Genomic DNA, 108,062 nt, shown 5'->3' on the forward strand with positions numbered 1-108,062 from the left:
CACATTTAATGCAAGACTCATCGCTGTCTCTGCGTGTGTGAGACGATTTCACAAATAAAAACATCCAGGATTATTAATTCTGCACCAGGGTGTCCGTTTACCTCTAAATTAAGAAAGCTATCTGTAATTCATTTTGTGTCAGCGGCAGACAAATTAGTGTCTCGCATCCATAGCTAATACACAGTTTGAAGCAACATCAATATGTACAAAGTCTGCGTTATTGCTGATGCTGTGCGAGGCATTTTTGATTAGGCGGGCTCCTCAGGGTAAATTGGTCCTTTTCTTCTTTTGTTCTTAGTGTCTGATGGAAAGAAAATGCAAGTATCAGGTGAAGGGTTTTCATTTACATTTGAGTACCTCCTATATTAAAACATGGCTTTAGTTTGGGCACAGGGTGATGGTTCCCTAGATTAATCTACTTACCCTTTACTTCCCAAATAAAAAAAAAAGAAAAAAAGAAAAGAAAAGTGTATGTATGTAGGAAGACCTGAAAGACTGAGTTACCTGAACTAGACCTCCAAGGTTTACATAGCAACTAATTTTGATCACTATCCAGTGAAATTCTTTTATCAAATTAGATGATTAGATTGTTTTAACTGACAATTAAGTTAAGTCAGCTACTTAAATCATTAAACTAAATAAGCTATTTAGGATGACACCAGAAGAAATTAAAGTCTGAAATTAAGGCTGTTTCTCTCAGGAGTTGACAATGAGGTCCAAAAGTCTGAGATCACTTTGAAATATACTTCTCTTTTTCATCAGCTTCAAATTTAGAACACACTGTTATTGTGTTCTGAAAATCCTATCTAGGTAAAAAATAATGTCTTTGTATAGTGTACAGTGAGCTGACATGGATAACATAATGTTACCGAAAAGCCCGGTGTTCCTATAATAATTTTTTAGTCTTCAGGTAACCCTATAATGGTTCAGTGGGACTGAGCTCTGTTGGCAGTGAGCACTCCTTGATGCTTTTTGGTCTTTAAGTATTCTTGCAAAGCTTTGGAGGAATCCTTTGGCCTCGGTATAACTCCTTCTCCAAAAAGATGCAAAGGAGAAAACATGCTATATCTCTGGAGGGTTGCTTCTACTTAGATGCAGCACCACTGTTTTGACATGGTGGAGTCAAAGCAGTGGATACTTTCACTCTGGGGGTTAATACTCATTCACTTACTACTTATTCCCACTGCAATGTGCACAGGTGTACCTGATGCTACAAGGTAATTTACTCGAATATGTTTCTTTAAGGATCAAATCCACTCGATCTTAAGTGGACTGAAAACTATCAACCTCAAAGTAATAAAACTTTAAATAAAAAAATTCTTTCCATGCAGGACAGTAATGATGATAGGAGTTAACTGCGATTTTTAAAAATGGCAATGTGCTCTACTACATTAAATTACCCACATGCATTTATCTCTGTTAAAGCATACTGATGGAAACTGAAATTCTGTCCTACGCAATGCATACTTTAATGCGGGACTCAGACAGGCATTTTAAATGAGAGATGGAAGCTTATTTTTAAAAGCTTTTGTTGGAGACAAAAGCGGTGTAAACAGTGTTAGGGTGGAAAATTACTACAATAGAGTGTTTTCATACCCAATTTAGTCTTATAAATGTGCATCAACTTTACTATTTCCCCATCTACCAGATTAGGTGTGAAATTAATCACGTGGTTGCGGCGATGTTTTTGTATTCGGGTGAATCACAAGACCATCACCTGCCTCGTGGTGTCACCTGACTTTTCATGTTTTTCACCTGAGTTTTAGGTTAAATCCCGGCGCTTCCTGGTTTCCAGCAACGTCATTGGACGGTAACAGACGCATTTTGATTCAATTGGTCCAGCTTTGTGTCACTCATCCACGGGAGGCGGGCTGGCTGGCTTTGGCACTAGGAAATGAATAGTGAAAGAACTACAGTCGTTTGTTGCCGGTCACTGCACAACTATTGTCGAGCTGAAAATCTAAAATGAGCAGAGCTGCCTGTCTTCTCGTAATTATCAGCTTAATGAGTCCTGCTGCTGAGGCGCTGGACAATGGTCTGGCGCTGAAACCCACCATGGGCTGGCTGCACTGGGAGAGGTTCATGTGTAACATCGACTGTGACACGGACCCAAATAACTGCATCAGGTAAGAAGTGATCCGGTTATCCTGACGTGTATGTACGCTAAATCAAAGCACAAGCCTACATACTCTGTTAAAACTGAACATATCACTGAAACACATTTAAAAACCTCACCTAAAAGAATTCACCATTGATTACAGGAAGTGGCATTTGCATTTAGCCAGGTAATCAGGTATTATTAAAGAGGAAAGACATTTCTTGTGACAACTAGTAAGTACGCCTTCACTATTCATTATATGTTTAATCTGCCTTGAAAGTGTGGTATTTTTATACAAGTACGGAGGAACTCGTTATGAGGGGCTGTCATAAGAATAAGAGCAGGATCACGTGATTGAAATAGTCGTTGACAGCTGATTAAGTTCGCCTTTCTTTGTTCTCTGGATTCAGGCATTGGGGGACGTTGATGTGTGAGATATTGGTGTCAGCAAGTACTGTGTATTGTGGAAGCAAAATTTGCAACAGCTGTAACATAAAAGTCATTTATTGTTAAAGTCTAGTGGAGAAATATGTGAGGTCCAGATTGGTTGGGGGGAAATGATGCACATATAAAACAAGGCTTTAAAAATGAGAAAACTCGTTTAAAATAGCCAAAGTTTCACGTACATATACTGAGCAATAATAAATTGGTCAGTGTAAGCAACCTGGCTCAATAGAGGATAAGTAAGCATTATTTTGTAATCAAAATCATTCAAAGCTGCTCTGGAGGAGCTGGAAGTGATCACAGTAGGTCTGTTTTAGGCCCGGGTGTACTTGATGGTGCAGGGTAGAAGTGGGCAGACCAAGCCAATATCGATACCTACACTGATACTGGATCAGTACTAATGACACACTGCTGTCCCCTACATAAGATGCCGTTATATGTGAAAAACATTAGTATTGTTTTTGGTATCCGTAATATTGGCCTTGTATTTACTTGGTATGGCATTGATACCAAAATTTGCAGTTTCGCACAACACTACCGCAGGGTTCATTCAGGGTTTTCTCATAATGATGATATGTTAAGTCATAATTACAGGTTAACATATCTAACATATATATATTTTCTTGAATTAAAGATAACGTAAACGTGGTTTTGCTTTCAACCTCACTAATGCCTCCATTTTTGTGCCTGGCATATTTTTCCTCACAAAACGTAATGTTATTCACCTCTGAGCAAACCTTTTGCTCACTGTTATAATATCTCCTTCATCTCTAAATATTGGTGTGTGCCATATATCCATTACACATTACATTGTACACTGGCTTCTAACGGCTAATATTAACCCCGCCTGTCTCCTCCTGTTGCCTTGGCAGTGAGCATCTGTACATGCAGATGGCAGATGTGATGGTGAAGGAGGGCTGGAAAGAGGCCGGTTACGAGTACGTCTGCATCGATGACTGTTGGCCCTCCCACCAGCGTGATGCCCAGGGCCGCCTGCAGGCAGACCCCAAACGATTCCCAGGAGGCATCAAGAAACTGGCCGACTATGTGAGTATTAGTTATGGAAGAGGAATGAAAAGTCTGGATGTGAATATAGTATTAATGCCATAATTCCTCTATGGACATCAAACAGAAAGAGCTTCAGAGAGACTCGGTGAAAGTGAGAAATACTTTACTAGCTGGGAGAAGCAAAATGAGACCATGTGAGAGGACGTGACTGCGTTTATTGTAGCTTCCAGCTTTGGGGCAGCAGTTTGAATAATATACACAGTTCAAAGAATGATAAACCCACTTTATGTTCAACATGCCGCTGTGATTTTATGGTATGCAGTATTATCATGTCAGTACAACGTGTCTAAAATTTCAGATGTTAAAAAGTTCTTGTAGCCCTGGTTGAATATCTCTAGAAATAAGTGATTACATATTCATCATATACCCATTCAAGCTGACCTGCAGGTATTTACATAATGAATAGGAAAGGAGCAGATGTGGAATCTGTTGTCAAATTACCTTCCAGTATAGCACCTGGAGCCAGGGAAGATGTGCAAGCACATATTGTGTTGGATAGGAAAGTGCTGCCGTTGACTCTCTTCGCAGGAGACTCACAATAGAAAGGAGCTGGAAGCCATGATGCCAGGCGCATTTCGATGTATAAGGCTTCACGTATAAAGATTGCTAAAAATATATTGTTTAGCAGGAAAGGAATATATTTAGGCCCACTAAGGCAACCTTGAGTTCTGTATTAAAAGAATCACGTTTAGAGCTGTGCAACATTGCCACCTACTGGAAGAAACATACTGCCTGCTCAGAAAGTTTATGCTTTAAGCAGAATCAGTGGTTTGTTTGTTTTTTTGAGTAAAGTAGACCCTTGGGATGATCTGTTTGCTTTTTGGGGGGTTCATCTTTTTTAGCAATTTGCCTGTGCAGCTGTGGCTCAGGAGATAGAGCAGGTCATCTAGTGGTTCGATCCCTGGCTACTCCAGTCTGTATGTCTAATCAGAATCAGAATACTTTATTGATCCCTGGGGGAAATTATTTTTTGTTACAGTGCTCCATTTTAAACCAACATTAAGACAAGACAGACAATACGCTAACTAAGAATAGTACAATATATACATATATATACATACATACATACATAAGTCACTTATAAATAAATAGTTGGAAAAGAAACATGTGTAGCTGTAGCAGCAAACAGTGTGTTAAGTGGATGCGTTGTACAGGGAGATGGCCACAGGCAGGAATGATTTCCTGTGTCGCTCAGTGGTGCATCATGGGTAATCTCAGTCTCTCACTGAACGAGCTCCTGTGACTGACCAACATGTCATGGAGTGGGTGGGAGGTGTTATCCAACATTGTCTTTATCTTGGACAGCATCCGCCTCTCCGACACCACCTTGAGGGAGTCCAGCTCCATCCCCACAACATTGCTGGCCTTACGGATCAGTTTATTAAGTCTGTTGGCATCTGCGACCCTCAGCCTGCTCCCCCAGCATGCAACAGCATAGAGGATCGCACTGGCCACAACAGACTCGTAGAAAATCCTCAGCATTTTCTGGCAGATGTTGAAGGACCTCAGTCGCCTCAAAAAATAGAGACGACTCTGGCCCTTCCTGTAAAGTGCTGTGGTGTTTTTAGCCCAGTCCAGTTTATTGTCAATGTGAACTCCAAGGTATTTATAGTCCTCCACAATGTCAACACTGACCCCCTGGATTGAAACAGGGGTCAAGTGTTTCCTGGTCTTCCTGAAGGCCACGATCAGTTCCTTGGTCTTTGCCACGTTGAGCTGCAGATGATTCTGCTCACACCACGTGACAAAGGAGTCGACCACAGCCCGGTACTCCTAAGTATCCTTAGGGCAAAATTTACTATTTAACCCTTAAAGGGATATGGTACAAGCTTTTTCCAGCGTGCACAGGCACAGTGGCATGGTTGCTCGGATGGGCTCCAGCACCCATATGACCTTGAATTGGACAAGTGAAAGAAAATGGATGTCACTGGTATTTGTCATTCACTGAGATGAATCAACAAATCTTTGATATTTTTTTATGCTTTAAGATCCACTCTAATGGCCTGAAGCTGGGTATCTACGCAGATGTGGGGGACAAAACCTGTGCTGGATATCCTGGGAGCCTTGGTTACTACGAGAAAGATGCTCAGACTTTTGCTGACTGGGATGTTGATCTGCTCAAATTTGATGGTTGCTTCATGAATCGGGCTTTGCTGGGAGAGGGTGAGTTTCTATTTCTGATTGGCAGTGCCACAAAGGTGAACAACAGGCACCGTATAAATACACATACAGACACATATATGAACGTACAAAAAAACCCTCTGCCATTCTTGGGGGCATCTCCCATTTTGACCTCGTGACCGTTCAGGCCATATTTGGCCTGTTGATATGGGGCTGGATTAGCTACAATCTTCCTCTTAATGATCCTTCCCACTTGGTACCCAATCTCGGGTGATGATATCTCCCCCCCTGACCTGGCATCCTGGCTCCCCCTTGCCGTAGCATGTGTGTTGTACCTGTGAAAGCAGTCTTCTTCCGAACACTTCTAGTTGTTTCATGTAAGCTCTTTTCATCTCTCTATGTTTTTGTTTCTTTCTGCTGTAGGCTTGGTTAGCATGAGGTGTGTAGCTGGATACATACGCTCCAGGCGGGAGTCGAACTTGCGTCTCCAACTCTAAAGGCGTGTAGTCTTATCACTACGCTATCCAGCTGCTTACAAAAATACATATAAAATATAAAATATATATAAAAATATACGCGCAAACAAACAATGTGGACATGTACTCTCCATCTATACAGGAGGTCAAATTTCTTTCCTAAACATCATTTTATTTACCAGTTAAGGTGTTTAAAGGGTTAACTACTAAATGTTTGCTCTGTTTAAGGCTACACAAACATGTCAAAAGCACTGAACAACACTGGACGGCCTATCCTGTACTCTTGTGAGTGGCCGTTGTACGAGTGGCCTTTAAAACAGGTGAGAACTTGTTTTAATGGTTAACTTGGTTTTTTGTAGAAGATGCTGCAAAAATAATGGAGTATACTCAAAATAAAGAGCATTTCTGTGCTTCCAGCCCAACTACACAGCTATCCGTGAGACTTGTAATCACTGGCGCAACTTTGATGACGTGTTCGACTCGTGGAGCTCCGTCAAATCCATCTTGGACTGGACTGCCGCTCATCAGGACATCATCGTCCCTGCAGCTGGACCCGGAGGCTGGAATGACCCCGATATGGTACTTTGTTCTACTGAAGGCCTTGGACATGAGTGGTTTTACTATCATGAACCTGCTTATTTTTCTTTTTATCTAATGCTAATCTAAATCTCCTCATACTTACTATTGTATTTAGACATTTTTGTAGGTTGTGGACACACTGTAGCATCATCACTAAGCCTGATTTGCTTATGAATTTACATATTGAATTTATTTCTCTAGCTTGTAATTGGGAACTTTGGCCTGAGTCACAACCAGCAGGAGTCTCAGATGGCGTTATGGGCCATCATGGCATCTCCTCTGCTCATGTCCAATGATCTCAGAGACATTTGTCCTCGCTCCAAGGAGCTCCTGCAGAACAAACGCATCATAGACATCAGCCAAGATTCAATGGGCAAGCAGGGATATCGCACTGCCAAGGTGGGTGTGCGACTCAGTACGAACTCCTTCTGCAATGGCAGCTCAGAGTATTTATGGTAGCCTGTCGTTGCTGTTTAGAAATGCTACATGGTTTGTGATCAGCCTGACAGGCTCTTTATAGCATTAATTACAAATGATCAGTGTGGGTAATGGCAGATGAAGGTATAAACCAGTAAGACTTCCCCTTTTTCTACAGGGGAACAATTTTGAAGTGTGGGAGAGGCCGCTGTCGAAGAACCGCCTGGCTGTTGCTGTGCTGAACAAACTGGAGACAGGTGGTCCTCGAGGGTTCAACATTGGGGCTGCCCCCGGTTGGAAGATCTGTGGCCCGCAGTGCAACGTCACACAGATCCTGCCTCAGTACAAGGAGATGGGAGTTCAGACTCAGCAGAGCAAAATAATTGTATCTGTCAACCCTTCAGGCACAGCTCTGTTGACTGTCACTCCCATCAGCAGCGATTTCACAAGGCTTCACAAGCTGAACTGGCAGGGTACATTTGTCAGACGAAAGCACACCATTTTGTAGTCCTCAGGTGGTTAAACGCACCCGAGACGTGTACAATATCTCAATTGTCTGGGAAAAAATGAAGCTGAATAAGTTTTAGGTGTTTATCTTGTGTAAATCTTAGTGAATTAAAATTAAAGCTGCCTGGAAATGGATCACACTTCATCCCATTTATATCCAATAAATTAAACACTTGCTGTTAACTGTCTAGACTACTGAAAGGTTAAATTACCATAAGAGACAAAGCTTGAATTTTTGTACAAGGAAAAAAAAGATTCAACTCAAACACTCAAAAGTATGTTTGGATCCATTTATTGAAAATAGTGACAACTTCATCCATATGACTGGACCACAGTTTAGAACTGGATGACCTGGCCCTGTAAGAAAACAGAGGGAAACATTTGTGAGAATGTGCAACTTATATTTGCATTACTTTACAGTGGTGACTGCCATGAATTTATAATTAAATTCTGACTTTTGTACTGTAGTTGAATAAGACTAAATAAAACCCAGTATCTTCACATTCATCAGCTTTACCAGCCTGTTGTAAAGTCCTGCCACATATGCATACAGAGTGGATAGGCTGTAGTGAGAACAAGCTATGTACAGGATATGAACAGGATATAAATATGAAAAACTATACAGAATATGAAATAAATAACTTTACAGAATCTGAGATATACAGCTATACAGAAATGGGAACTATGCAAGTTGTAAACAGTTGTAGGATTAAAGATTATTGAATGTACAGAATGATTATTTACACAGAACTATACAGTAGTGCAGTTAAGATAAGTGAGGGTGTAGATAGTTTCTACAGAGGCTATATAAAGTGCTAGTGGTTGTGAGTGGTGGTTCAGTCCATGTTATTATTGTGTGTTTGAGGGTACAGTTGTCCATTGTGGGTGTGTGTATGTTCAGTCCATGAGTTTAACGTGGGTCAGATGTCAGATTTGAAATTGAAATAAAAGGTAGCCAATCATGAATTTGAGAATCATGTATTAGAGCTTCTATTGAAGGAAGAAAAAACAAAGACGACAAGCTCAACAGCAAACCTTGTAAAAATAAATAAAAACTAATAACTGTATTGACAATATATATATTGAGATCAACTCATGCATCGTATTTTAACCACCACAATAAATCAACAGCCAGCCCTGAGTCACCATCTCATCAAAACAAATATAATTTACCACTAACCACAAAAAACGACAACAAAAAGAAAAACAATCTGTCACTGAAAGCGAAATATGCTCCAGTTAAAATCCAAGCTGGGCTGCACATTTATCAAGTGTAGCAAACAAACATTTCCTAATGCAATTCTGGTGCTATAGCGTGTGAAATGCGTTCATACATGCAGACGCATGCCTCTTTCACAACTCAATTTCAAAAGCGGTTTCTCACTAATTACATCAGAAAAGGGTGGGCAGAATCGAGTCGGACATGGTCAGGGTTGGCCCTTTCCCTCGTCTAACACACAGAGCTCGTGTCAGACGCTTTCACACTACTGGAAAAAACTGTTGGGGTATTTTTCCACCTCTTGAAGAGTGTTGCCTAGGCAGAAGCGCCGACAAATACTCTAAAATCCATATTTTTATATGTACATCTGAAGAATTAAACAATTGCCAGAACAAATAATTCTGACAGGAAATGGGACGACTAGAGAGCGAATAGGCTCAAGATAATTACATATCCCATCAAACTGCATCCAACGTTTGCATTCTCGTGCACCTTCTTTGAATATCTTGCAATATCCATCTTTAGCGTGCAAAGCTAGTGTGCATGTGTAACAACAGCTTTATGCAAACTATTTTTTCCAAACAGGAAATCCATGTTTAAGTGAAAAAACAGCTGATATGCAAAATGTGCATTTTTATAGCTGTCACCGTTTTGGTTCCATAATTTATCATAATTAACATAAAAGATGTCAATATGTCGCATGAAAAACTAATAGTGGGTTATGAACATGAGGTTATTAAATGTGTAACAAAATAATTACCTACAAATATAAGAAGTCAGAATATTTTTAATGACAGATTTCTGTGGGATGATTCTGACACCAAACTGTAGCTTTAGCCGAGATTAAACCCACTATGAAAAGTACTACTGAAATAAAGTTAATATAAAGAATATGTTGTAAAGAATATTTAACTTCAATCTTTACAATACCAGGGACATATGTGAGTCTTACCTTTCTCTTCTTGTCACCACCCAACTCGAAGTGCTTACATCTCTTGATGGCCAGCATTCTCTTGGATCTGCAGTTGGGCTCCACACACTCGAGCCTCAACACAATCTTCTTTGTAGTCTTAGCCTGTTTGACAGTATTTCAGTGAGTGTCATTTCCCCTCACATATATCTCAACACGATCAATCCAACAGTACAATGCTGTGAGATAGTATTTACCCTTTTCATGATCATTTTTCCTGTGAATTTGTCACACCTTAGCATTTTAACACTAGATAAAGATAATCTGAGTAGGGCTTGCTGTTGCGTTTTGGATCAGTCCTGCAGCATAACCCGAGGGCACTTGCAGATAAAAGCACAAACAGATGGCTGGACACTTTAGGATTTTCTGGCAGAGAGCAGAAGTCATAGATCCATCAATCAGAGCGGCAAAACAGCCTCTGACCATCACACGTCTGCCACCATGTTCGATTGGTATATTTTATCAAATGCTTTTAGTTTTGTGCCAGATGTAACACTACTTACATTTTCCAGAAATTTCAACTCTTCTCGACAGTCCACAGAATATTTCTGTCTTGGAGGGGGAGGGTGGGCGAAAGTGAAACTATTTGGTCAGTAATGGTTTGCACCTTGAAACTCTCCCATGGACGCCATTTTTGTCAACTCTCTCCCCACTGTTGAATCATGAACTCTGATCTTAACTGAGGCAAGTTTTTTAGATCTTTTGCGACCTCCGAGATGAGCCATAGATGTGCTGTTAAGAGTAATTTGGATAGGCTAGTCACTCCTGAGAAGGTTCGTTACTGCCCACAAGTTTTCTCCATTTGTGGACCATGGCTCTCTCCATGTTTCCAAAGCCAGAGAACAGCATTGCAACCCTTTTCATACTAATAACATCAATGTCTTGTTTGTCATCGTTTCTTAATTCCTTTAGATTGTGGCGTGATGTGCCGCTTTTTGATATTTTTTAAAAACTTAAAACCTGTACAACACATTGAAGTAAGTGACTTCTTCATATCAACAGATATGGCAGTATTCAGGCCTGGGAGAGGCTATTGAAATTTTACTCAACTACCCAAAAAATGTGGCTAATTACACTTAAATCGTGATTTCACACAGGGCAAAGTAAAAACTGTGCTTTCTATTTACTTAGGTTATTTTTTTATAATATAAACAATTAGTATGATGATGATCTCAAACTTTAAAGTGTGACAAAATTAGCAGAAAAATATAAATCTGGAAAAGGACATACTTTTATTACAGCACTGAATGAGAAAGCCATGGTTACCTTTTTTCGGAAAATCGGCTTAGACTGACCGCCATACCCACTCTGCTTTCTGTCGTATCTCCTCTTACCTGAAAAACATTTAGTTTAGTCAACACATACTTGAACAATTAATAAAATAAAGCAAGGATGCACTGATGCATTATGGGTTCAAAACAAAATATTGGCCCATATTTGCAGACATCTTACAATTTCCCTTCTGTGATAGGAAAAAGATTGTAGATATATTAAGTGCTAAGACATTAATCTATTGATTTATCAAAATATGTGACGACAAATAATCAGATAATGCCATAGATGAGGCCAGTGTCGTGCTAAAAATTTACTGCTGATGTTCGTGTGACTTTGTGTATATCTTTGTTTGTATTAGTAGATGTAGTAAGCAGAATTTACTGAGTTATATATAAAATAAAGAAATGACCTGTTTTACAAGAATCCATCCACGTCATCAATCCAGTCTTTTTTGGCTACTTAAAATATTTTTATGGAAATGCTGTTAAATTTGGTGCAATTTGCTCTAAAATCTTGATCAAATCTACTGAAAAATAAACTTTTAACTGCTTGTATTTTGCGACAGGAACGTTCTTCCTGGCTCATAGTGACTTGATATCACTTAAAAAAGATGTTTTTGACAGATCACAGGTCAATGTTTTATATACAGACACTTTTTTTGACTTTAGACACCAGTGCATCCCTTAAATACAGGACAAACATATTTACCCTGTACATAAAGAGAATCCTTCCCCTTCTTGTACTGGGTAACTTTGTGGGGCTGGTGCTTCTTGCACTTCTTGCAGAAGGTCCTGCGGGTTTTCGGGACGTTCACCTGCACAACACAGAATAACATTTGAGCAGACGTGCAGTATACACAAAATACCACAACGCGGACTAGCTAGCCACGTCCAACAGGCCCAAGCCATAAAACTCACAACACTTATGAAAAATCAAGTGCACAGCTATCAAAGAGTTTTGTTCAATCATTTTCGAAATTGACTTAATACACAGAAGCACCGAGTTTATCATTTAAACTGTGGCCGGCAGTGTTGGGGCAAGCTAACACGTTAGCATCGCTATTTTAATGAAAACAGCGTAAACAAGTGATGCTCCAATACTTTTTACAAAGCAAAACACGTTTTGACGTAGCTGTTAATTGATTGTGATGTTTCGCTTGTTTAGTTTTTCGCTTCTGACAGAAAGGCCGGTTGGAGTAGAAAAACCAACAGTGGCGTTTCGCCACTAAGATAGCATCCATCAATATAACAGCGTTAAATATACTAAAGATGGCCAATACCGCCATCGTTACGCACATTGTAACATTATCAACATGACCGGGTGTATCAAATACAGAAATTGTACTTTAATCGGCAGGATTGAGATAGATTTGTTTTAGGTGTAATGGTAGCATACCATGGCTGCAACCCGATGCAGAGGGAAAGAGGAAGAAGGAGGCCGGAAGCAGTTCTTAAAGTCGCCCCTTCAATAGACCTCAGCCGTAGACAGGTCTGCCCCCTAGCGGCCGGAGATGCAAAGAAGCCAAAACCATGAAAAGACTGCAAACGGCCCCAATTTTAAGGAGAGTGACAGCCATGGAGTGCACAGCATAAACCTGACAAAACTCAGTGGGTCAGTAATATACTAAAACACAAGCTATACATTTTACTCACAGTGAAAAGGCTTTAATGCCTGCAGAAGTTATCATTTTGAAATATCTTTTAACAACGTAATAAGCAGGTGAGAAACTAAGAAATCCACTCAGGTTACAGTGTAACTATATGTAACAACCAAATATGGCCTTGCATTAATGTTTAGCCCGCTTCCACTTATCACCAAAACTGTCCAGAAGGCTGATATGAAAATTAGCAGCAAGAAAAAGGGGAAGTAAGCCCTGTCGATTCCTCTCTGTGGGTGTGTTTTAAGCTTCTTGCATCACAGACCAACACACATTTTATGGAAAGCCAGCTACTGAGGCAAAGGTCCATGCCACTCTTCAAGCTTCAGCATCTGCAGTTGTCTGATGTGTGTCATTTTTCAACATCTGGGTAAGCAGCACTTGTTTCTAAAGGAAGTATTTTTAGTCGCACTTTGTTCATAGAACTATAAATGAGAGAAGCAACCTTTGAGTACACTTCATCTGAAAGACCGAGGCCAAAAGTAGCATAGATTAGTGCAAGTACTCAACTGAAACCCACTGTAATTTCGTTTGTATGCAAATCCTGTGAAATAACCAATGAAATTATGAATCCACAAGTGACATTTTCAGCTTAAAGTCTAACGATGTATAAAGTTTTGAATGTTTTCTGGACATAAACGTACTGTTGTGTGCTGAGTGCTGATAATCCTTTATGTGCACACACTGACACTGTTCATCAAAGTGCTTTCTTTGTAGCAGAAACTGGTTAAATGTAAAGCAAATCGCTATCGCTAATCAGGTTGTACTTTCACACAGTTACTGACTCTCCATGACAGGTATCTTGCATTGAACTGTCATTTTTAATACTTACGTGTGCATCATAGGAAATTCTCGTATCCTGACAAATAGTTCTCACAAGTCACCACAATGTTAAACTTATGTGGTATTTTAATATGCCTGAGTATTCTTTGTGGTTAGAATCAGTCTTGTGACATTACTCACTTTTTTTCTCTCTGTCTGTTTCTTTGTTACGTATGCTCACACAGAGACACACGCAAACACACATACACAAGTACGCATTTTATTGCACATAGCACTTATCTACCAGGAAACATCAGGAAACACAGCATCTTTACAGGTTCCTGTTAACATTAGTCTTTCATGATAAGGTTGTGTCTGCTGTGTCATTCACATCAGACATCATGCAGTCAAAATTTGTGCACTTTAGAATAAAAAAATGCAATAATGACCATTTATAATGATTTATTTGCTACTTAATTGCCTTTCACACAGAGGGTGTAGTGACACAGTTGGCCTGTATTAGATTATATAGTCTAGGTCACACACAGAAGAGTAAAATTACAAATGGAACCTGCCAAAACTGGTACATTACATGCTTTTCAAATGTCCAACTCATGCACAGCAAAATTTAAAAGAGAGATACTGTCAGGTAAGAAGAGGTGCAGGCCACAGGGTTTCTTCTCTCTTCATATTGCAAAGCAATACTGATGCAACTTCCCTATGAGTTTGTCTGTGTCAGCCACCATGAGTCAACTCCCATCAGAAAAGGCAAAAAAATAATCTCCTCTGAGTAGCCATGATGCATTGGTAGCTGCACAGTTTCAGTCAAAAGGCTTCACTGATTTAGAGGCACATATCAAAGTTTTGGGCGTGCGCCCTCAGAGTTTTTTGACCTTCACTCGAGTTAGTGATGTGAGAAAAGACGGGTCGTGTTAAATGAGGAATGAGTAAACAATGTTTCACAGAATAGGGAACACCTCTGTCTGCTCATGAAGGCACAAACAACACCAGCAGGTAGTGTCACTCGAGTGTGAAGAAATGTCAGACTCCCTGTTAGCAGAGAGCAACAGAAGCTTCTCGTAGTGCCACAGTTACAGTTCAGATGATAGAAGGAAGTTCTCTCTCTCTCTCTCTCTCTCTCTCTCTCTCACTAAGCTGAAAATAGGCTGAGTTGAAGTGCGCACACATCTGACAGAAACTGACACACAGTGAGCGCTCGGCCGTGTAACGAGGGTGAGTCTGAGAATTTGATAGTTCACATTTGAGCGGTAACCGGTAACAAATAACTTCCCCGCATTGGTGCACTTTTGTTGCACTTTTAGAACAATGTGGTGACGGGAATACCTTGGCTTTTCTTCTGGTCATTTGGTGAGATTTTAGTTTTAGTTCTGCATTGGTCAGAACCAAAGAAGCCTTTGCTTCCCAACCTATCATCAATATCTTTCAGCTTTGTTTTCATCAGTTGTCGTGATTTTCTGCGTGTACCGTCACTGCAGTACTATTTATACTGAATTAAGTTTCAGCTAGCTATATTTCCCCTAAAATATCAGGCTGTTAATGTCGCTATGTTACTAATTTCCACAACAATTAATTATTGTATGCTCCCCTTCACTCAGATTCTATCAATGTGTCTTGTTTTGGAGGTGCAAGTTTCATTTCATCGCTGGTGGTTAGGAGGTGCTGCAAACAAGACACACTACACTGCCATAAAGCAAAAAGAGAGCCTTTTTCATTTGCCTACTTATCTTATGTGCGTGGTAAAATGTATAAATGTGCCCGAGGGGAAGGAAGCCTTCTGATAGTAGGAGTGATATATTACATGATATGTTTGCCAGCAAACAAATTTTATTTAGAAGTAAAACAAAAAATGAATCATGTCTAGACTGTATAGTTATATAAAATGAAAGAACTATACTACTGTATTTAGCCAGGTTTTTGGATCAACAAATCAGGCACTTGATATCCATTCCAAAGGCAAAGAGGAGTTAAATACTGTATCCAGATGACCAGGATGTAACAGCTAAGAGAAACAGATGTGCCACAGAGGCAAATGTTGGAAACCGAGGATGTTGCTGTCAGGAAAAGCAGGGCTTATGCAAACTACACCTAATCACACAGCGATATGCGCTAACACTGCATGCCTGTTCATCTCTTTCCAGATCTCCACTTTCACCTGTTGCAGTGGCACTGCTCCAACTCTATGAACAGTGGGTAGGTATTACATTCTTTAAAATGCTTTTCAAAGGAAACGAAAACACTGAATAAGTGTAAAGTTCAGCAAAACTTGAGGCTTTATCATAATGCTGAGCCAGTCACAGCTCTCAGCAGAATTACAGATGCTGTTGTAGTCGGGGTGTGAACATGCTGTTTAGTGGAGAAGCATTGTGTTACGCCATGATTACTCTTTTTAAACGTATCCATTTGTCACTTGTTCCAGTGCAGCTGAATCCTGAATGAATCATGTCAGACTCTATACTGGAAGAAGTCTTCATTAAAAGATCTCAACAGAAGAAGAAGACCTCACCTTTAAACTACAAAGAGAGAATGTTTGTTCTCACAGCAGAAAAAATATCCTACTATGACTTTGACACAGACAAAATGGTATGTATATAGAACTGAAGAAAGGTTCGTTTCATATTAATGTTGGCTGGCAACCTTGGGCCACCAAATAAACACTTGGCTCTTTATCTTGGACTTACCTGACTGTTTCCTCTTCTGTTAAGCAGAAGCGAAAAGGTCTGAAAGGGTCAGTTGACCTAGAGAAGATCAAGTGTGTAGAGATAGTCCAGCCAGAGCCCAATGCCCCACAAGAGCGCATGTATCCATTCCAGGTAGATATTTTTCAATCCAATTTTCATTACTGAAGTTATAAACAAGAGTCAAATGCAAATGCTTTGTACCCGATTAAACTTTATATAAAATATACACTTTGCTTGCTTTCACTGCTGTTTAGCTTCGGGCCAGAACACGTAACAGGAAGATTATATAAGAATAGAGCTGCAGAAAAAGAACAACAAACACTTTCTATTAAAAAAAACACGTACGAGCAGCACACAGCAGCATGAGTGAGGCTCTCCAAGGACTGTTCGGTGCTCCAATAGTTAACACTGTGAAAGTTAATTGTTAAGAAGTGAAACTTCCTCTCACACTCAGATGAGCTAGGGGCTTTTAGTGCCAATGTTGCCATAAATAGTAAAAGTTCAAGCTAAACATGTCTTAATTAAAGAAAAAGCAAAGTAACACTTCGTGGGTTCATGTGTTGAATTTCCGTTAACGCATTTGAAGAGACTTTTGCCACACTTGCAGCAATCTATTCTGCAATACCAAACTTGAAAAAAATAAAGAAAAAAAATACTGAAAATTGCCGTCTTGCTCCGCTGTGGATTTTTCCACAGGTCATTTATGATGAAGGGCCACTGTATATATTTTCTAAGACTGAAGACACCCGGGTTGTGTGGATAAAGAAGCTCAAAGAATGTAAGTGTGCATGTCTATTCTCGCATTTCGTCACCGTATCTCGTATCATCTTTCATGAACATGACCATATCTTGTGTATCTGAAAAACTCTGTGGCCGTATACGTGTACAGTGGTGCGCTTCAACAGCGATCTGACGCAGAAGTACCATCCATGCTTCTGGGTTGATGGGGTGTGGTTGTGCTGCCACCAGGAAGTTAAACAGGCCATGGGTTGCAAAGTGCTTGATAGTAAGAATGGTGAGAATTAGACTCCCCTTAGTTTAAAGTCTAAAATGATCAGGTCCTAAACTTTTAAATTAATATATCTAATAATGCCTTCATAGGAGTGACATCACAGCTATCTCGAAGGTCAACAAGGAAGCCGCTTCCTCCAACCCCAGCAGAGGTATAGACCTAGGACTATGAGATGAACATTCACCAAGTACACACTGTTTTCTTCTATATGACAAAAAGCTATCTTTTTTTTTTTCCAGAAAAAGCCTACTCGTCCTTTACCTCCACAGCCTCCTGACCCACCAGCGTCCTCTGCAGGCATGACTGTTGTAGCTGAGTACAGTTACACACCCATGACACCACAAGACCTGGAGCTAAGGAAGGATGAGGAGTACACCATCCTGGAAAAGTCCGATGCAAACTGGTGGAGAGCTCGAGACAAATATGGGTAAGCTGACTAGAGGTGACCCAAAGATGTCTCGTAAGAAGAGTGTGACCGCACGTAGCCCATCAGACAAATCAAAAATCAAGCGCAATCAGTTTACTCTGGAAACTTACAGTGGAGGCTAAAGTAAACCAACTGCAAGCATTATAATGAGGAAGACAGATAATCAGTGATGATTTTGAAGCACACAGATTAAAGATAATTTATATAAGAGAACGTTCAAAAAGTGGCTTCCGGGGCTACACGGCTCGTTAGTTCATAAATTTTGCATAACAAGTAGAAATGAATTTATATAATATACGATTCACTTGAATGATTTGTAAAAGTTAGAATCTGCTGGTGTTAAGAAGAAGTTCACGTTTTGCATGTGCCATCTGTTAATGTTCTTTTCTTTTCCAGAAAAGAGGGTTATATACCAAGCAATTATGTTGTAGAAGCTGAAGATGGGCTAGAAAGATTCGAGTGAGTATCAGTGTTATTGCTTTGCCCCTAAATAGGTGTATTAATGTCACATATGGTTATACATTTTATTATTTTTAACCTAACTCATTCTTGGTTCCTTATCTGCACTCTAATTCATTTCTTATTGTTGAACTAATACAACAACATTCAGGAAGAATTAAAAATTGTTTATTTTTTTTATTGACAGCTGGTATTGCAAGAATATGAACCGTAGTCAAGCAGAAAAACTGTTAAAGGCTGAGGTAAACCCATGACTGTCATTGCCAAAAATATGTTTCCGGACTGTGTTTAAGTCAAAACTTATGAAATATGTTGTTGTAATCAGAACAAAGATGGAGGCTTCTTGGTGCGGGACTCCAGCAAGGCTGGGAAATACACTGTGTCTCTGCTCACAAGGGGTGGCGGGTGAGTAAGCTTAGCGGTGTTAAATACTGCTACCATTTATATAGTGTATCCACTCGCTCCGGTCATGTGTGAACGCATGAAAAGAAGAACTGTTTGTAATGAAAGAGGAAACAGTGGCCCACAGAGGGAGAGAGATGTAAATGACTTATGCAAAACTAGGACTAATGTGTCTGCGGTACTTTTTTTTAAATTCCAAGACTGAGCTACCCTGTTCAGAACACTGAGGAGATTTTACCTAATTATGCATATATGATAAATCATTCCTGTTCGGTGGTTCCAGTGAAAACGTGCGAACTAAATCCACCCGTGTTACTCTTCTCTCTACAGGGAAGCTGTTGGAAGCTGCCGACATTATAACATCTGCACCACCCAGCAGAGCCAGTATTACTTGGCAGAAAAGCATAATTTTAACACCATCGCAGAGCTCATCAACTATCACCAGCACAACGCAGCAGGTCAATATAACTGCCCGGGCCATATGGATACATAGTCTCAGCTTTAATACTGTGGTATTTGTTACACAATAAACTCATTTTCAAATTTGGTTACGGTAACAGGAAAAAGGAAATGAGTCATAAGCAAGTTTGAGGGGGGGGGGGTAGGGGGCCATTGGAAATTTTGTGGGTTTAATTATTCTTTTTTTATTATTAATCTCCACTTTATTTAACTTAAATTTACAGTTGCTTTTTATTTTCTTTTTTAACGTCTTCTGTAGCCCTTTCACTCACATGTCAAAGCTCAATGAATTAGTTCATTCTTGCAATTCATATTCCATATTCAGTCATCTTTTCAAAAATGACTATCTTAATAGGTAATGTGGCTTTGTTATCTCCCCACTAGGCATGGTTAGCAGACTGAAACACATCGTATCTAACCGGGCACGGCCCCCATCCACAGCAGGCCTTGGTTATGGTAAGATTATGACTGCAGATGAAATTTAATTACACCTGCTTTCTTGGATTATGAATGTATTCTTTTTTATTATAACAGCTTTCAGAGAGTGTATAAAAGCTAACATGTAAGATACTGATCATTGTTTTAACAGTGTTTTGTGCTATTAGTATATTTGGCAAAGTTATTACACTTTTGTGCCTAGTATGAGATCAGAAGATTAAAAATGGTTTTCTGTCTGTGCACCTGATTACCTGGTTTTTAGTTTGATAAAAGGAAAAATGTTTCTAGTGTTTATGGTAACCAAGAGTGGCATCTCATTTATCTCTCAGCAGCAGCGCTAAAAAGATATATACAACGTGTCAAGCAGTTATTTTAATGAGGTCGTTACATGCTAAAAGAGCACAATTATTTTCTCTTGTTTGACGTAGGTGTGTGGGAGATTGACCCACGCTACCTCACCTTCATCAAGGAGTTGGGATCTGGACAATTTGGAGTGGTGAAGTATGGGAAGTGGCAGGGACAGCATGATGTGGCCATTAAAATGATTAAAGAGGGCTCCATGTCAGAAGATGATTTCATAGAAGAAGCAAAAATCATGATGTAAGCACAACTAAATGATAATTGCTGAATGTCTAACTCACTCTAAGATGAGTCTGTTTGTGCACAAGACTCATAAAACTGATCTGTCATACTGGGAATGGTAGTTCCTTTAATGTCTTTGAGGAAACCCAGCTCACAGTGCTTAAGTTCCTTCTTCTTTTTGCTCAAACAAGGAAGCTTCGCCATGAGAACCTTGTCCAGCTCTATGGCGTGTGCACCAAACAAAGGCCTATTTATATAGTGACCGAGTACCTTGCAAACGGCTGCCTCCTCACATACCTCAAGGAGGGCCTGAAGCAGCACCCAACAAGCATCCAGCTGCTAGAGATGTGTAAAGATGTCGCTGAGGGCATGGCCTACCTCGAGTCACACCAGTACATCCACAGAGACCTGGTGAGAGACAATGATCCACTGTGTCAAAGCTTAAAAAAGAAAAATCCTGTTTGCTACCCAAAGATAACGCTGAAGGTTTAATGATTATTCCTGAACCAAAAGCATTGTTTGTTTTATCTCCAGGCTGCCAGGAACTGTTTAGTAGATGGAAATGGCACTGTCAAAGTGACTGACTTTGGGCTATCAAGGTAAAACACTTTACATAAGTTGCAAAAAGAACAAGACACACTGGTACATCATCAGCATAATATTAAAATCCTCTTCCTCCAAACCTTCCAGGTATGTTTTAGATGATGAATACACAAGCTCGGTTGGCTCAAAGTTCCCTGTCCGCTGGTCGCCACCCGAAGTCCTTCTTTACTGCAAATTCAGCAGTAAGTCTGACATCTGGGCATATGGTAAGTAATATACTGTATATATTTTTACTGTTTTATTGATGTACTTCAAAGTGAGTGGACACAGAAACTTCAGTATTAAAAATAATAAAGGTGCAAATGATTTAATAGGTTAATTAATAATTACTCTACTGTATAAAAACAGTTTTGGTGAATACATAGGGAAAATAAACGTGCTAACAAAAGTATTCTTTAAAATTGTAATTAAATAGTTAAATGGAAAACTAAATACATACATCGGGAATTTATATTACAATTAATGCATTAATACCTTCATTTAAAAATATATATTTTTATGCATGTAATGTTTTATTGTTCTGTTGATATCTATTTTTGACCTTTATATTTTGTTTTGTTTTGTTTGCTCAAATTGCATAAAAGCATAATGATTTTAAATTCTAACCATTTATATAATCCATTAGGGGTTTTAATGTGGGAGGTGTACACTCTGGGACGGCTTCCTTATGAGCGCCTCAACAACACGGAAATAGTGGACCAGGTGTCCCGGGGCCTGCGCCTCTTTCGCCCCCAGTTGGCCAACGAAAGAGTTTACAGCATTATGTCAAGCTGCTGGCTTGATGTAAGTGAATTTTCATATTTTATTGCAACTCTCGGTTGAGTTGACATTTAATATTGGCCCTAATCCTAGAGGTTTCCTTTGCTGTTCCTTTCAGAAAGCAGAGGAGAGACCAAACTTTCAGGAGCTGGCGCTGACTGTTCAGGATCTGCTATATGAGCTCCAGTAGGACTCCGAATAATGTATCAGCACAAAACATCGACAGTTCACTCAGAAGCCCACAGAGTCGTATCTTCAGATGCCCCTGGAAAGATAACAGTCAGTGAAAGTAACAGCACAGCGAAGTCCTCTGAAATGTGAATATGTGTACTGTGAATATCACTGTTGCTCACTGATTATACTATCCTTTCCATCCCATAAGTAGAAGTACATTCCTATAGAGTAGCATTTCAATTGTGTACATTTTATTAAAGAGCACCGGATTGAGTTTGTATGTATGTAGTGAATTTTGTGAAATATTTGTTGAATGTGTAAACATCTTTGCATGTCTAAACAAGCTTTGTACGCGCATATGTATTGCACAAATAAAAGCCAAGTATACCAGGCTTTGAAATGTTTGAAACATCATCATGTGGAATGAAAATTAAAAATGAAAATGTGCAAAAGATGGAATGAAAATTTCCAACCATGCGACAGACCTGCTGTATTCACGGATGGCGTTATCCTCACCGAACTGAAAACAAACGCGTAAACACACCCTCAAATGGATACGGCTGTTACGAACTGCGGTCAAGTGAGCCCTCACTTACGAAGTCACAGTCAAGCTAGCCGCTCCGCCAGCCGCACCTAAAATGTGGTTGCACTACTCTTACGTATATTACGGTATGGGTGAAGACTGGCTTAGAAACGCAGTGTTTTCTGTCCTGACACTATTTTACTTCACAATCCACTCCCAGTTTTAGTGTATCTCCACTTTCCCCCCTGTGATCCACAGCCCAAATTACTGTATGATTCAGAGAAAATTAACAATAAAATTTACCCAATTTACTCTACTGTACTCTTAATGTCCTCATCTTTGAGCTCAGATTACAGGAAAACTATAGGAGGTGACGCAGATATTTCACTGGATTATGACTCTGGGTGACCCCCACTCTGCACCCTGTGATCCACAGCAAAAATTACTGTATGGATTTCCAGAAAATTGATAGTAAACTTAACACAATTTACTGTACTATACTCTATATATTCTCATCTTTGAGCTCAGATTACAGGAAAACTGTAAGAGGTGACACAGATATTTCACTGGATTATGACTCTGGGTGACCCCCACTCTGCACCCTGTGATCCACAGCCAAAATTACTGTACGGTTTTTGAGAAAATTGATAGTAAAATCTTCCCATTTTGCTTTACTGTACTCTACATATTGACATCTTTGAGCTCAGATCAGCCGTGACGCAGATATTTCACTGGATTATGACTCTGGGTGACCCCTCTCTTCACCCTGTGATCCACAGCCAAAATTACTGTACGGATTTCCAGAAAATTGATAGTAAACTTAACACAATTTACTGTACTATACTCTATATATTCTCAACTTTAACCTCAGATTACAGGAAAACTGTAAGAGGTGACGCAGATATTTCACTGGATTCTGACTCTAGGCTGTCGCCACTCTGCACCCTGTGATCCACATCAAAAATTACTGTACAGTTTTTGAGAAAATTGATAGTAAACTTTGCACAATTTACTCTACTGTACTTTTAATATCCTCATCTTTGACCTCAGATTACAGGAAAACTGTAAGAGGTGACACAGATATTTCACTGGATTCTGAATCAAGGCCATCTCCACTCTGCACCCTGTGATACACAGCCAAAATTACTGTATGGATTTCCAGAAAATTGATAGTAAACTTTGCACAATTTACTGTACTATACTCTATATATTCTCATCTTTGAGCTCAGATTACAGGAAAACTGTAAGAGGTGACACAGATATTTCACTGGATTATGACTCTGGGTGACCCCCACTCTGCACCCCGTGATCCACAGCAACAATTACTGTACGGATTTCTGATAAAATTAAATCCTATTCCATTACCAAACAAAATGAGTTCATTGAAGTATTTGCTTAATATGCTTATATATGTGTGTGTGTGTGTGTGTGTGTTAGTGTTCATCAGTTTGACACAAATAAATATGTCCATTTGAAGAAGATATTACACACCGGAGGCCTCAAGTATTGTCTGTGCAAATGTCCTTCGTGCCTGGGCCATCTCTTTTTTTGTCGTCAAAAATGTCATTTCTGGTTTATTTGGGAATGCTTCCATTACTACTTTGACCATCTGAAATAAAAAAAACCCCAAAAAATATATCAATTTTCTCAAAAACCGTACAGTAAATTTGGCTGTGGATGACAGTGTGAAGAGTGGGGGTCACCCAGAGTCATAATCCAGTGAAATATCTGCGTCACCTCTTACAGTTTTCCTGTAATCTGAGCTCAAAGATGTTAATATGTGGAGTACAGTAAAGCACAATGGGAAGATTTTGCTATGAATTTTCTCAAAAACCGTACAGTATATTTGGCTGTGGATCACAGGGTGCAGAGTGGGGGTCACCCAGAGTCATAATCCAGTGAGATATCTGTGTCACCTCTTATAGTTTTCCTGTAAGATGAGCTCAAAGATGAGAATATATAGAGTACAGTAGAGTAAATTGTGCAAACTTTACTATCAATTTTCTCAAAAACCGTACAGTAATTTTTGCTGTGGATGACAGTGTGAAGAGTGGGGGTCACCCAGAGTCATAATCCAGTGAAATATCTGTGTCACCTCTTACAGTTTTCCTGTAATCTGAGCTCAAAAATGAGAATATTAAGAGTACAGTAGAGTAAATTGGGTAAATTTTATTGTTAATTTTCTCTGAATCATACGGTAATTTGGGCTGTGGATCATAGGGGGGAAAGTGGAGATAAACCAAAACTGGGAGTGGATTGTGAAGTAACATAGTGTCAGGACAGAAAACACTTCGTTTCTAAGCCAGTCGGCACCTATACCGTAATATGCGTAAGAGTAGTGCAACCACATTTTAGGTGCGGCTGGCGGAGCGGCTAGCTTGACTGTGACTTCGTAAGTTTTTTTTTTTTTTTTTAAACTTTATTTATCACATTATAGACATACAGTCAAGTAAAACAGGGATCACATAAAAGATAACATTGTGGTAGTACAATGAGGAACAGAAAGAGTGACAAAGACAGTAAGACAAAAGTGAGTACAAAAAATAAAATAAATCAAGGGGAACATAAATAAACAAAAGTTTGCAAGAGCCAAAATCAAGTTAGCAGTTTCAATCGGTTACAGATGTTAACAGTCTTGAGAGCCTTCGTGTTTTTTGATGAGGAGATTGTCCTTATATATTGTGCAAGTTCCATTTTTAATACAAGAAGTTCAGGCTTTCTGCCGAGGACTTTGCTTTTGTGTATATGAAATTTTGCCAAAAATAAAACCAAATTTATAAAGAAGAAAGCATCATTGTCCTTGTCTTTAAAATTATAATAGCCAAAGATAACATCCTTATAGTACAGTTGAAGATTAGGGAGAACAGAGTCAGTAATAAACTTGTGGAAATCCTTCCAGAATTTACACGTAAATTTACACGACCAAAACAGATGAGAAACTGTTTCAGGTTGCTCTTGACAGAAGGTACAATTTACATTTATTTCAGCCATAAATTTGGACAAATATTGTTTGGTAGGGTAAAACCTATGAATCAACTTAAAGGAAATCTCTTTAATTTTGTTTGTCAAGAAAAACCTTTGTGGTAAAGTCCAAACTTTTTTCCATTCAATATCTGTTACAAAATTGGCCCAATAAAATATGGCTGATGGAACAGAGACCATTGCATCCTGAATGTGACTTTGTAAGTGAGGGCTCACTTGACCGTAGTTGTTACGAAAGTCTACGTGTACAGGATGACGATGCTTGTCACACAAACGTGCTCTGTGATTGGCTGAACTACTTCCCGTTTCCCGTCGTGCACACACACGTGAAGGTCAGCAATAAAGCCATTAAGCATTTACAGTTTGCAAAATATTACTAGTACGACCTCTTTATAAGCAAGTATGGACAGCCAGGGAGCGACAGCTGACCCTCAGCTTCAGCAGTTCATCGAAATCGAGTCTCAGAAACAACGATTTCAGCAGCTGGTGCATCAAATGACGGAGGTCTGCTGGGTAAGATGAGCGTTACGCTACCAGCTCAGCTCTGCCATTTGCTATGTGTATAAATATATCTGGTTTTTTTGACTGATGGCTGGTGTGTCTTATATTATACACAATTTTAGGCTTCCGTTTTTACTGGCCGTGGACAGAAAACTATATTAAAAATTGATTTTAGCCGTTTACAAACACCGGGTCGCACCGCTTTTCTTAGGCGACCCTTACCGCTATGTCAAAGCAGGGATTCAGTAATAAAGTGTTAGAGACACTATACTATTCACTATACCCCGGCTTGGTATAGCTGGCGCTTTAGATAAGGAGTATCGGAGTGAAGCGAGGTGGACGGACATGTAGTATTTTAATGTTCATGTCAAAGCGGGCAAAAGGCAGACGTGTGAGGTCACGAAGGACCGCCTAAGAATTTCCTGAATAACTGGTTTAAAAACACTTTTGGCTTCGACTTCGAGTGTCTGAGCAACACGTCCGAATCGTGGAGTGCCGCACTGCGTGCTGAGGTCACAGCTGGGGCACATCACGCGCTGACGTAAAGTTGGTACTTTGTAACAGGAACTCTGGCGCTGTATCCAATCTTGCCGTTACATTTCCTTTTAATCGTGTCTCTGTTTCCAGGAGAAGTGTATGGATAAACCCGGGCCGAAGCTGGACTCGAGGACGGAAGCGTGCTTTGTTAACTGCGTGGAGCGATTCATCGACACCAGCCAGTTCATCTTAAACAGACTGGAACAGACTCAGAGGAGCCGGGGGTCGTTCTCAGAGACCATGTCAGACTAAAAACTGTCTCTCAGAGCGCTAACGAGGCACACGGGCACTGCTCTGAGAGGGACCGTACCTCTGACCCTGCTGTCTGTACAGTACCTTGAAGAACTGTCCAGCCAATGGGGGGAAAAGGAATCTAAAGTGTTACCTTTTCATACAAGTGCCTGAAAGTAACATCGAGCATGGACTCCTGTAGTTTTTTTTATTTGTCTTCTGCTGGCATCTGAGTGTTGAGAAAAAAACAAACAAAGCCACAAACCTAAACTCTGTTTTTGTCAAGTCACAGAGCTCAAGCTTTAAAACTGAGTCTGAATGTGAAAACTCACAAAATGTGCAAAAACACACTAAGCTGGCCTGCTGGGGGGTTTACTTGCAGCAAGAGGACTTAACTACATGCTGGTGTAATGAAAGGAACTAAAGATGTCTTGACAGAAGAGGCATGATCAGCAGCCGAGGCTGAACATATGCAATAAATAAATTTAACAAAAAGAAAAACCAAACAATATTGTCCATCTTTTGGAAGAGTGCAGTGACATGATGTTGTAAATGTGTTTTAATCGGCATTATCAAACATCCAAAACACAGTTAACGCAGCAATTTGTTACAGCTTGCACACATTAGGTAGACATTTATACAAGTAGACAGCATTCTTTGGTGTGGTTTGTGTGTAATACTGAGGTAATTCAGTAACTGACATCATCGACTCAGAGCAAATTAAGACTTTAACACTGACTGCATTTAAATAAGCTCACACATTTTTAAGCATGATGAAAGCTAAAGGTGCAAAACTTTGGTTATAGTTTTCAGTAACAGAAGGCACAATCTGGCTTGTGAAGGCTACTTTTTAACTCAATATGTTGGAAAAAAAAAAAACCCAAATGTACACACCAGTATGATGTGGACAACTAATTTTAAATAAAATCCAGTGTACTGATAGCATTACTCTCATTTTAAAGCCTCCTCTCCCATCCTCCTCGCTTTTTTGTAAGATAGATTGTAAAGCTGTGATATGCATTAAAGTTTTAGAATGACTTTGTAGTGATAATAACAATACTGGCCCTCTTTAAGGTGCTCTCTGGTGTATACCCCACCCTCCATTTGTGGCTCCTTCTCTGGGAAGATTCATCTCGTCTTGTGCTTGCAAGTCATAGCTGGGAAGAGCCAAGTATGGCTGTTGGCCCCATGGAAAGCCCTGAGGACCTTTCCTCAGATAAAGTGGGAGGGAATCCCAGGTAAATGTAATGTCTTTAAAGGCATGGAGGAGAAAAATTCCCAAAATGATGGTCAAGAACCCACTGATTGTTCCCACTATTCCATCTATGTTCATTCTTAACCATTCCTTGAAGAGGATGGCCGAGCAGGCCATGACAGACGTGGTGAAGAAGACGTAATAAATGGGAGTCACTAGTGATGTGTTAAAAATGTCAAGGGCTTTGTTCAGGTAGTTGATTTGAAGGCTGACACAGATTACCAGGCAGATGATTAAGGCCCAGAACAAAGGTTCCTTCAGCACCGCTGTCCCGGCAAACAGCTCCTTAATGCCAATGCCCAGGCCCTTGACACAAGACACAGAGAGCGAGCCAATCACAGAGCAGATCAGGATGTAGACCAGCACATTCTTCTGTCCAAAACGCGGAGCCACAGCACAGATAAGAATCAGACTGCTTCCCACAACGCACACAGCAAACACAATGAAACCTAACGGGAGCATTCAAGAATGAGTTAGTAACCTGAAAAAAATCAAACATCCAGCTCCTTTCAGGGATTCAGCTTCCACAGTGTTGTTAATCAGATCACAGCAAAGCAGGTCTGGTCATACCTGGATCCAGGAGCTTCTCAGACATGGCACTGAGGGAAGCCACCTCTTCTTCCTGCGGTGCATGGATAACCATGACTGTGGAGCCCAAGACGCAAAGCAAACAACCAATCTTCCCATGCACATTCAACCTCTCGTTCAGAAAGTAAGAGGACAGCACGGCACTGGAGATGAAAAACATACACAGCAGAGGCAGCATTGGCACAAATGGTACTGTTCCATATTTAGAAGGGTATTTCTTTCATAGTGGAAAAAAGTGAAAGCAACAGCTTTTAGCAAATATATAGATATTTCAAACCATAGTAAATATACTGTATTTATTGGGGATCATTTTCAATCTCAGATGCATTTCCAACATGCATCCTTCATTAATAATACTAGTATACAACATAATACATTAAACCTTTAAAACGTTTACCTGACAAGTACACTCAATGCTCCTAGTGGAGTCACAAGTGTGGCTGGTGCAAATGCATATGCGGCAAAGTTGGCAGCCTCTCCAGCTCCCACTGCAACACAGCAAAGATCGTCATTAGCATGCAGATATATTCATATCTGGTGCAGCTGCTTAGGTTAAATATTTTCTTCCAAACCCACATGTGCAAATGTGCTCTTTGAAGGAATGTGTACTTGGAATATTTGGTGTGGGTGCAGTGCTTACTGCCACGTCACCAGCAAAAAAAAAAAAAAAACAACCCACAAATGCCTTGTTTTGTTTTAAGAAAACAAAGAAGACAGTGTTTCTAGGAAGAATCCTGACCTTGTTGCCCGTTTACAGGGCAGGATTAAATCTGCCAAAGATTCACTTACTTGAAATTAATCCTGCCCACCACAGCCATTCTTTCAGGTAAGCATGGCCCCCTTGACCTGTTAGTTGCACAAAGAGAAACTGCAGTAGATTTCACAATAACAGCTGCAGATTTCGCCCTCAAAACCATCATTGTTGGTACATTTATGAACAACCAGGTTAATGTTACTAATCATAAGTTACACAATGTACTGCGGTAGCTTGAATGTGCACAGCCCTTCCGATACCCGCTGTAGTATATTTTTATTATTCAGGTACACCTGTCTTCTTTTGCACTACAACATATAGCTGTAGTTTTCCACAACTTATCTCGATTTTATTTATGCAGTTCAAAACAGCCAACATCTCAAGGACCTTACGGATTATGATTAACTCATAAAACATGATATAAAGTTCTCAGTTACAAAGCCCGAGGTTTTATAAAGTAGTTTAAATCAATTCCATATCAAAAAGCTAAACTGCTGTTTATATAATAATAATAATACAGTAATAAGACATTAATAGAAATGCCTATGTATTTATGGAAGAACTATAGTCCATGAGTCATTTTGAGTCATTTTGTCAAAAGCAAAATATTACATATTTACTGCTTCTTAAATGTAAGCATTTAATGCTTCTCTATGTCTTGAAGCTTTATTATACATATTAACTCCTGGTTAACTAGTAAATCCCTAAAAAGTAAATCCATTCTTTGTTTAAAAAACATACATAAATAAATCTAATTTCATTTGTAATAAGGGATAAATCTTTACTGTACCAGATGGGTGTGTCTTTTAGTAAACTCTTGTAAAACAGGGTTAAATACCACTGGCATACTGTGACTAGCAGCTTTGGTGCTACAGTGCAGTGGTTTCTGCATACCTAGGTGTCAGAATCACATAGGAGAAGTCACAAGGAAATCTCTTACATTTTTTTCTCAAATTAATATGCCACGTTTTCTCATAGTTGTGCTTTTTAGATGAGCTGACTTGTTTATTGTCACAGAAAAGTCCAATATTCTGTCATTTTCCCTCTAAAATGTCAGACTTCGATGCAATGATTAAATTTTTAGTCTTACGTGATAGTTAAGCGAGTAAGAGTCTCAAAGTATGTGAATGCAACACAGCTGCATGACAACTAAGCTCCCTCCATCTTACTGTTGATAATGAAAGCTGGATCATTTCCATCATGACAATTGCAATAACAATTCAGCTTTAAGGGTTACTTTATCGTGTTGTTGTTGTTGTTGATACAACTACGTGTTCTAAAAATCTCTTCGCGCGCTCGCATAAACTTCGCTACAGTTGAGTTTTGTTGTATCACCTGCTCGCATGGACCCCTTGCTGGCCAATCGGAGCAGGCCTTTCTTCTTCAAGATGAAACTTGAGCCGATAAAAACACTGGAGCTCACAGCTAGTGAGAGGCCAATGTAGAAGTCCAACCGCGTCACCTCCATCTGAAACAGCGGATAATGCAGTTAAACATGTTCCGGGTGTAAAAATGGTCGACCTACTTCAAACACGAAACTTTCCAGGCATCGAGCGCCGGAAAGCTCATGTTTAAAGAAGTCACATGACAGGCTGACCGTACCGCGACGAACTGAAACTACCCATTAAAACGACCGTAAAAGCGGAGCAATATGAAAGTACGTACCGCTCTGATTTGCTTGTAGTTTGTTTTAGTGCAATTCAGCTTTAGCCGGTCGGCTAACGTCACATTTTGTGAAATGTTTTACCTCCGTCGTCACATTAAAGCTATTCGTCACATTCATTGCGGACCGCGGGAGGAGAAGCAGCTGATTGGCTGGTCGTCACCAAGCAACTTCCTTGTGATCGTCTTGGAAACGGTTATCTGCTACCGGTCAAACAAACAGCTGCTCGCCATGTTTTCATACGGGATTACAGATTAAATTATTTTCGTGATATTTAGTTATAATGGCTGTTTTCCTTAATAACATCAACAAAGTACTGGAAAGAAAGTCGTAGAAGAAATAACAGAGAAAGGTGTTAGAATATGATACTGATAAAACAGTAAAGGGTCAGTCTACAGTTGCAGGACATTTTCTGTATGAAATACGACAACATGTTTGTTGTGTAAAACACACTTCTACTAAGATAAAATGTACCTAGTTGTTTAAAACGTGGTTCCAAAATATTATTTAAAACACAGACAAATTGCATTTTTCTCTTGTCCCTACTTGCTGATAATGACATGTCTTATACACTATAGGATTTTAAATGAGTTTTACATTAACTTGATTGTTTTGAATTCGTTAACATATCTATAATTGTTCAACCTTTTTTAAACCTTTTCTAAACATCAGGATAGTTAAAAAAAAAAAGTATATATCCACAGCAAGTTCCCACAAAATATGTGCAGCCTTGTTACCGAAACCTATTTAGCCTCAAAAAGGAAGAGACAAAACAATGAGGTGGCATGATAAAGAAGAAGTGACATGATCAAGTCCCGTGCTAACACCAATGGTAGACCAAAGGTCAGTCCCTTTGACATATTTTGTATTTGTCCAAGCTTTTCTGACTAAAGTATGTCACTCTAACCATTACAAGTCCCTGTTACCCATATTATCAAAAGAAGACAAATGAATTTCACAGTTTCATTCTTTTATTAACTACGTTCATCCCTGACTTCCACAGTACATTACATTCCACATTACATTATCTACAAATAAAGCAAATATAGCTATTCGACCCTGTTGCCTTGTCCTACACTGTTTTTAACACTGTTACTATATAATTTTTATTAAAAATAAACACATTTTTTATTAGCTCACAAGGGTTGGATCTACTACCTTTGTAATAGTAACTATTATAAAGTTCAGCAAGGTAGATTTAGAAAGTTGCTTAAATGAATCAATCTTAGCTATTAGTATTAGTATATTAGTATTCCACGTAAAGGCAACCATCATCACCTTTTTAAAATCTAAACTTTTACAATTTTATAATCTACATTTTCTGGTTCTGGAGAATTGGAAAATATTTTTGTAAGTTTAATATGTAAACTTAAAAAAATATTATACATTACTTAAATAATGCTGACAGTTGATAACATCAGGCAATATCAATATTTAATAATATTTACAGTATTATTAAGTAGATATACAGTTGTGGTCAGGAGTTTACTTGTCATGGGCATGAATGTGATGGTAATTTTTGATGATTTCTTTGAAAAATTTCCATGGTAGATTAAATTATATGGAACACATGTTCACTGACTTTACAAAGCAATAAAAAATTGGATTTATTTTGGATTTTCTCTAATCCACACTGGGACAAAAGTATATATACAGAGTCAAACATATACACAGGACCACTTAAATCTTTTCAGAAGTGGTGCTGAACGTTCTAAAATATCTTTTAACTTGACAAAGCCAAGGCATACTAACTTCTCGTTAGTAATAATGATTGACAATTGGAAGTTTCTTTTTGCCAGCAAAAATGATTTGTTTGACACCGCTCACTGGACTCACCAATACAAAATAATTCGTATTTCGACGAAGCTATCAGTGGATACAGTAAATCCACCAAATCCAGAAAATTTGGCCAATCATCAGGAAATCAGGCGGGGAAAGCAGTGCTCCACCACTGCTGACTTCGACTAAGGGCATAGACAAGCAGTAGAAGGAATACTTTGTGAACCTCTTTAATCCTACTGACACGTCTTCTGTAGAGGAAGCGGGGTTACTGGAAAGGAGAGTTTGTCCATTAGTTGAACCCCAGATTCGGGAAGAGCAATGTTGTTTTCTTGCGCTGGTGGAGCGCTGGACCATCTATTTATCCTGTTGAGGATAACTGAGTGTGCATGGGAGTTTGCCAACCAGTCTGCATGTGTTTTGTGACTTCAAAGTCTGAGGCCATGGTCTTCAGCCAGAACAGGTGGAGTGCTCACTCTGGAGTGGGGACATGTTTCTGGAGGAATTCAAGTATCCCAGGATCTGGTTTGAGTGAGGAAAGGGGGGAACAAGTTATTCAGATGTGTCACTACTTTGCCAAGGTTTGGAAGAAGATTCGAACAATCACAGTTTTGTTTGAACTGTGCTCCAATAATAATCACATCAACAATGTGCATTTTATTAAGCACATTGTTGTATTAATATATGCAACAACTCAACAACTTAATTGTGATGAGTGGATTAAAAAAAAAACCAAATCCTTTGTATTTACCTCACTGAAACCATGTGCCTGTGCACATGTCAACTTCCTAGTCTGTTTTTTGTCAATAAATTCAAAGTTTAAAAAAAACGTCCCACTGAAATCGATGTAGTTTTTTTTTTTTTTACCGTAAATATTTTGCTTTTTGTATAGTTTCTTTTTTTAATATGTGTTAGAATATCAGCGGTAACACTAAATTAAAGAGAAAAATAAGGAAAAATAAGAAAGAAATAGGGGGAAAATACACCTTGTAATCTGATTGGTGGTTGATAGTCAATGCGCAACATACAGCGTTTTCATTGGACAAATTATTGTTATTCGTAGAAACCGGAAGAAGCCTCAACCTTCACAGGCAATGAAACACATGGATTCCAGGGTTACATTGAACTGAATTTGCCGGTTTTACGCTAACACTCTACACTACGTGGATTCAGTATCGTGTTTTGGTCTTCATGTGGACGTCGCTTGGTATCCAACTATGAGGTTCCCCTTTCTGTTTGCTACCAGAGGATGTAGAGCGGTTTACAGACTCCATCAAAAGCAGTTTTTATCACCGGTTCCACCTCTCTGGGAACATCGGAGCAGCGCTGCTTTGAGCACTCAGCTATGCAAAGATGACAGAAGTTACTATATAACTACTCCCATCTTCTATGTCAACGCTTCACCTCATTTAGGACACCTTTACTCAGCTGTCTTAGCAGACTGCTTACACAGGTACAAACTACTGCAGGGATTTAACTCAAAGTTTGCAACAGGTAAATCTTCCATTTACGCTAAGTGTTCGTTTTTCATGTTACTTTAATTAATGGGTGTCTATAGGTATTAAGGTCTTTGTTATACACCATTTTAAGCCTTACACTGAACAGATCAGGGCAAACGAGAAAATGGTATAACAGAGAAGAAAAGACTAAGATGTTGACATAAAACTCTTCTGTGATCACCTTATAATTTTGACATTTTGAAACTGTTGAAAAAGTAAATTAGTTCGTTTTCTGTTTTATATGATTGTGAGTGGAATGCATTTTAATTTTAACCATTATTATTGCTCAGTTGACTTTTTGCTTTTGATGATGCTCTTGTTATGTTTGTCATACATTCAGGCACTGATGAACATGGCTTGAAAATCCAACAAGCTGCTGAAGCTGCAGGAAAAGATCCCCTGACCTTCTGCACGGGTGTGTCCAAGCAGTTCAGACATCTCTTCAGTAGCTGCAACATATCGTACACAGACTACATAAGAACCACCGAGCAGAGACACCGTGAGGCTGTGGAGCATTTCTGGTCGGTGCTGTGGAACAAAGGGCTCATCTACAAGGGGAGTTACGAAGGCTGGTACTCCACGCAAGATGAAAGCTTTCTTATGCCCTCTCAAGTCGGTGATGCTTTGGACTCATTAGGGAAGGAGATCAAAGTGTCGCTGGAGAGTGGACACAAGGTAATTTCAATCAAACCGTGCAAACAACTTTTTCCTTTTGTCTCTTGAGGAGCTTTAAGAAGTCTAGGAAAAATACGCTAACTTGAGCCTCTAATCTTTAGTGTGTGACATTTGCTGAGTACGTGGAGCCTAACAATGGGTTCGATTTTACCACAGACTATTTACTGCATGTAGTTCCTGTCTGTGCTCTACTGCCCTGCCAAATAAACACTGAAAATGCTTCCCAAACGAATTGTGAAATGGAGATTTTTATCCGTTTTCCCCTTTTCAGTGTTTATATGAAGCTATTTTAACTTCATTAACAAAGTTTCAAAAACAGATTATCTCGCCACTGTTTTGCAGGTGGAGTGGATGAAAGAGGAGAACTATATGTTTCGCTTGTCTGCGTTTCAATCTCAGCTGCTTGACTGGCTCAGAGGAAATCCTCAGGCTGTACAGCCTGAGCGTTTTCACCAGGCCGTACTTAAGTGGTTGCAGGAAGACCTTCCTGACCTCTCGGTGTCCCGTCAGAGAAGCCGTCTTCAGTGGGGGATCCCAGTCCCCGGAGATGATGAACAGACTATCTACGTATGGCTAGATGCTCTGGTGAACTACCTCACAGTAGCAGGATATCCAGATAAACACAACCAATGGTGGCATGTGGCCCGCCATGTTATAGGAAAGGACATCCTAAAATTTCACGCCATCTACTGGCCAGCTTTTCTCCTAGGAGCTGGACTGCCACTGCCACAGGTGATTCATGTGCACTCCCACTGGACAGTAGGAGGAAAGAAGATGTCTAAAAGTTTGGGAAATGTGGTCGATCCTCTTGAACGCTCACAAATGTTTACAGCTGATGGTATGAGATACTTTCTCCTGCGTCAGGGTGTTCCTGACTCGGACTGTGATTACACAGATGACAAAGTTGCCAAGCTGCTCAACGCAGAGCTCGCAGACTCTCTGGGTGGTTTGCTTAACCGCTGCACGGCACCAGCTCTCAACCCAGCTCAGGTCTACCCCTCTTTCTGTCCTCAGTCCTTCCCCAGAGCACACGGAGGCAGAGCTGTGCATGAAGACTACCACATGTTGGATGCTATACAGAAACTCCCAGCTGTGGTGGAAAAGCACTATGAGGCTATGCATATATACAAAGCTCTGGAGGCCATCAGTGCCTGTGTGAGGCTCACTAACGGGTTTGTCCAGCGCCACACACCCTGGAAACTGGATAGGAAAAACAATGAAGACCAGCGCTGGGTAGACACCCTCATTCATATCTCTCTTGAGTGTCTGAGGATATATGGCACACTTCTCCAGCCAATTGTACCAGAGACTTCTAACAAATTGCTGTCACGACTTGGGGTGCAACCGCACGAGAGGAGCTGGGCAGGTCTGAACTTCCTGGCGAGGTACCAAGGAATGGACTGTCCTTTTGAAGGAAGAGCACTAGGATCTGACAGCGGAGTGCTTTTCAGTCGCTTGGAACCTCATAATGCCGATAAACAAAAACCTAAGAAAACAAAAAAGTCTGCAAATTTGAAATGAGGATGGTGTGGGTTTGTTTTTTAATGTAATCTCAAAAGTAAGTTTCACAGTGTGAGAGTTGTCACACATGCATTGCAACCATGAACCTTTTCCTCAGTGGTGGGTGTGAGAACACAAAGATCTAACTCAGTCACACTGCACATTAGGCCAGCTTTCATCTAAAACCTCGTTAGGATAAGGGTTTATATCTGATTGCGCTTGCATCAAAGTACCTAAGTGCATTCACTGCTATCTGCACACTTTATACTGCAGCACATTTCCAGTAGTGAGAATATATCTGAAGTCATTTCTTGTTGAGTGCTACATGTGAGAAAGGACATCAGTCTCATTCGGATTCCAAAAATCGACAGTTCCTGTCTGAAAACAGCTGAAGCCTTTGTTTTAATATCATCACTCTAAACCGAATGGAGCCATGATTCAACATCTTTTTATTCTACTGTTGGATGTCATACTGTCTGGATTGAAACTCTATTCTAAACACTGTTAAGCTGAAATGAAAACACCTGTATAGTTACACGTGTATACAGGGCCTTTACACCTTGCTGTTTGTATTTCTCTGTGTTGAAATTTTTTTTTGAAAACTCCAAGATTAGTTGTACTGAAAAAAAACATAATTAAATACTACATATTTCATAGCTGCCCAGTCTCTGAACAGTTGTTAGTCAAAGTGTCCTTCCACTCTTTTTACTAATCACTATGGTCGCAAGCTGAGGAAACACACCAACTTTACCAGTATGCCTTCCCCCTCTCTCCCAATATTAAACACACAGACGTGAATAATGAACTGATGCCTCAGTCCCATTTAGCTGGTTCACTTTCACAGTCCTTGTAATAAGAACACCGTTTTATTTACTCATTATTGGAACACTTTTACAAAACAGTCATTTACGGTGGTATTTACATCAGTTTGATACATTTTATGCACTCGTTGTCATTTTCCTTCTCCCAGAGCTTGAAAAAGAGCAGCGAAAGATAAAAACTTTCACTACCCGGTTTTAAAAGAGGCAGCTAACACAAGTACCAGACATTAAAAACTGACATGATTTTTAATGAGAAATACACGAAACTGAGAAAAATTGTACAAATTGAAAAAAAAATTGCATTATTCTTATAATTTGTGGTAATTTTTTTCTTTACATAGGCTCCATCATTAAGCATTACGTGTTTACTTCAGATAAGGATCACTCCATTGATATTCTATAATTACACAAGTGACACAAGATCATCTCTGATTGTGGTCAATATTGGATTTCGTTAATCTGTTTGGTGGTCCTTTGTGCCTTCAAGTCATCCCTCCTAACTACCTTCATGGGACAGGACACATGTATTCCCCCAATCCACAGAGCAGGGCCTCCACTCTGCCCACCACTATGAACAAACATTATCAGTAATAAGAGTTGGTGCCCTGTGATGGTTGTGTACCTGGAAAACAGAGGGGAAAGGTTTACAAATGTGGAACAATGAACACGCATTAGAAATGTGAGAAGATGCCACTGAAGAGGTTTCTGACTTACTTGATAGTTGCTGTTGCAGCTGTCTGACCAGCGCTGCGGTCTGCTGTTGCTGCTGAGTCTGCTGCATTCCCTGTCGTGGGAACTAAAAGAGAGAGAGGGTACTTAAAACTATTTTTGCACCTTTATCCAAATTAACTCATTTTAAATAAACTCAAGCTGGATTTCCAACTTGGAAGTCAGAGCAGCCCTACTAACCCAGGGTTAATGCAAGATGACAATAGTCCACAGAAACCTTAGTAAAACTGGCCAGTCTCTCTCCTTTAACCTTGATTTATTTAAAAAGCAGCCATTTAGCAGCAACTGAATATTTGGGGTGCCTGAATGCTCAAGTGGGCTGGTAAATGATCACAAACTGATCGGCCACTCGATAATGTTCACGCTGGTCTTCGGTAGGGAGTTCTTCACCAGGAATGACGTATGTTTTGGATTGCTATCATCCTGTAAGACAAAGTGATGACCCAGACCCGGTTTTGCTGCTGGCTCTAGTTTCATCTCATCTGACCAAAGGATGCACTTCCAGTATGCATGGTCCCTCTCCAGGTTGTCCTTAGCACACTTCAGTCTGGCTTTAAAGTGTCTCTTCTGCAGAAGTGGAGTTTTTCAGTGCAGGATCCTAGTGACTGTCGAGTTGGCTAACAAATTCACTAGTGTCTTGGCAGTTGTTCTGGGGTCTTTAAACACATCTCTCATCGGTTTTCTCTCCAGAAACATTTCGCTTCCTACCTCTGCCAGCCGCCTTCTGTGCTGTGTGGCTCTCTTAGAATTTCCTGATGATACTTTTCACTCCAGTTCTTGGCACTTGGAAATGCAGTGATAACTTTGTATAGCCATTTCCTGCTTTGTGAGTAGGGCTGTGCAATATGACCAAAATCTCATATTCCGATATAAGAATTCTATCGTCCGATAACGATGTAAATCACAAAAATGTAACATTTTCTGTAATTTCTGTGAATCTCGGGCAGCTCGACTTGCGTGAAGTGTTTCCAGCTGCGCGTCGTGTAGCTGGAGTTTTAACCGATGCATGAAACGATACATTTTTAGACATAAGTTGTAACGGCGCCGTTTTCTTTGTGAGTATTTATTACACGGCGTGCTGCGGGGAGAAGCCTGTTCTAACGTTTGAGTCTAAGGTTTATTTTTTAGCACCTGACGGCTCTTTTTTACTTCTCATCCGTAAATAATCTGCTCTTTCACGTGATTCAGTTTATTTTGAAAAGTCTCAACAGGATCTTGAGCTTTATTGTGAAAGGTTTATGTGGAACATAAACAAGCGGACACGTGATGGTGTTACTGTCGTTGTTGCTAACGACAACACATAAAAACAGGCGCTTGTCCGTCCGTAGTGTGGTTTTATTAAATATAAGAGAAAGAGAGAACTTTGAGAAATGAATACAGCCACTACAGTGACCATCGAAACCATGAAAAAATATTGTTGTAAACAGTTTATTTTGCGACACCACGAAACAAACGATAGCGTAAAATGAAAGGACAGATGTTTTTATATCGTCATCCGATATATATTGTTATATCGAACAGGCCTATTTGTGAGTGTCAACAATTCTTTTTCTCAAGTCTAAAATGATTAGTCTTATTCTTGGCATTTATCTTCAGTGAGGCTAAAACCCTTGCAGAAGTTGTTACACTGAGTGTAAATTGGTAGATTGGTTTTAACTTGATTTTACATGTTTTGATCATTACTAAGCTAAAACATGTCATTACATGTCAGTCATTTGTGCTATTGCTCAATAAAAAGGTCCGTTTTTCAGGCAGTTAATTATATTGACTTGTATTTTTCCTGGATTAATTTCTGTCATTGTGTTCAAATCACTAATTTAAGCTTTCTAAACTATTATTACTAAATATTAAACTAAATTACTAAACTATTATGTTTAGAAATTTTCAACTCTTGTGAATTATTTTTTGTGATAACTGAACACAGACTTTAAATAATTATTTAGCAGCATAACAACAACTCTTAATCCTTTAGTTTATCTCGCCACATCCAAAACATATTTAAATACAGATGACGTTTCCACGAAAACTTCCCAGCACCTGCCACCTGTCCAGTCGTGATGAATAAATCCTGCGAATGCCTGGAGTACTAAAAGCCACTAAAATCACCTGGACTCCTACCATGGGTTGCTGCGGTGGCAGCGGCTGCATGCTCAGGCCCTGGTTCTGTGCCTGGCCCGGTGGAGGCACAGCCGTCACCTGTGGCTGTTGCTGCTGTGGAACCTGCTGTTGAGGAGGAACCTGCTGTGGTTGGACCTGCTGCTGCTGCTGTTGCTGCTGCTGTTGCTGCTGCTGCTGCTGCTGTTGCTGTTGATGTTGTTGTGCCTGCTTTGGTTGGGGAAACATAACACAGAAAAAGCTTGTAAATTTCAATAATGCACCACAACAGCTGAAAGAACAGCAAGGGCCTCTTGCATACTGGATTTAATCTCAAAAGATGCAGATTTAAACAAGTTAACATGTCCAAATGGTGTTTCCCCCCTAATATGGTAGAAGACAAAGCTAGGGAACCAATCCTATCAATCTGAGATAAGACTAATTTTGTTGGGAACAACTTTTATTCAGCATAGGAGGAAACATTTAGCTGTGACGTGTTTAAAAGTAAAGTTAACGTTATTCAATACCACTACACTTCTAACACAGTAGTGATGTGCTGTTAGAACTTTAATCTATGCTAGAAGAGGAACTTTCTCTGCTTTTACAGGCCATGCCTTTTAAGCACAGCCTTCCATCAACCTGTTTTTAGTTCTTAAGGCTGCATCAGGCAACTTTTTTTCTGTTTTAAGAAAACCCAAGCCATGGCCAAGATGTGACTAACTTCATATAAGTGACATACCCTCATCGCTGCATGTTGTCTGAGGTACTGCTGCTGCTGCACTAATTGTTGCTGCTGTTCTGTTAATATCTGATTGGGCCTGGACAAGCCTGGATGGACACCTTGTCCCATTTGCCCGAGATGGGATGGCATGATAGGATTCTGCTGGAGTTGCTGGTGGGGAAACCTGATATGTACAAGCCAATAAGAAAAATTAGCATATGCAACAATACAGCAAGCATAACAAGGACAAAAAGACACAAAGACTTCTAAGTGCTAATAATTATCAAACTAGCAGATTTACTTGCAACATAATACTGACCTCTGTGTGTTCTGCATACTCTGTGGGTAGCCTGTGGGCTGTGGGGCCTGCTGGAGAAGATACCCACTTGACCTCTGTTGCCTTAGAGGTTCCACTACAGCAGGGTTGGCTCCAGGATGTGCGCCTGGGAAATTTTGGTTGCCATAGGAATGAGGTACTATACTACCACTTTGAGATGGATGCTGCTGCATTCCCATGTGTGATCCGTATGTGGTATAGCCCTGTGGTATAGCACAAATAAAAACAATGTTGATAATTCAAGCCAAGCAAGGAGGAGACAACTGCAGACAAAACCAGGAAAGACCACAGGCAAAATATAGGACAGATTTCAAAAACGGTCTGTGGTCTATGGTATCATGTTTGATACAACCTTGTGTTAAATGTGACAAAAAAAAAACAAAAAAAAAAAACACCACTTACCTGGGATTGCATTGAAGTATATTGTTGGTTTGGTGGCATTTGTCTAATCTGCCCTAATGCATTTGGATTTTGATGCTGAAAACACAAAAATTGAATTACTCATTTTTCTCTACTACAAAAACAATCAAGGATCAGAATTTAAGCAGCAGTTAAACACAAACTACGTCTGTTTAAGTTTACTAAATAGTGCTAAGGTGGCACAACTATTCTCAAGGAGTAAGTATTGCTTGACATGTCAGAGGTACAGACTCACCAGTCTGACCTGTAGTTGGTGTCGCAGATTCGGGCCTTGTGGCATGGTAGCATGGGGCTTAAAGGTCATTTGGTACTGTTTGTCTGGTCCCATGATGCCAGGCATGCTTCCCGGCATGCCTGGCATCATGCCTGGATAACTAGGCCGAGCGGGCATCATTTTGCTAATTTGGCTGCGGTTTGGTTGTCTGTATGGAACATCTAAACCTGGACCTCCTGTGGAGAAACAAATAAAACACAAGTCTCAATCCCAGATGTTCCAGCTGTGGCAATTCCTCTTGGGTGCTACAGCAGCATAAGTCATAATGATGAGAGTATCCTGCAGTTACTATCTGACCTGTAATCTGACCTGGAGGTAGAGGCTGGCTCTGTGTGTACACGTTCTGTGGATTATAGGGCATGGTCCTGGGATATGTGGGGTTCTGCATCAACTCTGGTGCCATACTTGTATATGCAGGACCTGGTGTTCGGTTATAGTCCTAGTCACAGAGGATAAAGTATTTATTTAAGTTTGGAAATCAATGTTTCAAATATAATGATCTCTCATATTTAATAGCAAAAACATCAATTGGCAGGATAACAGACCTCTGTTTTGTTAGAAGGAGTTTTCTTTTTCTTGGACTTGGACTTTTTGTTGGACTCTGGTGGCACAGTGGCTACATTCTTCTCCGTCTTCACCACCTCTATCATCTTCTCTGGTTCCTGTGAGACAGGTGTCAGGGGTTCCTCCTCTTCAGGGGGTAGGGGAAGAGGCTCCAGGTAATAGCTACGTGGTTTGGGCTTCAGGTGGGTGTGATAAAGGAGGAATCGCTGCTGCTCCTCAAATTTAGTCACCTTACGGTCCACACGTACTGTACCAAACCAGCCCCAGGAGAGAGGGGCGGAGTGTTTCAGACCCTCAAAAACATCCCACGGAGAAATCTTTTGTTTAGTAGATACTTGAAGACCCTGATAGATCAGAGACAAATTAAACTTACTAAACTCTTGCTAAATTCAAAATCATCAAGTTAGCATCAGTTCGTTGCAGATTTATCTGGTTTTCCTGTGACCTTAACTTGTATTTATCTTTACAAGCTGCAGTATTTGCATCTTTAGTTGTCTTCAACATACTTCTCTACCCCTCTTTCAAAATATAAAAACTGTGTACATCTAATTTTTTAAGCCTAATGTACAGGATGTATATTGACAAATAAAAAGAAAGTGTTTACCTCCTTCTCAAAGCCAGCTATCTTGTTGCCCTTAGTGTCTATCAGCGAACCCTGAGGTTCACAGGTTATGACATCGCGGGTTTGCTTGGGCAGCGGCAGAAGCTGGCGAACCTTTTCCAAACTTTCTGACTGCCGATCTCCAAGTTCTTTCTGTGGACACAAAACAGATGGAGTGAGTGTTAATAAAACTTAACTTTACATGGGCAAAATGCAGTTCTTCTCATTTAATGTCTACATGAGCAAAGCCATTACTTTGGCTGCCTTCACATGCAAAATGATCAATAACCAAGATAGTTACAGCTAGAATTAACCATGACCTTTAGTCTTCAAAGTAAACAAGCCTTTTGCACTTAAGGTGAAAAAGCAATTGTTTCACTTTTGTCACTCTGAACAATGTGGTCAGTCTCATTTTTAACTTGAACTCAAGTGGTTATTTTTATAGACGGCGCTCACCCTTTAATCTGGCGAGTTCGCTACTTAATACACCTTTACTACTTATAAGGAAAGCAGGAAGTCGCTGTTACATACGCAGTAACTTCTAAAGCAGATCATGCATTAACATTTTTCTTTTGACACTGAATTTATTTATTTTGGTATTTATTTACTAATTGTATTAAGTAATTTAATAATCATGTAATAGTAACTTAATATTACTGATCATTTAGCAGTAAATACAAGTTTAAAAAGGAATAAATACGTGCATTTAAAAACAGTTTAACGAGTTAATACAATTAAATGGAAAATTAAATGACATGGTTAATATATTTCATGCAATACTTATTCAGAGAGTGACTTTTTTTATCCTTCATAATAAGGACCACAGTTGAGCATTACATAACATCACACATGGAAAGTATTATACACAGTAACAAAATCTTGCATAAGTGAGGAAACTGTGCTCATCCTACCCTGAGCTTCTTAACCAGGTTCATGTAGGCTCTCTTGTTTTCCTCCATGCTGCCCTGAGAGATGCTGGACATGTCAGCAGCCAGTGTGCCATTAATCAGCACACTCAACATGTCCAGCACTGTTGTGAAGAGCTCGCTGTTGGACAGAAGCAGAGTTAGTCAGTTAGATAAAGTCAGTGCCCAGTAGGAACACTCAAGATTTTCAAACTATAGTTTATTAGACTGTTTATTCAAAGATTCACGAGTGACATTAGATGGTACTCCACAGTTTCTTGCAAAGCAAAATACGACTGTAACTGTTAAAAATGCAGGTCAAGTGCTAGCAGCTGGAGAATCCAGCTCATGGTGTCCAATTCAAGAAATAATGTGCCAATATTTCAATAGAAGTTACTTTGAAGCAAACACTTACTTATTGGACTGCATGTCCACTGTGCCACTGCTGATGATGTCAAGGAGTAGTACCGCCCACTCCGTGGTCTGTTGCGTGCTGCGCTGCACTGTATCAAACATGCCACCGACCTGATGGGAGAAGAAGAAAAACAGGTGATTTTAAATAGTGCTCACATGAAAGATGTTCTTGCTTGCATTTCTTTTATTGGTCTCAGCTTTTTTCCACGATAAACGCTGGGTCATTCCAGCTTTCAACAAACCAAATCTACTAAGATTTGATTTGTTTCCACATGACTGCTTCATAATCCATATATTAAATGAAGCCATGCAAAATTTTACCCTGCAACCAACTATGTGCCCTCACAGCACATAGCAGCCGGTCAAAATTTCACTCTTTTAAAATTTGGACATTTTTTTTTAAATTACTTTAACTTCAAATATAAATGTTTCAGAGCTGAAAAACAAATTTATGCTCTGCTAAAAACATCAGCAAAATCCATTTTACACCCACTCAAATGTAAAGCCAAAAATCACATTTTTCTTCAGCACCATCTTCTCTAAAACAATACATCATAGTTTCAAATGTGAAACTTGTGTGCTAGTGTCCACCAATTTAATGCAAATGATGTAGAGATACAAAGTAGCACTGATACACAACATCTCTGTTTCCTCATAATAAACTGAAGGATGCATCCTATGATTGGACGGGTGGCTGTGGCTACAGACGTAGATAATCAAAAGGTTGTTGGTTCGATCCCTGGCTGCTCCAGTGGATTGCATGCCAAAGATTTCAGATACCGAATGCTAGTTGCTCTCAATGACTTTGCAAGGGTGTGAATTAGGGGTGGGTTTTGCTTTTTGATTTATTCTAGTTTGGATAACGTGATATCGATTCATTAAAATTCTGAATCGATTTTTTTAATAGAAATTTTTTTGGCCGAAATGCCAGAATCTCAGGCTAAACCTCACAAAATTTCTACAACCACCAAACAGCTAAAACAGTCAATGAGAGCAGGAACACGGACTCTGCACAAAGACATAAACACAAAGCGCCGACGCATCAGAATCAGTGAGATGTGACTTTCTCACCCGACGGCACGGACACGGTCGGGGCTGAAAGCCGACAGCTCGCTGATTCCGATGTTTCGGCGGGTCGCGCTTTGTGTTCACGCCCTTTTTGCGGTGATTATGAAGCTGAAGGTTTTATCTCTCTCCAAACAATACTGTTTACAGCAAAATACAGCAAAAGAAGATCCAAACTACGCTTCACATAAACATCGTCGTGATTTCACTCTTAGTTTTGCTGCTTTGCTTCCACCAGGATAAAAATCACACTTCATGCACAGCTCTCTCTCTCTCTCTCTCTGTACTTCAAGAACAGTTTCCTGTCTAAAAACCCGTTTTCTGCATTATTCGCTTGCTTGTTACGCACAAGTCTACCGTTGTTTACAGCGCTGTCGGACGCTGTTTTTTTCCCTTTTACTTCTGAAACGAAAGCCTCATTTCTGCCGTTCAATACTGAACAAATGTAAACTTTTTAAAATTATGCAAAATTGCAAAACGCTCAGCTGTGTCTGTAATAAAACCTCTGTAACTTTGCTCTGCTTCACTTCAGCAGCATCAGGTAATGTTCATATGTTGATTAATGGTTTTCTTTCGTTTTTGATCGACTGCAGAATATTTTCATAAAATCCCAGGAGAATCACCTCCACGTTTTTGTTTTATCCTCAGCTACTTTGACACAAAGGCATCTGCTGTGACGCTTATACACCTTTGATCAAGTCTTGCAAGTGTCAGCGTTCGTTTTATAGATATAAAAATATGGAAATGTACTGATGCATGATCTGAATTGTAATATTTCTGACTGTCTGAGGCAAAATTTCCACGATTCAAATCGCATCGAATCGAAGATCAAATCGATTCGGGACTTTGTGCATCAGAAACGAATCGATTCTAGAAATCAGTGACGATACCCAGCCCTAGTGTGAATGTTAGGTACTTCTCCCCACAAAGATTATAAAACAATGTGGATTTTTTTTGCCTTCTTTGTAATTTGATTTAATTCATGCAATTCTTTCTTTCTTTTAAACCAGCTGTCTCTTCTTTAAAAACGCTTACAAGATTCAGTCGTAGCTTCAGTGCCTCATGCATCATTTGCTTTGCCTTGCAGTCATCTTGGTACTGGTCTTCTCTCCAGTTGGTGACAATCTGCTGCACTTGGCTGTAAAGGGAGGTGAGGAGACCCTCCCTCTGTTCATCCTGCCCTTTTAAGCAGGTCAAGACCAAAGACAGGAACGGCTGCTGGCTCAGCAGAGACATACTGTGAAAGGAAAACAAATTTCACTTGATGAAAAAGGAATCATTGTCCAGAAGTGGGCAGACTGAGTTTTTGGAGATTTCATAACATGTGTAAGTGCTACAAAATGAAAAATGTCCTTCCTGCCAAACATTTCTTTCTGAGATTCCAGATCAAAGAAATCTAACTGGTTTAACGACAAAGAAATGTTAGTTTGCCACATACCTTTTCTGTTTCTGCCTGTCCCTCTCCTTACGTGAAGAAGAGCCAAGGTGCTGCCCTTTCTCCAGCTCCTCTCCTGCCGCCTTTAGCACATGGCCCTGGACTGACGTGGGCAGCTTGGCTATCAACGGAGCCACCAGCCAAACACCCGATCGCTCTGATGAGCTGCAGATAAGAAATATTACACGTCAGCATCGCTGTATTCAAACCCAAATGCAATGGCTATGATTTTTTCCTTATAAATAAATGTCCAGACACAACAAAAAAACAAACAAATTTTAACAAGACCCGAGGAGAGACGCACCTTAAAATAGGCTTCATTTTGCTTGTGGTACTGTTGTTATTAGATGCAGAGCCTCCTTGGGCTGCTGCCCCGTTCCCTGAGGGGTTACTGGAGTTCATCTCAGCTGATTTCTGGAACACCTCTATAGTGGCCTTGGCTATGTTCTCCAAGAGAGAGTAGAGTTCCTAAAGGAAAACAGATAAGAAATAATCTGATATGTCTGATAACAGAAATCCCACGATTATGTTGTTTTCTTTTCTTTTTTTAAAAACCCCCCAAAACAAGCAGATAACACTTACATTGTTGGTGCTCTGTTTGATCATCAGCTGCAGCTCCAGAGATGACTGTCTCATCGTCCACTGGTCCATATTCTGCATCAGGGAAAGGATTACTGTTAAATTCTCTTCTTGTGGTAGAAATTAACAACCTGTCATGAACAGGTTATGGATAGTTGAGGCATTAGTCCTGTGTTAAACCATGTCCTAAACATGTTAGATTTTCTGCTTTGTTTTAAACCACATGTAAAGGGACATAATGTGAATATTAAAAACAGCCTGTGATACTTTACGTACCTAAGGCCGTTCATAATTCATTATGTAAACAAACAGTTCACTGTGTGTCTGTATTTTAAAACAGGGGCATGTTTTTCTTTACTGATACGATTTTTTCTGGTGGCCCATTAAATGAAATGAGTTTGACACTCCTGTCCTAAAAGCCTCACTTAGCCAGGAGAGGGCAGCAACACTCCACCAATCCAACTCAAGCAACAACTTGATAACAAATGATTTCAGACACATTAAAGCTGTTACAGTTAACACGCTCGTTCTAAACGGCAAACAAAGTTTCATGCATCATGTGAACTTTTTTTTTCCCTCTACCTGGAGGATGCGTTTGATACGCTGCCTCTGTGGGTTGTCACCGTCATCACTGTCCAGCTGGCGGTGAGGATAGCAAATAAGCTGCAGCAGTCGCTGGGCTTGAATGTTCACCAGCACCGGGTCTTGGAGGGCACTGCTGTCCTCAGACAGAGACTTCAGGCAGCGTTCTCCAACCCATTCCTGAAAAACGAGGGAAAAGGCATAAAGTGGGAAATGTCAACAACTTCAGCGACCCCCAGGTTCAGGTTCAAGTATCAAGATAAACTCTGTCATCCAAAACAAGCATGACTAAAGCTAAGTGAGTGGTAATGAAAACAGGGCAATGGGTCAATTCTTATGAAACAGAGCTGCTGACTAAAAAATATTTTGGAAATTTCATGAGGTCTCAGAGCAAGTACATTCCTCTAAGATCTGAAGAGCTGCCAGCTCTTCCTCCAGCCTTCATATCTAAGTGACATCTGGTGCAGAATATGATCTCATTCATGCTTTTTATGCACCTCTGGCTACGTGAAGTACAAAATAAGAATAATCAGTTACTATTTGCTGTCTCACAAAAGCTTTCTGACAAAAACAATGCACCAAAGATAAGACCAAAGTTCTCAAAGTAAAAAGCAATCTTTTTTTAGCCATTTTACTGTGAACTATATTCACACCATCTTAACTCATGTTCTCACCTGCTGGCAGATGGTCTTCAAAACATACTTCGCATATACATCCAAGCTGGCCGTCTCGATCGAGACATTGCGTCCTTCGGATATGTCGTCGAGGCCGGCGGTGTGAGACAACCCTGAGCCTCTCAACTCAGCATCACCTGCAACAAGAAGGAGCCGGCAAAACCAATCAGTAAACATTTGACAAAACTGATTATGCCTGTGTTTGATACCAGTTTTTACATGGTGCACTCTAAGCTCTAAATTATATAAGAGGAATATAAATAGTCATACCCAACATAAACACAGCTTTGAGAACAGCAAATACAGCTCCAACCACGATGCTGTTCTGGGAGGCGGCAAGAAGGTGGCGATCGCAAGACGACCGGATACCAACTGAAGCCTTGTCTGCAAAGTTATAACACCAGTTTAAGACAAGCTTTGTTTCAAGCTGAGAAAAATGGTAAAACGTTTGTAGATGCGCTCACTACCTGACTTCACGCCATCTTGGGGGACAGGGTTGCGTTGTGGTGTCTTGAAAAGATGCAGCAGAATTCTGCAGGTCAGTCTGGCTCCTGGTTCAGAGTCTTGCTCACTGCAGGCTGAAGTCACGGATCAAAACATATGCTCTGATTAACACCGAGTTCCTTCACATCGCATCAGGAAGGTTCACTCCTTTTTTCTTTTTGGATGGGCTACACAATCCACTACATCAAAGTCACACATCTAAATTTAAACCCTGTCCTAGATAGGCTCCTCATCAGGCAAGATAAAGATGAATTTTCATAGAGCTGTTGTCGTGAAACAGGGAGTGAGAACAAAGCATTTACTACAAGTGAGAGCTGTTGGCATTTGGCACATGTAGTAGTGTTATAACATGAGCCAAATGCAACCAAACAGCATGGCTGAATGAGGCTTTGTCTCCACTCTGGGAGGGAAAAAAAGATTAACAGCAGGGAGAGAGGCACTTTTCTGGCGAAAGCACAAACTGCACCGAGGCTTTGTGGACCCAGATCAAATCCGTCACGTTTATTCTCCCCTTTGATAGAACTAATGCATTATAAAGCTGGATATTCCTTCCTGTGAGCCAGGCTGAAATGTGCTGCTCACTCATTTATAGAATGCCCAATGCCTGTGCGGTTATATAGAGATGCTTGGAAGGAAAGTGGTATAGAGAACGCAAGTAAGGCTAAAGGAAAAATGTAAGCGAGAGATTTAGTGGACAAATGGGCTTTACTATAAAGAATGTTTTAAAGAAAACACTCCCACAGGGGGCAGTTTTTAAATAATACATAAAAGAAGTATACTTATCCATATCTATTATTAGACAAGTATTTCACACACATATCATATTCAAATATGATACTTAGGGATAGCTCAGTAGGTAGCGCAGTCGCCCCATGATCGGGGGTTCGAATCCACTGAAGGGCTACCTTGAGGTACCCCACACGCTGCTCCCCGGGCGCCTGATTAGTGGCTGCCCGCTGCTTCACTGAGTGAATGGGTTAAATGCAGAGAGAGTAATTTCTCCACGGTGAGCAATAAAGTATACATTATTATTATTTTGGGTTTAGCAGTGGAGCACACCGATGACAGAGTTTAACCATCTCTAGAACAATGCTAAAATAAGGCAATGAAATGCATCCCATTAGTTAGGTGGACAAAACTGAACGTCTAAATGCACTATTGGGACTGTGAAGTTGTGTAGGTCACAAAACTTCAGAGTCCTCATATGTCACATGGAATAAAGAGCGCACTCTTTGAAACTTCACAAAGCTACATCTAATCAAAAGATGGAGTTGTGTCATTATTGTTCTTTTTTTGTGAAACGATCAGAATTAAACCTCAACTCTTTCATATACACATAACATAGTTACTTGTTCCTTTTGTCTTGGTTCAGTGCTTTCTATTTTCTTTTAATCTTCACATTTATTTTACTTGGTTTGCCTAATTTTACTTTTGAAAAGATAAGGAGCTGAATTGTAGATTGTAAAACTTAAAGCGTTTGACGAACAGTGGAAACCACGGAGAAATCGATATCTCAGCTGGACATCTGCATCTGCCAAAAATGTCCTTTCTGTCTGATACCAGCTGATCAACAATGTGATGTTTACTGATGGAAAATAACAAATTGTTACTTTAACAATTTCACAATTGAGGCATCCCTAACTGAACTTGTGAAAACGAGCTAGCAAAAGCATCAAGCTCCTGTGGATTCTGTTTTAGTACTACAACTGTAAACTTCACCAATGCGATCAAGGCTCCCGGCATCTGACCAATAATATTTGAACCAATGGCATAAAGTACTTCCTTTACCCGAATTCATGGGATTTAAAAACTCTTACCTGCATTGAGAAGGGAAGGAATGGCAACACAACGAACCAGGTCTTCAAGGAGCAAGCACTGTCTGGCAATGAGAATGGCTACAAAGGTTGCCAGAGAATCGTGGAAGGACAAATCGCTAACCTTAAGGACACAAGACAAGTAAAAGATCAAATTTAACACGTGTTTTGTGAAAAAAACATTCTTCCCTAATTTAGAAAAAACAAACCAACCCCAAAAAAACCAAAATACTATGAAACTTCGGAAGAAAATAGCATTTGCTTTGCTTAATATGAGCCTCGACCACTGTTGAGAGTATATGCATAAGAGAAAATAAGGAAAACAGGTTTACTTTAAAAAGAAACTTACATCTACGTTACACAGCAAGTCATTGAAGCCACAGTTGCCGTTGTTAGAGGAGCAGCAAAGAGCCTTGAGAATGCCGAGCCATTCGGCGCTCAGGGAGCGGCAATATGCCGTCAGCTCCGCACACAAGATCCCAATATCGTTCACCCTGAAAGCACATCACATGTCATGAAACCAAAGTCCAGTAGTGCAGCAATCCGAGCCCTACACCCGCGTAGCCCAGCAGGAGTAACGCACCTTTCTGGGTCTCGGTGATCCACACACACATCCATTAGCACATTACAGACAAAGCTGTAGCGGTTGGGTGGGCTGTCATTCAAGAGTTTGCCAATCACGGAGTGGTTGAAGTTGTTGGCTGAGGGGTTGGCGATGGCCTCCATCATGTACATAGGATCCCAAAGCATGTTGGAGTCTGATGGGTCAATATTGCAGTAGATGGAGTTCTTCACTTTAGAGCAAAACTCACTGTGGTAGAACACAAGGCAAAAACAAATAGTTGAGATTATGTTGCACCGAGCAATAAAAGCAAACAAACATATTAGTTCAAAAGTGGGTTCAAATTATTCTATTCTAGCATAATTTATGAGTCTATGCATTTTTTTCCTGTGCATTTACACAAGTTTTTTTTTCCCCTTACCTAAATATCTCACCAAACTTGTTCTTGAGGTGACTACAGGAGGTGTAGAGATCATACAGATAGGCCAGAATGCAACGCTCAGCAGAGGAACAGTCTGCTGGGTTCACACCTGACTTCACCACAATGCGCAACCTGTCAATACAACGAAAATGTGATTCGTTCAGTTATGAAAAGAAAAAGTTGGTTATTTCTTGCTCAGGAGGATGTGATGGGACAGCACGGAGAAACAGTGTTACATATATATGTTACTCTGATAAAATGTAATAAAATCCATTTAAAAACCACTAATGAAAACACTACTGTAATAACAATGCACCATATACGCAAGGTTATGAGGGTCCTGTTGGCCTGCATCATTAAAAATCAAGAAATTGCCTGCCACATAAAATCTGAACATGTGTTTCCACAAAAGAATAGAAAGAGATATACTGTGGTAATAACTGCGCTTTAGAGGTGCAATTAAGAGGCGTTTGTTAAGTGTTTTACGGTACACAGCATTCAGGAATCAAATGCACCGTCAGCATCCCCGCGGTATAAAAAAATCCCAATTAAAGTCAAGTGAATGCCTTTCTGAATGAGTGCAAACCAACAACAATTCTTTAACTCTGCAATGACTAAACGCATCCTCTCTTTACTACTTTAATTACAAGTTTAACTGAAGCCTTAACCCTGCAAACATCCCTTTATGGGTGTGATGAAATCTCTATTTCAGTTTATCTAGCAGAAAGATGACAACACAGTCTTGGTCCACCGACTGCAATTTAAACTGGTATAAAATGAGCTTTTCCAAACATTAAAACTTGTAACATACCCATCAAAAACTTGGGCTGTCTGCTCAGGATTGAGGATGAGGCAGGAGTGGTACCTCCTCAGCACTGCTACAATACACAGACACAGGCTTGTGGTGTAGCTGCCCACCAGGCTGGATGACTTCAGCAGCAGCTCTGCTTCCACCAGACTTAACTCATTCAGAAGCTGCGCAACACAGTCAACAGATGTTTACACATGACGCTGAGTAAACGGTGAAGTTAACTTGATTTGTCTGCATAAAATGTGACTGAAGTGCCAGTACCTGAATAGCGAAGTCTATGAGGCCACTAATGTTAAGGGAGTACTCCATGAGGTCAAAGATGAACTGAATGTGCTGGACGAGAGGCAGGTGGTAGGACATCCCTAAGGCAAAGCTGGTGATCTGTTCCAGCACATTTCTGGACACCTGCACACAAAATACCAGACGTGAAATTAATGCAAGAAATATGAGAACAAATATCTTCTTTAGAGTCAATAAACCAATTTGGAATTTTAAGTGCATGTGGATTAATACTCAAATCATGGTAAATAGGCAAACTTAGTTTAACTACCAGCAAAAGAGGAAAACTAATAAACGCTCAAAGTTTCTCACAAAGAGTCTGATGAATAAAAAGGACGACTGAACTGTCACATCTGAAGCTACAGCTGAAGGGTGATTAGCTTGGCTTATAGTAAAGACCAGAAGATGGGGAAGTAGCCAGTCTGGCTCTTTATAAAAGTTAAAAAAAGAAAGAAAAAGCTTAATGTTCAAGAGATATATGGATGGAATCAATCTTCTTACCCACTTGAATCTTCAAGAAAGCGAATAAGCATATTTCAGAAAATGTCAAACGATTCCTTTAATATAAATACAGACACCGACTCAGCCGTAAAGTGGTAGAAAGTTATCCTTATGTATTAAACTGTAAATCCCCAAACACTATGAGACAACGTCTGGCCTCCTGAGGCTTCTGAAATCTGAATTAGGCCCTTGAAGACTTGAGTCCAACTAATAAAGTAAAAAAGTTCCAAATGAAATTTTCAAAATGTTTTACACAGTTTATAATATGTGGGCTAATACTAAAAACACTTTACTATTCAGGACTGACTGCATTCTCTGCCATTTATAATTTAAATAGATGACATTATGATGCGTTTTTACCAAGTGGCAATCTCAGGAGCTGAAAATAGAGCCAATGCTGTTTCAGCTGCTCCCTTATACACAGGGGGTCGCTCCAGTTTGTGTTTTTAGACCAGATGCCCTTAACGACTCAACCCTGAAGAGACTTGTCTCAGGTCTGTGAGATGGAACCATGCTAAATGCTAACCAAGCTGGTACCCGACTAAATATTCACACTTCTTTCTCCAACAAGTCAAAACTAAAATGGCCAAAATGCTAATGTTAAGGCCTCAAGGTGCAAAGTAAAAACCAGCTGATGGCATGGCCAATGGCTATATTTTATAAACTCAGGTTTTCAGGTTCCAACCTTCTCAGAGCTGTTTTGGTTCTGAGGCATTAAATTGTTTTGTGACATCTTACAGAAGAAATATTTATACGGATACATTTGAAAGGTCATTCCTTCGGGTCCATTTGGCTACTGTTTAAACAATAACAGAATCTAAAACACGACTCCAATGAGAAGATAAAATGATTCCTTGTCTAACCTGGGAGGTGACCTGGTGCTGGTCAAAGTGGGAGAGGTGCTGGAATTTGGAGAAGATATCCTCTGCAGTGGGAAAGGCCTCTGGCTTACTCCTCTTCCTTTTTTGTCCTTCCTCTCCTCCTGTGTATGCAGAGGGTAAAAAACAGAAGAAAAAGAAATTTAAAAAAAAGGAAGCAGCAACTCTTGCTGGTCAGCAGTATTCTTTCCAGTCCGCCAAACAGGCCAGCCATGAAATCTAGTTAAGCTAGTGGAGTCTTATCTTATTCCAGCCTACTTCGAAGCTTCGCTGCAAAATACATTGCTATGGAGGCACTTTAAAGAAAAGGAACGAGGTACTTTTTATTTAAGAGATACATAGCTGTGAAGGGAAGGTCATCACACCCTCAGAAATCTGCCATAAAACATTCTGGTATGTGCAATTATTACTCCCAAAACCTTAAATCAGACTAATAAGGTCACGTGTATTTGAGATAAAGTGTCTGTGAACAGATGAAAGCTATTAGCATAGAAATTGGGTAGAAAGAAGATTGAGTGATGTAAACCCCTGAGGGTTCATAGAGAACAGAAGGGAAAAAAAGAGGGCTTTTTCTTTTAAGAAGGGCAGAAGAAAGGCGTTACAAATGTAAAGTACACAAAGAGGAGAATTATTAGTCGGATAACGGCTGGAACGGCCACAGTGGGAAAGCAAGCAATTACCCTACGTGTGAAAAATGTTTTACAAACAACCAAACATGATAAAGCTTCTGTTTTCCATGTTGCTTTCAGCCAAAACATTATCTTTCATATGATAAACACGGATTATTCTGCAGAAAGATGCGGGGGAAACATTCAGTCAACAAATTGGGGGAACATGTATAAAACATTCAAACAACCCCCTGACTCCCATTTTCATCCTTAAAGGTGAAAAGTAGGTAAAATAAAACTGTAATGTAATCTTAAAAAAACATAAAACTGCCAGACAAAATTCATGCCCGGAGAAGCAAACAGAAAATGTTTAGCATCAGTCAAAGGAGGAACGCTGTTACCTGTTTCTGCTGTGCTTTTGCGGTTTAGCACCTTCAGGATGTCTTTGGTAATTTTCTTAATGGTGTGTCTCGCCTCATCTCTCAGTTTGCCCACACCGTAGAGGACCACTAAACGCTGGTTGCATTCATGACTGGCACTTTCCTCCTAAAAAGAAAGAAAGAGATCCTGATGAACTTCAATAAAAATCAAGAACGACAGGAACCAAAAGAAAAAGACGAGCAATAATTTAGCAAACTTTTCAAACCAGCTGATAAGGACAATAAAAACTACCCCAAAAAAAGAATCTTACACTGAACTGTGTTAAAATCATGCTGTGAATGAGTCCAGAATTAAAGCAGTTATAATTCTGTGTATGAAAAAATCTCATCGAGCACTAAACAGAGCCATTTCACAAATAACATTAAAAATATCATATTCATTTAGCTATATTAATATTAGAAATTATTCACATCAATGCTTTTTGTCCATCAATGACATTATAAAGCATCATTTATATAATTTAAACAACATTTAGGGACCAAGATTTAATAGATTCAAAAGTTCAATGGCCTCAGTGTATGTGCAACTTCATGTATTAAGCAAAGTCATTTTTTATAGCATTTACACCCATTCACAAAGACCTTGCAAAACAAATCAAGTTAATATACAAGACTTTATTGATACAGAGAGTAAGAGCTAGCTCTTCATGGGAAAAGGAAATCAAATCTAAAATAGCTGAAAAACAATTCCAGACCTCATTAGGAAACTAGGAAACCACCAAAACATATTTTCTTTTGGCCACCTGAGTTGATCTGGGTTGATTTCATAATGTAAATTTGCTTTTCAGTAATTTAGGCTATAGTTAAACTGAGACTGAAAATGAAAACGGGTTTCAGGAAACTAAATAAAAACTAACAGATGTACCGACAAACATCCAGTTCAGATGTTGTCAAAGTATAGAGGAAGAAGATTATTCTCCATCTTTATCATTTACTACATAATATCACTGAGTCATACTGTGCTTTCAGTGTATTAGGAAGATATCTGCGCTTAAGTCCCTGTAGGAGAGAGTATCGGGTATTTCTGTTTTCAAAGTCACACTGTAAGGATTCTTACCTGAGGAATAGGGAAGTGAGTGGCATACTGGATGTGACGGGGTTGCTCATACAGTTGAGGAAAGGCGGGGTCCATACCCTTGTCCTTACAGTTGGGCTTGCTGTCCTGATCTGTAACCGGCTTCTCTGGAGAGGGGCTTCCCTTGGTTTCACAGTGCATTGGAGGTGAGAACATCTGCAGGACAAAGAAGGCTGAAATTACTTCAAGCGAGGAACACCAAAATGTTCAGACAGAAATGGCTCCTAGTGTTTGTGTGTAAATTCTGGCAAAAATATACCTCATCAAAATTAGCACTGGAGTTATGATCGATTTCCATGGACTCCGACAGGCCAGTATCCTGTTGAACAAACAAGAATTCATGTTATCTTTTTACACCACACAGCTACTGTGTCTGTAACTCTACACAACATCGACAACAGATTCCTCCAACATGCCTCCATCTTGACACTGCTGCCTGCATCCTGCTCTTTGCGCTCCGATTCATCAGAGGGCTCATCGCTGGGTGAACGTGGGCGGGGCAGGTGGGAGTCAGAAGCCAAGTCGCCACGGGAAATGAGCGTGCACATGTAGATATTGTGGGAAAAGACGTCGTGACGGATGAGCTCGCAGAAGAGAAGTACTAGGTTGGAGAACTCCACGCGTTCGCTTTCATTCCCAGGCTCCGCTGTGAAGGGGAAAAGAGGATTTGAATAATTTATTAGCAGATTTCCCCTGCCAAATCATTTCGAATAAATATGCAATGAGTAATGAAGTAAAAAGGCAAAGACAAAAGGACGTAAAGTTCGTTCAATATTTAGACTGAGATCATGTGTGACACATCAGAGAATCATCGCTGCAAGAAACAAACAAAAAGAAAGACTCACTCAGGGTGGGAGCCTGAGTGTCGAGGAACTGCAGCAGCACATCCTGAAAGACTGGCAGTGTGGCAGCTGACAGGGAACCAGATGACACAGAGCCCTTCTCATCCACCACCTCCGACTCGCCGCACCTCTGCAAACAAATGTGCAACAGACAGTCTTTGAGTGCTAAATTCAGAAAAATGTTCTTACTTAGCATGTTTCTTTGGATTTACAGTAAATCTACACACACGCTGAAAGTCAACTGTGTATACACATTTAAAGCTTCTCACTAAATCTTATACTCAAAAGATAAAGATTAGGGATGCGACAACTACAAATAAACAACATCAGAGACTGATATGTTCAGACACAACAGATGGTTACCGTGACTTCAAAATATAAACTAAAGAATAAAACCCTATTCACACATTATCTGGAGATACATGCTATGTTGTAGGGAATGGAGAGCTTACCTGTGATCTTAATCACAAAATGTCACAAATATGTCTGCAAGTCATGAAGCATGCAGCAAATTCACCACCAAATTTTGTCAAATGGGTCATGTTAATAGTAAGCCCCCTGTAAAATGGCATTTCTGCCTTTTATTTTATTTGAACAGTTTCATTTGTGTCCCCACTGCTTTCTTCTCCTGCATGAGGAAGTTTTAGGGAGTTTGTATCGGCAATTATAAGGGACAGTCTGGAAAGCATTTTCACAGCACAGAGGCCCAGTCATAAAAACAGTGAATGGTGAAATCCATCACAAAAGGAAAATATTAAAATATGATGATGATGATGATGTTATGATGATGGATGACATGCATGGCAACATTCGGTAAGGAACTGTAACAGTAATAACGTGGCAAAAATTATTAGTGTTAGATCTGCGGCTGACAGCCACGGATGTCATTAAATTTGAATATATCCTGTGTAAGAAATGTAATAAATTATAAGGTTTCTGTGACAGAAGTTGCACTAAAGGTGCAGAAGCGGCACAACCAGAACTCAGATTGGAGGGCGGTGTGTTTCTTACCTCTGCTTCTATTTCAGCCTGCCTCTTTTCCAGCAGCTTGGCCACAACCATGGCCCTGTGTCTGCCTGAACGCTTACAGCACACAGCCCATTCACAAAGCAAGGTCACCACCGCATCATCATCAGGTGACATCTGGGTAGAAACACGCTTTATGAGACAACATCTCCAAAAATAACATCACTCGGTGTCACACTATTATCTGATGATCGGTAATCACATGGCATCAGCAGTCTGCTTTTTATTACAATTAACAACAACGTGGTCAGTACTCTCCTGTAGCATGCAACTACTAAAGCTAACTCAAACTAAACTAACAACTGTGGGAAAAATCACTTTTAACTTAAATAAAAACCTAGCCTTTAGTGAACCATTCAATCAAAACTGGAAACGACCAAAACTACTTCGAAAACTAGAACTAAACTGAATACCAAACAAAATGTAACTAACTATAACTGAATTTAACTGTTAACTCACTAAAATATACACCAAACTCATTACCTCGTGGCCATCTTTGCTCTGGCCTGAACCAAATATCCTGTTGTACAGTGAATCCAGGGAGTTGTTGAAGTCAGACTTCTCAAAGCTGTGGTTGTCCAAAACCTCCAGAGTGTGGAGAACCCTTCCGATGGTGAATCCTGCCAGAAGATCAACATTATTTTAATTTGTTCTTAAAAGCTGCAATCAAGTATCTAAAGAGTGAAAGAAACAGTGTTCATACCCGCTGTCGTCTCCTGGCACTTATCAAACGACCACCTGAACTCCACTGCCTGACCTCGCTCCTTAATTTGTTCCTCAATCTCCCGCAACTTTGCACGAACCTGTGAAAGACCACTCTGTTAGAGGGCAAGAAACTGAAACCCAAAACCTGTGGGACTGCCAACAAATCTTAAGATTATGAGGTAACTAAATAACCAATTAAAAGTAGTGAAGAAGGTTTATGTAAAGCACAGTTGTGTTTATAAGTAGAGAATCTCCAAACACCTGACATATATTTCAACGCAAACTTCCATTTGCTCAAACTGGCTTTGTTGGTACTTCAGAGACTGTCCTTGTGTTTCTGCACTAGGAGCCTGTTTGTGCACAAATCTGTTTAGCTCTGTGCATTTCTTGTTCTTTATTGATTTACTGTAATACACTGGAATCCATTGCTTTTGTGCACTAGAAAAGCCAATACAATGACTTTAATTGCAAACAAATGAAAGAAAAGCCCATGAGGTTTTTTTTTTGAGCACCATATGAATAATTTCACATACAAAAAAAGGAAAATGTGAGTATGGATGGAGGTACCTGCTGTGTAAAGGCAGTGTTGCCTCCTGGCATTGGCAAGCTGGAAGGAGCGATGGGCAGGAGGTCGAGAGGGGAACCAGTCTTGTTTCTGCTGTCTGTTAAAGAGTAATGCCACACAAGAGCACTGGGACAGCACAACACAATGCTCTAATGTGACAATGACAGGAGAGAGAGGGGCAGGGAGAAGGAATAAAGGAATAAATACCGGGCTTAGAAACCATGTGTTAAGTACATGAGAATGAAATTGGACATAGAATACCTGTAACATGCAGCTGAGACCAAACACCAGAGGCCTGTGCTGTGGACAGATATAGAAGTCTGTAAAAGGTGTCTGGGGCTGGTTCCCTCCCGCTGGCTGGGAGGTTGGTGTGGAGGGCAGAGCGTTGCTTTGCTGTGTCAAGATGCCGTGAGCTGGATGCCCTCCTGTGCCGGGGCCCAGGCTCCCGTCACTTAGCAACAAGTTGAGGCGGCGCGTGCAGAAGTAAGCCAGTCTTCGTGACAAGTAAGCAGACTGCACGAATTCCCCCGAGTACTGTGGCACAGAGGAGAGATTCACAGCATTAACCAGAGCACTTGGTGTTCATTCACATCAGTCAGCTACAGAAATTGAAACAAAATGAGGGCTGTGGGCCCCGGTGGGTGCTGTCACCAAAGGTTACTGCCATCACACGAAGAAACAAAACAGGATAAAGTGGTGACAGCTGTAGAAGCACGTCATACCACAGAGCAGGTGGGTGGGTGTATCTGCACAGCTGTATGAATGTTAAGGAGGAGTGCAGGTTTCGCAAATGTGATCCATTAAAGCACGAGTGATGAGGTTAGATTGAAACTAAAGACTGAGGTTCATAATGAGGTGACAGTGAATGAGCAGATGTGTATACCTGTAGTAAAAGGGGCAAAAGTAGTCTGAGAAGCTCATCTTCACCAGGCCGGACTTTCTCAAAACACTCCAGCACCCACGTCAGGAACTCGTGTCTGTCTAACATACCATCCTGAGCACAGAAACACAAGTCCAGCTTAATACTATGCAGATCTTAACACTCCTACACACTGTCTCCTTTGTGTGGCTGAAAAATGTATTAAATTAGAACATTTTCAACATCATCATATATACACAGAACACAGTAGCTGCCTCAGACTTCATATCATCCACTCAGAAGACTACTGAGATTAATATGACTGAATATGCTGCACATACATGCAAGAGCAACATCCTTTGGCAACATCTAACCTCAAAACTTTCCAGATCTAAAACAAATGATAATTTTTAGAAGAGAAACTATTGATACAGCAACAACCCTGAAGTTCAAAGCATCAATCAGCGTCTGTAACACGTCCATTTAAATTTAAATATCAATTACAGACGGCACAATTTAGTGAATTAAATATGATAAATATTTGTTACAAATTGCACGCTTGTGACTCAAAGATAAAATAGTATAATAAACCAGTGCGATTCATCAAAACCTAAATGTTGCCATGGAGCGTCATTAAGTTTGTGCACAGCAGGTAACTCGTGTAACTACCAAAGCTCAACTGCAGCATTTTAACTCCAAGACTTTTTCAGCAGCAGACTTGAGAGTGTGAGCTGACCTGAAACATGAACATGGCCAGCTTCTCGTTGTATTCCCACTGCTTCATGGCCGTCTCCACATCAGGGGGATTAGCTGGCAGGGGTGAGCTGCAGCCTTGGCTGGGAAACTGTCTGTAAAACTCAGCCACCTTCTGAAGCTGCTCCCAGAGATACTTGGTAATGATTTGGGTCCATTCTATACAAACACACATACACACACAAAGAAATTACTTTCACAGCTAATACATATCTAACACATGATGTCACAATATCAAATGAAAGGTAAAATTATATCGTTTAGCCAAATGATCCCTCGAGACTGAAAAGACCCAAGTAACATGCTCACCTATGCACGGGTCAATCACATGCCTCTTCTTGACTTTAGTTTCTGTGATAGCTGCATGATATGCGCAGGTCATCTTAATCATCCATGCTGAACGCATTACAGGGACTGAGTACTTGGCCAAGTATCCAAAAACCTCTTCCTTCTTGCTAAAGATCGGTACCTGTAAAAAGATTTAGCAACAAATTTAATGGAGTGCTGTATTGAACTGCTGACAGGGAAGCAGGAGTACACTGACCGAACAATATTGCTATATCTGACTGATATCTTCATCTCCTTATATGTAAAAATGACAGCATTTTCTGATTGCAGTGGCTGATATTTATTTTGTTGTGTTATCTTAATTGTGTGGTAAACGGCCTGTATTTGTATAGCGCCTTTACTAGTCCTGCCTAGGGACCCCAAAGCGCTTTACACACCCAGTCATCCACCCATTCACACACTGGTGGAGGCAGCTACAGTTGTAGCCACAGCTGCCCTGGGGCAGACTGACAGAAGCGAGGCTGCCATATCGCGCCATCGGCCCTTCTGGCCATCACCAGTAGGCAACGGGTGAAGTGTCTTGCCCAAGGACACAACGACCGAGAGTGTCCGAGCCGGGGCTCCAACCGGCAACCTTCCGATTACAAGACGAACACCCAACTCTTGAGCCACGATCGCCCCGTGTGCTGGCAAACTGCTCAAAACCACTGTGATAAAGAGCTAAAAGAACCTTAATCATAAGTTAAAAAGGAAGAAATAACATAATAAGACTTAAAAATATCCACAGTGATGACGGCCATTAATAAAATGTTTAACATGGATAAAATTAAGAGAGACTGTAGAACTGTGTCAAATTGCCACACCTCTAAATACACACAAATTGCATTCTGCACTTTTTATAGACTTCTTAGTAAGCCATTATTATTTAATAATTCCTTTATTTATTATGTCTATCTATATTATTACCGTAATTGTCGGGCTATAAGCCGCTACTTTTTGCACAAGCTTTGAACCCTGCGGCTTTTAGTCAGGTGCGGCTTTTCTATGGATTGTCCGTGATTTTCGTCATATCGTAAGACGATTTGTTTTGTTTGTTCCGCTGTTGTACGGCACTACGTTGCCTGGCGGAAGGATCGGGGTTCAAGAGTGGTATGTTGGTCACATGTCCATCCGCCAGGCAACATAGTGCCGTACAAGTAGCGCGAAAAACAAACTTCAAAGTAGCGCTACGCATTCAGCGGGAGGCGTGGATGACCAGCGGCGATAAACTTGCGAAAAGCAAGTTATGCTCAACTCCACCAGTGGATTCTGACAGCATGGAAAAGTGTGAAAACATCCACGATCACCAGCGGATTTCGAAGGGCTGGACTGCTGCATGATGGAGAGGAGGACACTGCCACGGCCCTTCTGAGGGTGTTCGACTCTGACACTGACAACGAGGATTTCTTTGGTTTTGAAAGTGACAACGAAGGAGAGAAGCGGAGAGTGGATGACGAAGCCATCCTGAGCCTGTTCGTTTCCGACACTGGAGGAGAGGACTTTGGTGGTTTTAGTGCGCAGGAAGAAGAGAAAGATGGTGGTGAATGACTGACTTTTCTTCTTGTTAAAGCTGTGTCACTTCACCTGAGCCTGAAAGGTAGTCCGGATCTATTTTTCTGGTGTGCTGTAGGTTATTGTTATGTACTACATTTGTTACGCATTTATGAAGCACAGTACATGTGCAAATATGTACCCATAACTTGTTTTTCAAAATATTAATAAAAGTGATGTCTCCAAACAGCCATCTCTTCCTGACAATTCGCTTTGTGCATATTCTCTTACATATGATAAGTCAACATTGAAACACCTGCGGCTTTTAGTCAGGTGCGGCTAATGTATGTACAAAAAAGGATTTTCCCCTGATTTTAGCTTGTGCGGCTAATATTCAGGTGCGCTTTGTAGTCCGGGAAATACGGTATTAACATTAATGTTTAATTACATATATTTATATTACTTTTATTTTATTAGGGTATCATTCTTTTAATTGTTCCCAGGATGAGACCTCAGTAACTTCACCTCATTCTGTCACGTTTCTTCATCAAAATGTAGCATACATATCAGGAATGTATGTTATTCCTAAACTATATGGCTCCAGTCTTCAGAAATCATTTCATTCATTGCTTGATCTGCTTTGAAAATAAATGGTGAGAAAGAAAACACCTAAAACGCAGCCAAGGAGAAACCTGGAATTGTTATCCTTCGGGAAAAATGATCTGCCAAAGTCCTTAATAAATCCAGCCAGTTTATCACGGCACAGTGAAGTATGTTAAGCAATAAAATAATTTTAAAAACTGCAATGTGCAGGTAAAATGATAAGCAGCTTGCTTGAAAACACACACAAAGCTCACCTTTCATTTATTTCGATGCTTTAAAACTTCAAAATCTATATGCTTCAATTTGTAAGAGCACTTACTTGGAGAATAATTTCACAATATTGAACAAAACAATTCAGACGATCTATGACTAACAGATTTCGTAGTTCTTTAAAAAAAGAAAAATAAGCTGCTGACACTTTCAAATAAAGACATGCATTGTGTTTTGGGTCAATACACCCAAACAAGACTAACAAAAGGCTTGATTTACACAAAAGCATTACGTTTTCTTAACTAGGCTATTTAAAAAGCACTTTTGAATTGTTCCTGTTTCGTAACATCTCAACCAAACAGGGGAGTTCTGTTTAATATAGGAATTATTTTCTCTACACTCATTCAAACTGCTGCCTTTTCTCCTTCAGCTTTTACAGAACCAACACACTTTCTTCTCATGGTCATGTACACGTAAGGATTTTGCCAACAATATTTTTATATTTTGATCTTTTTTAACTCCACCATTTCTTTTGATCACGACCTCATCTGCCACGCTCTGGTGTGGTTTACCCCCAGATGCTTTCTATAACATCATCAAGAGTCCTCTTTGATGACCTCACCTGGGCTTTATATACACACTCCATTTGCTTCTCTTGGGTTGAGAAGCAACCTAAGAGTATGAGGAGTTGATGACTCCTCATACTGTTGCTCAATAATAAATACTAAGTTCTGTCTCACTAGGAAAAGCTTTCAAACCAAGCCTATCAACTTCAGTCAGCTCAATAAAAAAAAACAAAAAAAACAACAACAACAACAAAAAACTGTTATTAGCTAAAATCACTAGGTTTAAAAAAACCTACAAATTCATATAGCTAGCAAAAAATATAGTTGTTGCTGTGGCTAAGGTGGAGTGCCCAGTTGTAAGTTTGGTAGACTCCTCTGGTCCTCATGCAGAAGTATCCTTTAACAAGATACTGAACCACTTGTCCCTGATGCATCCATCAGGGTGCAAGTGTGTGTGTAAATGTTAGAAATCTTAAGCAGTATATGTCTGTGTTATTGGGTAAATGAGATTTGCAGTTGAAAGGCAGTATATAAGTACCAGGCCATGTTCTACAATGTGTGCCTTTCTCTTATTTTTGTATATATTTCTCCTGTTTGCCATTTATTCCTGCTCTCTGCTATTTAATACATATATATATATACACACACATATATATAACACAAAAAATGACAACTTATAAATGATATTCTACAACACTCAGCTCTGTTAATAGCTTATCTAGTAGAGCACACAACATCACATTTCAACTTGAAGAGGCAAAAGAGCCACTAAACTTCAAACTGCTGCTCCTTATGGTTATATAGCTATTAAACATGCAGGAAATCCAAAGTGTGGGACCATTTCAGTAAGTACCATTTCAAAAGACAATCCTAAAACGGTAACATGCAATCTCTGCAGGCATACATTCCCCTGTTATTCATCAACCTTTAAGAAAATGCCCCATAATTTGAAACATGGATCCACTTGGCATGCCTGCTGGCTAAACATTAAAGTCTCTTTTATTTATCTATTTATTTATTTTATTTAGAAAGAGGGGCAATACATATTAATGAACAAGTTAACAAATGTAAATATGACAGATTATAGCCTTGGGCTAATTTGCATCTGCAGACCCTCTGGCAGGTTGGTGTTACACACAAGTTAGTAAAAACATACAGAGACACTATTTACAGGTCAGGTGACAAGGACAAAAACAGTGAGCACATTATATTAGAACAAACAATGACAAGAAGAGTGGACAAGAGAGGACAATATAGATAACAATAATGGAAACACATCAATTATATTGCAAAAACCCCAAAATTACACATGCCCTGACTGTCCTGATATTGCACTGACCCATTACACTAATAGTTGTAATACACTAACTCTTTCTCATGTCCAATATAAAGCATGATTAATTAAACATGATCACATGTTTGTGTGTCCCTGAGCCACCCTTTTAAGGCTACGTTCACACTGCAGGCGAAAGCGCATCAAATCCGATTTTTTTGACCCTATGCGACCCATATCCGATCATGCTATGACAGTGTGAACGGCGCAAATCCGATATTTTCAAATCCGATCTGGGTCACTTTCGTATGTGGTACTGAATCCGATACATATCCGATGCTTTAGAAAGCGACTGCTGTTTGAACGGTCAAGTCGCATTAAATCCGCCTTTTACGTCACTGACACAAGACTGAAGCCAATTATCAGCGCCAGAGAAGACATCGCGAACGCTTCCTAGCCATCCAGTGTAGATGTCAGTGAAACTGTTGGGAAGACAACGTAAACATTTTATTTGTACTGTATAATCTGCAGATTCTGACAGAAATCTGCAGCTATCCTTTGAAGCACCGCTCCTCTCTTAAACAGCAATAAGGATCATTATTAGGTTATTTACATTATTATGTAAATAACAAAATAACTTAATGCAAAAATTGGGAAACGTAAAGTCCGAAGTCTTTATATTAACGGCCATCAGTCAAACTGTTTGTTCTTGGTCTAAACAGAGCGCGTTGTGTGTGACATCTTCTTTTGCGCATGCGGGCCGCTTTGAGCGTTCACACTAGAGCGCGTTTGCTGTCGCATTTTATTTGTAGTGTGAACGAGGAGACAAAAAAATCGGATTTGATCAAAAAATCGGAATTGAGCATTAAGACCTGCAGTGTGAACGTAGCCTAAGTGACTCTTAAAGATGGGGAGACTTGTACTTCCCTCACTGACAGTGGAAGAGTATTCCAGAAGCTCACTCCCTGATATGACAGAGCATCTATGAAAAGGTGCTCCGTCTAAATGCCAATTCACAATTACATCTCTCAGTGGCTCGAGTCAGTCGAGACCCGGCAACACTGCTAGACTTTTGTTTAATAAAATCACTGATTGGTGGAGGCACCAGACCATGTATAACGTTGTATATTAGACAGGCAGATTTAAATCATTTGAAATTAGTAAAATTTAGAAACTTGTATTTATCTCAAATTTGACAATGGTAATATAAAAAAGGTTTCTTATGTAATATTTTCAATGCTCTTTTGTAGCACACTTCGATTGGCCCAATAGCAGCAGAGCTCGTATAGGACCATCTTGTAACACAATATTCAATATGAGCCGGTATCATAGAGAGCAGGAATGTAATCGCTGCTGTGTCTGTTAATGATGTGCAGATATGTCTAAAGTTCTATATTAACATTTACAGTTTTCACTACTTTTTTAACATGTTTTTTAAAGGATAATTTTGAGTCTAGTAGCACTCCCAAACACTTAAATTCCTCAACATTAATTAGTTCTTGTGCACCCAAGAAAACTTTTACTGCAGCCACGGTTGTTTTAGGTTTACTAAAAAACATTGATACGGTCTTTTTAACATAAAGGCACAGGCATGAGTCATTCAGCCATTTTTGTAAATCATGTAATGCCAATGAAAGCTGATGGGCTGCATCATCAGCAGTTTTGGCTTGTGTAAAAATTACCATATCATCAGCATACATAATCGTGTCCACATTTTTGCACACATTGGGCAAGGCATTTACATAAAGTGAAAATAACAGGGGGCCTAGAATTGAACCCTGAGGGACACCTTGCGCACAGTAAAGATAGGGTGACTTGCTATTCTTTATTTGCACGCATTGTTTTCTATCTGATAGATAAGACTGTATCCATTTAACGGTGTGATTACTAAAGTTAAATGTTGACAGTCTAGACAAGAGCTTAAGATGATTCAGTGTCAAACGCACGGAAATCAAGAAAAACAGCCGCAACGTAACTGCTCTTGTCTAAGTAAGACTTCACTCTCTCAACAAAAACACAGACAGCCGTTTCAGTTGAGTGAAGAGTGCGAAACCCGAATTGCATAGGGTGCAAACCCGGATTGGAGTCATTAAGATGTTCAATGATTTAGCAACCCACTTTTCTGCTATCTTTGAAAAGATGGGGAGTATGTTAATAGGTCGATAGTTAGCAGGGTCTATTTATCACCCAATTTATAAATTGGTGTAACTTTTGCCACCTTCCAACTCAGAGGAACGACTGCCTGCGTCATTGATAAATTAATAAGATGGGTCACAGGCACCAAAAGACAAGATTTATAATACTTCAAGAAATTGGTATGAAACCCACACTCATCCCTTGCTTTAGAACTTTTTAATTTAGAGATTATATTTTCTACTTCATTTTCTGTAATTTTTCAAATGTTGAACTTTGAATCTTCAGAAGAAACATCCTTTTTGGTGTCAGTATTCCCAATATTTTGTTGAGGGTCACAAGAATTAGAAAACACGTGTGCAATTTCATTAATAGTACTTTGGAAAAAAAAATCATTTAATTTAGTAGCTAGGCTGAGAGGCTCTGATACCAGCTCACTGGCAAATTTAAGTTCAAGGTCTTTATCAGCATTATGCTTACTGTTACCAAGGAGTTTGTTAATATTTTCCCAAATTAGCTTACAATTTCCTTTAGCAATATTAATTACAGTCATGAAAAAATTTGCTTTTGCCATTCTCAAAGTCTGTGCGACTTTATTCCTTGCAGATATAAAATGTAATCAATCAGTATTTAATCCAGATTGTAACAATGTTTTAAGTAACTGGTCTCTGAGTCTCATAAGCTGTTTACACTCAGTATTAATCCAAAGCAAGGAATAAACTCGTTTCTTTCAATGGCTCTCGTTCTGAAACTGTGACAAGACCCCTTTAATAGAAGAGTATAATAGATCACAACATTTATTAGTGTCATCATATTATAGTATGCTATTCCAATCGAAATTATTTAGAGCTGCCATTAAATGTTGTTCTTGACTATTTGGAATCAATGTTTTTTTTTATATTCATGCTTTTACTGACGTCTCAGTCGCTTTTAGTCAGCTTTCTGGAGAAGAATATGGCACTGTGGTCAGACCTACCATCCCCCCCAGTAGCTTTTCTGGCTACTGAAGCACATTAAAAATCATTAATAACTTTTCAGGTTCTCTGAACTTGAGGCTTTCCTCCTGCATGCTTTGGGAAGACTTAAAGTGTAGTTGTTGTTGTGATTTTGCTTCTCCACAGCCCAGGAATTTAAACTATGCTTTAATGTGTACTTACTTCATATCATAAATTTAAAAACAATTAACTCACTAACTAGGTAGCTTAATGACTTGTGCTCAACTAGGAAACCAATTACAGGAATGCCCAATAATAAATAATAAACAAGGGTTTTAAGTTTTACCTTTTTAGCCAGCTGTGTCAGAGGTTTAGTCCCAGCTAAATCCGTGAACCAGTTATTGATGGAGCTCTGTGACCTCGCTGTGACAAGCCAGAAATTATCCTTCTGGTTGACCTGTGGTTTACGCTTCCCTGTGTCTGGAAACGTGCTGTAGCGCAGCTTCTCTGCAATAATGCTGCTGAAGTTTGAGCTGATCTATAAAGAGAGAGGGGAACATGTAAGATGGCCAAAATCCAGCAGGGAGGGGGGGGAATCTATCCAGTTGTGAATGGTATGCTAGAGCAGGAGCTGTGTTAAAATGAGCCATTACCTTGGAAGGGTTGAAGTTGACATTTTTGGCACTGCCATGTTCATCACCGGATACAGCTGGTTGGTTATTGAATCCTTGCTTCACATTCAATGCAGTCAACTCATCCTGAAACACATTTCAGCGAAGAGAAATGATATTTTTCATGCGACGTTAGTGGTATAATTTGAGATCCCAGACCACTGAGAAAGTCAGGATGCGTGGTTGATTGGTTTTGCAGACATGACGTAAACATAAATAACAATAAAAACATTTTTTTAATTATTATTGGGGAAACATAAAGAGTCACTTTTTCCATTTGCATCAACAGATTACATCAGGTTATTGCTGGATATGAACGAACAGGGATACCTCAGCTAGGCCAAACTCCAGTCTAAAAACTCAGCAAATAATTTACAGCTTGCTGGTAATAAAGATTAGCTTTGAAGGTCTGGTTATTCGTAAAAACAAACCATATGGCTATTAAACAGAAACAGTCACGCACAATCCAACACCGAGCGCATATTGTTTAAAACCACACAGTAAGACAATGGCTGCAGTTTATATCAAACTGCAACGCATCCGCCACCCGAAGAGTTAGCTTAGCAAACTCAGCGATCTTACCAAGTAGCTGATTGTCAACTAAGAAGGGCAAGCTAGCTAACAAACTGACAACTAGGTTCTGTTCATTGTTATTGCTAGGCCCAGACCGTTCACAGGACTGCAAGCTAGTGTTAGCTCGCACAGCTCCTCTGCCTACAATTTTCCTCGAGAAAACGTTACTCCCGGCCGTTCAGGGAGCACGTCGTCAAATCTGACCTCTTTTTGCTTTGGATCTTGCGGATAAACGTCCGGAGGGCCGAGTCGGGGCCGCTTTAATGGACGGTGTTCGTAACTTAAGATCCCGAAAGCAGCCATCATCCAGCGGCATCACAGCTAAGGCTTTCCTCCTTCCAGCAGCCTGGGGCGAGCTACAACAGCCAAACTCACTTCCGGCAGGGTTCCAGTCGTGAACTTCAAAATAAAAGTCAGGGAAACTAAATTGCATAAAAAGCTTTGTGCTTTTTAGTTACTCTAGTAAACCGCCAGTAGACCCTATACAGAAGAAGTTACTCTAGTACAGGGGTCGGCAACCGGCGGCTCCGCGTGGTTTGGGAAAATAAATTAGTTTTTTTAAGTAATTAGCTTTTGTGTATTTTACTTATGTTAGTTCTTTTTTAACTTGTAGTTCTAAATTGGAAGATTGTTGTGATATTGAAATATAAATCTAAAATGATATTCTATTATTTTTTGATCGCTCAAAATAAGCCGCTCAAACAGCGCTCACGCCTCACAGACGACAGCTTACAGTCCTGCGTAAAGTTGAAAGTGACTTCGTACAGCCTCGATTTGCAGACGCTGTGCGCAGAGGTTCAGGAGCAGAAGTCCCATTGTAAACATATCACGGCAGACCCGACGATGTTTCCATGAACAGGCTTTTCAGCATCTCTTTACTGACCACTTTTCACACACGGGTGCTGTACGCATACAGCCGGCTGTAGCTTTGCAGCTCACTGCCCGACACACACCAACACAACAGCATAGAGAGCACAGACGTTAAGGCGTGATTGCGGGCGCCGCTCAGGTGCGTCCGCCTCCCCTGCAGCGGGGCTGCACACATTAACCGGGTAAAATACATATTTAGGCAGAATTTTGCAAACATCTGCTTTTCATTTTCCAATAATTGTTTTAACTTTTGGAGCCTTGACCTGAGGCTCCAAAAGTCCAAAGGCGATATAAGGGTGGCGGCTCACAACAGTTTTTGTTTGCTGGATCATTTTAGTTCAGCTGCGTGTCTTTGCTTTTGTTATATTTCTTTAAGAGTTCAAAGTGTGTTCATTACATAAATAAAATGTAATTTTCTCTGTAGCACTTCATGGATTTAAGCAACACACCTTAGTTGTTCACACAAAGCATAAAGGTAAAAAAACAATATATACAGTGTTATCTTCATTTTAGATGTCAAAAAGTATTTGCGGCGCCCAGTGTTTTCTTTTGCGTGGAAATTGCGTCCAAATGGCTCTTTGGGTGTTAAAGGTTGCTGACCCGTGCTCTAGTAAGTAAATAGAGAACAAATAATGTTTTTCCTTTCTGATTAAAAGTGCGCTATTAAAAACACTCACGTGTATTTGGTTATTAGGCTATTATATAATATTAGATTTAATTAGGGGGTATTTAGCTTTAATGTCTGACTAAAAAAATCTACATCCTGCATAATTTGTGGTCTCCCATTTAACCTTTAAAGCCTAGTCAACACACGCACGCACACAGATATACAAAATAAATATACATGGTTTTTATACATGGTGTAATACGGCAAAATAAGTTTGTACATCTCTAACTAACTGGAAAGTCAATATTTGGTATGAGCACTTTTATTCTTAAACACAGTCCGAACTCAGGCAAGCTTTCTTGTAATTTCTTTAAGATGTCTTCAGAAATAATCTTCCAGAAAATTTTCCATATTTAACTCCAGTTTCAGCACATTAGCAGTTATCTCAGTGTAATATGAAAATCTGTCCCTCCAGTTCGGACTGAGGAAGTCAGAGTCTGAGCTTTTAAGAAGAAAAAACTTCACAGTTAGTCAAACATTTCAAATATTTTCCTCCAAAAAAATAAAATAAAAAGTTACAACACAAAAACACTGTGGACTCTCTTCAAGTATACATTATAGCATGAAGGCAGCAGGTAAGGTTATTGTAAGGTGTGTGATGAGGAGGTAAATCCTGGGCAAAAAATATTAACATTCTGAGTCTGATATGCAATCATTTGGGGGTCCGAGAAAACACACACAAAGGTTACTCCAAATGAAATGCAGTGTAACTTTTGCATTATGTGGAATAGTTCAAGTTTCATAAATTAAAGGTATTCCCTTTACTCCTGTGTGACTTCACGATCTTCAGATATTTCCCTACCTTGTAAGGAATTAATGTTATTTACCAACAGCTGTTTATGCCAGTTTGGTGGATTTTCATACTGCAGGAAGAGGTGACCAGATGGGAAAGTCATATGTTCTATTTGTTACTTTCATGTTTCTTCACTTGGAGTTGATCTCAAGGGTTAAAAAAAAAAGTGGATTTCTTAGTTTTGCTGAAGCGCATGTGGGCAGATTGTTGCTGAAATCTGCAGATTAGGACTTTACACTTTTGAAATGTTCTCATAAACCCCAATTTAACCTTTGCGTTTGTTGAACGCCTGCATACAGTACTGGAGGAGGCCTTAGATGTCATGTTCATGCGGGGTTATTCTGAAACAAAAGGCTTCACAATTCCCTAACGAGCTAATGGAATATTCATGTATAAATGTCTCTGTGACTTTTATAAAATAGACTGAAAAATAGGAGTTGACTGATACAGCGTGACTCGTCTGCGGCACTGTTACACTCACATTGGAAATGCTTTAAAATTCAGTAGAACCAGATGTGTTTTGTATTCCATGCATTCTTTTCCCCTGTCAAAAAACAAAACAAAAAAAAAAACACACACTGTGTCTGCAGTACCCACAATGCAAATCATGTTTACTGGTAGCATTGGGTACTATTTCCTCAGGCTAATAGCCTCAAGCGGGAATAAAGTGAGGGTGATAAAGGCCGGTAAGCTCACTTCTTTTAACTGATTCTCATTTTGAAACTTGTAGCTAACTCTAGGCAAGTCACCCAAGGAAAAATCATCAGATGTTTTGCTGCTAAGGAGCAACAAGACACTTTACAAAACTTTCTTTTTCCCTCTATACTATACTGACTGCTCTTACTTTTAAAATAATGCAATTTCCTTTACCATTAAAACAAGAGTAGCATGAAGAAGGCTCAAGGCTTTCAGGCTGATAAAGACCTCCACAGCATGTATGAATCGAGTCTAGTAAATCAAAAGCATGTATCGAAATTATTTCAATGTGAAGATAAAACATGAATTGCCCTAGTTTGTTTTCTCAAGGAATGCAAAAGATCCTTTCCAAAAATTCCTCTGGTAACACTTTCCTGCGTATGCATTCATAACCTTTTGAGGAATCCAGAGACAAATCAAACAACCACATAACATCCTTGATGGACATCTTATAAGAATAGACTAGACACGTCACCAATAAATTAAAAATAGGTTTATTCAAAAAAACCTCTATATATCAAAAATCCCACATTTAACAAATTTATATTACAGCTTCACAATCTCAAGTGTACAAAGGCAATCTTGAAAATAAGGGATATTGCACTTTTCATGATTGTTCAGCACATACTCGAAGGCAGACGTTTGCAGTCCTCTCATGTGTGAAAACAGAACATGTACAGACACACCCTGATGGTTTTCAGTTTTGTTGCAAACCACACACCATACTTCAACACCTAAATGATCTTGCTGGCAAAACATTCAACTCCAGCATTTGAAAAGATGAGCTAATTTGAAAACACAGTGCTTGCATGCAGTCTAAAAAGAGCATGCTTACATGGCTAACTCCATTATATAACCTGGAATTGTTTACAGGTCTAGGCACATATCACATCTGCAATAATTTACTGAAATTATCTCATTACAGCAACAACAAAAAAACACAAACATTTTAGCCTCTTTTGGAAAGCCATTTTGAGGAATGAACAGAAGGTGATGTTTTTCAAATATACTGTATTTAATAATTAATTCAAACAAATAAATTCCTGACATAAACAAACAAACATCAGTAGCAATGCAAATAAGAAATTAAATCTGATCCACACCATTTTCTGCCTAACGTTAATTTCCTGGACTGTCAGGTCTCAGTCATGGAAATAAAACTAATTTAGTGTCTGACTGATTAACTGAAAAAAAGAACCATCCTACGTCCTTCCAAGTGTCCACATGACACATAAAGTGCTATTGTCAGAGACGCAGCTCTGTTTCACTTGCAGCTAATTGTTTGGTGCCCAGGAAACAACTCCTGTGACACGGCGGCAAAGAGCAGGTGGCTGATAGATCTCACTTAGCATACTAAGATTTGATGTGCTGTTAGGAAGTGCTGTCTCTGTGTCTTTGGTGAGGAAATAAACGGACACGGTTGCATGGACAACCCATCAGTGGATTTCTTTACTCATCATTTTCACACTTGGCAGGATTTGTGTGTGTGCGCAAATCATTTATTCAGCTTGATATTTTGTAGGATCACAGCTCAGGTCCAAAGTTCAGCTCCAGCGTGTTTTATCTGTTTTGGTTTTCTGATGCTTCTATCATGGCTCTAAATCTTGAGTTTTCATCTGCCAGCAAGGCAACGGGACTGTCAAACTCCAAAATCTACGAGAATGAAAAGGATAAAACAAAATCAGCACTTGCATATAAAGTCTGGGCACATTATCTCCAAACTTACTCCAACCGAAGATATTTCCCAGCGGCCGTGTATGAAAAGCATTTCAATATGTGGGAAATATTGTCCTCAGACAGCCTTTGCTGCACTTTGCTGAATCATAAGTTCCTATAAGGAGTAGCGATCACTCCCGGCACACAGTGGCCAACACTGTTTGAGCCATGTTGACATTATCAACGAGGCTCGAACAACAAAATATTTTGGGATCTTTTATAATACAGGCAAAGCCAAAGATTACAAAATGGAAATGTAATTGTCTTTTTAATGCAAAATGCATGAAGTAATGAACCATTTAGGTACATCTAATAGTAATAAAACAACACGCTTACGAATATCTGTGATTTTTTCACTCCACTGCACAGCCAAAAAACTGGGTGTAAATTCAAGCTATAAATCTTGTCTCTTCTGATGCATCCATCTTATTTTACTCTACTTACTGATGCCAAAAATGCAAACTCAACTGATTAAGGGATAAGGGCTGAAACACATAAACTGGTGACTACTTGTGTGCTTTTCATGTTATCAGCTACCATCAAGAGTCTTGAAAACTGCTCAAGTGAAACATGAACTGTCTCATTCCATCCGTCATATCAAACACACAGTAATTTAGGGAATATCACATCAACGATTGAGTTTCAACCACTGGACCGAGTTTCACAGTCAGACATACTGCATTTATATTCACCTGGCCGCTGTCCATGACCATGACTCTGCTGCAGCTCATCACTGTGTTGAGACGATGGGCGATGATGAGAGTAGTGCAGCTGCCAAACGCAGTGCGAATGGTCTCCTGGATGAGACGATCTGTCTCGGTGTCAATGGCTGCTGTTGCCTCATCCAATAAAAGGATCTTTAAAAAGAGACACATGCATTCATATTATGGGAGTTTGGTTACTTCGATTGCACTGTTTCATTGACTCTAACGACCCACATTATGGAATCGAGTAATTTTTTATAATATAAAAAAAAACGATGCAAATATTGCTCAAAGCAAAGTTTTTGTTTTCAGTGAAGGAGAATTTATATGATGTGAGAGGCATTTGAGGGGCAGGTGTGTGATAGCTGATTTAATCAACCAAGGTTGCAGAAAAATAAGATGAAATAAGAAAACTGAAAGAAACCTTCCAAACAAAGCAAAGGCTGAAATTGTGGTGCACATGCATGGTTATTGACATATAAAGTTATGAAATAGTACTTCACAAAAATAGCTGAAAACAAATAAAATTATACGCTATGTCCTGATGATGTCTGACCTCATGCTATCAGTTCAGAAGCCGTACCAGCTATGGGATACCACCAGCAGGGGGCAGTGGTATCCCATGCAGGTGGTTGTATGGCAAGACTGATTATTCATTTTAGAACTGAGGAGTTTATCAACTATTCCACATGGAAATATAAACCAGCAGCATTATACAATCAGCACCTTGCTGTTTCTCAGCAGGGCTCTGGCCACACAGAGGAGCTGCCGCTCTCCCACTGAGAAGTTCTCTCCGTTCTCTGTCACCTCTGAGTGGAGTGAATGAGGCAGCTGGCTGACCTGAGGAAGGTCAAAGGGACATAAAGATGTAAAAGGAAGCAGCTTTAGTCATGTAAAATATAATTTACACTCCAACCAATTTGTAACTCACCATTTCTTTTATATGTGTCTTCTCAAGAGCTTCCCAGACCTCAGCATCAGAGTATTGATCCCATGGGTCTAAATTGCTCCTATTGGAAATAAACCATGGTATTGACGTTCATACTGATTATACATTATGACAGTGATAAATGGACAACACTTATATATTATACTATTATACTTTTCTAGTCTCATGAAGTGTGTTTTTTTATGCAGAGGACCACACACCCTCACAAATTGGTACATCTGGGGCAGGTTTTAGGGTGATCGAAGCAAACTCAACCTCCTGAAATGCATCTGCCCGTGTCTATTTCACATTATGACAAGAAGGGCAGCATACTCTGATCCTGAGCTCAAAACAATCCATGGCCAGGATCGATTCTGACCTGCAGCTGAGGGAATTCATTCACAAAACAGAGGTGCTTTTTTGCTTTTGAATACTCTGGCCTGTCAGACCTAGCACCCCTGTTGTTTAATTTCTTAACACAAAGCATCATTTTTCCTTTTTGTAATGGGCACACATCAGATCACCGCTGTGCACACACAGCAGCGACATCTTCCAACATCTCCCAAAAGCCAATTTCAGGCAAAATTGAAAACACAATCACAGACACTGAGTGACTAGATGGAAAATATCCTGCTCACGTTTGATGTTCAACACATATACTATAGCTTTAAACAGATGGGCTGACTATAGGCACTTTCGAGGAAGAGAGTAGCTATCTACCTGGTTGTACAACTAAAACAAATTTTCCATTAAAGCAGATGCATTAATTGCCAAAACGTTGGTGTTTTCTGATATGATTTTTTAGCCAAAAGATTTTTAAGGTAGTTCAATAAACCGGTTGCAGTGATTAATAATGAAAGTAATTATCAATGGATTACCTGATAGTACCGATGAAGAGCACAGGCTCTTGAGGAATAATAGCTAGCTTGCTCCGCAGGTCATACAGACCGATCTGTGCAACATTGACTCCATCAATGATAATAGAGCCCCCAGTCAGCTCCACAAGTCTGAACAAAGCTACTCCTAGGGAGGACTTTCCTGCAAACGCATATAGAAAACATGCTGCGTTAACAAATGCAGACACATTTAAGTGGAAACGGAAGCTGAAAAGTCTGCCGGCTGGGGAACTGAAAAGGTCAGTCGTACCTGATCCAGTGCGGCCCACAATGCCGATGGTTTCTTCAGGCAGGATAGTGAAGGACAGGTTCTTAAGCACCAGCGGCAGATCATCGCGATAACGCATCTCAACATCCTGAAAGGTGATCTTTCCCTCCTGAGGCCAGGAGGGGGCAGGTTGGGCTGCCTCAGGACTTTGTCTAGGTGCTTCGCTCTCAAGAGTCTTAGATAAGGAAAAGGTGATGGTATCTGGCATTAATCTGTAAATCTCTGTGTAGGGGCAAGCCCCCTAACTGATTTGTAGTGATTTTCTTTCTATGAGATTTTCTTGGCACGTCAGAAGAAAAAGTTGAGCTGATATTGTGGTTTGATGGCAGTTGTGTGACATAAGCTCTATCATGTGCCCTGGAGTGTGTTAATACTGCACAAGAGGTTTCTATCATTCCTAATCAAATGCTTGTGACACACACACACACACACACACACACACACACATACACACACACACACACACACACACACACACACACACACACGGACTTGCCAACAGCCTTGAATTAAAACGGTGTCATATTTCTCATGTGGTCTGGTCTAGTGCTGTTATTTCAGACATGCTGTTACACAATCCACCTTTCTCACTGTGCTAATCAATGCTGTTACCTTTATATAATGATTGATCCTCTCAACAGATGTAAAGCGAGCTTCTGTCTCGGTGAGGAGCCGCACGGTAAACTGAAACAAGCCAGTCAGCTGGAAGAGAAAGAAAAGCAGAGGGGTAAAAAGGTTAATGATTAACAGTGTCACACCAATTACTATGAAACACTCGCTATTTATGTGCGCTGCCCCCCTTCAGCAATTGAGCAATAAAACAACTGGCAATTTACAGCCTAATAAACAGGTTTGCTGATATGGCTCCTTCACGATCTTGTTAATCGATTTCAATTCTCTGTGTCGATTATAACATGCAGTAAAGAACAGAACCTTAAAAAACCAAAAACTGGGCAATGAGAAAACAAACATATTTCTAAGACACACTGTGAAAATCATCCTGTCTGTGTACAGCAAGGTGAGAGTGTGCGTTAAAGCCAGACCATGTAACCTGTGCTAATCAATGGCTGCTTCATGCAGTGCTACAAGACCCATATTAAGCAGCAAATAACAGCTAAAATACTGCAGAATAAAAAAGATGAATGATGTTTTGTTCTGTCAAACACAAAAAGCCTCATTTTAATCTGTCTCTTCAAATCGATGAAGCAAACATTAAAACTAGGCAAGGTGAAGATGCCAAGAATGACAATGGTAACCCTGTTAGAGTTCAATGTTCCACCTTGAACTCTTACTTCATGGGATTCCTGTGGTTATATTGTGGTTACGTAACTCCTACCCAAACAATGGTGCAGACAAAGCTTACCACCCATGGCAGCAACCAGAACACCCACACTGAAGAATCTGTTCAGGACTAACTTGAAATTCTCAACAAAGAGCTCCCAGTGTTGACTAAAATCCCTGTCTGATTAAGCATCCACAGGATGCGCCTGCAACAAGACCTATCCGGCCCGTGCTGTACACGTTGGCAACATCCAGCCACATGTGCTTGCCCCAAACTGCCTGGACCAGTTTTCTCAATAAGGTTAAGTACACAAGGCGATCGGTGTATATTCAGACAAGTTTTAACTCACATTTAGACGCACACAGTTATAGAGGCTGCCTTGCTACCCTTCCTACACAGCCCGGAGCTTCAAACTGTCAACTTTTTTGCCATTCAGAGGACCAGAGCCGTCAGTGTTTTTGCACATTCTGTGTTACTACATGAGTTTGTTTACACACCTGCACTGCATATGATATGGCCAAGCCTGCGTAGGCTGGAGGTATCTGATTGTGCATGAAGACAATGAGCAGTGCTACAGCAGTGATAAGGGAGATACTGATGAGGTCCAGGCGGATAGCCAGCCAACGCATTGCACAGCTGAAGAGGTAGTTTGAGGCCTGGTTGGTGTCCAGCAATTCCTGATATCTGAAAAAAAAAGAGAGGGAGAGAAAGAGAGATACCGTAAACTAATTTCAGCCAGAGTAGAAGCAAGCAGAGCTCTGCACTCTCCTGCTTGCTGAGGGGAAATATTCTGGTATGGGCTCTGGTATGTTTACTAACAGAGGAGCAAACTCAAAAACTACAAGAAGAGATAAGATGAAATTAAAGTTTAATGATGCCCATAGCTAGCCTTGTACTCACCTTTGGAGGAAATCATGCCCTCTTCCATAGGCATGGATGGTGGAGAGGCCTTGAAGGCTGCTGGTGATGTGAGAGGTGAATGGCGATTGGCTGATATTCTCCAGGCGCTTTAGCTCACGAAGCAGTACCCTGCAAGTGAACAATGAAAATCATACATTGAACTTCCATGAAATTCACATTTTTATTTAAAATACATAGCTCAGTATTGATGTTACTCTGAGCCGTTTCCACTGTGTATACATCACAGAAGCAGATATATTAGAAACACATTAGAACTCATTTATGTTGTGATTTGCAGCCCTAAATGGTTATGAAAATCCTAATGAGTCAGCACACTGCAGAACTGTAAAGCCTCCACTCATCTTAGTCTCATTTGAATGAAAATTGTAAGGCATTGTGAGAAAGTGCGCTCTAGCATGTGCGGGGTAAATGGTTCAAATGGATTACATTCAACTGGAAATCACAAAAGACGAGCCGGAGTACGTGCAAAAGAGACAATTTTATGAAACACGAGAGTAATGTTTGTTTTGACAACCAACGCACGTATGTTATATTTCAGTTAAATTGACAGTGCAGCTTTCAGCCACATTTTTACTTTACTTGCACTGGCCTCTATTTCGGAGGGAAAACTGACCTCACACGTTAATACCGAAACACAAGTGAGGAGTGAAGGAATGGAGAACGCATCAGCTTTAACGATCCAAGAGCGCTGCAGACAAATCATGATGAAATGACGGGCAGAGACGGATCGGCACATGGTCCAAAACATGGCACCAGTTTTTCTTACTTCCCTACCGTTTCCCTCTATCTGATGCTTGTGCAACATTATGAGCAGTGTTTCATACACACAGACAGCCAGACATCAGACTCGCCATTCGAGACAAAGTGTCGGGGAGAGAGTTATACTGACAAAGGTGTGGTGTCTTCCTATTTTTAGATGCCAAGACTGAACGAACAGTACATGGGAATTACACATCTCCTATGAATCATTCAGTTTTCTCATAAAAAGCTGCGAAGAGAGACGGAAGGAACATGACACTTCCTCGCTTCGAGGCTGTGATCCAGACAAACATGTTTATGCCCTGGGCTGCTCCGTCTCAGAATTCAATAAAAAGCTGCTTTAGAAGTGGGTAATATCAATGGGAGATCTAGGTTGATGTAACATCCATAAATATCTCGGGATGTCGTGACTTTGTCAGATACAGCATTTCGTCCTGTTCAACAGCATTGCCAAGGGTCATCACTACCTTCCAGTGACAGGTGGGGATCATCTCTTCCTTCTGGGTCTCTGTTGTTTACTCAGAATTCATCACTAATTCCTGCACTACCCATAAATAAAATGTTTCTTTAAAGATGACTGAAGATGATTAGTGATTTATTAATCACTCGAGAGACAAAAATGGTGTCAAGTCTGATTAAAGTAATCAAGAATTCCAGTTTAAAAATATCAAGCGGTACATACAGAGATTGGGAGGGAAAGTTTTAAATGTCTGAGCTCCCTGAAACTAAATCCACCTCCAAACATAATCATAGCTACTGTATATCAGTTTATCTTATATTTGTCATTATGATACAAGTCTAAAAGTCAAAAACACTCATAGTTTTATGTGTTTAAATCGAAATGTGCTTTCAGATTTCACATCGGAGCAGCAATAACACAGAGACTCGTGAGCTTCTTGAGCTCACTGATAGAGGAAATAACAATATGCTCTGGTTATTTCCCGAGACTCCGGCGAGCTGTTGTTTCCCTCTGTGGTTTCACCTATATTGCACAACTGCTGAAAAAATTATATAAAATGACTAGGTGCATTTGCAAAATTTACTATGGAACAGATCAGTTCAGATAAAGATTATCACAGTACTTCTTTCCATGGTATTTACCTTTAGCAGTCTCTCTCTGTGGTCCAAAGTGACTCCATATTAAACACTACTGATTAGAGCATGTTTTAAATAAGTGGAGAAGATTTTAACTGGCGGCTTGTTTGTGTTTGTCTTTTACTTTTGCACCTTGTGGTCTTGTTACATAATTTCTTTGTGCAAGCAACTGTACAATGACAATAAAAGTTCTCAGTCTGAATAATGGCAAATGGTCAGTATTTGTATAGCGCTTTACTTGGTCCTAAGGACCCCAAAGCACTTTACACAATCATCCACCCATCCACACACTGGTGATGGCAGCTACATTGTAGCCACAGCCACCCTGGGGCGCACTGACAGAGGCGAGGCTGCCGGACACTGGCGCCACCGGCCCCTCTGACCACCACCAGTAGGCAACGGGTGAAGTGCCTCGCCCAAGGACACAACGACCGAGACTGTCCGAGCCGGGGCTCGAACCGGCAACCTTCCGATTACAAGACGAAGGCCCAGCTCTTGAGCCACGATCGCCCCAGTAAGTGCAGTAGTGAGTTAAATATTTTTGGATTAGCAGTTCTCAAGACTTGTACCAGACTTTCACCCAGACTGAATGATCCCTGCTCATATTTGTGTATGGGAAGAATGTCTTAAGCAATAGTTTTCCAGGCTTTCTGAAAGCCTTTCAAAGTTTATCTTTGGCTGTTTTTTTACTCCACACATTTTCAGTCTAGTTCTTGTACCTGATCATCTTCAGAGGAATATGTTGACCTATGAATCATTCACGCATAAAAAGGCAACAAACTCAAAGGAAGAACCAGTGTTGTGTGTACACCTAACAGACAATCAACGATAGAACCAATTTTATATTCTGTCTTTTGATATGTTGTTATTTGCAGCTTGCTATGTTATGTGACAAAAGAAATGGCAAGCCCGGGGATCATCTTCAGCAGATGAAAGTTGTGTCCTTAATAAATAGGAAAAAAAGCCAGAAAAGGCTTGACATAGGACCTGAGAGATACATCTGTCCCTTCAGCTTATCTACTGTTTGTCGAAGCCTCATCAGAAATGGTCACAGTGGAGGCTTCGCTGTCAAGAAGCCATTCTTAAAAAGGGCAAACAGGGAGAAACACCGAGGTTTGCTAAATTACACAAGAACTGGACTGAAAGTGAGTGACAAAAGGTCTTATGGAGTGAGGAATCCAAATTTGACATTTTTGGTTCAAATCATTGTCAAATTGCACAGAGGAGGTCAGGAGAGTGGTACAACAGTGAGTGTCTACAGCTATCTGTAAAACAGTGATGGTGTTGGGAAATTATGAATGCAGAAAGTAGTATATAAGTATATTCACTGACAATTATTAGCCCGAAGCAGCTTACCACTAAGTTCAACCATCACAAGTACGTGACAAGGCCTTTCCCTAACAGAAAACTAAAACTTATTCAATCGTTTAAGCCTCAAAGAGGCCTTTGAAGTCTTTGAAAAGGCCTTTGAAAAGGAGACATGACAGAGACATGTAGCTTTTACAAAATGTCATCACTCTAAGGGTCTAAATTTCAAACTATTTCACACACAGAAGAGTAGACAGTTTGATTTATTTTCATGTATTTTTGGTTTTACTTCAGTCACTCGTGATGTTTTGATGAGCAGTTCTCAAGAAAGCTGCAACCCACAATCTGCCAGCTCTGCATGGCCACATTTTAAAAAGGAACAAACAAACACACACACAGGTCTGTTTTCATATCTTAGTGGGGACATCTAATTGACATAATGCTTTCCCTAAAGGCTCACCCTAACCCTAACCATCAAAAATGAATGCCTAACCCTAACCTGATTGTAACCCTGACACTAAAACCACATTTTGAGTCTCACAAATGCCTTCAAATTCATAGGGATGGGATATTGTCCCCATAAAGTCTGCTGGTCCCCACAAGTATAGTAACATTCCAATATTTGGTCCCCACTGGGGTGATTAGATCCAAACTGACTAAACTAAGCGTAAGGCAAAGAGTATGTTTGTGTACAAGAACTTGAGCCACATGACAAATGCTAAGAGCAAGTCTTAAATTTTGATATATCTAACCTAAACTTTGTGCACTGTGTCATATTCCCTCAGTGCAAAAATGGGAAAAGTAAAACAAAACAGGAAAAGAGCCAAAAGGCTTTGAGAATCACCAGCTTTCCTCCATTCTCAAGTAATTTCTCAGTCCTTGTTATAGCTGGATTTAATTTTCTTTATCGAAGCATCCATCAGGCTTAAAGAAAATCTGCTTAACTTTGCTTTCTTCACTGCTGTCAAGTCAAGTCAAGTCAAGTCAAGTTTATTTATAGAGCACATTTAAAAACAACCAAGGCTGACCAAAGTGCTGTACAGTAAATACAGATAAAAATACAATAGAACACAATTTTGTAATAACACCTCGCTGATAAAAATAAAATAAAAATATATAAAACAAATAAATTAAACCTTTCTAAAAGCCAATGAAAAGAGGTGAGTTTTAAGAGCGGTTTTAAAAGTTTCTAGGCTTTTGGAGAGTCTGACGTGAGGAGGTAAACTGTTCCACAGTCTGGGTGCAGCCACAGCAAACGCCCTCTCTCCCTTTGTCTTTAATTTATACCTGGGAACATCTAAAAGCATCAGGTCGGCTGACCTCAAAGATCTCCTGGGGCGATAAGTACTAAGGAGTTCTGACAGGTAAGAAGGTGCAGTGCCATTTAAAACCTTAAAAGCCAGCAATAAGATTTTAAAATCAATCCTAAAGGCAACTGGGAGCCAGTGGAGAGAGCAGAGAACCGGAGTGATGTGGTCTCTTTTTTTTGAACCGGTCAACAGGCGAGCGGCAGCGTTCTGCACCAGTTGAAGGCGATGTAGACAGGAACGATCTAGGCCAGCATAGAGGGAATTACAGCAGTCCAGCCGTGAAGTAATAAAAGCATGGACCACTCTTTCTAGATCGTTCCTGCAAAGGTAAGACTTGACTTTGGCTAAAATCCGCAAATGATAAAAAGATCCCTTAACTACAGAGCTGATTTGTTTATCAAGTTTAAAAGCATTGTCAAAAATAACACCAAGACTCTTAATGGAAGAAGTGCAATCGGAGGTTAGGGGTCCCAAAAAGTCAAGAGAGAAGTTGGGATCTTTAGGAAGCCCAAACACAATGACTTCAGTTTTGCTTTCATTAAGGTGTAAGAAGTTAAGAGTCATCCAAGTCTTAATGTCAGACAAGCAGGAGAGTAGCGGCTGCAAAGAAACATTGCAGTTCAACCTCAGAGGGAGGTAGATCTGAATATCATCGGCAAAGATGTGGAAGGACACATTATGTTTACGGAGCACATCGCCCAGAGGGAGCAAGTACAGAATAAACAACAGGGGGCCTAGTATGGACCCCTGAGGTACGCCACAGGTGAAAGGAGCTCTGGGAGATGACAGTTCACCAAGGTGAACAGAAAAACTCCTATTATTCAAATAGGACTGGAAAAACTTTAAGACAGTGCCCTTTAAACCGACACAATGTTGAAGGCGGGATAGCAGTATGTTGTGATCTACAGTGTCGAAGGCTGCTGTCAGGTCCAGGGTTACTAAGACAGCAGCACAACCAGAGTCAACAGTTAAAAGCAAATCATTAAAAACTCTCAGAAGGGCGGTTTCTGTGCTATGCCGAGCTCTAAAACCAGACTGGAACTTCTCATAGAGATTGTTATTGTCAAGAAATAGCTGGAGCTGCGTGAGGGCGGCTCGTTCCAGTACTTTGGACAGAAAAGGGAGGTTGGAAATGGGCCTATAGTTAGAGAGTAGGGATGGATCTAGATTAGGCTTTTTAAGGAGAGGTTGAACAACAGCGTGCTTGAAGGGTGTTGGAAAACAACCAGAACTGAGGCAGGCATTGATCAGGACCAGAAGGAAAGGTCCGACTGAGTCCAGAACCTGCTTCAGAAGCCGAGAGGGGATAGCATCGGTGGAACAGTTGGTAGTCTTAACCTTGCAGACTATTTCATGCAGCTGAGAGAGAGAGATTGGTTCGAACTGATTAAAGGCAGAATGGCACAAAGACAAAACACAGGGATTGGAAGGTGAAGATGGAATGACAGACTGCAGGGAGGAAATCTTGTTTACAAAGAACTTTAGAAAGTCATTACAGAGGGTGGCAGAAGGTGTGAGGCTGGTGGATGTGTAAGGATTTACAATGGAATTTAAAACACGAAACAGAGTCTGAGGTTTATGGACACTACTGCTAACCAGGTTTGATATGTAGGAGGACTTGGCCTCTTTAACGGCTTTCTGATAGGTTGAAAGAGAGTCTCTGAGGATATTAAAAGAAATGTGCAGCTTGTCCTTTTTCCATTTTCTCTCAGCACACCTACAGGTGCGCCTGAGAGCACGAACAGAGTCTGTAATCCAGGGTTCAGCGTGAGCTTTGGGACGGAGTGTTTTTAGGGGAGCGATGAGGTCCAAAATAGAAGTACATGTTGAGTTGAAAAGAGCAGTTAAATCTTCTGCACACAAGGAATCAATCCAGTCCACCGTGGAGAGCTCAGAGTTGCTAAAAGTAGCAGAAAACTGAGATGGTACATGGGTATTGATGATCCGGTGACGGCGTGAAGGAGGTTTAACTGCAGCATCAGAACAATGTGCAGTGGCAGAAAATAGAACAGGAAAATGATCGGAGATACACGCACTCTCACAAATTTCAGAGATGTGGATACCCAAGCCGTGAGACATGACAAGGTCCAAAGTGTGACCCTTCTCATGTGTGGAGCCAGACACACACTGAGTAAGGTTGAAGGAATCCAACAGTGAAACAAAGTCTCTAACCAGGGGTTTAGATGGACAGCACACATGAATATTCAGGTCACCAACAATAAGAAAATGATCGAAATCTACTGAAAGCCCTGAAAGGAATTCCCCAAACTCACTGATAAAGTCCTTGTTAAATTTGGGAGGACGATATACCACTGCAATCAGTAACGGAGTGGATGAGTTTAGTTTAAAAAGCTGTAGTTCAAAGCTGGAAAAAGAGGAAAAAGAAATCTGATGGCAGTCATAAACAGATTTAAAAACACAGGCGAGGCCTCCGCCTTTGCCAGAGGACCTGGGAGTGTTTAAAAAACAACAGCCTGGAGGAAGAAGCTCAGAGAAAGCCACAGTCTCACCAGCGCGTAACCAGGTCTCCGTCAGGAACATAAAATCCAAGTCGTAAGAAGAGAAAAAATCCTTGAGCAGAAACGTCTTATTGGAGAGGGATCGAGTGTTGATCAAAGCCATAGATAAGGTGAGATCAGTAGCTGTCATCGGGGTTGATATGCGGGTGAGTGGGCGTAGGTTAGAGTTTGTAGCACCAAATCTGCGGATCCGTGGCTGTAGGAGAGCCGATGACTGAGGACCCGGAACGGAAACAGCGAGCGACGGACCCGGAGAGTCACGCAGGAAGGGAGCAAACACCAGGCGTGGGCCGGAGATGGCAGAGAGTCGCCTACCAGAGGAGAACGCCGCCGCCGGCATGGCGAGGAGTGAGCCAGATGACCGAGGGAGGCGCGGGCCAAGAAGCGGGCCTACCGGTAAAGCCGGAGCAACAGCAGGCGGAGTTTGAGAGACGGTTTTCACCCAGGGTCCTCTGGGCTGGAGTGAGCCCCTCACCGCAGCAGAGTAGCAGAAACCCATCTGAGCGAGGGGAGGATCAGCCAGGCAGGAGAGTGATAGAAATGCCTTTGTGCGAGCCAGGAGACCACTTCGCTTCCCTCGTCTTCTCCAACGTTTTTTCCGGTGTAGCTTGGGAGGGAGGAACCAGGTGCGACGTAGGTAAGGTGGAATACCATCGAACAGTGGAGGCACACCGCTTGTTTGTCCATCAAAGACAGAGGACAAAGGTGCTGACACTGCTGAGTCTCGAATAATAAAGAGAGTTTGCCGGTCATAAGTCCGGAGCGAGTTGATTTCCACAGTTAAGGCAAAGAACAGCAAACAAAAAACCAAAAAACAGGAGGAGGAGTGACGGCGAGCCGAACATACTGGCGCCATCTTGTACTAAAATTGGCTGTCAGATAAAGGCTGGACTTTAGAAAAGTGTCTCTCTTAAAACTTTGAATTTTAAAATGAGAGACACTAAAAATGAAGGGTATTGTTTCAATCTGTGGACCAGAACTAAACGAGATGAGAACTAAACAAAAGAAAACAAAAATGCAGGTGTTCTGATTAGTGAGTGACTTATCACCCTAACTTTGACGATCTACGGTGGGCTTTTTGCCTGTGTTAGCTCTGTGTGTTAAGCCTCACCTTTACTGCATGCACTTCACTCTTATCAACTCCATGTAGAGAAAATAAGAGGCAGCTGTCAGTTAAAAATACAACTCATAGGGGAAAGCAACTTACTGCTCTCCAATTACTTTGCATTGCATGACGGTATCTCCTTGTCAGTTACGCTTGCTTTGAAAAAAAAAAAGACTTTAAGCATCTGTGTGGTGGGATGAACCACCAAGAGACTAGCGGACCCGTAACTTTTGTAAACTTATGAAGGCAGGAAAAATGGAGAAACTGTGTGATCATGACTCTTGGTATGCCTGCATGTGGAGCATGTTTTTAGTGTACACAAATCACACTTTTAGCACATAGTTGATACAATCTTTCAAAAGTGGATATTCTGGGGTCAATAATTTGAGGGACCATACAGTATTAGCTACTTGAATTTTCAGAATTTCCATTATGTCCATATCTATCATAGAAAACAGCTCTTTTACTAAAAACTGGATAAATTATAGAGGTTTTACTCTTGATTTTTTAAGTTTTAGACTAAAATAAAGTCACATGAAGGCTCTTTACCCTTGGCTCAGCTCAATCATGTTGGCACACTTCATTCATCCATGGAAGCATACACCAGATACTGGGTGAGAGGTTACGCCGACAGCCACTTTAGAATGACGAATTAAAATGACAAGCAGAGAATCTTCTTGCTTGGCAGCCAATGCACCACTGTGCTCCCAAGCTGTTCTACTAGTTAACTCATGTTATAAACCTAACTATCTATCAAGTTAGCTAGTCAACGCTGAATCCCAAGTTGAGTTTCAAAGCCATGATCACAACTGCATTCACAGACACATTGTTAATCATCACGCATTTATCCAAACCCAGATGGATGCATCATGGGGTACTTGGGGTTCAATATTAGTTACAGTGAAATTTATTGCTTTTCATAAAAAGCTTAAGTCATTTTGTCTGTATGGAGCAATTTCACAGTATGGAGCTGACCATTGTACATTGTCTGCATTATAGTCTTGGAAAAAATAACAAAAGCCAAGATTAGGACGAGAGTGTTGAATGTCTGACCTGGAAAGACGATTGACAATGTAGAGAAAGCCTCCCAGAGGCAGGACTGAAATGAGGAACCAGGGGAAGACAATGCCCACCATTCCCAAGCAAAGCAGCACCAGGGACAGGTTCTGCAGGAGCATCTCAGCTTGCATGGTGAGACGCACATCCACTGTGGAGATAAAGTACATCAGATGCACTGTGTAGAGTCTCTCTAGGTCCCACTAAGTGTCTTTTGTCAGGGGAAAATCTATGAGCGGCAAAAAAACAGCAGAGTCTGCGAAAATATTAAACCCAACCACCCAAAGAAACAACAGCTCACAAATCAACATGTCAAGCAAAGACACCAGTGAAGTGCATAACAGAGAGCCACTCACTAGGGAAAACGCTCCATGTCAAATCACACTGTGTCTTTGCACTACACCTTGTCAACCAGGGTGACTTCACTGACTGAAAGGTCTCCTGGGGGAAAGGTTCACAGTCAAGACAAATCAAGACTCACCCTCGTCCATGTCCCTAGAGAAGCGGGTCAGGATACGACCCAGAGGTGTTGTATCAAAAAAGTGCATAGGGCAATGGAGGATCCGGCTGAACAGCTTGTCGTGGAGCACGGAGGCAGCCTTCACGGTGCACTGTCAACACAGACAACACATGTTGTGCTTGAACACGAGACCTGACACGTGTAAACAACAACCGTATGGACACATTCATTGCTTGGATAAACAGACAGTTGGAGTGAAATTGTCTGTTAGTCGACACAGTTTTAAACCTCAAAGCACAGCGGGTACAGTGGAACACATATGTTGCCCGAGTGTTATAAATGCTACATATGCTATGCATGTGCACAGTGGTGGGTAGCTGTCATGCACAGAGTAGTGCTGTCAAATCTTCATTTATGATGAGTTTCCGGGAGGCTGACATAAAAGGTCATGACCTACTGCGCATGAGACATTTCAACAATTGGACAGAAATTACATGTGGCAGCAGAGAACAAATTAATTCTATTAATGGAATATTTAACACTCACAAAGATCTCATCACAGCTAGAGGTAAAAAAAAGATTAGCCATCTTTGAAAAATTAGCAATTTTAAGTGGCACACATTAACGTGGGGATCTAACCTCTGCAGTGCAGTGTCAGGATGGGTTAGCTTGAAAACGAGGATGCACACTCGAGGGGATGCTGAAATACACGAGCGTGCACGCACACACACTCACACGCTCTTTCTCTCTGCTTCTTTGTCTCCGTTTCTCATAAAGAAACAGACTGATATGCATGCAGCCACTGTATGAGTTGTGAGACAGGACAGTGGACAGATAAACTGACTTGTCCTGCAAGCACTGGATCCATAAGAGCATGAACAAATGACAGTGTAGACGTTCAAGCAGGAGCGCTGTCTGGATATAAGGTACACATTCTACTCAATTTTAAAGTTCATCAGTGGTTAAGAGGACAAACGTGAAAGAAAGGGGCTTACCTTCACAAACACCAACCCTCTGATTGTCTTCAGCAACAACACAGCTCCCATGGAGATGATGTAAACAGTTGAATAGTACCGAATATGAGGGTTGAGTCTCATGCTGTTGCTCGCTATTGTTTCATTCACCGAGATTAATGATGTGTTCTGAGGGCAGATGGAGCAACAAATTACAGGCTGACAAAAAAAATCTTTCTTTCCCCATTTGGTCTCTAATGAAATTGAGAAAAGCACACGTTGGATCACAAAAAAAAGGCATGAAAATCAGTCCGTTGGGTGGTGTTTGCCATTCCAAGCACATTTCTCAACAGCAGCCACCAACTGCTTAGCTGCACATCTGTTTCTTTACTGCTCACTCTTGTTTTTAATTAAGTTTACCAAGGTGCTGTTACTTTTTTAATCATGCACATCCAGATTAATGCTCAGTCGGCTGCCACACTCATCCAAACACAGTAGTTATTTTTCTTTTGGGAGTCAAACACACACCACTGAGAATCCTGTATTATAGAAAACTAGAGTCATCTACACTCACCCCGCTGCCCTGTCTGATCCAGTGGCTCAGCCACCAGTTACTGAAAGCTAGGCTGCCTGTGGTGGAAACAAAGAAGAAGATGTTGATGACGAAGACTACTGGGCCTCCCGCTGCTTTGATGTAGGCTCCGTAAACAGACCACGGGACTGAACCAGAGCCTTTCTCTTCAGCTTTCATCAATGGTTCTAAATATAAAAGCCAGAAAAGAAGTTACTTATGAACCATTCTCATGGAAAACAGCGATTTACATGAGAAGCATGAAAACGGGCAGAGTTTCTCACCTCCTTTCTTGCTTTCCATCTTTGGGCTGACCTCGGCAACATCAGTGGCACTGTCAGCCTTATTTCCACCTACCCTCTGCTCTTTGTTTTTTAGTTTCTCTTTCACCAGATTCTGAGAGTAAAAAAGGGGAGTGGGGGAAGAGTTTTGACACATGTCACCAGCAGAAATCACAACGCCCATAGCAATGGCATTGTGGACATTATTAAAACAGAGATATTGGTGACATGGTCTTTAGCAGCTCACCAGTAAATCACTGCACACATAAATAATAAAAGCCTTTGTATGCATTAACATTTCCTTGCTACAGGGCCTGCCTTTCTGGGCTTATGAATTATTCAGCTTGTAATGTTCAGTTTTATTGTGTCGTGAGGGCAAAGATGCCTTATTCAAAAGAGTTGGCTTTGCTCCTCGTGCGCCCCTGGCCTTACCTCCTGTTGCATGCTGTTGAATAGCATGGCATAGTTGCGGTCTTTACCAATTAGCTGCACATGGGTACCGTGCTCAGCAATCTGGCCGTCCTTCATCAAAATAACAACATCGCACTCAGGAAGATACTAAAAGATAAATGCATGAAAGAGGCAAAAGAGCAAGATATTAATTTTGCAGACATTCTGTGGATTTTTGAAGGTTTAAACTTTTTATTAATTGATCGCAGGAGCTTTTCCAGCAAAGAGGCAACATTTCTCATGGTTGAAAAAGCAAGAAAGACTCAGTTCGACAGAAAGGACTGAAATATTCTAAAAGAGCAGAAACTGCAAAAGGATGTTGATGGAAATTATTGGAATTTCACAGGTGATACTTACCTGCAGCTGATGCGTTACAAAGAGTATGGTTTTGCCTTTAGCGGCCCCCCGAATGGCTTTACTGAAGATATGGGAGCCCACACAGGCATCAACAGCACTGAGAGGGTCATCCAGGAGAAGAATGGGCCGCTCACTGTAGAGTGCACGCGCCAGGCTCACTCGCTGACGCTGCCCTCCACTCAGGTTGGCACCCCTCTCGCCAATCTAAAAAGAGAAAATAAAAATACATTTTGCACAAAACTCTCCTCGTGCTGAGGCTGAATTAAATTTATTGCATAAAATGAAACTGCTGGGCATGATATTTGAGAAATCGATGTTTTCGGAGCTGACATTTTGTTAAAAAGAAGCAACAGATACCTCTGTCATGTCTCCATATGGGAGCTCTGCAATGTCTGGGAGTAAACAGCACGCCTCCAGCACTGCACTGTATCTAATGTCGAAACAAATATGCAAAGTTAGGGATAAATTTGCAGGTTTAGCGCTTTTTTACTTATAACACGGTTATACAGTACTTATTCTTACTTGTCTGGGTTATACTTATTTCCAAACAAGATATTTTCCTTGAGAGAATCATTTAGGATCCAGGCTTGTTGGGACACATATGCGAAGCCACCGCTGACAGCAACTTTTCCTTCTAACAGAGTCATCTAAAACACAAAGGCAGAAGGTAGGGAGCAGAGAAAACAGTTGAAAAAGTCCTTTTCAGATTGCAGGTTATACTGTGACATTGTGTGTGACTGAAAACTTCAGCAAGAAAAGCTGTCCTTGTTGTTATTCATGAGTTATTCTGGGTTATCTGAAGAGGAAATCTAAAGTGAGCATCTAGTTGAGCATTCACTCGAATCTCACCTGTCCCAGCAGAGCAGACAGAAGAGAGCTCTTTCCACTCCCGACACCTCCACAGATTCCAACCAGCGACCCCTAGTAGCAGTGGCAAAATAGAGAACATTCTCTAATGCTACCAAAGTAGCCTTGTAGGAATCACTGTTTAAAATGATCTTTACTTTATACCCTTTTGTCATGTTTAATATGAGTATTCACCACTGTAAGTAACATGTATGGAAGGACTACAACTGAGAAAAAGCATAATTAATCGACTTGATATGTGTTTGTGGTGTTACCTTCTTTATACGCAGGTTAATTTGGTGCAGGGTCTTGTGCAGTGGGGGGCGTATGCTTTGAGTGGAGGAGACGGTGCTTTGTGGACTCTCCTGCTCCATATTTGTGAGGAGACTTTGCACATTGGGGTTTTCCTTGTTTCCTTTGCCATCCTCTGTGGAAATGTACAAGCTAAGCTTTTCCCTTCGCAGCACATGCTTCATTACTCCTCGCTTCTTGGGAGCCGGGTTTGGCTTTTTGCCTTTTGCCTTTTCCCAAGCCAGCGTGGCAACCTGAAATTCTACGGCGTTGCCAGGATCCTCCATTTTTTCTACAACCTCCTCTCTGTCATCCATCGTGAAGAGCCTCTGTGGAGTCAAACGTAGTGGGATAGATTATAGACAACACGCATTGTGATGACCAGTTTAATAGTTACTTAAATATTTTAGTGCTTGAAAAACAAAAGTGCAGTTTAATCCTTTTTTAAAAACATGTTTACATGTGGTAAACAGGTTAAGTACTACGAAAACGGAAAAAATAAAGAAACGACTGTAAATAAAAAAAAAAACAAAACAGAAAACCCAAGGATAAATCTAATGATCAGAAGGTCGGGGGTTCAAATCCACTGAACGGCTACCCTGAGGTACCGCTGGGCAAGGTACCGTCCCTACACACTGCTCTCCAGTCACTGAATTGGTGGCTGCCCACTGCTTTACTGACTGATTGGGTTAAATGCAGAGAGTAATTTCACTACAGGGGATTAATAAAGTATATTTTTTAAAAAAATGCTTTTTACTTAGCTTTGTATTTATCACGTGTTTGGAAAACAGCAAAAAATGTCAGATGTGATACGTGAATAGGCTAAAAACTGCTTCCCCACTGACACACTATGTGAGTTTAATTTAGTGTGTGACCTCTAAAAAAAGGTACTTATTCTGAGAAGTGATATGGATTATTAAGTTCATGTATGCTTTATCAACCTTGACATCTTAAAATACTATTAAGACATGAAGACATCAACAGCTACATTACTATTCTTTACATGAAACATTATCATTTATCCACTTTTACAAGACACCAGTCCGTCTTTCTCACCTGAAATCTTTTGACTGCAACAGAAGCCTCTGATAGTGACCTCACCGCCAGTGGTGTGACTCTCAGGGCAAAGGTCATAGCATTGAAAACTGCAACCACAGTGAAAGCCTGAGGTGGGATGTGTAGAGATGGAGACAGTTATACTCAATAATTTATTTATATTCATGAAGTTTGACTTTAAAATGTGTATATGTGCTCGTCATGACCACAGACTCGGTGGGCATCTTAAAAGTTACATGATTTAAATAAATATGCAGTCAACATGCTGACTACGGATGGGTGACAAATTATAGGAAAACCACACCATAGTGCTTCAGTTTTGGACAACATTGATTAATGATTTAGCCAGTGGACCATCCGTGCCCCAATATGTCCCTTAGATTTTTTTTGTCTTGTTGCCATTTTGATGTGAAAATCAGAATCCTCTGGGCCGGGCTCAGTACTTTTCTACATACCACAAAGCATAATTGTCATTCATTGTCTTTATGATTTGTTTTTCCTATTTTCTTGTCACACACCGGTAGATTTTTATATATAAATACCTCAGCTGCGGTTAGGTCATAACCTAAGGCCATATGTAAGGAGAAAGTGCAGACGCTTGCGAGCACCATAATGACAGGAGACAATCCCACTGTTATGCTTTGGACGTTCCCGGCCCTCTCTAGTATGCTCCTCTCTTCTAACCGCACTTCTGTCGAGGAGATCAGAAAGACAGAGATGATAAATAACCAAGGACAGACACAAAGAATGCGAATGTGACGTAAGGGTCGAGTGAAAGTGTTGGCCAGCCAATCCACACCACAATCAGAGTCACTCACCAAAATAGCAAGCACACAAAAATAGATACAAGAGAGGACAAGAGACTCGCTCTTCAAAGGGGCTCCAAAAGCTGGTGATCCTTGAAAACTTTTCAAGTCCAATTCCTGAATCCTGACCCTCTCGTCTATGTTTGTATATCCCGTTTGCACGGGCTCGTTTAGTCACTTCATTGTCCTTATTCCCCATTGGGATGTGTGTGTTCTTGCATAAACTACAAAGGAGGAGTCATCGGCACAATTGCTGACTGTAAATTTGGAATGACATTGTAACTCTTAAGACTCATTCACCAATGAACGCCAATTAATTATTGTTATTATAGCAGGTAATCACAAGACAGCAATGAAAGTGAGACCCAGCTGGCTAATTTGGAGCAGATTAAATAGGGAAAATGATGCTTATCCATGACCTAGAGCAAGGACCTCATGAGAAAAGGCCATCGCTTAGTCATGAATAAGTAGAGCAGCCTTGACAGCCATTTAAGGTATCATAGGGCCCCAAACACTTTGCAAATTAATCTTGAAGTGCAGGGATTGAAAGTGCCTTTGAGTATAGACAATGGCACACTTAAACAGGGCAGGTTAATGGAAATGGATTAAGGGGCAGGGTTATCATGCCAGTTTGCTACGAGGACAAGCCTACTTTTAGGTGATAAACCGCTCATTTAGTGACTAATTTGCATGAGTAAAAGATGTTCAAGTGAAGTGGCACTTTATTCTCAAAAATGCTGACCTGCACAAAGTTCCCAGGTCTTCACCACATTCAAGAAATGAGCATTGGATATATTGCTGAGTCACATGACTGCCACTCACTGCGAATGTTTTTTGCAAAGGCATCTTCCCAACAATACATCTTGATGAACTTTATGCAGCCCAAGATCTCGTTCATCAGCCTCACGCGCTGGTCGCTGACTGCCACACACTTCTTGCGGAAATATGCCGTCAACCTCGATGCAAGCATCTGTCCAGACAGGAACGGGGGAAATGATGACAGGAGAAATAAGTGGCGGGGGAGGAAATGAAAGCAGACATAATCACATTAACTGTGCTGCAGGCCTGTCCCGGAGACCAGAGTGATAAACGCCTTCCCCATCAATAGCAGGGTCTCTAGCTGTCAGACTACAGCTCAGACTGAGTGTAATTTGAAAACAACAGTTAGAAAGTTGACAGGCGACTGATAGCCACAGAGTTATGATGCTTTTAAAAAGTGTCTGTTTGGCTCTCCAATAATCTAAATTAACTTAAAGACTTTAATGACGTTACGATTTCTGTCTTCAACTAAGAATGAATCAGCAATAATAAACTCTCTGCTGAGTAATCTTTGGTAAAACTTTTTGAAACTGCTATAATTACATTATCTTAAAGTGGACCTATTACGTCATTTTCTCTCATATCGATGAACTGTCATACTGATGGACGCTCATATTACACATCACCAAAATTTTAAATCAGGTCAATTTATGTACACGTAATCCACATGAGCCAAAAAGCTTCAGTCTGCCCTAAACGCTCCATTTCAATTTCTTCTGCTGCTGGATTTGTTTGTCAAAGAGAGCAGATATTCCTAATACGGTCATCTAAAGCACACCACTCTGTCTTTAAAAAAAAGTTGGCTTACAGGGAGGATGGGAGAAAAGGAGAAAAACAGCTTGCTTCAGACAGAGAAGGAATAGAGGTGCTGCAACGAGGCACAGCACAAGATAAATAAGCAGTTTTTTGAACTGTGACTCATGCAAGTCTAGCAGAGTCCAGGAATAAAAAATAAGGAGCCGGAAATCAGCATAAAAGGTCCACTTTAAAAAGAATGACAGACAGACAACCATGTTTTCCATTCTTTGCCTCTGGTTAGATGTTATAGTGAAAGTCGTACCATGACAGGGTAAATGATGATGAAAATGGATGACCCCATCAGAGCCGTGGGGCCCAGGAAGAATGCAGTGTAAGATAGACCCAGTATTCCCACAAGTGGCCCTCCAGCCAGAAGGCAGCCCACACACACTGCTTCATAGAGCCGCTGGCCATCACTGGAGCAGATGTTGATCAGCTAGGTAGAGAGAGACAGTGATTTACATAAAGTACTGCTTCAAAATTCCTCCAAATATTACTACAAAAACAGTTTTATGAACACAGTTATCCTTATTCCCACATTCACTTATGGACAATGATTCCTCTTAAGCTGAGTAATGACTAATCTTAGACAGCCTCCCCTCCCTCAGGCTATGGGATTTGTCGAAATCTAAGCAGGACTGGTGTAAGAGCAGAAATTAAATCCATCTCAATCATCTGCATGTGGTGCCCTGCAGCGAGGGATGATTTCTTTAATATGAAGAGGAGTTCCCTCCAGGGTTACAACACCTACCTCGCCCGGACTGATGTCTTTAGTGCTGCGCAGGCGGAGGATCTTGTGGAAGGCCAGGGTAAGAGTGGCCCCACGGAGGCGTGCTGCAGTGCGGTAATTGACGCCCCACATGAGTCCCAGAGACCAGGAGCGCATCAGTTCCATGAGGAAGAGCCCGGCTGCCAGAGACAGGCCATACCACACAGAGCTCTCTGAGCTCTGGGAATACTCCAGCAGAGATTTAACCAGGATAGCCTGCCCACATAGAGTGACAGGAAGGAAAGAGTGAGGAAAGAAGGAAAGCACAGAGAAAAAGTGGCAGTGGCAAAACAGAGAACAACAAGGACAGAGATAACGTAGGAGACACAGAATAAAAACAAGCAGAAACACAGGAAATATTTCATATATAACTTGATTAAAAGTGGACAAAATAAAATATGACAAAATGCATTTTTAAGCAATATTTTTGCTTGCCTGGATAAGTAAAATTAGTCAGTAGAAAGAATACATACAACATTGCTTTGTCATTAAATGCACTAAAGAGGAAAAAAATCACATAAGAATGTGCGACAAATGCGTCATTGTCTAAGAACTAAATCCAGTTAATGCTATTAGTTGTGGGTACAGGAATCACACAGTATGCACATAAGACATCAAAAGAAACAGCTTGGAGCAAAAGGAACAATGAAAGTCACTCAGACATGCCACAGACTTAGAACTTCAAACATCATTACTTTTCAGTTTTCTGATAAGGAATGTTTAGAAATATTCACACTTTGAGTTTGTTCTGCGACAATCATCTGAGAGCTGTTTTGGCAGGGAATCTAAAGCTACAAGTGTGCCACATAAAAAGCCCTGCGCATATCTGGACCAAAGTGTGACTGGGTACAAAACAGCTAATCTATGGTATTAATATGACTCTCAGTATCTAAGGCTTTGTAATCTCCCAGTATGTTTTCATTTCAATTTCCAGACCAGCATGAAACAGGATAAAGTGATTTTCTGAAAATACATGGACTTGAGGCTCCAAGCCAGCGACCATGCTGAAAGGCGTTTTAGCTGAATCAGCAAAAAAATATAAAAGGCAAAGAAGGATTTAGACTGTACTCACAGCCCCAACAAAGCCGGCCACCATTGTGAGAAGCAGGGAGAATACGGCCACCAGCGTACGGGTTTGGCAGAACCTCCAGAAGACTCTTGTCAGGGATGCCCCCTCTCGCCCGCTTCGTTTGAGCTCCTCGTGCCACAAATGTTCAAGCCTGGAACCAAAACCCAGGATCACAAATAGTGACAAACTATAGGAGTGCACAGTTCAGCCAAACATGAGTCCATTCTCACTAAACTAAATATATATAACTCTCTAATGGCTTCCCCTTTGTTCACGCATCAGTGCTATCCAATGTGGTGGTAAAGAGCCCAAAAGTTTCTTGGATATTTTTTTCTTTAATTGGATAAAATCAGCACTTCCCAAAATAGAGGATAAAAACAGTATAGAAGGCAATCAATGCAATCACAAAACCCCAAAGACAACTGAAGATAGCTAGGGTGATAATAGTATAAAGGTGACCTACAATATACAATCACGCTTCACATAATCGCACTGAGAAAGGTACCACCAAACATGTTAAAGATGTGCTAATGCACTTTTATTGCTGTATAATGCCATTTGAAGTGGGTAAATATCTTGTTGGCCAAATGCATCACGGCTAATGACTCTATAAAGCAGCAGTCGAGCAGCTGCAGAAAGTAATTAACGCCCTAACGACTTTATTAAAAACGTATCAGAGATAGACACAACATTATACCCGCTACACTCTTGCACGGCCTGGTAATTGCTACTTGAAGTCAAATGGTGCTAAATCTAAGGAATTGCAATTATTTGCACTCCAAATGCTGCAGAGACACAGTTTGATTCACAGAAAGTTAGACTAGTGTTCCTAAATCCAATCAAAGAACCAAGCGAGGAATAGCAAATTAAACTGGAAGAGATTTTTTTAAGCACCCCCCCATTACTGTCCAAAATGAATATACAACTGCGGTCAGAAGATTACAGATAATTTGGGAGTTTTAATGATTTTAATGAGTTTGAACTGTTCTTTTTCCACGGTGGAACGATTTTAAAGCATTACTTTAGAAAGCAAGAACTGGTTGCACAAGTATGAATTTATAATGGATTTAATCCACACGGGGACAAAAGTATACATACAGGCTAAAATGTGCACATACATAGCATTTGTGTGACAGGACTGGCCAATATTCAAAACAATGAGAAAGTCCAAGGAACTCAGTCAAGATCTATGAAGGGAAATTGTAGATTTACACGAGCGGGGGAGGTCTCTCTGAGCCATTTCTAAACAGCTGCCATCATATTTATATGCACGATGAGCACATGCAAACTTCTGATCGCACAAATCCAAAGTCATGTGTATTTAGAAATACCATATTAGATCTCATGTGCGTACATGTACCTACATATAAATGAAAAGGAGAACAGCGGGGCAACAGTGCGGGCTGTAAAGCAGGAATTATTTGCTTTCGAACAGGAGTGAAATGTCCCTGACAGCCATCGTTTCAGCATGCCAGATGGCACGCAAAGCTGATGTTGCAGGAGTGTGTTTGAACAGCACACAGCATTCAAGGTTCGCACCTCACTGAGCAACCAACAAGTGTCAACTCTCCCAGGGCGCCTTTCCAATTTCCCGTGCTGTGCTTTTGCATCTCCATTCTGTAAATGTTCTTGCTATGTAAACTGTGACAGACACCCACCCAGTGGCTTTGTGCTCTTTTGCTGCTTCCTGTGTCTGCTTCTTTTTAACATACACAAAGCAGCACAAAAACTCTCAGCCCTGAGCCACGATCTTTAAACAGAACAAGCATTACTGGCAACCTACGCAGTTGTCACCAGATACAAGAGTGAACTTCCTCAAATAGTCGCTCTCCTTTTTACTGCTGAGTCACAGCAGCAATGGAAAAAAACACTGGTTTTACTTTCCCTGAGTAGCACAAATAATAAGCTTAATGTAAAACATTTAAGTTCATTCATAGAATCAGAGCGTCTTTACGAGGCATTTCCCAAGCTGTAGCTTGGCCTTTTATCTCACGGTCTGCCCCAGCCCGGCTCCTGTCAGTGACAGCTAATGGATGAGACAGGGAGACACTGTGCATTGCAGGTACACACTTAATGCCATTATTGTCTAAGAGAGGCACAAATTCTCACGGTAATCTGTAATCCCAGCCTTTCTTAGCAACACTCCCCTGCCTTTATCCCATCACATCGTTCCTGTATTGTAAACAGACACAGGATGTTCATCAGTTAAGTCTCAAGGTATAGCTTAACTATGTGCTGCACAAACACACAAAACGGTACATAATTATGAATACTAAAACGACAGCATAACAGCTGTATCACTCCAAAAACCCTGACTAATAACACTGAATGAAACGTGAACTTGCATTTTCCGTTTTCGTCACAATTAATCTCACTAGGTTTAACAAAAGGGCTTTCTCGATATTTATTTTAAAAAGACAACCCTGTCCCACGAGACTGAAACAGGCTTGTACAGTTACATATCATATCAGTGGAATTCATCCTCAAACAGCAAGCTCCACAGGATACTCTGGACAAATAACACAATCTCAGCTCAGGGTTGCAGCACAAAGAGAATCTACTTGTACAAGTGACCGAAGCACATTTTAACCAAGAATGGATTAGCAACTCTCCTCCACAACTTCACTAGATGTTAATTAGCAATTTGAATATTTGAAAATTAGTAACTTCATTTTCACTCCTTCAGCTAAAGCATCAGAGCATATAATGAAGATGCCAGTCATGTGCAGTGAGCTGACTGCATGTTACTTAAAATGATGACACTGGCATTACTCAACACTTATAAAGAAACCAAGCAACAACTACAAGGGCTGAAAATGGAAGTCAACAGAGTTCCCCTCGAAAAAACTGTATAAATTAATGTTGTTACACCGAACCAAAAAAAAAAAGGGTAACTCTGTTATTCATTTCTTGTTGAGAGACAGGGCCGATGTTAGTGCCAAAAAGGGGCTGTTCAGGCTGCCTGCCAGGCTTCATTTGGGTTCATTTATGTCTGTGCCCTCTCGACTGTCCTTGTGGTACCGGTGCCTTTTGAAATCCATTTTACAGACCATCCAGTTAATCTATGCTATAGGTTAGGCTACTAAAACTGTAGTTTTGTGCATATGTATCAACCTATAATGCAGCCATTTGCAAATCTCATGAATCCATATTTTATTTGCAGCTGGTTGTAGGGAACATATCAACTACTTGAACTGAGAAAATGTGCCAATTCACAAAAAAGTATTAGCTTATTTTGAATTCGACGGCAGCAGCACGTCTCAAAAGAGTCGGGGAGGGGTCAACAAAAGGTTAGAAGAGTAAGTGGCGCTAAAAAGAGAAGGCTCAATAACACGACTGGTTATACAAAGAGCATCTTAGAGAGGCCGTTTCATAAAAGCAAAGACAGGCAAAGTTTCACAGTCTGCAAAAAATAAAAAATATCACATCTACAACTTGTGGAACAATATCAGAATAACATGAATAAGTGTTAATAAGTCGTATTTATGTTAACATAAATAAATGTTAACATAAATAACAAAAAAAGATAAACGGGTTAGGTTTTGTTGGAAGAATTTGACAAGATTTTTTATTTCACCCTCTCAGAAATCTCAGGCTTAAGAGGGCTAACCTCCCTGTCAACTACTATCAGCTATCTCTAAAGTACTACCGTGTCTTTTCATCATCTTGTTATTAAAGACTATTGAAGGGGGATAAAAGACACTTTAATTGAAAAATTCCTCTAACGAGCAAGTCTATATATTTTGGGTATACACCTCTAGACTAGATAAAAGAGATAATAAGAACTTAATGAAACTACTGGTGGCTGGTAGAAAGACTAGGAAGGAGAGCCCAACATCTAATATATGAATGGAAATCACAATGTTCATTGATAAACTGGACAAGCATTTCTCAGTTATACATCTGAACAATTTGTTTTACACTGGGAAATATTGGTCAGCTCTGTGACGCCCTGTAGACCTGGTATTGTTTTTGAACATCTATAACTAAATTGTACTGACCAGTCGAAACCTTCCTGCTTGGTCAAAGTTGTTTCTCTTGTTTCTTTTTTCCTTTGTATATATGTTGCATATGTAGTCTTGGATGTTAATAATAATACAAAGAAGAAGAAAAGATGAAGAAAAAGAAAATGGCAGATCCATTTAACAGGAGTTTGTTCTTCAGTAGTTTCCAACACTCTGTCTGTGACCCTCATTCTCACTCTCTTTGTTAATGACAACATAAATCTTGAATAAGGCTATAATTTTGTGCAATGACGCTGCAAATTTTAGTAAATGCTGTTTCATAAAGGAGTGAACAGCACATTTGATGCTGGGTAAATACAGCCAGCTAGATATACTAGCCTGTATTTACCGCAGTGCTATGCTACACAGATGACTGATTTAAAATAATTCCCAGATTGTTGACTGTAAAGAAAGAAAGTAGAAGAAACAGTTTGGCTCATCAAAACTCAATATTAATATGTTATACAACATGCAGTGTCTGTGTAAACAGCATATTATAGTTTTGCTTTGTGATTTCACTCAAAAGTCCCTTTTTTTTAAAGAGGGGACAGTTCCCATATATTAAATTTCTCTGTTATAAAGAAAACGTAAAAATCTAACACCGTCAAATAACTCCCACCTCACCTTTTTATTTCATGCCTCACCAGGTTCCAGTATTGTTTCAACAATAAATAGACTCTTCCTAACACCGCAGGTCCCTTTCATCAGGCAAACCTCAGCTTTGGCACAATTACCTCACCTTTGGCAGTTGACTGCAGAGGCTTCGTGGCAAGACAGTCCCCACACATCATCTATAGACAAGCTGGACGCCTTGTAGGCTTTCACTGCCAGCGGCGAGAGCCAGTGCAGAGTCATAAATGAGAAGAGGCCAGCATTATCGACTGGATGCTGGTGCCTGGAATAGAGTGGAAGACGTGGAAATAGGTGAGATGTATAAAAGCACAGGTACACACACAGAGGCGCTATGCTGGGGGAACAGACAGACATAGGTTTTCTGAGAAATAATCGGCGCCTTTGACTCGCCAGAGTCAATGAAAGGTGAATCATGCCGGCTGTGTTTGGATAGTAATTTACACGCTCTTCACAGAAATCTAAGAGTGCAGCGAAAAGAAAAAGAAGTTGTGTGTGTGTGTGGGGGGGGGGGTTATCAGTGGGTATATGCTCAGACATGGCACTGTGCTGCTGGAAGATATGTTGCAAGCCCTTATCATGGCCTCAGGCTACACCCGAATAGTCAGCACATTAGGGAGGGGCCAAACAGAGCAAATGTGTACTCCAGAGTCTGTGTGTATCTTCACACTTCAACATACAACAACATCTTCACACTGTAGGAGCTTAAAACCGTCTCTGCCTTTATGTTCTCATTCATCTCTCTCGCTACCAGAGTCATCAAATACAATTAAAGTCGATTTTGTTTACTTGTGCCTTATCCTGAAGGGCTTTAAAAGCTGAAGGCTTTTCCTGTAGCGTCCTGGCCTCTTTGGCCCCCTCTCCAATGAAGCCTCTGCTTCCTCTTCCTCCAGTTCTGGCAGCGGTTGCAGAGAGGGCAGTGACAGACCCTCTACACACTCGGCTGCTTCCAGTGCACCAGGGAACATGTTGGGCCCTCTGAGGAGAAAAGAGCATTGTGAAAGCCATTGTACAAATATTTCTATTTATTTACACCAAGTTGTTACACAGTAACTGATCAATAGTACAAAACCCCCAAACATTGTTATATAATATCTCCAGACACAGTAATTCATTTTTGTGCACTGTAGTACACATTTAATTTTGGCTTGCATCACTCACACTCTACATGCCACTCTGCTGAGTCCTGATGTTTCTTAGAGGACAACAGTAGCTTTAAAATGATGTCACATGTAAGCATGATATCTACATTTAAAATATGTTTTTAAACTCAGATTATGATTAATTTTCAAAAACAAACATCTAGTAAGTAATTTGAGGGGGTTTTCAGACCTAAGCTTATTTAGTTTCACAGAGGAAATGACTCATTTATTAATGTGTACTCTGGTGCTCGTCAGGACTTTGTACTTAAATTTATTTCACTTTTTTCTAGTAGACAACTCTTTGACAGAGGCAGAAAGAATTCTTAACACAATCATTGAGGGAGATTCAGACATAGATCTTTCAGAAGATGAGAGTCATATGAGCCAAATAGGAGAGGGTGAAAACCCAGGAGGAGCCAGACAAACATTATCAAGATGCAGTGGCGGATGTAATGGAGAACGACACAGGGTCAGCTGGAATCTGCCGTCATCCTATCTGGTCCAACACCAGCATGTAGGAGAATCAGGAATTTTTGATTTTGAGTGAAAAAAGTACGGGTAACGTGCAGAAATGTCTTCCAGTAAATTGATTTAACTTATAAAGATGGTGTAAATGTGTTGTAAGTGAACTATATCGGATATTGGAGTATCTAAATTTTATTTTGCTAAATAATTTTCCATTATCTTCGGTTTATGACTTTGTTGGAAGAATGCAGAATTGGATATGATGGTACCCTAATGACACTTAATGACTGGAGCCCACAGCAGTATTTCCAGCAGTAAAACTAATTCAGGACTTGTCCTTGTTGACCAACCAGCGTATGGTACAGGATTCAGGGTGTCGTTTAAACACAACACCAGAAGAAACCAATAGCTTTTTAGGAATCTCAGTGTACCATGCCAATGTACTGGGCTGCCAAAATAAGAGTCGCAGTTATGGCTGATTCCATGACATGTGGTCATTTCTACAAGATCAGGTCTTCGCTGAAAGTAGTCGATGAGCTGCCAGAAAATGAGAAAAAAAAGGATCTCCTGGGGAAAGTCAGACCACTTCTAAAGAGAGTCCTTCAAGGTTGCCTCAATCTGCCCAGGCCAACAAAGGTCTGTATGATGAACAGGGACAAATATATGAACAAGACCTGAATAATACCAGTGATGAAGAGTTCTCTCTAGAAATCAAGAAAAGGACTGAATTTTGTTAGTTTCACATTCGTGATCAATGAACTCTCCTTGTGCACTGTAGTGCACATGTTGTAACATTTTAATAAAATTAGTTAAAAACAAAATTGTTTTTGCAATGTGTTTTTTACCAACCCAACACTTGATTTATATGGAAAAAATCAAAATACCTTTTTTCCATATAAATCTCAGGAGGATATAACATATGTTAATGTTTGAGGATTTTGTTAGCAGTTTTGCTTGATTATAGCATTATCAAAACCTCTGGAGTTTCCTTATGGCTTATAACATATGGTGAGTGTTTTGCTGAATCGTCCCCTGAGACACAGATAGGCTCGAGAATCACCTTGCTCATAGGTCACAGCCCCTCTCTGGTGTACAACTAAAGTGCTTATCTATTTAAAGACAACCTGCCAGCAGCCCCAGGAGCTCGGGAACAGACATCTGAGCTGTCGGTGTGTCCACACACCGTCACTGATCCCTTGTATGGCAAACCTCCATGACAAGGTCAGCTTGACCTGTGTCAAGAGACTCACCAGAGACCGTGGTAGATAGTGAGATTCAATACAGTGCATACCGAAGGTGCATAACAGAGTTGCATAACAAAAAGTAACAACATGTTGTAACTCCTAATGTAAAAGTATGATGTGAACCTAACTCTGAGTTCAGGAAAAACAGAAAAAAAAAGTCCTCCATGCCCCAGTCATGTGAAGTTTGTCATATGGCTGTGAAGTTTCAAAGCTCTCTTTAGGGGAAAGGCTGCACGCTTTTAGTTTAAAATATAAACCTTTGCAGCCTGCATTCAAAGAGCTCCTGGAGCAAAACAAAGAAGGTTCAGACTAAATATGCTGGATAGTTGTTTAACTTGTTAGTCAGGTTTCAGCTGGGACAACAAAATCATAAACATGCATGAGAGAAGTCATTTTGCAGCTTTCATTTTACCAAAACATAAACACATAAAGTTCACATATCAACTAAAAAGTAGCAAAGGCACAAAGAAAAGTAGAAATTAGAGGCAGAGAAGTTAATAACTGGAGTTACGGTAAACATAATGTCTGATATTAGGATAGACACACTTACACGCTTTGCCCTTAAATTCCTTGATGACTTTATCAAAAATCAATACTTTTAAAACGCAGCCTCCCTCTAAACAGGCATTTAATTATAGAGATCCCGCAGAAGATCATATGTTCCTGTTACTGGTGTGGAAACAGAGGGATTAATTTATGTTTTCACTGTGACACTTACTTTTAAGTCCTCCTTGGTCAGGTCAGTACAGATCTCAGATGTTGTGCCTATAAGCAAGAACCAGAGAAGAAGAAGATTCTAACGACCATGGTATCTCTTCTCTAACTTTTGTCATTTCATTAAAGTCTAAACTCCGCACAGACACATCTTCCTCATCTGCGGAGCTGCGCTCGGATGAATACACGTTTAGGAAACATGGGAAACTTTAGCGCCTCACGTGTATGAAATGCGTGCTGCTTTCTCCCGGCATTAACTGAAGCTACCTCCTTTTGCCGTCACACGGAGCCCCGAGGGGAGAGGAATTCCCGATAACGCTCTTATGTCACACGGTCTCCACCAACCGCTGACAGAGCTTAGCGGTCACCCTAGTAACGGGGATAACAACGAGGAAGTGCACACAGCAGGGAGGGGCGGGTCCACAGAGGATATTTTTAAACAGGCGGAAGAATGCTGCATTTTAATTGGTTGCTAGGTTGTTAGGCATTGGGAGGGCCGCTCTGCTGTGATTGGTTATATTTGGCTCGCCCGGTTCTCGTTACCGCTCAAAGTGCACCATACATACTGTCCGTCCCTTCATCGGAAGGCTTTCTTTGCACAATCATCAAAATGTAGACAGTTTTCTAATGGATCATTCGGCGCCCGCATGAGCTTCAAATGACTTTCATTTTTTTTTAAAAAGTCCAGGTTAGAGAAATGTCCTAGAGAGATAATAAATATAATAAAGAAATAATATGTGTGAGTGACCCCATCAGGTATTTCTCACTTTTTCAGAAGGGAATGGGCTTTTTAGTTATATCTGATATAAAATGATAGATCACCCTCAATAAACACGAAGCAATAATTCTGAGTAAATTGAGATATATTAAATTAATGGTTGATATATATTAAAGAAAACGTGCTCGGTTTAAACCGAATCTACACCATTCGAGCAGATTTCATTTGAACAGATTCCATTAAATATAACATGGTACAAAATTACATGGAAAATTTACATGCAATTAAAATAGTGAAAGTTAGAAGTTTGGGCAGAATTTTTTGAATGCACGTGGCAAGATTATTAATATTAATAATCTTCTAAATTATGGCCACTATTTAAAAAAGAAATAAATCTATATTCAAGGTAAGAATTGGCTTAAATAAGTAAGATTTCTGGTCAGATGTCTCATATGGATTTTGATCTGCACACTTAGTTCATTAATCTGACTGAAATTATTTATTTATCTGCAGACTTTAATTATAATCTAAATTTTTCTTGAAGTACATCGACCTGAAAGCTCTGAAAAAACGACTACTGCAGTTTTTCGGTGCACAAGGTCATTTAATCACGTGTCTTTTTCGTCTGACTACTTTAAAACCCAAAGAGATTCACTTTACACTGAATATTAGTCAATAAGATGAATACATTTGCAAAGCTGGCAGCCTTCACCTCCGGCCCTAATGCCCTGTGATTAACAACTACTCAGCTTTATATCTTCCCATACATTGTGGGAGCATTTATAATGAATCCCATTTGCGTGCATGTGTGCATGTTTATTCAATTTTGAAGGTCACTATATTTTAAATCACATAAGGTACCGATCCAAGCACAGACTATGTCCTTTAATATTTTCCTAAATGCCCATAAGACTGAAAATATCATTTTTCATCCCATAAACTGAGACAATTCAAAGTGTTAACATGTCAGTTAGGTCTGAACAGCACGGCTC

The 108,062-nt window shown here is 40.3% G+C and overlaps 8 protein-coding genes across 17 annotated transcripts; 4 read left to right on the forward strand and 4 right to left on the reverse strand.

The window, feature by feature from the left end:
- The first annotated feature begins 1,715 nt into the window (after positions 1-1,715).
- gla (galactosidase, alpha) lies at positions 1,716-7,893 on the forward strand. Its single transcript, XM_026146243.1, has 7 exons — positions 1,716-2,126; positions 3,415-3,589; positions 5,599-5,773; positions 6,436-6,527; positions 6,625-6,786; positions 6,988-7,185; positions 7,382-7,893. Exons 1-7 carry the CDS (start codon positions 1,966-1,968, stop codon positions 7,709-7,711), a joined length of 1,293 nt encoding a protein of 430 aa, XP_026002028.1. The 5' UTR covers positions 1,716-1,965; the 3' UTR covers positions 7,712-7,893.
- A 93-nt stretch (positions 7,894-7,986) lies between these two features.
- rpl36a (ribosomal protein L36A) lies at positions 7,987-12,649 on the reverse strand. The gene is made up of 5 exons (XM_026146257.1): positions 12,570-12,649; positions 11,883-11,988; positions 11,166-11,233; positions 9,882-10,004; positions 7,987-8,067 (listed from the first exon to the last, which is right to left on the reverse strand). Exons 1-5 carry the CDS (start codon positions 12,570-12,572, stop codon positions 8,047-8,049), a joined length of 321 nt encoding a protein of 106 aa, XP_026002042.1. The 5' UTR covers positions 12,573-12,649; the 3' UTR covers positions 7,987-8,046.
- A 427-nt stretch (positions 12,650-13,076) lies between these two features.
- Positions 13,077-21,999, forward strand: btk (Bruton agammaglobulinemia tyrosine kinase). 5 transcript variants are annotated; one of them, XM_026146279.1, is made up of 19 exons: positions 13,077-14,826; positions 15,753-15,804; positions 16,031-16,194; positions 16,320-16,424; positions 16,989-17,070; positions 17,182-17,307; positions 17,394-17,455; positions 17,544-17,731; positions 18,128-18,190; positions 18,378-18,432; positions 18,516-18,595; positions 18,923-19,050; positions 19,436-19,507; positions 19,918-20,089; positions 20,263-20,482; positions 20,606-20,670; positions 20,762-20,880; positions 21,300-21,457; positions 21,552-21,999. In XM_026146279.1, exons 3-19 carry the CDS (start codon positions 16,054-16,056, stop codon positions 21,621-21,623), a joined length of 1,908 nt encoding a protein of 635 aa, XP_026002064.1. In that variant the 5' UTR covers positions 13,077-14,826; positions 15,753-15,804; positions 16,031-16,053; the 3' UTR covers positions 21,624-21,999. The 5 variants fall into 5 exon arrangements, with proteins under 5 accessions (XP_026002064.1, XP_026002083.1, XP_026002075.1 ...); XM_026146298.1 differs by having other exon boundaries at positions 16,036-16,194; XM_026146290.1 differs by having other exon boundaries at positions 13,077-13,201; positions 14,749-15,804.
- A 3,368-nt stretch (positions 22,000-25,367) lies between these two features.
- timm8a (translocase of inner mitochondrial membrane 8 homolog A (yeast)) lies at positions 25,368-26,466 on the forward strand. The gene is made up of 2 exons (XM_026146319.1): positions 25,368-25,625; positions 26,241-26,466. The coding sequence occupies exons 1-2, from the start codon at positions 25,515-25,517 to the stop codon at positions 26,400-26,402; spliced, it is 273 nt and encodes a 90-aa protein (XP_026002104.1). The 5' UTR covers positions 25,368-25,514; the 3' UTR covers positions 26,403-26,466.
- Positions 26,467-26,901: 435 nt separating this feature from the next.
- Positions 26,902-31,147, reverse strand: LOC113008690 (magnesium transporter NIPA2). The gene is made up of 6 exons (XM_026146310.1): positions 30,644-31,147; positions 30,314-30,446; positions 29,014-29,070; positions 28,622-28,712; positions 28,207-28,367; positions 26,902-28,085 (listed from the first exon to the last, which is right to left on the reverse strand). Exons 2-6 carry the CDS (start codon positions 30,444-30,446, stop codon positions 27,451-27,453), a joined length of 1,077 nt encoding a protein of 358 aa, XP_026002095.1. The 5' UTR covers positions 30,644-31,147; the 3' UTR covers positions 26,902-27,450.
- Positions 31,148-33,453: 2,306 nt separating this feature from the next.
- Positions 33,454-36,854, forward strand: mars2 (methionyl-tRNA synthetase 2, mitochondrial). Its single transcript, XM_026146393.1, has 3 exons — positions 33,454-33,914; positions 34,260-34,594; positions 34,937-36,854. Exons 1-3 carry the CDS (start codon positions 33,638-33,640, stop codon positions 36,113-36,115), a joined length of 1,791 nt encoding a protein of 596 aa, XP_026002178.1. The 5' UTR covers positions 33,454-33,637; the 3' UTR covers positions 36,116-36,854.
- Positions 36,855-36,944: 90 nt separating this feature from the next.
- med12 (mediator complex subunit 12) lies at positions 36,945-70,105 on the reverse strand. Of its 6 annotated transcripts, none has more exons than XM_026146379.1 (43): positions 69,939-70,105; positions 69,144-69,248; positions 68,837-69,028; positions 61,262-61,421; positions 60,936-61,111; positions 60,224-60,334; positions 59,602-59,874; positions 59,343-59,489; positions 58,774-58,873; positions 58,554-58,690; positions 58,056-58,187; positions 57,048-57,174; positions 56,619-56,848; positions 56,462-56,521; positions 56,185-56,358; positions 55,089-55,233; positions 54,065-54,183; positions 52,683-52,826; positions 52,422-52,585; positions 51,611-51,742; positions 51,211-51,438; positions 50,977-51,121; positions 50,631-50,751; positions 48,777-48,887; positions 48,580-48,693; positions 48,310-48,446; positions 47,636-47,815; positions 47,057-47,128; positions 46,779-46,942; positions 46,478-46,639; positions 46,075-46,276; positions 43,976-44,085; positions 43,567-43,702; positions 42,659-42,808; positions 42,036-42,398; positions 41,800-41,929; positions 41,452-41,666; positions 41,199-41,273; positions 40,779-40,999; positions 40,478-40,643; positions 39,763-39,969; positions 37,630-37,711; positions 36,945-37,537 (listed from the first exon to the last, which is right to left on the reverse strand). In XM_026146379.1, exons 1-43 carry the CDS (start codon positions 70,038-70,040, stop codon positions 37,500-37,502), a joined length of 6,459 nt encoding a protein of 2,152 aa, XP_026002164.1. In that variant the 5' UTR covers positions 70,041-70,105; the 3' UTR covers positions 36,945-37,499. The 6 variants fall into 6 exon arrangements, with proteins under 6 accessions (XP_026002164.1, XP_026002156.1, XP_026002138.1 ...); XM_026146371.1 differs by having other exon boundaries at positions 39,751-39,969; XM_026146353.1 differs by having other exon boundaries at positions 39,751-39,969; positions 41,461-41,666; positions 41,788-41,929.
- A 3,133-nt stretch (positions 70,106-73,238) lies between these two features.
- On the reverse strand, positions 73,239-106,735 carry LOC113008737 (multidrug resistance-associated protein 5). Its single transcript, XM_026146407.1, has 30 exons — positions 106,574-106,735; positions 106,357-106,403; positions 103,577-103,765; positions 102,897-103,052; positions 98,157-98,304; positions 97,067-97,300; positions 96,578-96,751; positions 95,521-95,668; positions 94,435-94,583; positions 93,893-94,000; positions 92,821-93,165; positions 92,549-92,620; positions 92,222-92,346; positions 92,057-92,129; positions 91,700-91,903; positions 91,325-91,450; positions 90,896-91,007; positions 90,615-90,799; positions 90,083-90,229; positions 89,109-89,238; positions 88,625-88,778; positions 79,455-79,583; positions 79,052-79,238; positions 77,885-77,974; positions 77,255-77,447; positions 76,987-77,146; positions 76,112-76,190; positions 75,907-76,020; positions 75,169-75,333; positions 73,239-74,413 (listed from the first exon to the last, which is right to left on the reverse strand). Exons 3-30 carry the CDS (start codon positions 103,753-103,755, stop codon positions 74,321-74,323), a joined length of 4,179 nt encoding a protein of 1,392 aa, XP_026002192.1. The 5' UTR covers positions 103,756-103,765; positions 106,357-106,403; positions 106,574-106,735; the 3' UTR covers positions 73,239-74,320.
- Positions 106,736-108,062: the final 1,327 nt, after the last annotated feature.

This window comes from Astatotilapia calliptera, chromosome 2, assembly GCF_900246225.1.
Source record: "Astatotilapia calliptera chromosome 2, fAstCal1.2, whole genome shotgun sequence".
In the NCBI taxonomy this organism is placed as follows: Eukaryota; Metazoa; Chordata; class Actinopteri; order Cichliformes; family Cichlidae; genus Astatotilapia; species Astatotilapia calliptera.

Bases quoted from the DNA above. Each gene is read 5' to 3' on its own strand.
- gla (XM_026146243.1), top strand. From the start codon at position 1,966: ATGAGCAGAGCTGCCTGTCTTCTCGTAATTATCAGCTTAATGAGTCCT. The intron at 3,590-5,598 runs GTGAGTATTAGT...TTATGCTTTAAG, and splicing joins TCAAGAAACTGGCCGACTAT to ATCCACTCTAATGGCCTGAA. The intron at 6,787-6,987 runs GTACTTTGTTCT...TTATTTCTCTAG, and splicing joins GCTGGAATGACCCCGATATG to CTTGTAATTGGGAACTTTGG.
- rpl36a (XM_026146257.1), bottom strand. The intron at 10,005-11,165 runs GTAACCATGGCT...ACTGTCAAACAG, and splicing joins AGCCGATTTTCCGAAAAAAG to GCTAAGACTACAAAGAAGAT. The intron at 8,068-9,881 runs GTAAGACTCACA...GTTTTCTTACAG, and splicing joins GTGGTGACAAGAAGAGAAAG to GGCCAGGTCATCCAGTTCTA.
- btk (XM_026146269.1), top strand. From the start codon at position 16,054: ATGTCAGACTCTATACTGGAAGAAGTCTTCATTAAAAGATCTCAACAG. The intron at 16,195-16,319 runs GTATGTATATAG...TCTGTTAAGCAG, and splicing joins ACTTTGACACAGACAAAATG to AAGCGAAAAGGTCTGAAAGG. The intron at 19,051-19,435 runs GTCAATATAACT...TCTCCCCACTAG, and splicing joins TCACCAGCACAACGCAGCAG to GCATGGTTAGCAGACTGAAA.
- timm8a (XM_026146319.1), top strand. From the start codon at position 25,515: ATGGACAGCCAGGGAGCGACAGCTGACCCTCAGCTTCAGCAGTTCATC. The intron at 25,626-26,240 runs GTAAGATGAGCG...CTCTGTTTCCAG, and splicing joins AAATGACGGAGGTCTGCTGG to GAGAAGTGTATGGATAAACC.
- LOC113008690 (XM_026146310.1), bottom strand. From the start codon at position 30,446: ATGGAGGTGACGCGGTTGGACTTCTACATTGGCCTCTCACTAGCTGTG. The intron at 29,071-30,313 runs GTGATACAACAA...TGCAACTAACAG, and splicing joins CAAGGGGTCCATGCGAGCAG to GTCAAGGGGGCCATGCTTAC. The intron at 28,368-28,621 runs GTAAACGTTTTA...TTTCATCTCCAG, and splicing joins GCATTGAGTGTACTTGTCAG to TGCCGTGCTGTCCTCTTACT.
- mars2 (XM_026146393.1), top strand. From the start codon at position 33,638: ATGAGGTTCCCCTTTCTGTTTGCTACCAGAGGATGTAGAGCGGTTTAC. The intron at 33,915-34,259 runs GTAAATCTTCCA...TCATACATTCAG, and splicing joins TAACTCAAAGTTTGCAACAG to GCACTGATGAACATGGCTTG. The intron at 34,595-34,936 runs GTAATTTCAATC...ACTGTTTTGCAG, and splicing joins CGCTGGAGAGTGGACACAAG to GTGGAGTGGATGAAAGAGGA.
- med12 (XM_026146334.1), bottom strand. From the start codon at position 70,040: ATGATGGCTGCTTTCGGGATCTTAAGTTACGAACACCGTCCATTAAAG. The intron at 47,816-48,309 runs GTGAGAACATGA...CTCGTTTTTCAG, and splicing joins TGAAGACCATCTGCCAGCAG to GAATGGGTTGGAGAACGCTG. The intron at 41,274-41,451 runs GTGAGTCTGTAC...TTGTGTTTTCAG, and splicing joins ACCAACTACAGGTCAGACTG to CATCAAAATCCAAATGCATT.
- LOC113008737 (XM_026146407.1), bottom strand. From the start codon at position 103,755: ATGTTCCCTGGTGCACTGGAAGCAGCCGAGTGTGTAGAGGGTCTGTCA. The intron at 96,752-97,066 runs GTAGGTGTTGTA...CTCTCTACCTAG, and splicing joins AAGACATCAGTCCGGGCGAG to CTGATCAACATCTGCTCCAG. The intron at 76,021-76,111 runs GTGAGTTACAAA...GACCTTCCTCAG, and splicing joins AGACACATATAAAAGAAATG to GTCAGCCAGCTGCCTCATTC.